General features: G+C 40.8%; 1 protein-coding gene across 5 annotated transcripts; it reads right to left on the minus strand.

The window, feature by feature from the left end:
- On the minus strand, positions 3,305-121,486 carry TPST1 (tyrosylprotein sulfotransferase 1). Of its 5 annotated transcripts, none has more exons than XM_021085683.1 (6): positions 121,414-121,486; positions 82,666-83,611; positions 50,025-50,223; positions 8,833-8,883; positions 6,015-6,062; positions 3,305-3,863 (listed from the first exon to the last, which is right to left on the minus strand). In XM_021085683.1, exons 2-5 carry the CDS (start codon positions 83,508-83,510, stop codon positions 6,045-6,047), a joined length of 1,113 nt encoding a protein of 370 aa, XP_020941342.1. In that variant the 5' UTR covers positions 83,511-83,611; positions 121,414-121,486; the 3' UTR covers positions 3,305-3,863; positions 6,015-6,044.

Consider the following 121,896-nt stretch of genomic DNA (forward strand, 5'->3'; position numbering starts at 1 on the left):
ATGCCGGATCCTTAACCCACTGAGCGTGGCCAGGGGTTGAACCCACGTCCTCATGAATACGAGTCAGGTTCATTACTAGTGAACTGAGCGACGATGGAACTTCCTCTCATTTTTAAGTGGTACGATTCTCCATGGATGACGCTTTCTCCAAGCTCCTCCTGTAGCCACTGAGGATGCCCAGCCTCTCCCTGGCTCCACAGATTCACCCACTGGCTGTAGCCTTGGCTATGCTGCCCCCGCCGTTCTCTGATAGTCACAGGCAACATGTTTCCCTGGTCCCTTATCCAGCTAATTCTTCAGAAATTTTACCCCAGCCATCTTTCATTTGTTCTAAAGGAGTTCCATTTCATTCCATTAAGTCACAACATTTCACAGATATAGTCATCTTCTTTTTAAAATTTATTTATTTTTTTGGTCTTCTCTGGAGCCACATCTGCGGCATATGGAGGTTCCCAGGCTAGGGGTCGAATCAGAGCTACAGCCGCCGGCCTATGCCACAGCCACAGCAACGCCAGATCTGAGCTGCAATTTCGACCTGCACCACAGCTCACGGCAACGCCAGATCCCCAACCCACTGAGCGAGGCCTGGGATCGAACCCTCAACCTCATGGTTCCTAGTCGGATTCATAACCACTGAGCCACGATGGGAACTCCCCCCCCCCTTTTTTTCAAAGTCATCTTCTTGAGGTGTTCTAAGATGTCATATGGACCAGAAATGCTTTGCTTCACAGGGCTCCACAGAAATATGCTCAGACCAGAAGAAATAAGGCTCTGCAAGAAGGAACGCCAACCACTGCATCTGCTTCTCCAGGCCAGCTGTGCAGTGCTTCACTCCCGAGTCGGCCGTTCTGTGCGGTGGCTCTCCGCCCTTTCCTATTCCAGTGCCCTCCCACTCCCGACAGTGGGGTCGCCAGGGGTGGGCAGATGAAGGGAATACAAATCCTTATGGTCACCTAGGGCCAAGTACTGGAGCCAGGTTGGGTTAGCGTTAAAAAATGTCCTCCCCTCCCGTTCGGATAGGTTTTATGTGGGGCACGTGAACTGCTCTGTTCAGTGTTGGTAACATAAGACTAACACAGAAATAAGCAAACAAAAACAAAATTATGATGTGATTTTATTGCTACCTGGAGGTTGGGGCAGTAACAAGAAATGGGACTTATGAGAGCTGGGCCCTTTGTGGGGCTGGGATTTCCCAGGTAGAGGGGAGAGGGACTGGCTGGGTTTTAGGGCCTTTGGAAGAAGCAGAAAGTAAGGAGGGTGTGAGGAGACAGGGGAAAATGTGCTATTCACAGGGAGAGGTGGGGCCAGGTTGTGGAGGCAGAAGAGTTTAGACGCGATGCATTAAAGAATCAAAGATTTTTTTTTTTTTCTTTTTAGGGCTACACCCATGGCACATGGATGTTCCCAGGCTAGGGGTCGAATTGGAGATGTAGCTGCTGCCTACACCACAGCCATAGCAACACGGGACCTGAGCCATGTCTCCAACCTACACCACTGCTCACAGCAATGCCAGATCCTTAACCCACTGCCAGGGACTGAACCAAGTCTTCATGGATATAGTCAGATTCGTTTCCACTGTGCCACAACGGGAACTCTCTCAAATAAGGTTTTTGAACAAAGGAGTGACTTAAGATGCAGTGACTGATCTGGCAGCAGTATGCAGTTTCAGCAGTGCTTAGGGGAGAAGGGAGGAATGAATAATTTTGGGGTCCAATACCAGGTCACCACTGTGGCGCTCATTGAGGGGCCTTGGGTAAGGGACTTGACCTGGCTGAGCCTCTGCCTCCTCATCTGAAAGTGCTATGTTCGAGGTTTCTGGGAGGAGTGATCATTTACTGAATATTTTATTAGGTTCCCACAATGTGCCAGACACTCTGCTAGCTGTCAGGGGTACAAAAGTGGACAAGTAAGGACACAGTCTCTATCTTCCAGAAAATTACCGTCTAGTATAAGAGACAGACAATAGAAAGGTCAAGAAACATTAAAAAGGGCAAAGTGTGATAAAATGACATTTGGAAATAAAGCTAGGCAGGAGGGGCATCCACTTTTTTAGTTCAAGGGGTCAGGGAAAGTCTCTCTGAGGAAGTAGAATTTATTGAGACAAGAGCACTGAGAAGGAGGCTGTCAGACAAAGCGCAAAGGAAAAACATTCCAAGGAGAGAAATAATACGTGCAGAGGCAGGAAAAGCCTGGCGTGGTCCAGGAAATGCGACAGTCTAGGTGACAGACAGTGATGTTTTTGATTAGGGTGGAGACCATGGAGCTGAGGGGAAGGGGATGGATTCAAGAAATATTTTGAAGGTAAAATCAAGTATCTTATAAATGAAAAGAGGGAGAAAAAGAGAGAAATCAAGAATGATTTGTATGTTTCTGGCCTGAGAGACAGGGTAGAAAATATTATAATTACTGAGATGGATGAGATGGGAGGAGGTGCGGTTTTCGAGCCGGGGATGTGACAACACATAAAATATCTCATTCAGAGCCTGGTACGTAGAAGACACTCAGTAAAAGGAAATTACTATTATTATCTGGTCATTTTGTATTCTGTAACAATGGCTTCCAGAAAACAGTCACTTCTTTGTCTTTGAATATAGTACGAAAGCATGAAACAGAAGAGCGGGATTCTGAGACAAAAGGATGGTAGCAGGTTTCTCTGAAACAAATCACAGCAAAAACCTCACTAAGCAGTTTTGATGTATGGACAGGAATATTTAAATACAGCAACTGAAGAAACTTTGGCTTATTAGATCATCATCTGACAAGGTTTTATTACTTCTCTGAAATCACAGGAATGAAAACATGCAAACTTGTGTGTCTTGCATTGGTGGTTTGACGGCGATATGGACAGCTCTTTCGATGTGAGAAGAATAATGTAGCCAAATTGATCATAAGCTTCACGAGGGCAGGGACTGTGTTCTATTTGCTTGTATCCTTCACTCTCATTTTATTGTCTGGCCATGGTTGGTGTTCCACTAATTATTTGTCGTCAGCTATGTTTTCTCCTTTGTGTTCCCTTTAGTTTCCAAAAATATTTGCTATTTCCATATTCATAATTCCTTACAAAAGAATCACATCCGTAATATGACACTTGTAAGTATTGATTAAAAAACAGATCTTTTTTGGAATGAGGAAGTTTTGTCTGAAACAAATTACTTGGGAAGCGAGACTTAATTCAGCTTAAGAACACTCAGACTTCGGACTCCAGTAGAAAGGCAAATATTTGGTCTTGAAAAATAAAAAAACGTTATCTTCAAAAAAAAAAAACAACAACAACAACAAAAAACAACAAGGCAAACTACCAGAGTGCTTCACATTTAAAGCTTTTATTTTGAAAAATAAAATACAAAAGTCATCAAGTTGTAAATGTATGAGATAATCCCTCAACTTCTCGGAAATAATACAATGAATTATTTAAATAATTAAGATTTAATATTACCCACATCAATACATTTAAACAGGTACAAGTGTTCTACAAAACATTAGAACATGTACAGACAACCTATTCCAAGACGAAACTGCCCAATTTTGCTTACAGAAACCCATTTTAAAACCCTCCCCTTGAAAACGAAGCTTGGAATCTGGGAAGAAACGATGAGAACCAGAGCAGTGTTAACAGAAAGCACACGTCGCCCTGGGCTTCTGACCCGCGGGGCTGGGCATGGGTCAGGATCAAGAGCGCTGCACTCGGGAAGCAGGTCACTTGGGATGGTCCAGAGGTGTGCTGACCTCCCGCCGGCTGAGCGGGAGGAGACTGGAGAATGAACAGGAGATGCGGGTCACGATACAGACCTCTGCTCCGCTGACCTCAGCAGGGGCAGCCAGCCCTAGAAATTTCTCTGCCGTTGAAAAGGCAGCAGCCTTCCCTGGGGCAAACAAACAGAGTGTGTTACAGGTGTGTGGTCACAGCGGGCTCTGCCCTGCACGTGCCTCCTTCCAGGCTGTGGCCCCGGCACAGCCAGGGGGACGGACAGGTATGAGTCGAGCCGCCTCAGAAGGAACTGGAGAGGCATACCCTTCCTCAGACTCGGGTGCTTTTAGGCACCTGCCGTGGCTTCAGTAGGCAAAACAAAAGGGCGGCAGCCAAAGCAAGGGCTGCTCCTGCCCGTTTAGGGATGACTGCAGCCGTCTCTGCAATTGAAGCTACCGCAGGGGCTCTGACTGGACATCAAAGGCCCAGGGGTCCAACACGCTGACTCTCAATATGAAAAAGTGGATAGTAAGGTTCTTTAAAGGAAGCTTTAGAAAATACAGGGACTGTCGTCCCTAGGTCAAAGGGATCCATAAGACAAAAAGAAAGACTAGTATTTGTCTTGAGATTCTCTGATGTCTTCCTTGCTTCTTCTGACTCTTTTCTCATTGCAAGTGGGCACCTATAGGACTTGACAAGCAAACAAGGATGAAATACTGCTGTGCAGGGACCTCAAGGCTGGAGTCAGCTGACAACTGCAGTGCGTCTTGTACAACAGCTGCTCAGGGATGAATCCCTCTATAAACGTTTTGAGGAGGGAATTATCTATTCTTTGGAAAGTATTCTGGATAAACAAAACTATCCCAGGCCTGATAACTGCTGCATACATGTGTGCCCACAGAGTATAAGTTTACACTTAGCTTTTGCTCCTTAGCAAAAAGGCAATCATAAATCTTGAAACCTCTGAATATTATGAGCTCACTGCCAGCCATGATTTTGACAAGGTATAGCAGTGTTCATGTGCTTTTTCTATCTATAATCCACCAATGCACAGTAAGTCATCAACATCTCTTATTCAAATCAAATTATCTAATCTCAGTTTTCTCATCAGTAGAATAGGAATAATACCAATTACTTGCCACAATGGTTTGAAACTTGAATGAAATAATTCATACATGTATATATATGACCAATATACACTTATTATAGGTGTTATTGTAGATATCATGTATCATTTATATATTATACATATATCATGCCTGTTATAGAGTACGCACTCAATACATGGTTATCATATAAAATAAAAATAAAACAGCAAACAAAACCATAAGAAAAAAATTAGATTTTAAAAATGGGAGTTCCCACTGTAGCTTAGTGGGTTAAGAACTTGACATAGTGTCTGTGAGGATATGGGTGTGATCCCTAACCTTGCTCAGCGGGTTAAGGATAGGGCATTGCCATAAGCTGCAGAGTAGGTAGCAGATGCAGCTCAGATCTGGTGTTGCTGTGGCTGTGGTGCAGGCCAGCAGCTGTAGCTACAATTCAACCCATGGTCTGGGAACTTACATATGCCTCAGGTGCAGCCAGAAAAAGAAAAAAAAAAAAAAGCAAGCAAGCAAGCAAGTTTTTCAAGTTTTAAATGACCTAAGGCATAACTTCATCATTCAGAGCAAAACAGAGTCTTAAGAAAGTATGGGAGGGGGGTGTGAGGTCTGAGCAGCCATATGAGGAGGTCGAGGTTCAGAAACCAGCTTTGCCATTAATTGGCTGGTATCCCTGAACATGCACCTGATGATTAATTACTCAGATATAGAAGGAGCTTGTAAGGCCTGTCTCACACTGTAGCCCTTAAGTACAAGGAGACACCATAGGTTACAAACATAAGACATTGTAACACATTAATATTAGCAAGGGTAGATGTGAAAAACCAACCAACCAACCCTTGAAGATATTAGAGCAAAGACATTTGCACATCCAGCACACAGAGGAAACAGCACAGGGCAGTGAAAGAAGAGGTAAAATATTGCACATTTTAGGCCCCTCCTCATATTGAAAATCACAACACTGTCTAAGGGCTTCCTACGGAGAGCCAAGCTCCTGGCAGACGTTACTACGGTGAACTCTCACTCCCTCTCTCTTCCTCATACAGTCCTCATCTTACAGACGAGGAAACCAAGACACAGAGAAGTTAAATAATCGGCTCAATGCCACACATAGCCAAGATTCCAACCCAGGCAAACTGACTCTAGAGCTGTGCTCTGCACCCCACTCTTACAAGAGCCTAAACAGGGAAACCCCAAGACTCAGCTATGTCCCCCAACCTCACCTCACGTATGTGAAGAGGTTCCTGGCTCTGCTACTCCACTTGCTCAGTCTGTGGAAGGAAGCAAAAGATGTGTTAAAGTGGGTCAACATGACGTGACTACTCTCTCGTCGGAATATCAGGTGTAGCTTGAGGCTCTGATCAGAGACTTTCTGAAGAATTCAGTCTGCTACTGCTCGCTGTATAACAGGGAAGACGATTGGCTTTGGGCTCTGGTTTCTGAAACGGAGACTCTAAGTCTTTGGAATTTCCCAGGGAAGAGAAGCATCTCTCTTACTCATGAGCCCCTTAGATCATACCTGAGTTTATGCTAAGAGATGAGACAACTTGGGATGGGGGCTGGTCACCAGAAAGACCAACCCTGGGATTAGAGGGCAGAGGTTCGGAGCCAGCCCAGCTTCTGCACAGGAGGCGGTGACTAGGGACTGAGTTCAATCATGTGGCCAACAAGTCAATCAATCATGCCCATGTCATTAAACTTCAATAAAAACTAGATGCCAAAGTTCAGTGCAGCATCCCGATTGGTGAACTCTGATGTGCCGTGGGGAAGGATTCCCCTCGTTCCATGGGGAAGGGGCACAGCAGCTCTGTGTCTGAGACCCTCCCAGACCTTGTCCTATGTGGACATTTAGTTGGTCTTGAATTGTATCCTTTATGACAGAGCTATACTCTTAAGCACAGCATTTTTCTTGAGTCCTGTGAGCAATTCCAGTTAAATATCAATCCTGAGGGTTCTGTGGGCTTTGGTTTTCTCACTTATTACAAGTTAAAGAAAAGTCGTTACAGGCCCTTTCCATGTGTGTGATGCATTAAATGAAATTAATGAGAACAAGGGGTTTAAATGCCTATTAATAAACCTTTTGCTCATGTTATATTATTTTATTTGTAGGAATTCTCTATATTATGCCAATGAATCCTTTGTTTTGAAATTTTGCCCCACTTGAGGTGTACTTTTTTACTGTCTTTACGATGCCTTCTAGTAAGTTAACAGTCTCGATTTTAATGTAATCCAACTTACCCATTTTAAAAATAATGATTAGTATTTTTTACAACTTGTTGAAGAAATCCTTCCCTCTTAAAGTCAGGAAGATATTCTCTATTGTCTCCTAAAACTATATTATTTTGCCTTTCACATTTAGGTCTATAATCTACCTGGAAATGATTTTTATGTATGCTGTGAAGCAGTGGGGTCCCTTTGGTTTTAGTCTCAAATTCCCCTGTTGACTCCTTCAGACTTACTATGGAAAAAAGCTTTTGGATTTGACATTTCTTCAAGACCCTGTCTTTTGGATTTTTCTCTGGCTCCAGCTGCCCTGGCCTATGAGTGACAACCTGTTCATGAATCCGTCCAGGTTTCTGGCACATCTGGCACACCCCAGCAAGGCTCAGAGCTCCTGTGCCCTCTTGTCTGCAAAAGGTGATCAGAGTCTTTTGGATAGATCAGCAGTCCCTTGAGAAGATCTTTTATTTTTTTTCCTCTGACTCTTAAGGACTTCCCAATTTCTCATACATAAAAGAAATTCAGTAGACATGTGTTGAATAAATGAAATGAATGGATAGACAAAAATTAAATATATGTTATTAAGCATATACCATGAAAGTAGTTTAAAATATGTATCAGTTATTGATGGCTATTATCAGACAAGGATCTGAGAAGACAGAACCTTCAACCCAAGTGTGAGACACGGCTGCTCTTAGAAGCCTGTTACGATGACTTCACAGGGAGTCTGTGAGGTTCCCTTAAAATCCACATCTGGAACATTTTCAGAACCTGAGTTCAGTGCTGAGTCTTTGTTTCCTATTAAGAACCTAATCATTGATAGCAGCAGCCTGGAGGCGTGTCTTGTCACCATGCTGGACAGGAAGTATGCTGGGCTCCAGCAGTAGTCGCTGATTTTCTCCCCGCTACTGCACAGGAATGGCAGGTGGTGCTCACGCAGGACATCCTGGGCTACTCTAGGCATGTCGGCTATACCACCTTTTTTTTTTTTTTTTTTTTTGTCTTTTTGGGCCACACCTGTGGCATATGGAGGTTCCCAGGCTAGGGGTTGATTAGGAGCCGTAGCCGCTGGCCTACACCAAAACCACAGCAACATGGGATCCGAGCCATGTCTGTGACCTACACCACAGCTCATGGCAACGCTGGATCCTTAACCCACTGAGCGAGGCCAGGGATCAAATCTGCATCCTCATGGATACTAGTTGGATTCGTTTCCGCTGAGCCACGACAGGAACTCCCACGCCACCTATTTCTCTTCAGTTCAAGAAACAATACTGGAAGCCAAGTAAGTGACAGTACAAGGATAACTCTGTATCTGATTTAATTAATTTTTTTCAAAGTAAAAGTAATAAGCTTCAAACTCATACCATCCATTCCCAGCTTGGGAGGCTTAGCAGCAGAGGGCCAATGGCTGTGTATATAATACATTCACAAGTCTGCTAGGCTCCAAGTCAGAAAACTTATAAGGCCATGGATATACATGTAATAAGAACAAAGAGTGGCTGTACATTTTTATTTCAAGTTAGATATCAGAAGGCTGGAGGAGATTCACCAAGGGAGGCTCCTTATATGGGGAATACTGTGTGGCTTGTGAGTGACCTCAAGCAATCAGAGTTTAGTTATCAGTAAAATATTTCCCTAGTTTTGGAAGACACTGAGCCCTCTGAAATTAAGACTGCATTAAATGATTGTTAAAACCAATATTTACCAGAAGCCAATCTTTCTACCACCAGCACATATCATTAACTCTTTCAAAAAGATTACTTCAGTGGAAGAGCCCCTCTACTATTATAAATCAAGAGGAGGAAGCAGATACAGTACCTGAGGTTTTTCTTTAAGAAATTCAGGTAGCTGAAATTCTCCTTTATAGACCTGGAAAAACAAAGCCAAGTGTGAGTGTAAGGAAACGTATTGTTATCATCACTTCGGGCGCCCGTCACGCCTGACGGTGGACAGTTCACTGCATTCTTGGTGAGTCTGAGAATGGGAGGGAAGCCTGTAGTGAAACAGCAACCAGAGTGTAAGGACTGAGTGAACCCCCTCCTGACTCTGATCCCACCTGCTCTACGCTTGCCTGGGTGCTCCCAAATGTGGGCTGGCTGGGAGAGGGCTTAGCCTATCTGAAGAAGAAAAGCATCCTAAGGGTCTAAGTTCCAGTCATTTTAGCTGAGAGAGAAAGTAAGCCCTAGGCCATCCCTCCGAAGCAACTAACACAGAATGCATCCAGTTAAGGAACAGGCTCCTCCTGATTTCCTCCTGAAACCTCCAACCTTACAACTCTGGGTTTAATCCAGCTTTACGTTTCCTCATGTACCCAATGTTCCCCTAATAATTTGAATATTAGATGGTCCTCAAATGATATATACTTTTAGCCTCAAAATCCTGTGATTAAAAACTTATTACTCTTTTCAATACATAAAATTACGTTTCTAATAGCAGCAATAATTAGGAAATAGTTTTTAAAAAGATGTGTAAGATTTTTATATAGAAAACTATAAAATATTATTGAGAGAAATTAAAGACCAATTAAATAGAGAGATATACCACTGTCAAGGACTGTAACATCCAATATAGTAAAGATGTCCATCTCCTCAAAGGGTTTCCATAAAAATTCTAGCATGCTTTTTTGGGGAAAGGGGAGGGGTATTTTCAAATTGACCGCAAAAGTTATACGGAAATGCTTCGGCCAAGAATAATCAATGTAATCTTAAAAAGAAAGAGAAATTAGAAAGACTTATTCTACCAGATATTGACTTACTACTATTCAGCTATAATTAAGTTACATTATATAGCTATACATATAAAAATGCAGCTATAATCAAGACAGTAAGGTTTTGGTGCAAGGATAGACAAACATGACAATGAAACAAAATGAGGAGTCCAGAAACAGACCCTCATTCACAGATGATAGTTTTATGATGACAGTGGCACACAGGGCAGTGCCATCAGAGTACGTGAGTGTGGTTTATGTTTATAATGATATACCATACTGTAATTTAAAAAGTGAACTACTACTATACCAACAACAAAGGTGAATCCCAACACACAATGACATGGGGGGAAAGCAAGATCTCCAATAGTAATGTATAACATGTCTCCATTTAAAGATTACAAAGCTCAAAAATAGGCAAAACAACTCCACGATGTTAGAAATCAGGACACTGTTCATTCTGGGGAGGAAGGGGTGGCAGTGATTGGGAAAGGGGATGAGAGAAGCTTCCAGGATGCTGGTAATTTTCTGTCTTGATATGGGTGTCAAAGGTGTGTTCATTTGTAATTATTTATTGAGCTATGATTTGTATGCTTTTCTGTATGTATGTTATACTTCAATAACAAAATTGAACAAATGAAGCCAGTAGCTTAAGAATTTTCTGGGCTTACTCTCTCTTGCTCTCACTCTCTCTTTCACTCACACACACACACTTTAAGTACAAAGATGTTTGTTTCAACGCTGTCTACAACAGTAAAAAAAAAGCTGGGAATATTCGTGTCAATCAAGAGCGAAGAAAGCCTCCATCAGTAACAGTTTGATAACTGCTGGGCTCAGAAACTGCGTTAAGGAAGTTCCCATTGCGGCTCAGGGGTAACTAGTATCCATGAGGGTTCAATCCCCGGCCTCGTTCCGTGGGTTAAGGGCCTGGTGTTGCCATGAGCTGTGGTGTAGGTGGCAGACGTGGCTCGGATCCCAAGTTGCTGTGGCTGTGGTGTAGGCTGGCAGCTGCAGCTCTGATTTGACCCCTAGCCTGGGAACTTCCATGTGCCAAGGGTGTGACCCTAAAAAAGGCGGAAAAAAAGGAACTGCAGTAAGAAACTATGGATTGTTATTGGGAAGAGAGTCACTGGGTAGCCCCTCAGAGCCCAAAGAAATGTTCTACCTTGTGAACACTAAACCTACAAACCTAAAAGAGTTTTACTTGGTTATAAGATGACTGATCCACTTCTAAAGATAGCAATATTCCTTCTGAGATTCAGAGAATGAATGTCCTTTTTTCCTGTTTCTTTCTCTGCCATTTCTTTTAACCTGGTCTATTTTCTGGGGTCTGTGCTAAGACTGTAGCCTGAATTAAAGCAGAGATAGCAGACTTGAGGATAGGATAGTTCTTTAGAGATGCATCACACTGGAAGCTGAAGTGGGTGCAGGGTAACAACAATGCAGCTGCTAAGAGTGTCTCCAAAGCTGCCACCATCTCCTTCCTACCCTCAAATAGTCCCAGGTCACTGTAGGGCTGGCCTTGCTGTCCCCTGAAGAAACTGCATGTAAGACTCCTGTTTGTTTTACCACCACCACAGTCTAGAAATCATTCCAGCTTCCCCAATTTCTACTGAAATATAATTGACATGTAACGTTGTATTATGGGTCCGGCTTGGGGACATATGAAGTGTCTGGATACCATGTTAACCCTCACTTCTTGTCTGTACTATCTGTGAAGCCAGAAGACACTTTATCCCAAGCAAGGGCTCAGGCCAGTGGAACATCTTTTTTTCTTTTTAACCTGATTCTCAACTGTCTTCTTCCTTCCTCTATTCTGAGAGCTGAGTCCCAATCCCCACCCTTCAAGCCCCTGGGGCATAAGATGCTCAGGCCTCGGGTCCTGGGCCCTGGCTATTCCACTGAACCAGCACGAGTTTGTTTGCCCCAGTACCTCTTCCCTTGTTGGTGGGTTTGGTCCCCGAGCAGTTTTTCTTACATTCCTCACTTCCTCTCAGAAACTGCACCTCCTCTCTCTTAGCTAGCCTCTTCTGCTGGAATTCAAGCAGAAGGTTCAACGTAAGCCCAGGGGGTCACACAGTCACTTAGTGGCAGAGTGAGGCTCAGGCTCTCTCGTTATACCATGCTCTTTGCACTTCATTACTGTTAGCAAATCTTATGGCTAAATTTTCCGATCTCTTTTTGGCTTGTTGTAAATACCAACAAGGCATAAAGAAACTCTAAGTGGGAAGATTAACTATTTTAAGTGTCTTTGAGGTATTGACAGTTCCAGAAAGGTAAGGCTTATATGAAGGGGGAAAAAAAACCTTAAATGTGTAATGTCACAAATTTAATAAAAAAACAAAAAGGGGTCAGGATAAGACATGAGACAAAAGGCACATTCAAAAAATAAGTGGGAAGCTGTTTCCTTTCATTATCCTTTAGGGAACAAATGCTTCAAAAGTTAGAAACTATGGTACTGACAAAAATTCTACTGACAAAACAATTTCTACTTAGTGCAGGAAACCAAGGATGGCCTCACTTATAAAAACAGCAAACTTAGGAATGGAATTTCCTCTGGTTAAAGGAACAGTATTTCTGGACATACTAGTCTCTGGTTCTAATGAACTGAGGATTTTGCTTGACAGAAATGGGCGAGATATTCACAAACGTCCTATGGAACCCTCCCAACTCAAGCACTGAAGGAACAAGAAGGAAACAAAAGTAGGCTTCTGATTTGGAGGGTGCACTGGAAATCAAAACCATAAGAGCAGCCGCTGTACGTAATCATTTTCTATGCCTCAGGTTAGTGCTGAGTACGGGTTTCATATGCGTACTTATGAAGTCCCACCATCCCCTGAGGAAGGTCTTCTCTTTTTACAGATGAAGCAACTGAGGCACAGAGAAATTAAGTAATCCACCCAGTGCAGTGAGATGGGAAGCTACCAATTTGTACTTCCCATAATTTTAGCTGTACCGTGATCGAACTTCCATTTTAAAAGGGTCATCCTAACTGCTCTGTTTGGACTGTAGAAGGCCAAGGACAGAGGTGTGGTGGCAACAGCAGTGATCCAGGCAAGAGAGGAGGAGGTAGCGGTGGAGGCGGTGAGAAGTGGGAGGCTTGTGGATTATTTCCTAATTACTAACAGACTGGAGGCGGGCTGTGAGAGAACAGAGGGGAGTCAAGGATGACTCCAAGGATATGTCCAATTGGAAAGATGAAGATGCCATCAACTCTGTGGGGAAAGGTTCTGGATACAGCAGATTTTCAGGGGAAGTGCAATAGTTTAATTTTAGAAATGTCAAGCTCGAGGAGTTCCCATCGTGGCGCAGTAGTTAACGAATCCGACTAGGAACCATGAGGTTGTGGGTTCGGTCCCTGCCCTTGCTCAGTGGGTTAACGATCCAGCGGTGTTGCCGTGAGCTGTGGTGTAGGTTGCAGACGCGGCTCGGATCCCGCGTTGCTGTGGCTCTGGCATAGGCCGGTGGCTACAGCTCCAATTCAACCCCTAACCTGCGAACCTCCATATGCCGCGGGAGCGGCCCAAGAAATAGCAACAACAACAACAACAAAGACAAAAGACAAAAAAGAAAAAAAAAAAAAGAAATGTCAAGTTCGAGATGTCTATTAGACAGTAAGTGAAAGTGTCAAGTAGCCAGTTAAATATACAACCCTAGACTTCATGGAAGAGGTCTGTATTCTCAAATACAGAAATTTGAGAATCATCAACTTATAGATGGTATTTAAAACATGATACCGGATGAGATTAAACCAGATGCTCAGGTAGAGAGAGAAGAGCAGAGGACGGAAGACTGAGCTATGGGGACATCCTAACATTAAGAAGTCAGGGAGGAGAGGAAGGACCAGCACAAAGACTGAGAGGAAGCCACTCGGCACAGCACGGTGTGGGGAAGGGTGGGGATCTGGAAGTCTAACCGCTCTACGTCGCTTTCAATATCCCTGTTTTTAGTATCAGACCTCAGTGCTCCCCTATTCGTAATACATGGTATGACCACATTCCTGAACTTTTGTGGGGTTCAGGGTGAGCTGGCTTGTTACTTTTCCCTTTGCTTGCTTGTGTTTCCCCCTGCTTTTTTTTTTCTTCCAGGTATATGAACTCAGCTATCTTCCACTCTGCTGAGTCATCTACTATTCCTACCACAGCTTTCCATCTTCATATATTAGGTTTCAGTGGTGACAAATGGGTTTGGGGGCTCTAGTCGGGTGGTCTCTACAAGGCTGGAGATAGAAAAGGAGAAGGGGTGCTAAAACTAAGGGACCCAATGATACTTAGTTTTAAGGTAACATGTGGGACTCGGCATGCATATTGTCTGAAGTCCATGTGAATAACCTGGAAGCTTTACAGAGGCTGGGAACTACTATTTATGAGACCGCTAAATAGAGGAACGCATTACTACTGAAAAAGAAATTCTACGTCATGCAGAGGAGCAGGATAAGCAGGAGAGACGTGTACTTTCCACTGTCTTTAGCTGTACTGTTCATTATTTGCAAAAGACTGGAGCTGAGGGGAAAGGACTGAGGGGTTCGTCAACCACTCCCCTCCAAGCGCTAATGTTTTGTGATTTTGAAGGAAGTTTCTCAAAGCCCGAATACCACAAGGATTACTTTCTCAGCTCCACCTTTGCCTTCTCTAGCAGGCCTCCTGGTCTGTGTCTAACAGTTTATAAAGGTTGCCGCACTGCTCTTGAGCCTCTCACAAAGCAAAGCACTAAATAAGGTCTAAAAGAAATGCATGTGAAAATGTGAGCTCCACATATTTAACACTGCTTTATAGTTTTTACTTGTGGTAGTGACGGTATGCTTCCATTTCAGGGGGCTTTGTCTGGTAACCAATACCATTTCTAAAGAAGTAATTCAAATAGAAAAGGAAACTGTATTTGCTGCTTTGGGTTTGTAGATGAAACTCAGATTCAAATGTCTGGAATAAGGTTAATTAACTCCATTATAAGCAAAGCCTTCAGTTATGGCGCTACCTAGAATACAGAGCTAGAGAAGGGAGGAGAGTTTGTCTAAGCTGCCTGTGAAGTTTCACACATCCAAGAGAGAAGAGGTTCTGAAGGTTGGCGGAAGCAGGCAATGCATCATTCTTGTTATTTGTCTTCAGGCTCCTTTAGGGTTTCTTATAAGACTAATTAGAAACTGACCAACTACGCCCAATACTGCTTCACTGCTACCACAGCCTCACCCATAGTAACAATTTACAATAAGGATGTAAAGAAAAGTCTCCAAGCAGCTAAAATGGATGTCGTTAACATTCATCCTCTAAAGGTTCCTTCTCCTTGACACACAGGTTTAACCATCATCAGTTATTTGGTTTCAGCCTGTAGCAATTATAGATACAGCAAACAGACAAGCAATGGACAAGTACTGATAACTGTGACAAGTGAAGCACAAGGTGACAGAGACATTATAGAAGGCAGACAGGAAGCCTAGAGTTCTTTAAGAAAGGGACCGATAGTTCTATAGTTTTTAATTAAGAGAAGATAGGCATTTTCTCTTTATAACACATACAATAATTTTCTTTGGAATTAAATTTCAAAGTATGATCAATAAGTCATTTAAGAAGGTAAAGAAATGTGTCGTCAAATGCAGAAGAATTTTACACCAAAACATTAAGATTTGGTTCTAAGTGGAGCAAATCTGTCCAGAAACCTGACTCTCTAGAAAGACAAGTTTCCTAACGGTTTCAGATAGTCAAGCTTCTGTTAAGTTATAGGAGAAAGTGTGAGACATGCTAAGAGGCCAAATTCTGAATCTGGCTTATCTTATGGAGAAAATTAAACTTTTTCTAAATTATTTCCATGCTAAAAGTGTTTGTGGCCACATCCCCTGCAACTGGGCCCCCATGATCCCTGCCTCAGGTATTCACAACTTTGTGTAATCCCCTTCCTTTAAGTGTGAGCTGGATCTAGTGACTTGCATCTAACAACTAGAATATGACAAAAGTGGTGGGATGTTACTTCTGAGACTGGGTCACAGAAAGTCTCTTCTGTCTTGGGTACTCTTTCTTGCCTATTCCATTAGAGGGCAGCCAGCTGTAGGTCATGAACTGCCTCACTGAGAGACTTGCCGCAAAAGAACAAATACCTCCAGCAATGGTCAGCAAGTGTCTGCCAGCACTCACAGGAGTGAGTCTGGGAAGGGATCTTCTCCCACTTGAGCCCTGAGATGACTGTAGTCCTGGCTCATGGTTTGACCACAATCTCATGAAAGACTTGGCTCATTCTAGATAAAACTGTACCTGGATTCCTAATCAACAGAAACTGAGATAATACGTTTGCCATTTTAAGCTAACTACCCTAAATTTTAGGGTAATGTGTTAAGGCTAAGTAGATAACTAATACAGATTTTGGTGTCACGATGGGGTTATATTGTAACAAATACGTAAAATGTGGCAGGAGGATTGGAACTGGGCAGTAGGAGGTAGTTGGAGAAACTTTAAGGAGAAGGCAGTAAAAGTCTAAATCGACATGAACTGAGAATAGATTCTGGACTTTGAGGAGACTACCCATGCAGGTTTTAGAAAACGATTAGAAGCTAGAAGCAGGAGGATCATTATAAAATTGTAACAGAGGAGTTTCCGTCATGGCGCAGTGGTTAACGAATCCGACTAGGAACCATGATGTTGCGGGTTCTGTCCCTGGCCTTGCTCAGTGGGTTAATGATCTGGCGTTGCCATGAGCTGTGGTGTAGGTCGCAGACACGGCTCGGATCCTGCGTTGCTGTGGCTCTGGTGTAGGCCAGCGACTACAGCTCCGATTTGACCCCTAGCCTGGGAACCTCCATATGCCGCAGGAGCAGCCCAAGAAATGGCAAAAAGACAAATAAATAAATAAAATTGTAACAGAGAGCTTAACAATACTGTCGCTTACAGTTATACAGAAAGTAGAAAATACACCAAATGAACTGGATGGTCCAGCTAAGGAAATTTTCCAGCAAAGCTTTGAAAGTATCACCAGGTTTCCTCTTGATGATTACAGTAAAATGCAAGCGAAGAGAGAAATGCAGGGGAAAACTGTTTTTCACAAAAAGGAGCCAGGAGTTACTGGTTTTGCAAGCGGGTTTGAAAATTCTTAGCTTCTCCATCTTCAGTGCTAGCAGCATAGCAGAATCGCTGGTTCTGCTTCCAATGTCACATCACTGTCTCTGTCTTTATCTTGCTTCCCTCTTACGAGGACCCTTGTGGTTACAAGGGGCCCACCCAGATAATCAGGATAATCTCCTCATTTAAAAATCCCTTAATTACATCTACAAAGTCCCTTTTGCCACCTGAGGTAATGTATTTACAACTTCGGGGGATGAGGACATGGGAACCTTTTGGGGGGTGGGTGTTATTCAGGCTATATGCAATAGACAAGTATAACCATTATACTTAGAATTACTATACTCGGAATTATCATTTATAAATGAGAACGCACATTTGAACACAATGCTATAGAAATGACAATTAAGAAGTTCAATTATTTGAAAGTTGCAGATACTATTCACATGTACACACTTTCCTGACTATTCTACTCTGCTGTTGTAGTGTGAAAGCAGACACAGACAACATGTAAACAAATGAGGAGTTCCCGTCGTGGCGCAGTGGTTAGCGAATCCGACTAGGAACCATGAGGTTGTGGGTTCGATCCCTGGCCTTGCTCAGTGGGTTGAGGATCCGGCGTTGCCGTGAGCTGTGGTGTAGGTTGCAGACGCAGCTCGGATCCTGTGTTGCTGTGGCTCTGGCGTAGGCCGGTGGCTACAGCTCCGATTCGACCCCTAGCCTGGGAATCTCCATATGCCGCGGGAGCGGCCCTAGAAAAGACAAAAAAAAAAAAAAAAAATGAGTGTAGGGTATTCTAATAAAACTTTATTACCAAAACAACTGGTAGGTCAGATTTGGCCTGTAGGCTGTCAAGTGCCAATTGCTGATTTAACTCAAAACATTCTTTCAAAATGAGAGAATTTTAAACAATCTCTGGAAATAGTACATGTACTAATACCATGTCATGAGCACTGAAGACTTTAAGGTTTTGCTTTTGCTCACTGTTTTCTTCAAAATCTATGTGTATATGTATATATTGTTTTGTTTAAAGTGTAAACATATACATATACATATGTGTACACATACACATGCATCCCAAGGGTTAAAAGATTAGTCTTACAACCTTATAATCCCTGGTTGTGAATTCAAATTTCACTCTAAGCTCAAATCGAATTAATTCCTCCTTCCTGTGCACACACTGTAAACTCTATAATTAATCCTTCCTTCCTCCCTCCCTTCCTCCTTTCCATCCTCTTTCCAAGTATGCTCAAGTGCACAGAATTGGATTAATCATAATCCTTAGGTTCATGACAAAATTTCATCATTGGTCCATGCTTGGCCTGCTGTTATTTATTTTGTTATACAATTCACTATTTTTAATAATATAAAAAGCATTCCCCCTTGAGAAACAATGATTTGATAGTTTCACAAGCAAAGAAAACACAACTGCAGCCAGATATGATAATACAGGAAGGAATCTAGATTTTGAAATTTATGTCTTTAATCCCACTGGGCTCTTGTGGCCCAACAGAGATTCATTATCTCTACAACACAAATATGGAACAGCTGATAACATGTATGTTTACATATTTTCATTTGTCTTAAAATATTTTGGCAGCTTTGCAAATCTCAGACTGGGTTCCTGGAGAGTTCAATAGTCTTGTGCTAGAAACAACTGAAAAATGTTACTAATAATATTTCCTATATCAGAAGAAAAAATATTAATCAGCTCAGAAGCATGATTTGCTCCTTCCAATGCTGTTTTTAAGAAAAAGAAATGTTTCATTGTACTGACTTTTGGGTGAAATTGGACAAGACAGATTGTAATGTGAATTGAATTGGGAATATTTAGTAACTGTGAAATAGGAACCTCTTTCTATTATAGAAATCAGTATACTGGAGCTCCCGTCATGGCTCAGTGGTTAACGAATCCGACTAGGAACCATGAGGTTGCGGGTTCGATCCCGGCCTCGCTCAGTGGGTTAAGGATCTGGCGTTGCCAAGAGCTGTGGTGTAGGTCGCAGATGTGGCTCGGATCCCAGCATTGCTGTGGCTGTGGTGTAGGCCGGTGGCTACAGCTCCAATTAGACCCCTAGCCTGGGAACCTCCACATGCCGCAGGTTTGGCCCTAGGAAAGACAAAAAAAAAAAAAAAAAAAGGAATCAGTATAAATACAGCAAATTTATCATTAGGACTTTGATTTCTTGAAGATAAAATCATGTAGAATGATTAAGAAATCATATCATTTTACTTCAAGATACTTATCAGGCAAGAATGCTAGGTCATTTCTATTCACAGGTAAATGTACTTCACTGAGTTTTCACAAACACCGAAAGATAGCTAATACATACAAGTACATTCAATAATAATTTTAACAATTTCCTTTCACTGAGGTGCTTTTTCTTTCTTTTCTCCAGTTGGGGAACTTGTACTTATCGTTTAAACATGAGAATCCAGTAGCGCCATTTCTGTGTCCTTGTGGCATCCTGAATGCCCTTACTTTTATGGCACTTATCATGCTGAATGACAGTTAATTACAAATCTATCTTCATTATACTTTTGAAGGAGAAGAGTAGACTCTTAATCACCCTTATGTCCTGGATTCAGGGATGAACGGTTAGTTCGATTAAAAAAAAAAAAAAGAAAGAAAGAAACGCAGAGATCCTCTCATAGTGGTCTCCATTTTTTACAAATTATGGACTGAGAATAGTTTCTGAGGCCAATTTATAATATAGACTAAGCACAGAGAAGCAGAAGAAGCAACTCCATTGGGACCTTCCTAATTTGAATCTGCTGAACCTTCAGGGCTACAAATGGCATTACTTTATAGAATATTGTTATTCATTCGGTTCAATCCTATTCTTGGGAATAAAAGAATTCAAGACTTTTAAATGATTTTTTTGGTTTGTTTTTGTCTTTTTAGGGCCAAACCTGCAGCATATGGAAGTTCCAGGCTAGGGATCAAATCGGAGCTGTACCTGCCAGTCTACACCACTGCCACAGCAACATAGGATCCGAGCCGCATCTGCGACCTACACCACAGCTCATGGCAATGCCAGATCCTTAACCCACTGAGTGAGGCCAGGGATCGAACCCATGTCCTCATGGATACTAGTTGGGTATCCACACCAGGAACTTCTAAATTATTTTTTGGTAATAAATTATATATCTTAAATAAAGGGATCCCTTCTGCTTAACTGCACCTTGAAATGTTCATGATAACTGGTGCCAGGTAGCCCCTCCCCGCCAAAAGGTGGACCATCTAATAAATCCTCCCTGGCCCTAACATTAGTAAACCTTCAATAAGAGAAAGAATATAGCTCACTTTCAGAGAGCTCTAATCATGATCCTTTTCTCTTGCCTGGAAGACCATTCTAGAAAAATCATGCTACAGATACAAGTACTTTGCCTTATTTTTCCTTTTTTTTCTTCCTAAAAGGGGACGCAATGAAAAGGAAAGCAGGGCTAGGACATTCATATTTCATGTAGAAAAGAAGAAGGCCAATAAAGAAAAGGGGAGGCTAAGAACAAGGAAGTATGCCACAGCTTCTCTTCTGTTAAGATGTTCAGTTAAACTAGGTTGAAGAATTCAAAATCAGTAATGGGGCAGAAAGATAATGTTCCAAGTTTCCATAAAGCAGAAAATAAAGCCTGATTTACTGAAACAGAGACGGATAACTGTTGAGTTCAGTGGAAAGGACACCAAGTCCTATGTGTGTACATGCATTTCCCCCCATACAGCTCCACGTGGTGGTATTTTTACTCTTCTTGACTGGCTAAGATTTGAATCCCCTTCCTACATTTGGGAAATGCCTCGTCCCATGAGTCTTGATGGGAGACAAACCTTGCCTCCTGTATCAAGGCCGAAGATAAGATAACATACATGGCTTTGCTTTGAATCTCCTTCTACATAATTAATAATAACAATAATGTTTACAAAGTGATTATTTTTCATTAATTTTCTGAAAACTCCAGGGCTATACGCTTGGTCAAATTTTCACCTGGTGCTGATTCCATTTTGCTTTATTATTCATTTCTGAAAGAGAAGAGCTGTTCACATGTCAAATATTTACAAGAATTTCATGTTGGGCACGGGCCAGGACTACATTCTGGGTTAGTGAGTATTCTCTTTATGACACAGATTACATGTGAGAATGGGATTTTTACGTTTACTTCTCTACAACTGCCCTTGGTGTTTGCTGATTCTAGAAACCTATGTTCTTATCTAAAAGTGTCTACACTGGGTGTCCCTTTCACCTTTCAATGACCTTCCCTGCACTTGTTGATCATTCCTTAATGTCTTCTCTCAACGGGTTCCTCTTATATTTTGTTTTATCATCACTGCATTTGTCTGCTTCTGTCTTGTTGCTGGGGCTGTGGATTTCTCCAAGTGTCAAACACAGAATTTATGTTTTTATTTCTTGCCATGGTTATAGTTTTACATGATTTCCAAGATGAGAAGAAAACAGCTGTCTTTACTCCAGCGTTTAAAAACTGAAATTCAGATGTCTTTTCCCCTCCTGATTTTGAGTAGAAATAAAGTATAATATATAAAGGAAAATGTGCAAATTATGGCTGAGCTGTTCAATGAAGTTTTATGGAATGAACACAGATTGAGAGACAGACCCAGCAGCTTCCCTTGTGCCTCCGCCTAGTCATAAAGTATCTCTCTTCCCCAGTAAAGGCACATATAGATGAAAGTAATGGATGGAGAAAAATATATTATGCTAATACTAATCAAAAGAAAGCTAGAGTAGCTATATCAATTTAAGACAGATAGCCTTCAAAGCAAATGAAGTTATTAGGGACAAAAAAATAGTAATACTTAATGAAAATGGAGTTCATTCTCTAAGAAGACATAGCAATCCTTAATCTGCATGTGCCTAACAACAGAACATTCAACTACATGGGGCAAAAACTGATAGAAATGCAAGGAGAAGCAAATGAATCCGCTATCAGGGTTGGAGACTTCACATCCCTCTGTTTGAAATGGACAGATCCAGCAGGTAGAAATTTAGTAAGGACATAGCTGAACTCAATGATATCATCAATCAATTGGTTAGAATTGACATCTAAAAACAAATATGGATGTAAAATAGGGGTGTATGTCTGTACTCTCCAGCTCTGCCCAGCAAGAGAGTCTAGGATTGGCAATACCCCACTTGCAATGAGCACAGCTAACACCCTGATCTTGGTTTCATAATACCATTCTCCAGTCAACAGAACCAGGGCTAAAAGAAAACTACAAAATAAGCTCAGAACATCTGGTGGTGCCAGAAAGTAAGAAAGTGTTTAAAGACAGATGGAGTCATGTCTAAAGGGCCCAAAGGCCAATGTGAAAGGGCTCCCACCAAACAGATTTTGGACAACTTGAGCATCAAAATGAATAATGATATTAACTCTTTGCCTAAAATAGGACACCATGAGTTCATAGTCATATAAATAAATAAATTGAAAGTTTGTTGAAGAAAAGGATATTTACATAGTCTCAAAGAATCTCCTCAAAAAAATACTAATTGATTAATGAAAAAAAAAAAAGAGTAACCACAGTGAATAAGTCTGGCAATCAAATTACCATAAATAATCAAATTGATTATCATTAGCATTGGGACAAACTGGAACTGTGCACCACCTGTTAAGTCTTAGCTAGAGCAACTGTGTAAGAAAAAGAAATAAAAGGCATCCAATTTGCAAAGGAAAAAGTAAAAATACCTCTATTTGCAAATGACATGATTCTATATGTAGAAAACCCCAAAGAATCTACACATACATAAAAGAGTAACTAAACTAGTAAATGAATTCAGCAAAGTTGCAAGATAAAAAAGCAACCTACAAAAAATGAGCCATGTTTAAATGCACCAGCAGTGAATAATCAAGAAGGAAATTAAGAAACCATTTCCGGAGTTCTCCTCGTGGCTCAGTGGAAACGATGACTAGCATCCACGAGGGCATAGGTTCAATCTCTGGCCTTGCTCAGTGGCTTAAGGATCTGGCATTGTCGTGAGCTGTGGTGTAGGTCACAGACACAGCTCAGATCCCACATTACTGTGGCTGTGGCGTAGGCCAGCAGCTATAGCTCCAATTCAACCCCTAGCCTGGGAAACTCCATATGCCAAGGTGTAGCCCTAAAAAGAAAAAAAAAAAAGAAAAGAAAAAAGAAATCAATTTCATTTACAATAGCATCTAAAAGAAGAATAAACACCCAGGAATGAATTTAAAGAGAGTAGGAAATGGCACAATCACTGTGGAAAACAGTTTGGCAGTTTCTCAAGAAGTTAAACATAAAATTATCACATGACCCAGCAATTCCACCCTAGGTATTCATTCAAGAGAAATGAAAACACGTACATGACAGATCATAACAGCCAAAAGGAGGAAACAATCAAATGTCCACCAATGGGCAAATGAATAAGCACAATATGGCACATGCATACAATGGAATATTACTAAGCCTGAAAAATGATACACGAGCAGTTCCCAATGTGGTGCAGTAGGTTAAGGATCCGGCGTTGCCACAGCAGTGTTGTGGGCTGAAGCTATGGCTTGGATTCGATACCTGGCCCAGGAACTTCCGTATGCCACAGGTAGAGGGGAAAAAAAAAAAAATCCATGAAACACAAAACACTCCAAATGAGATAAGTCAGACGCAAAAGACGTATATTGCACAGTTCCTTTTCTGTGAAATATCTAGACTAGGTAAGTCCATAGAGACAGAAGGCAGATAAGTGGTTCCCACAGGGTGAGGGGAAGGAGGAATGGGAATGATTACTCAAAGGTTATTCTCTGAGGTGATACACAAGTAGTGAAACTAGAAAGAGTTGGTTATTGCTTAACATTGTGAGTGAACTGAATGCCAGTTCTGTACAACTGTACACTTCAAAAATATTAACTGTTACGTGAATTTTGCCCAGTATTTTAAAAGTTTAGGGGCTTGCTATAAATTTTTTTGCCAATGAATTTGAAATATAAGAAATGGACAAGCTCTTGGAAAACACAAAAAAACTGACATAAGGGGAAACACAGATATTACTTATTTATTACAGAAAAAATCATCTATAATTTGAAATCATCCCTGCTGTAGACCATAAAAGAAGCCTTAGTTTTCCTTTCCCTGTATCCAGGCCACTTGCATTGTGACTTGGCAATTCAGAAAAAGTCTGAGAAGTCAGAGCCTACATAGCTCATCTGATGGTGAAAATCTTTCCCATGCGTGAAGCCAGTCCCTAAAGAATGGGAGAAGTGACTATTGTGTCACATACCCAGAACTCACCAAAAAAACCACAGGGCGTACAAAGAAAGGAGATATACGCCTCCCCCCACCAAAACACTCCAGAAACCAGAAACCAACTCTAAAGAAATGCAGATATGTGCAAATCATATATCTGAAAAGGAGTTAATATGCAGAATATATAATTAAATTCTAGAACTCAATAATAAAAAAATCAAGTAACTTGACTAAAAAATAGGCAAAGGACTTAACAGACATTTCTCCAAAGACAAGTCAATGGCCAACAAACATCTGGAAAGATGCTCAACATCACTAATGATCAGAGAAACACAAATCAAAATCACAATGAGATGTTACTCATACCCACTAGTAATCCCATTAGGACTATTTAAAAAAAACAAAAACAGAAAATGAGTGTTGGCAAGGATGTACAAAAACTGGAATCCCTTTTGATGATTGCTGCACAATTATAATAAAATTTATTGAGTTTAAAAAAAACTGCACTGTTGTTACAGCTGTAAAATGGTACAACTGCTTTGGAAAACAGTATGGTAGTTTGTCAAAAAATTAGGGAGTTCCCGTTGCGGCTCAGTGGGTTATGAATCTAACTAGTATCCATGAGGTTGCAGGTTTGATTCCTGGCCTCACTCAGTGGGTTAAGGATCTGGTGTTGCCATGAGCTGTGGCGTAGGCCAGCAGCTGCAGCTCCAATTCGACTCCTAGCCTGGGAACTTCCATTTGCTGCAGGGGCAGCCCTAAAAAGCAAATAAATAAATTAATTAAATAAAAAATAAAAATAAGATTACCAAATAACCCAGCAATCTCACTTCTGGGTATGTTTCCTAAAGAAGTGAAAGCAGGGTCTTGAAGAAACGCTTGCACACCTATGTTCACAGCAACACTATTCACAAGGTGGAAGCAACCAGGATGCCCGTCAATGGATGAATGAATAAACCATGTGAGGTATATAAATCTAAGGGAGCATCATTCAGTTTTAAAAAGATAGAAAATCCTATTATCTGCGACAATATGAAGGAACCTTGAGGACAATATGCTAAATGAAATAAACCAATCATAGAAAGGCAAATACCGTAAGATTCCAACTTCTATTAGGTACCTAGAATATTTCATTAGGTACCTAGAGTCAAATTCAGAGATAGAAAGTGGCATGGTGGCTCTCAGGGGCTAGAAGGATGGGAGGAATGGGGAATTGTTTAATGGGTAGAGAGTATGTTTTGCAAGATGAAAAAGTTTTGGACAACTGTTTCACAATGGTGTAACTGTAATATTACTGAAGTGAACAGTTAAAAATGTTTAAGACTGTACACTTTACATTATGCATTTTTTACCACAATAAAAAAAATCAATTCCATGTAGGCTGAAGATCTAAATGAGAAAAGTAAAGCAATCAACCTTTACAGATTAACAGGAGAATATCTTCGTGGCCTTGAGTATTAAAAAGGTTTATTAAATGGTATAACAAAAACAATAAACATAAAGGAAAAGGTACTAAATTAGGCATTAAAATTAGGAACTTCTATTTCTGAAAGGCACCGTTAACAGAGAGAAAAGGCAAATAGATAAGTGGGAGAAGATTAAGTGAAATACAAATGGACTCCACACATCAAAATATATAGAGAATTTCTGCAAATGATTCAGTAGAAAATTAGGTAAAAGAATTTTATAATATATTCTAGTGGCAAATAACATAAAAAAGTGTTTCCTCTTATGGGATATGAAGAAATAGAAATTTTAATCAAAATGAAACGCTCTTATGAGAAAGACTAAAATTTTAGGAGACTAACAAACAGTAGAACAACTGAAATTCTCACACACCTGCTAGTGACAGAGTGTAATCTCTGTTTCCCAAAGAGTTGGGAAACACCTTAACATCATCTCCTAAATTTTCATGTGCGAGTGCTCTCTGACCCACACTTCATTCTGTGAAGGGAAGGATTTAACTCAGGAGGCCTAGCTTGCTCAAATGTTGCACATTCCCGAGAAAGGCCTATTTTCAGGACTGGCTCTTGGCTGGCTCCCACTATCTGAGCTTGGAATGTTCTATCTATAAGAATATATTTGCATGTCTGAGGCCTTGGGCCAGGCTGTACCAGTTTGAGTAGATAGTTTATTTTAGTAATTAATTTATAGTGAACATCTGTTTTTCCTCTGGGGGGGGGTGTCTGGAATGTAACTGAGGTCAGTCATGCAGGCACTCACTACATGCCTCCATGATTGACCCCCCCCAAAAAAACCCTGGATTCAAAAGCTCTGGTGAGCTCCCTGGCTGGCAACAACACACATGGGTTGTCACATGTCACTGGGTGAATGAAGCAAATCCTGTATGACTGCACTGTAAGGGACATATAAAAGACTACACCCAGAGTTTCCCCCATGCACTTTTTCCCTTTGAAGATTTTACTTTATATCCTCCTGCTGTCATTAACTGCAATTGTGAATGTTGAAGAACTGTGAGTGGTCTTGGGAACTCTTAACGTAACTCTTAGGCATATTCTCAACAAAAATGCATACTTATTTTCATCAAAAGACATGTATGAGGATGGTGTATATCAAAGTTAAAACATCTCTAAAACTATAAACAACTCAAATATCCCAATAGTTGTGTAATTATACTAGAACATTAAATAACAAAAATGAGTTACTGTGAAATGCAACAAACTGAATCTCACAAATGTTAAAGAAACAAGACATTAAAAGAATACCTTCCACCTAAAGACTAGCAGGAATATAGCTGTAGCTGAACACACTGAGTTCATTACTCATTTAGACAAAGCGAGACACAATCATGGGGAATGTGGGGTGTCTCACTCAAGAGTTAGAAAGGACTTTCATGATCCAGGTTTTGGTTTGGTGATTTTGGGAAGAGTCCAAGGAAGCAGGGGTTTGCTCTGGACTGGATGCTGGCAGCAAGCAGGGATAATTCTATGACTGCACATCTTAATACATTTTATCTAGAAGGAAGGCAGACCAGAAGGGAAACGAAAGCTATTTTTTGTTCACTCGTATTAGGCAAGTGAGTATTTGGTATTTTGTGGTTTGCACAGTGACCTGGATTTTCTTTGTGCTCAAACAACATTATGAAACGGTCTTGTCTTTTCTCGGTTCATCATGGTTAAAGAGTAGTCTTTCTTGTGTTGGTGTTCTGTGCCTCCAATAGGAGACCAACATGGCTTAGTAATGAGTATCAAGCCAGTTTCTAATAAACCATGGCCTAGAGGTTACATCCGATTAGTTCCTAGATGTCAGAGATTGCTTTTTTTTCTTTCCTCAAAATATATTGCACGATTCCATCTCTATGAAGTTTAAAAACAAGCAAAATTAAATCTATGATTGCAGAATTCAGGACAGAAGTTATCTGTGGAAAGAAGGAAATTGGAGGAGGAAATAATCTAGAAGGGTAGGCAAGGGACTTCTAGTGGTAGTTACCACTTCCTTGGAAAGAAGAAGAAGTATCTCCGGGTTGAAAAATGGTGGAAAAATAGAAAGGAACTGGCAAAGTCTGTACACTTTTCATTCATTATAAAACATGACCAATAGACTTTCACTCTAAGATGAGGTCTTTGTACGCTCTCCTGCCTGTCAAATCATTATGTAGGAGAATGTGCAGCTTGTTGAAAAGTAAAATATATTAAGTGAAAAATGTATGAAGAACTCACATGAAGTCCACTGATGCTTACTTAAGATTTCAACTCCCAAATGAATATTTGAACAAAGCAATGCTGAACTGCTATCAACGTCTTCTATTTTGCTTCAACAACAACAATAAAAGAATACAAGCATACCTTGGAGGTGCTGCGGGTTTGTTCTAGACCACCGCAATAAAGCAAATAGCACAATAAAGAAAGTCTCACCAGTTTTTTGCTTTCCCAATGCATATAAAAGTTATGGTTACACTATACTGTGGTCAATTAAGTGTGCAATGGTATTATGTCTAAAGATAATGTACATGCCTTAATTTTAAAATGCTTTATTGCTAAAAGATACTAACCATTATCTGAGCCTTCAGTGACTCATAATCTTTTTGCTGGTAGAAGGTCTTGTCTTGATATTAATGGCTGCTGACTGATCAGGGTGGTGGTTTCGGAAGGCTGGGGTGACTGCAGCCATTTTTAAGAATAAGACAATGGTGCACATTTTATTGTCTTTTTTCTTTATGTCAAGAGAAAAGATATTTCTGATATGCTAAATAAACCTTTGGAGGTCAATTAGCAGCATGACTAACTCAGCCATTGCTATCAGTCACCTTCAAACAAGAAAAACAAACACACACCAGAATAAAACAATGATGAAGTCTGCTGCAATGACTGACTCTCCCTTTCATGAATGGTTTGTCTATAGCATGCAATATTGTTTGAAAGCATTTTGTCACAGAACTTCAAAACTGGGGGTCAATCCTCTCAAACTCTGCTGCCCAAGTTCTTCAAAAACTGTGTTGTGAAAAACTGAGAATCTATGAGGAACTGTTACAGATTCAAGGAAACTAAAACAACAAGAAATTAAATACAATATGTAACCTTAGAATAAAATGTACACTGGTGGAGTTCCCGTCGTGGCGCAGTGGTTAACGAATCCGACTAGGAACCATGAGGTTGCAGGTTTGATCCCTGGCCTCGCTCAGTGGGTTAACGATCCAGGATTGCTGTGAGCTGTGGTGTAGGTTGCAGACGCGGCTTGGATCCCACGTTGCTGTGGCTCTGGCGTAGGCCAGTGGCTACAGCTCGGATTCGACCCCTAGCCTGGGAACCTCCATATGCCGCGGGAGCGGCCCAAAGAAATAGCAAAAAGACCAAAAAAAATAAAAATAAAAATAAAATAAAATAAAATGTACACTGGTAAGTGAGAAAAGTTAGGAAATACGTTATTGGGCAATGAAATATAGGCTATAAATTAGATAAAGTACATAAAAGCATTGTGTCAACATGAACACTTTGTGACTTGATAACTGTATTACAGTCATGTAAGAAAATATTCTTATTCTTAGGAAATATTAAAAGCAAAGGGGCATGATAAACGCAAGCAATACTCAAATTATACATAAATAAAATACAATATAGTGTGTGTGTTTGTAAGTTTAAAAAATGATAACATAAAACTTTATCTGGTAAATATATCACATACACATATATACAGAGAGAGAGGGAAAGAGAGAGGAAGAGAGGAGGAGGAAGGTAGGAAACAGGGAGGACAGAATTATGGGCAAATGTTAAAAATTAGTGAATCTGCATTACTCTTCCAACTTTTCTGTCAGTATTAAATTATTTCAAAAGAAAAAAGCACTATGGATATTGCTCCATTACCATTCTTTCCTTCGCTTGAAAATATGATGAAAGATATGGATTCTATTTCCAGGAATATCAACTTGCATCATCAACACATATAAGTTTGCATATTACTGCAGGGGGTTCGAAGACACCAAGGAGTACATGCAGGTTAAGAATCACTGCTCCATAATGTTCCAACATTTAGAACTACAAAAGAGAATTCCGCCGCCAGCCAGTATAGGTTTTGTTCCTTTGTAGGTAACCTATTTTTTTCTACCTCAACATATGCAGGCTTTTTTTCAGGGTCCTTGAGGTTTAAAAATAGCACCAAAATATGTGTAGGTATAGACATTTTTCTTTTTGCTATTTCTTTGGGCCGCTTCCGAGGCATATGGAGGTTCCCAGGCTAGGGGTCGAATCGGAGCTGTAGCCACTGGCCTACGCCAGAGCCACAGCAACGCGGGATCCGAGCCGCGTCTGCGACCTACACCACAGCTCACGGCAACGCCGGATCGTTAACCCACTGAGCAGGGGCAGGGACTGAACCCGCAACCTCATGGTTCCTAGTCGGATTCGTTAACCACTGCGCCACGACGGGAACTGGTATAGACATTTTTTCACAATGTTCTTTAATTTTAAAATACAATGAACCCTTTTATTCTTCAGGTCATTTTCAGCCTTGGACACTTTCTACAATGACACATTTGATTAATGCTTCTGTTCCCTTTCTTCTGGTTTCTCCTTTGGAGATTTCTATTATTCATTGGTGAAACCTCAATTTTCTTTCTTCAATGTGCTCTTTTCTCTTAACTATCATTCTCACCTCTGACCTCTCACAGTGCACTCTCGACGTGCATCTCAAGCACGTTCTCTGTGTCATTCGACTCCCTCGGTAGCGCCAATTCTGCCCTCTTATCACGTGCTTCTTCCACCCCAGACACCTTGTTTACTTGGAGCTATGGCTTATGAGAGGATATCAAAGAGGGACGATGACAGGGCTAGCATTTTTAGCAGATCCGCTAACAACTCTTACTTCCTGATTTTCTAGTCAGGGAGACCCTCCAATTTGGAATTAGGAATGAGAAGCAAAGGTGGGTCAAAGCCCTATTCTGGCTTCTCTGTGGCCATCAGTAATCTGGGGTTTAAGGAACTGATATACAGGTGGTCTTCAGTACAATCAATGATGAACTTACTGGGAAATTTTCCCATAGTTTTTTTTCATATCTTTATTTTACAGCGAGGTTCCTTTTTATCGGGGTATCTTTATGGAATTTTTTGGGAAGGCAATTGGAAGAAGCTATTTCAGGCACTGGTAATCTGACACCAAATTAACCTAAGTGTCTTTTCCCTTATTTTCCATGAATAACAGCATAGGGTAAAACATTACTTCAAATTATTCTGATTTACTATATTCCCACTGATAGCTACTGGGTTTTCTAGGAGTTAGGTACTACTGTTTAGTACAACTATTTATGAATGTTCGGACTAGGTATTTACTGACATAAAGAGAAGTGATTCTTTCTTTAAAATTCCAAAGGAAACTGTCAATAGCTTCCCAACCCAAACTCTAAGCTGCAAGTATCTTCTCTCTTTCAAAAGGCAGTCTAACTAATGAAGGCAGATGAGAGGACCCCTGCAACCTGCTACTTTAAGAGAGTGGATTCCCCACAGGCCTTCAGAGGGGATTACACAGTTGCTAAAGAAGACAGTTAAAATGTATTAAATCATGAACAGCACAGTACAGAACATGTGCTTGAACACATAACAAAGGGGCTCCTTGTTTTTCTTTTCTTTTTCTTTTGGCTGAGCTGGCAGCATGCAGAAGTTACCAGGCCAGGCATCAAACCCACACCACAGTAGTGACCCAAGCCACAGCAGTGACAATACCTGGTACTTAGCTTGCTGAGCCACCAGGGAACTCAGCACAAAGGGGCTCCTCTGACATTGATCTAGGTAAACAGAAGACAAAAGAAGGCCTGTTTTATAAAGCAAATATGAGTGCATAAAACCCCTTGCTCTCAAAAGGATTTCTGGCAGAAAACACAAATTACTGGGATACACTTTTGAATGACAGTGCCAAAGTGGTGACAGAGAAGATGAGAAAGATTTGATTCTAAAGGATGAGTCAAAGGACACAATCTTACTGTGATTATTCCCTTGGGGCACTCTCAGACACTTCACCCTTCCTGTAGACAAACTCTTTTGTTTCTAAAATCAGTTTTTATCCCTTTAAAACGCAGTAGGAAAATTTCTGTCATCTTATCATTACCTCGTTTTTTTCTATGTCATCTTTTCTCTCCAACCACCTGTATCTTCCCTCTGGATAAAAACTAGGTCTTTGCAACTCTTGAAGCGACCAGAAGGTGTTACCCCAGATGAATTATTTAGTAATTACTTGTTTAATAATCAAAGCCTTTAAAGGATACCTCCAAACACAGACTGAGTTATTCTGAGTGATGGTAAAATGCACTACTCTGAACCTCCTTATGTGTTTTTTATAGAATGCCTGAAGGAAACAATTCTGTCTACATATAAGATCAAGGCAAGCTAGTTAAAAAAAAACACCAAGGTAAGGAACTGAATTTAATTCTACTGTGTTGCTTTGAGGGCCTGTGAAAATCTTAGGCAAATGGGCTAAGTATTCCTTTAACTAAAATAGCTAAAATTTGAGTACAAGAAATTAAGGCAATAAGGAACAGCTAAAGATGCATCATACTTCAAATTCACCCAGGACAGTACTAGTTGGAATATTCCTCCTATAGCTAGAGGCCCAGTAACGTCATCAAAAAGCGGAGTTTGTCCTGAAAGTGAACTAGGATGTCTCCCATGGCTGTGGCAAGGGCAGAGCTGAAGACGATCTTCACGGACAACTAGAACCAGGACTTCGATGATGTCACTCTCGTGGCCTCTTGGCCCTGCTTCCCTCAATGGGTTGGCTTCATTCTTTCCACACACTGAGGAAGGGAGCCCCATTAGTAGTTAAGACACGAGTAACAGAATAACTGGTCAAAGCAGCTCAAACACATATGAATTCCATAGATGAGGCGGATGGTGAGTCCTGAGCTAGACTTAGTAGCTCAGAAATTAGGGGGTCTCAGCCTCTTTCTTTCTTGTCTTCTGTCATCCTCAGAGTGTCAGTGATAACTTCTATGGTCTCGAGGAGGCTACAGCAGAGCCAAGCCTAATGTGCGTCCATAGCAATGTTCGAAAGCACGAAGGAAGGGGTAAGCTCTCTTCATACAATTCTTTATTTTCTCAGAAAGTTAAATATCTCCCAGAAAACCCCCAGCAGACATCTCCTTACCTAGCACAGTCTAGAAAAAACTAGCCACATAGCTATCCTACTTATAAGGGAGCCTTGTAAATTCAGCATCAGGAATTTTTAGCTTATTTTTAAAGAGAGGTTCCTAGCAACAGGGAGGATGGAACAGGCAATCAACCGTGTCTAACAGTTCCACCAACAGTTTCTATGCCTCATATCCTATGGCCCTCACCTCCAGAGAGGGACCACTCAGCTTTCCTCAGTACCAATTCAAAAATTCCAAGGAAAGATCCTATTTGCATGGGTTGAGTCAGGTTCCCACTCCTGAACCAAAGTGCTATGACCTTCAGAGGGGTTATCGTGCTAGACTGTTGTCAGCTCAATACCATCACCACTCCTGTCAAAGGCTAGGAATTATGTTTCCCAGAATCCCCTTCCCTACATGGTTCCAGGATAGAGATTGCTAACGAGAGGAATTCATATGAAACTTGAAAGAAATTAAATCATTATTCTTGGCAGGTTAGGGCAAACATAGTGGCATCTTTAGCTAAAAGGGGTTCTCTGATTTGATTGATTCAAAGGTGGTCAATGGGACAACAGCATCCCATAGTAAATGAGGCAAAAGTTACTTAATCACCTTAGTCATATGCCCATAAAATACAAAGCTTTGGGCAAACAAATAATTGCTACAAGAGAAGGTATCACCAGAAAGAAATTTTTTTAAAAAAGAAGGTATCAGTGGAAAAAGAATATAAAAGAATACAAGACTGTGGAGTTACTTCTAGAGTGCTGGGGAACTTGGAAAAAAGAAGTGATAAACTGAAGTATTTAAATTCCTGTCTCAAATCCTAAAACCAGAAAGCTTCTATGGATGCCCTGAATGCCCTTATCATTTACAGCCCCTGGATTAATAGTTCTGAGAACCAAGCCCAAAGTGTCATCTTTTGGGATAACAACAATGAGTTCACAGCCATGTAAAGTATTGTACATATTAACGTTAAGGCACCAACCCTGAAAATTAAGATGAAGATAGTTGGGAAGATGTTGGTGAAAATCTCGAATTCTCAAATTTTACTGAGCCTTATGTATCAGTCAGGATATAGTCATGGAATCAAAGCCACTATGATTATTAAGAGAGCTTGTAGTTACGTCCATAGGGAGCTGCCTCTGTGTCGCTACCACCTCTGTGGGTCAGCTGCCAAGGGTGTGGTGGGGGCCTGGAGCCCCTGTTGGTTGGCAGGGCCAGCACTCGTGTGGAAGAGTTGGGTGTGGGACGAAGAAGGGCAAGGACAAGCATGGCAACACCAGGCACCCTCTCTATCACTGCATCTGCCTGCAAAACCTCTAGGAAGAAATGGTCATTGTTTTACTTCTACCTCCCAAATATCACACAATTGCTTCTGTGGACCAATTCTCTCCTAGAACCACACAAGGAAGAGAATTCTGGGAAGGGTAGTTCCCAGAGTTAACCAAGTTGACAACAAAACAATCCAACATACCTACTAGGTGACCAACCTTCCCAGTTTTCCCAAGACCATCCCAGTTTTAACACTGAAAGTCCCACATCCCAGAAACCCCTCAGTCCTGGGAAAACCAAGATGGTTGGTCATCCCACCTTCCTTGCCAATGGAGGCAGTCTTTTCTCTCCGTCTGAAAAAGGTGGCATTCTCTTGCCAAAAGAACCGTTCATGATCTCTCCTGAGGTGGCCACCTGGCAGGAGAATACTGACCCTCCCACCACCTCTCACTGCTTCTAAACTTAGAACTAGACCTAAATCCCAGGAGGCCCCAGAGAGATGAAACACAAAGTCGAACCCAAGAAGAGGTTCTGTACATACCACAAGGATTGCAAGAATTCACCCTTTTGCATCTGCAAAACCTAGGTAAAGTGTAGGAATCCTAAGACTGTTAGACCAGAGCACAAGGAGTGCCCACTGTGGCTCAGCGGTAATGAACCCGACTAGTATCCATGAGGACGCAGGTTCAATCCCTGGCCTCACTCAGTGGGTTAAGGTTACAGCATTGTCATAAGCTGTGGTGTAGGTCACAGATGTGGCTCAGATCCCACATTGCTGCGGCTGTGGCATGGTCCAGCAGCTGCAGCTCCCATTCAACCCCTAGCTTTGGAACTTTCACATGCCGCAGGTGTGGCCCTAAAAAGACAAAAAAAAAGGGGGGGGGAGACTAGAGCAGAAGGAATGTAATGTTGGATCAATCCAGATTTACCACTACGGGTACATTAACAAGATTTTGGATGCAATGTGTTAAGCTTGAGTACCTGGGAATGACTAACGATCTCTTCAGTCGGTTGACTAAATCCTGGAGCCAACAATGGTCTACATTAAATGAAGTTCAGATGCCAGAACTTCCTTGATATACTGTAAAGAAAAGCTGTCCAAAAACATAGAAAATAAGGTACACTGGGTGCAATTAATACGTCTGATTAACCTGCTCTCTTACCCTCTAACTACTTCCCAGAGGCTCCAACTATACTTCCAAAGGCTTGGCTCTTTCACAAAGCCTTTGAGAAATATATCAGCAAAGGGTGCAACAGCATCCCTGAAAAAGCACGTTAGTACTTCATTTCTGCAGGCTAGAAATAACAGTGAAAAAAGGTACCAATGAAATAGATTCCCTGAATTCAGCAGGGAAAAAAGATCTCAGAGTGGCAGGGGCCAAGGAGTGGCACATAATCATAGATACAAGTAGCTTTTAAGATATACCTTATAATCGTGTGCAGAGGTAGAGCACAAAAACAGAAGGGTGTGATATGTAGAGATCCTAGAGGTAGCTGATTATGGTGTCTTTAGGACTAAAATAGGTGATTAGCCTGCTGAAGCCATACTTTAAAGGTTACACTAGAGCTGCCTCGCCCTGTCAAAATATTAAGCCAAAAACAACACTGCATTCCTAGAGTAAATGCAGAGATTAATGCCACCAACGAACCTTGAAAGACACAGGGTGATCCTTGATGAAGCAGTGACTCCCATCACACTTGCTATTTCAAATGTGTCAACTTTACTGGAGCTATCAACACAGATCCTAGGATCTAGAATGTAGCTATTGACTGAGCAAAGACTACTTTCTCTGTATTTGTTAGTAAAGATCACAGTGGTGCTCTCTTATCAAGGGCTGTATCAATGCTTCAGCACTCTGTCATAATGCACAGGGACCTTGACCGTCTTATCATTGCACAAGATACAATAATGGTCCAATACACTGATGACATGTTGGTTGGACCTAGTTAAAGAGGAAAGAGAGAACATGTATCAGACGGTGAAAAACAGACCCTGAAAAAAGTCATTGGCCTGTCATTTCAGTAATATTTCTAGGGATCCGGCAATCAAGGATTTATTGACATATCTTTCCCAAGGACAAGTTGCTACATCTAGTATCTCCTTCTAAGAAATATTCTTCTTATGTCTAATGTCTATTTTGCCAATAATAATCATTTTATTGAAGACCTACTAATTCTCAAGTATTAAGTTTGATGCCCAGGATACAAAATGCATATGTAGCAGAGCAGAAATTGACAGAACATTTCAAATCAACTATAATTTAAAAAAAATGCATATGTGGTTCTTACACTTGAAAAGTGCTAAGTGTAAAAGCAGTAGCACATAATATAAACAACCATAATATAGTGTGGCAACTGCAAGAATAAAGGCAAGAATAAAGTATAGTAGAAGGAGGAGTTCCCGTCGTGGCGCAGTGGTTAACGAATCCGACTAGGAACCATAAGGTTGCGGGTTCGATCCCTGGCCTTGCTCAGTGGGTTAACGATCCGGCGTTGCCGTGAGCTGTGGTGTAGATTGCAGACGCGGCTCGGATCCCTCGTTGCTGTGGCTCTGGCATAGGCCGGTGGCTATGGCTCCGATTCAACCCCTAGCCTGGGAACCTCCATATGCCGCAGGAGCGGCCCAAGAAATAGCAAAAAGACAAAAAAAAAAAAAAAAAAAAAAAGTATAGTAGAAGGACCTGTGACACAGAAAAGGTGTCATTTCTCTTTCTGACTGAATTCACTCAGTATGAGAGTCTCTAGTTCCATCCATGTTGCTGCAAATGGCATTATTTTGTTCTTTCTTATGGATGAGTAGTATTCCATCATATATATATATATATATATATATATACACACACATACATACACATACACACACACACACACCCCTCTTCTTAATATGGTACCATTTACATCTGGAATCTAATATACAGCACAAATGGACCTTTCCACAGAAAAGAAAATCATGGACTTGGAGAACAGGCTTGTGTTTGTCAAGGGGGAGGGGGAGGGAGTGGGATGGATGGGGAGCTTGGGGTTAATAGATGCAGGCTATTGCCTCTGGAATGGATGAGCAATGAGATCCTGCTGTGTAGCACTGGGAACTTTGTCAAGTCACTTATGATGGATCATGATAATGTGAGAAAAAAGAATGTATGCATGTATGTATAACTGGGTCACCATGCTGCACAGTAGGAAAAAAAAAGGTACTGGGGAAATAACAACTAATTATAATTAAGACCACTTGATAAAAGACTCTTCTCTGTTGATTGGCCTCACTATAGTCAGGCAGATGTGTAAATACTGGTGATCTTCAAATAAAAAATGTACCTTCCGTTTCCAAAAAAAAAATAAATAAAATAAAATAAAAAAGAAAAGGTTCATTTAAGCTGAGTCTTAAAGAAAGAAGAGAGGCAGGATAATCAAGCGAGAAGGAAAAGCAATTGCAAAGGAATGGGGTATAAAAAATATGCTTAGAGAATGAAAGGAGTTTCCATCGTGGCTCAGTAGTTAACTAATCCGACTAGGAACCATGAGGATGAGGGTTCAATCCCTGGCCTCGCTCAGTGGGTTGAGGATCCAGCATTGCCATGAGCTGTGGTGTAGGTTTGCAGACTTGGCTCGGATCTGGCATTGCTGTGGCTCTTGCGTAGGCCAGAGGCTACAGCTCCAATTAGACCCCTAGACTCGGAACCACAATATGCTGTGGGTGTGGCCCTAAAAAGACAAAAAGACAAAAAAAAAAAAAAAAAAAAAAAAAAAAAGAGAGAGAGAGAGAAAGAGAGAGAGAACGAAAGGCAGGTAGGGTGCTGTGGCTAGAAGTGTAAAAAAAAGATAAAATCACAAAGGAAGGTTGAAAGCAGAAGGCAAAGAATCTTAACACTATTCTAAGAAATCCCTTTATGGTTAGAAAGCAGAAGGTCTCAAAAGACCACTGGTCCCATCAAAACAACAAGAAAACACCAGATAAACTAAACTTCATACTTTTCTCTAGAGCCAAAGAAGAGCAGTGGATGCAAAGAAGTCTAAACGAACCAAATTCCAGAAAAGGATGAGTTCTTCAGAGGTGAGTAAAAAGCCTCTTTCCATATTAAATCAACTGCCTAGGCTGGGTATAGGTGGACAGGAAAGCAGGCCTATTGGAGGTGAAAAGATTTTGCTGATGAGACAAAAAGAAGCTGAACTTTTACTGACAGTGTAGACTGGTATGATGGATTTGAATGCAGAAGAGCCCTAAGTATAAAAACAAATCTCTCAGGTCTGACAATTGTACCCCAGGGGAATTCTGCTGAGTAAGTAACAGTGGGAGCAGAGCTAGAGAGCAGAGAGAGCGTTCTCTCAATCTTGTTTGGGAATTAAGTGCCAAGGTGCTACTGCAGCTCCAATCCAGAGGTGAAATAAATTAATTTATGTTGTGATTCAACTGCCTGCCAGCTGCTAACTTGAAAAAAGTCAAAGAAATCAACCCCGTATCTACAGCACACAGGAAACTGTGGGTTGGGCTAAAGGCTAAATCTCCATAATCTCACTAAAGTTAAAAGTAAACTAATTTAAACTGCTGCTCAGTTCCAGCTCAGCCTGACTCACTGAAATCTGAATAATCAGGCAGTTACCCTAGCTGCCTAACAGAGGAAAGAATATACCCTCTCTGAGAAAAATAAAACAAAAACATTATCCAGTTTATTCTCTATTCTTTTCCTCAGAAGGTTCAGTATGAAACCAACACTTTTAAAACATGTGAAGAAACAAATCAGTATAACTCATAATTAAGAAAAAAGCCCAAGAGAGATCTGTGGATAAGAAGTTCAAAATAACTATTACAAATACTTTGAAAGAATTTAGAGGAGGAGTTCCCATTGTGGCTCAGCAGGCTAAGAACCAGATGTTGTCTCTGAGGATGTGGGTTCAATCCCTGGCCTCGCTTAGTAGATTAAGGATCTGGCATTGCTGCAAGCTGCAGCATAGGTTGCAGATGCAGCTCCAATTCAGCCCTTGGCCTGGGAATTTCCATATACTGCAGATTTGGCTGCAAAAAAAAAAAAAAAAACAGGTGAAGAGATGGAGGATTTTAGCAGAGAAATAGCAATTCTAGAACTGAGAAATAAATACTCTGAAATGAAGAATTCATCGAATGGAATTAATGGCAGACCGGACACAGAAGAATAAAGGATGAATATGTTCAAAGAGGTTAATTAAAAACAAATCAAAGCTGAGGCCCAGACTGGACGTGGTAAAAGAGAGGGTGAGTGAATCTGGTACATTTTAGTTAAACTGCTGAAAAAAAATATAAAGAGAAAATCTTATAGCAATCAATCAAACAAACTATAACACAAGAATTTTAGCTGACTTTCCATAAAATAATGAAAGCTAATAAAACATCTTTTAAGTAAAACGAAACCCTAAATAAACCCTGTCAACCAAGAACTATATCCAGTGAAATATTCTTATATAATGGAGAAAAAAAAATGACTTTTTTCAGATAAAGAAAAGCTGAGAGAGGGGGAGTTCCCGTCGTGGCGCAGTGGTTAACGAATCCGACTAGGAACCATGAGGTTGCGGGTTCGGTCCCTGCCCTTGCTCAGTGGGTTAACGATCCGGCGTTGCCGTGAGCTGTGGTGTAGGTTGCAGACTCGGCTCGGATCCCGCGTTGCTGTGGCTCTGGCGTAGGCTGGTGGCTACAGCTCCGATTCAACCCCTAGCCTGGGAACCTCCATATGCCGAGGGAGCGGCCCAAGAAATAGCAACAACAACAACAACAAAAAAAAAAGACAGGAAAAAAAAAAAAAAAAAAAAAAAGCTGAGAGAATTAGTGTCAGCATCATACCCTTCTTTTTTGACTGTACTCGTGGCACATGGAAGTTCCCAGGCCAGGGATTGAACATGCACCACAGACACAACCTGTGCAACAGCTGTGGAAATGCTGGATCCTTAACCCACTGCACCACCTGGGAACTTCCCAGCATACCCTTACTACGAGGAATACAAAAAAATATGTATTCATCAGGATGAAGAGAAATGATGCCAGAAAATCTGAATCTTCAGAAAAGATGAAAGAGACCATTTGTGGCCCACAAAGCATATAATACTATCTGGCTTTTTAAAGAAAAAGTTCGCAGCTCTTGTCAGAGGACAACTACTACAAACAAACAAATAAAAAAGAGGTATAGCCAACAAGGGGAGGTAAAAGCCAATAAAAGATATAAAATGAAATACGAAGCCATACTATGTGGACGTAAAAGAAGGCAGGAAAAAGGAAAAAAAAAAAGGATAAAGACAGGTTTCCAAACAGAAAACAAACACCAAGATGGCAGATTTAAACCCAACCAGGTGAGTTTAATCCATTAAATGTAAGTAGATTAAATAGTCCATTTAAAACCAAAGATTATAAAATAAGATTAACAAAAAAGCCCAGTTATATCTGCTAATAAGAACATACTTTAATTTTTAATTTTTCTTCAGTTTTTATTAAAGTGTAGTTAATTTACAATGTTGTGCCAATTTCTGCTATATAGCAAAGTGACCCAGTCATATATACATATTCCCTTATATTGTCTTCCATCATGGTCTATCCCATGAGAATGGATAAATTCCCCTAAAGCTTTTTGTTTGTTTGTTTGTTTGTTTGTGTCTTTTTGCCATTTCTTGGGCCATTCCCATGGCATATGGAGGTTCCCAGGCTAGGGGTCTAACTGGAGCTGTAGCTGCCAGCCTACACCAGAGCCACAGCAACTCGGGATCCGAGCCACGTCTGCAACCTACACCACAGCTCACGGCAACGCCAGATCCTTAACCCACTGAGCAAGGCCAGGGATCGAACCCGCAAACCTCATGGTTCCTAGTCGGATTCGTTAAGCACTGCGCCACGATGGGAACTCCCCCTGAAGCTTTTAATTTTTTTTTTTATTTGTTTGTTTTTGCCAGCCTATGGCATATGGAGTTCCCGGGATAAGGATCAGATGTGAGCCACAGTTGCAACCTACGCTGCAGCTAAGGCAACATCAGATCCTGAACTCACTGCGCTGGGCCGGGGATTGAACCTGCACTCTAGCACTCCAGAGACGCCACTGGTCATGTTGCGCCACAGCGCGAATTCCTAAACAATATATTTTAAATATAGACATAGATTAAGATTAATAAGACAGAGGAATTCCCCATTGTGGCTCAGCACGTTACAAACCTAACTAGTATCCATGAGGACTCGGGTCTGATGCTTGGCCTCGCTCAGTGGGTTAAGAATCAAGTGTTCCTTTTCTGTGGAGAGGTTCATTTGTGCTGTATATTAGATTCCAGTTACAAGTGATATCATATGGTACTTATCTTTCTCTTTCTGACTTACTTCACTCAGTATGAGAGTCTCTAGTTCCATCCATGTTGCTGCAAATGGCATTATGTCATTCTTTTTATGGCTGAGTAGTAGTCCATTGTGTATATATACCACATCTTCCTAATCCAATCATCTATCAATGGACATGTGGGTTGTTTCCAGCTCTTGGCTATTGTGAATAGTGCTGCAATGAACATGCAGGTGCACGTGTCTTTTTTAAAGAAAGTTTTGTCCAGATATATGCCCAAGAGTGGGATTGCTGGATCACATAGTAGTTCTATGTATAGATTTCTAAGGTACTTCTATACTGTTCTCCATAGTGGCTGTACACATGTATGGTCCCCATGCTGTACAGTGGAAAATAAATAAATAAATAAAACGAGTGAAATGAAAATGACTCCATTTAAATGTCATGTGAAATTATTAAAAAAAAGAAAAAAAAAAAGAATCAACCGTTCCTGTGAGCTGTGGTATAGGTCACAGATGAGGCTCTGATTTGACTCCTAGCCCAGGAACTTCCACATGTCGTGGGTGTAGCCCTAAAAAGCATTAAAAAAAAAAAAAAACCAAAAAATAACAGGATAGAAAAAAATATACCATGTTCATGGGATGATTAAGAACAATGAAGTGGCTATGTTTATATCAGACAAAGCAAACTTCTAGACAGAAACATCCGAGATGATGGGAGACATTTCATAATGATAAAAGTTAATTCATCAAGAAGATGTAAAAGGGTACGATCCTTACAAGAGATTAAAAAATTATGAAGCAAAATTGAAAGAAACAAAAGAAGAAATAGACAAATTTACCTTTCTCTGAAATTAATAAAATTAGATTCCTCCCCCATCAATGAAAATTAAGACTTGAGCAACACTGTAAAACAACAGGACCTAATTGATATTTGTAGAATTCTGCAACAGCTGCAGAATACACATTCCTTCAAGTGACATGTGAGAACATATGCTGGCCATAAAGCAAGTTTCATTATATTTCAAAGGACTGAAACCACACTGAGTGTGTTCTCTAACCATAATGTAATTAACTTAGAAACCAACAATAAAAAGATCACCAGAAAATCTCCAAACCAAATATTTGAAAAGTAAATGCCATTCTAAGAAGTTTGAGCTTTTTCCTGTAGGAACAGTGGAGCTATTCAAGGTTTGTGTAAGGGAATGATGCATTCAGACTTGAGCTTTTAAAAAATAACTTTTGGAGTTTCCGTTGTGGCTCAGTGGTTAACGAATCTGACTAGGAATCATGAGGCTGCAGGTTCGATCCCTGGCCTCTCGCAGTGGGTTAAGGATCCAGCGTTGCCGTGAGCTGTGGTGTAGGTCGCAGACATGGCTCGGATCCCGCGTTGCTGTGGCTGTGGCATAGGCTGGCAGCTGAGTTCCGATTAGACTCCTAGCCTGGGAACCTCCACATGCTACAGGTACAGTCCAAAAATAAATAAATAAATAAATAACTTTCATTGAATATTTTAAAATGTAACAGAAGAATGATTGAACACAGTTGCATAGACAAGGAGAAGAATTACCACAATTCATGTGAAAAACAGGACTGAATCAAGTATTTTCAAAAGTAGAGTCAAGGGGACTTGGTGACTAATTAATTACAAGTGATGTGCGAAGTTAGGTAATCCTAACTAACTCTGATGACTAGATAAATAGAAATGCTGAGAAATGCAAATCAAAACTACATTGAGGTACCTGGTCTGAATGGCCATCATTAATAAGTCAACAAATAACAAACGCTGGAGAGGGTATGGAGAAAGGGAACCCTCCCAAACTAATAGTAGGAATGTAAATTGGTACAGTCACTATGGAAAACAGTATGGAGGTTCTTCAGAAAACTAAATATAGAACTACCATGTGATCCAGCAATCCTACTCGTGGGCATATATCTGGACGAAACTGCAATTCAGAAAAATACATGCACCCTTATGTTCATAGCAGCACTATTCACAATCGCCAAGACATGGAAACAACCTAAATGTCCATCGACAGATGAATGGATTAGGATGTAGTACATATACACAATGAAAGCTATGCAGCCATAAAAAAGAACAAAAGAATGCCATTTGCAGCAACATGGATGCATCTAGAGAGTCTCCTATCAAAAGAAGTCAGAAAGAGAACGACAAATACCATATGATATCATTTATATGTGGAATCTATAATTTGGCACAGATGAACCTATCTACAGAACAGAAACAGACTCACAGACAGGGAGAACAGACCTGTGGTCGCCCAGGGGGAGGGGAGGGAGTAGGATGGACTGGGAGTCTGAAATTAGTAGATGCAAACTATTACATTTAGAATGGGTAAGCAATGAGGGCCTGCTGTCTGGCACAGGGAACTACATCCAATCACTTGTGATAGAACATGATGGAAGGAAGTATGAGAAAAATAATGTATATATATATATATGTATGACTGGGTCACTTTGTTGTACAGCAAAAATTAACAGAACATTGTAAATCTACTATACTTTAATAAAAACTTTCAAAAATAAAAAAAAAATAGAAATGCTATGTATGGAGATGGGGGAAAAAAAGGGAGAAACAGTTTTTGCTGGGTATAAGAACTAGAAAATAAGGTGCATTACAGGCTCGAAGTGCCCAAACATCAATTCCAACTGTGGCAGCTCCTTACAGTTTGGTTCAGGGATATAATCCAACTCCCTCACCCAACCCAATTAATACGCAAGTTCCTTCTTGTTTGCTCTGCGGATTCCACACACCGCCACATGCTTTTCCATTTGACTATTTGCTCTTCCTTAGTCCTGTCTAGTCTAGTTTTTAACTGGATATCCCATCCATACTTGGATGTGCTTTTCAGTTTACTCTTGGGCTTAGTAACCAGGTTGTTATACTGTTTTTTGGCTTGATCCATGTATCCTGTGCCCTCTGGACTGGAACCATATGTGCTCTGTTCCTCATATGTGTTCACCAGCTCACAGACACTGCAAATATAGATAAACACAGTCTCCTACCACCTCTATTCTAAATTATTACTCAGTTTAATGAATAATCCATCTGCGCTTCTATCAAGGAACAGTTGGGACAACAAATTTATTTTGGACATGGAGTTTGAGAGGTCCCTGTGAACATCCAGGTGGAGAGATACAGAAAGCAGGTGGAAAAAATGAGCCTGGGGTTCAGGAAAGAGACTCACTGGGAGACACAGATTTATGATGGTTTCAATCAAAGTCACATGAGTGGATGAGCTTGACCAAGATTATAAAACAGAAGGTCTTAATCCGATGGGCTTCAGAAGCATCTATCAATCCACTGAAATTGTGGGTAAATCTCTGTGTATGTGTCTGTATTTTTCAGATAGGGAGCCATACATTTCATCAGATTCTCAAATAGGTTTGTAAATCTAAAGATTAAAAACTGTGGGGGAGGGGGAAAGCTAGATTGTAACCTAAAGGGCACCATGTACTGAAATGCACTACAATTTTGGGATTAGAGACCACGGTGGGAAAGGGCTTGGAATATGTTAGCATTTCATTTCCAATTCACCATCTGAGTCACAGCAACCATGAAGCACATGATTTTCTATTCAAAATTGGGCAACATGTCCCCAAAATATGCTGACTCAGACACCAATATTTCTAGACTGCCTGAAATTGTATGAAAACCAGAGCTTTTAGGCTTGGAGCTTTGGATTCTATCTATATTTCCAGTCAAAAATGTGAATTTTTCCCCATTCCCATCTCGCAAATAAAAGGAATAATCTTTCCAGCCACCTCCTTTCTCTGGAGCCCATCTCATGTCATAGCTGACAATCAGGGATCAGCTTTTAAGCATTACTTTATGAAACTTCATGATCACCAATGTTGCATATATTAGCATCTGAGTTTTTACAGGCAAAAAGCTTTGAACATACTTAGTCTGTGGATTACAAGAGGATCTATGAAACTGAATCCCACAAAACAAAAATGTCAGCTTGTATGGCTTATCACTAAGTCTTCAAAAATGAAATTATAATTCACACTTTATCTTTTTTCCCTCAAAATTACTTGTCACTTTAGAGACAGACAGACTTGGCAAGGGGGAGGTTTCTTCCAGTATGCATTTTGAAACCCTTTCAAAAACCACAAATGTGTATGAAACAAATTCTCTAGTCACAAGGATTCAAACCACAGCATTCTTCCCAACTGAACCACTTCTTCTTCAGGCCAAGAAGAATCTAGCCAGCCAACTCGCACGTAGGGAAACTATAATGTCTACTGCTTGGGAAACCTCTAAGTATCACTTAGACATGTACCCTGGTTTACATAAACCATTTCAGTATTGTACAAAGAAGAAAGCCATGAATTACCAATTACCAAGAGTTAAAAAGGACTATGATAATAGATGCTAGACTGATGCATACTTCGTCATTAGCAGAATGTAATTCATAAAACTTTAACACATATAAAACATTTTTAAAACTTAAGAAATGTTTCATAATATATATATATACTAATAACTGGTAACTATTCAATTATATTAATCAATAAAACCTATTAAAATTAGCCAAAATCTAAAATAAAATTACCTATATTAAGCTGGTAGATCAAAAGATTAAAAAAATTTATCAACATATATCATGTACCTTAAGAAATTTCAGTACTCTGACCTGATTTAATTCCACTTTAATTAGACTAATCTAAAAAAAAAAAAAAAAACACAAACTCGCTGAAATGTAGCATTGCAAGGATTTTCATTGTAGCGCTGTTTGTCAAAGAGAACATTGTAAACAACAAAAGAAAAATGGCAAAATGAATTATAGAACATACAGTAGGGAAATATAGTTTATTTGTTCATTCACTCACTTACTACTATGTTTCAGAAAGGATTTAAGGTGGTTTATATGATGATTTATTTATACAACTACAAAAAATTATGTTTAAAAAGCATGTGTACAATGGGAAAATGATCATGAATATTAAGAGGAAATAAGCATATATGTGTATGTGTAAAAGATAATAAAATATAAAATATTTTTTAAAAAATCTAATAAGAACCATATGATCATCTTAATAGATTCAGAAAAGGCTTTTGACAAAATTCAACACCCGTTTCTGATAAAAACTCTCCAGATAGTGGGGATACAGGGAACATACCTCAACGTAATTAAAAAATATATGAAAAACACACAGCTAATGTCATTCTCAATGGTGAAAAACTGAAAACATTCCCACTAAGATCAGGAACAAGACAAGGATGTCCATTTTCATCACTATTATTCAACATAGTTTTGGAAGTTCTAGCCACATCAATCAGAGAAGGAAAAGAAATAAAAGTAATCTAAATTGGAAAAGAAGAAGTAAAACTATCACTGTTTGCAGATGACATGATACAATACTTAGAAAATCCTAAAGACAGCACCAGAAAACTGTTAGAACTCATCAGTGAATTTGGCAAAGTTTCAGGCTACAAAATTAATTACACAGAAATCAATTGCATTTCTTTATACTAATAATGAAAGATAAGAAAGAGAAATCAGAGAAACCATCCCATTTACAATCACATCAAAACAAATAAAATACCTAGGAATAAACCTACCTAAACAGACAAAAGACCTATACTCTGAAAACTATAAAATGTTGATGAAAGAAATCAAAGATGATACAACAGATGGAAAGATATATCATGCTCTTGGATCGGAAGAATCAATACTGTCAAAATGACGATGCTACCCAAGCACTCTACAGACTCAATGCAATCCCCATCAAATTACCCAAGACATTCTTCAGAGAACTAGAACAGAATATTTTAAAATTTGTACGGAAACACAAGAGACCCCAAATAGCCAAAGCAATATTGAAAAAGAAAAATGAAAATGGAGGAATCAAGCTTCCTGACTTTAGACAATACTACAAAGCTATAATCATCAAAACAACATGGTACTGGCACAAAAACAGAAATACAGATCAATGGAACAGGACAGAAAGCCCAGATATAAATCCAAGTACCTATGGGCAACTAATCTATGACAAAGGAGGACAGAACACACTGTGGAAGAAAGATAGCCTCTTCAATAAATGGTGCTGGGAAAACTGCAAAGTTACATGCAAAATAATGAAAGTAGAACACTATCTAACACCATACACAAAAATAAACTCAAAATGGATTAAAAACCTACAAATAAGACCAGACACTACAAAACTCCTAGAGGAAAACATAGAACGCTCTTTGACATAAATCACAGCAATATATTGTTTGATCCACCTCCTAGAATAATGACAATAAAGACACAAATAAACCAATGGGACCTAATCAAACTCAAAAGCTTTTGCACAGCAAAGGAAACCATTAAAAATATGAAAAGATAACCCAGAGAATGGGAGAAAATCTTTGCCAACGATGCAACAGACAGAACTGCAAACAACTCATGCAACTCAACAACAAAAAACAAACAACCCAACTGAAAAATGGGCAGAAGACCTACACAGACATTTCTCCAAAGAAGACATATGGATGGCCAACAGGCATATGAAAAAAATGCTTAATACAACTAATTATTAGAGAAATGCAAATCAAAACTACAATGATGTACCACCTCACACCAGTTAGAACGGCCATCATTAACAAGTCAACAAATAACAAATGCTGGAGAGGATGTGGAGAAAAAGGTACTCTCCTCCACTGTTGGTGGGAATGCAAACTGGTACAACCACTGTGGAAAACAGTATGGAGGTACCTCAGGAAACTAAATATGGAGCTATATCCAGACAAACCTTTCATTGAAAAAAGACACATGCACCCCTATGATTATAGCAGCACTATTTACAATAGCCAAGACATGGAAACAATCAAATGCCCATTGACAGAAGAATGGATTAAGATGTGTATAGGAGTTCCCGTCGTGGTGCAGCAGGAATGAATCCAACTAGGAACCATGAGGTTGTGGGTTTGATCCCTGGCCTTGCTCAGTGGGTTAAGGATCCAGTGTTGCCGTGGGCTGTGGGGTAGGTTGCAGACGTGGCTCAGATCTGGTGTTGCTGTGGCTGTGGTGTAGGCCAGCAGCAACAGCTCCAATTAGACCCCTAGCCTGGGAACCTCCATATGCCATGGGTGCAGCCCTAAAAGGACAAAACACACACACACACACACACACACACACACACACACACACACACACAAAAGATGTGTACATATGTACAATGCAAAATTACTCAGCCATAAAAAAGACAAATTAATGCCATTTGCAGAAACATGGATGGATCTAGAGACTCTCAAACTAAGTGAAGTAAGCCAGAAAGAAAAAGACAAATACCACATTCCACATCTTATTTGTAGAATCTAAAATATGGAACAGATGATCCTATCTAAAAATAACAAACAAAACAAAAAACAGAAACAGATCATGGCCAAGAAGAGCAGACTTGGGGTTCAGGGGTGGGGGAGAGGAGGGAGTGGGAGGGGTGGGCATTTGGGGAGTTTGGGGGATGCAAACTGTTATATTTGGAATGTATGGGCAATGGGATCCTACTGTACAGCGCAGGGAACTGTGTGATTGGGTCACTTTGTTGTACAATAGAACTTGATGAAACATTGTAAATCGACTATACTTTCATAATAATAAAATTTCAAAAAGTAAAAGTCATGTATAAAATAAATAAATAAATACATAAATACAAAAATAAATAATCTGCCTCCATGCAGATCCATCAGGCTACAAATCTGACTAGTATCCATGAGGATGCAGGTTCAACCCCTGGCCTCACTCAGTAGGTTAAGGATCCCATGTTGCTGTGAGCTGTGGCAAAGGCTGCCAGCTGCAGCTCAGATTGGACTGCTAGCCTGGAAACTTCCATATGCTGCAGGTGCAGCCCCAAAGAGCAAAAAAAAAAACAAACAAAAAAACCCCCCAATAAACACTTGCCTCTATATATGATGGATTATAAGAAAATAGCTCTTCCTACGTACCCATTAATGAATTGAAAAAGGAAAATGAGAGTAATACCAAAAAATAAAAAATCCACATGGAAATTAGTCTCATGAAATATAAGTTTGATTTTCAATTAAAGGTATCAATAGAAGGACAGAACAAAGAGATGATACATTATAAGGTTGTGGGGAGGGGAGGACACTGAAAAAACAGGAGAGTACCAGTGAAAGGCACAGATTTTCAATCTTTTTTTTTTTTTTTTTATCTTTTTGTCTTTTCAGGGCCATGAGGACGAAGGTTTGATCCCTGGCCTTGCTCAGTGGGTTAAGGATCCAGTATTGTCGTGAGCTGTGGCGTAGGTCGCAGAGGCGGCTTGCATTTCGAGTTGCTGTGGCTGTGGCGTAGGCTGGTGGCTACAGCCTGATTGGACCCCTAGCCTGGGAACCTCCATATTTAGGGCCTGCATGCGGCCCTAAAAAGACCAAAAAAAAAAAAAAAAGAAGAAGAAGAAGAAGAATAGGTTAATTACACTTCAATAGAAACTTTCTCTCAATCAGAGGGTAGTTTATTGTACCTGTTTAATAACTCTTCTCATATACCCAATGTTTAATTTTCAAGTATCAAGAAATCATGCCTCATCTCAACAAAGGTTAAAAAGTAAAGTAGCCATTAGATTCAAAATAAAAAGAAACTAGAAGTGAGGTCACTAATAATTCTGGCACTCACACATATTTGTGATAGATCTGCTATTAGAATTAATCAAAGAGTAAGCACCATTCCTAGAAATTGAGAAAAACAGATCATAAACTTGTCCCCAGTTCCTGGGAAGAGCCACGGTTACCTTTAAAATGCAGTGGAAAATTTCTGATGACAAAGCATTCTACAGAAAGGATTTTTCCTCATTTAAAACAATTTTCTGATTATAAAAAAGCAAGAAACAAAAATAAGAAAAAACTTTTTAGGACCCGAATTCCATATCCAGTTTTCTCAATTCACTTTCAAAATCTCACTTACCCTTCTAGTGTTTTCAAGGATTTTGGGATCAGGTTTTCCATAGTTAGGTGGGTTGGCATATGGGTCATATCCAAGCTTGGCAAGCATAGGTGCAATCACTGCCATGTCTTGTAAAACATCTGGAGGTATCTTCCCAACCCATTTTGATAGAGCTCCCACATTGACCGGCTTGATGACTTGATCTGTAGATCTCTCCACTCTGAAAACAATATAATATGAATAAATATTTACTCAGAATACCTAAAAACAGTGTTAAAAGATTATTGGAAATTAATTTTGACAACTTCAAAAATCATTAAGTCTCTGTATTATAATAATTCCCTTTGAGAAAGAGGGCATTATTCAGGCTTAGCACTATTTACCAGACTTTAAAAAAAAATGTTCTCCATTTGACAGCAATTATTGACCTCAGATTTCTAGAAACAGGAAAAAGGATTAGTTGAAAACATCTGCACAAAATGTGTTGACACTTTAATGACAACATTGAGGAAAAAATAACAAAGATAAGACTGTTTAGAAAAACAGCCAGTCAATTTACTTGATGTGCCTCAAAAAACATAAATGAATAAGATGGACTGATGAATGATGACCTAAAGGGACAGAGAGATGGACAGATTATGTGATAAAGTAAATATGGCAAAATGCTAATAGTAGCTAGTGGGTATAACTCTTTCAGTTCTTTGTACGTTTGAGATTTTTCATAATAAAATACTGGGGGGGAAACAGCTAACCACAATCCACTAAGAATGCAAAATATTCATTTGTCCTATTTTTCTGTTGATTTCCTAAAGAACCCTACTTCCTAGGGAAGAAAAAGTGCTGATTATGACTTTCAATATTAAAAAATAAAAGTGTCCTACCTCTGACGCAGAAATTTGCTTTAAGCTTATAAGTGATACTATATTTGACTACATAACTCATAATCTTAAGGTAAAATGTAATATTAAAAAGACATCTAGACTTAAATTGGGTCTGAATCAGCAGATTTTGGTCAAATGACTATAAACCAAAAGTGCCTAAGAGAGTTTTACATCATAACACATTCAAAGTCATTCACACATAGTATTCTAATAAAAGGTAAAAACACTTTTAAGGAGTTCCCATTGTGGCTCATTGGTTAACAAATTGACTAGGAACCATGAGGTTGTGGGTTCGGTCCCTGGCCTTGCTCAGTGAGTTAAGGATCCGGTGTTGCCGTGGGCTGTGGTGTAGGTTGCAGACGCGGCTTGGATCCCGAGTTGCTGTGGCTGTGACGTAGGCTGGCGGCTACATTTCCAATTAGACCCCTAGCCTGGGGACGTCCATATGCCTCAGCAGCGGCCCTAGAAAAGGCAAAAAGACAAAAAAAACCTCACCACTTTTAAGTATACAACCTCTCACTGCAGATGATCATTATCTGATGAAGAATCCCTCAAAGGCACTCCTTACAAAATACACAAAAGAAAATGATTCTTCCCCAGGATTCTGTGAAGCCACCAGCTCCAGGTTTCCCCCCTGCCTTGATGGCCACATTCTTCTTTCCCCCCTTAAGAATTTCTCCAGGACTCCACTTAACCCACTGCTCTCTTCACGTTATTACGTTTACTATGTATGGTCTCATCTCTAATGATCTTGACACTTCCTACCTGTGTAAAGAACGTCCTGCTTGGTTCAGGACAGGTCCAGTTTATACTTATTGCCCCCAGCTTAATTATGAATAGCACATCTCACTCACATCCATATATATTCAGATTTGTATGGTTACTCTACCCATTTATCCTACACACCCCAAAACTAAAATTGTCCAAACCTGGACCCATCATCTTCTGCTCAAAATCTACTCCTCTTCATGTACATCTTGTCTTGATAAATAGCACCACTTCCTACCCACAAGGCAAAATCAGAGATCTCAGACAGGACAGGGAGAAAGCAACTTCATGCCCAAGTTATCTAGCTCCAGAGGCTCTATCTTTGAGCAGGATAATATCACCTCCATTCCTACTGCCACTGACCTTTGTTCATGTCACCGTCATTTTCCACCCACAAAAGTCTCTTAATTTCCCTGCATTTAAATATTTGGCTTCCTTGACCAACTATATCATTCCACCAGACTATAAGGAGGGTCTATGTTTTATTAACTTCATAACCACCAACATCCAGCACACATTAACATACAATAGATGTTCAGTAAATATAGAGAGTAAAAACTCTTCGTGGGTGGGAAACCCCTACAAATTTAGTTTTACAAACATGGTCAAGAGAAGTCAAGGATCATATCTTTATAAGGAAATCAACTGACACAGATGAAGTAACTAGAGAGCATCTAGGTGCTAAACTGCAAGACTGCAAGTGCACTAGGAGTGTGAAAGAATGGGAGTTATTCTTCAGAGATAAATGTCTTGAGAAAAAAAATGCTTACAGTAAAGAAAAAATAACTATTTCTGTTCATTCCATGTCAGGTGCTTTGCATATGATATGTAATTTAAACCCTGAAACAACTCTAAGAAAAAATTATCAGTCCCCATTTTTCAAATGTGTCCATTGAGACCCATAAGTGATTAATCCAGCATCCCACAGTCTGGAAATAATGGAGTTAGGATTTGAACCTCTGTCTGACTCCAAAGCTCCTATTTTAAAACCAGTTTCTCTTACTGCTGTTCTATTGATCATCTTAATTTTTACATTCTATGCTTCCCTGAACGTTTTGGTCTCTTGTTCTACACTGCAAAGACAAGGTTGTTTTGCCACAATGATAAAACACATTGTACATGTAATAGGTATACACTGTGCTGTGCTGGTGATGTTTAAACCTGATCTCCAAGAAGGGAAAGGCCATGATTTGTGGCATTTCCTGATGACCAATGCTGTAAATACTCCCACCATGGCTGATTTCAAGCTACCAACATGACATCATCAGCTGCAGAGTTGAGAAGAGATGCACAAAAATGGACCCTCTAGAGCTGTGGCAATCCAGCTCCGGCAGACCAGCTGGTTATCTATAGGACTACAATCGCTTCTCCCAAATGCTGAAATACAAAAACCTCCCCCAAACCTTTTCCCATAACTCGTCTAGCAGCAAAACACAACCTGAACTGATAGACCATTTATAGTCTTTATTCTATTTGGCATAAACAATCATACTCTTCGATGCAGAAATACTGATTTGATTACAGAGTGCTGACCCAGAAGCACATTCAAGCAGAATGTTATAAGTATTATGCACACTATATGAACTTTCTAGAATCCAGAAACGTCTGCATTCTGAAACACATTGGTATTAAACACTGAAGTCACACATAGGGTCTCTTTGTGTCGGGGAAGTTGGCTTTATCTTGAAAATGACAGAATGACAGAAGAGTTTTAATCACAGGACTGACAAGACCAGATTATTCTTATCTGCATTCCATGCTGATAACTATGGGAAGAGTAAATTGAAGGATGGGATAATGGGGGTCAGAAAAACCAGTAAAGATGTTCAACAATATTCTGAAGGAACTGAGAAATGATTAAAGCTTCAACTAGAGCAAATGACATAGAGCTGAAAAGAAAAAAAAATTCCAGTGAAGTCAGTTATACAATGAGACACCAACATCAAATGCTTTCCCTGACATGTGGAATCTGAAAACAGGACAGACTGAACTTCTTTGCAGAACAGATGCTGACTCACAGACACTGAAAAACTTATGGTCTCCGGAGGAGACAGTTTGCGGGGTGGGGGGATGTGCCGGGGCTGTGGGATGGAAATCCTATGAAATCAGATTGTTATGATCATTATACAACTACAGATGTGATAAATTCATTTGAGTAATAAAAAAATAAAAAATAAATAAAAAAATAAAATGCAGCAATTAAAATTGTCTTCAAAAAAAAATCTATGGTTATGTTTTAATTGCTAAGACTTAATGTCCAGTTAGACATGGGGAGAAAGAAAAAAAGGTGTCTAGGTGAATTTAGATTTGACTTGAAGGACTGAATGGGCAGTGCTATTGTTCATTGAAATAGACAGCATGGAGGAAAAGCATATGTGTTGTTGTTTAGTTTTGTTTCAGGTGTAGGGAACAAAGAAAAAGAGGTAAATTGACTGGGATCAGTAAGTTACCAAAGGTCCAAAGGAAAATTAGAATTGACCAGGAGACTGAAATGCAGTATGTGTTCAGTAAACAACAGCTACTATTATTTTTGCATCCAGATTACAGCACTGGTTCAGAAGAAAAGGAAAGCCATTATTTATCATTATGATCAAATAAATGATTTAAAGTCCAACCATCTCTTGTCTGAAAGAGACAGAATTCTAAAATGAAAAGGCTTTTGCTATGTAACCACCGAGTCACAAGATCCACTAGCAGCAAACGCAGTTGCTATGGACTCTTCCCAGGGAAGAACTGGGGAAGGCCTACTGCATATTGATCAGCGTTTCTCTTTAAGACAGGAGTGGAGTTTCCTTGTGGTGCAGCAGGTTAAGGATCCGGCACTGTCACTGCAGTAGCTCAGGTTTGATTCCTGGCCTAGGAACTACCACATACAACAGGCACAGCCAAGAAAAAAATCTTTAAATAAACTTTAAAACATTAAAAAGATAGTAGTAATGGCATTTTATATTGATTGAGCATAAAATTCAAATTAAATATTTTTGAATACCCACTATGTGTCAGGTAGTGTTACATACTAAGGATGCAAAGATGACATGACTAGGTCATGGTCCTCCTCTCAAGAAGTTCAGAGTCCAGTAAAAGAGAAACATACACATGATTAATGCGCAGCAAGATAAACATGACCACAGAGGTTAGAAACCACATTATGGGAATGCAGATGATTCCCATTCTTCTGCGGTGGGACATGAGCTGGCATAAATTACCAAGCAGCTAAAGTTAGTAATCTAACTGTGTTTGGATCACAGGTCAAATCCAGTCCTACTGCCTGCTTTTGTCTGGGCTTCAAGCTAAGAACGACTTTTATATTTTTAAATGTTTTTATTAGTCAAAAGAATAATATTTTATAACACATGAAAATCATAGGAAATTCAAATTTCAGTGTCGTGAAGTTTTATCGGAACACAGACACCCTCATTGTTTACATACTGTCTGTGGCTGTTCTTGCGCTGTAATGGCAGGGAGTTGAGTTGCTGAGATAAAGACCATACGGTTCCCAGAACCTTTACAGAAAAAAATTTGTCAACGCCAATCTAAAATCTAAGGGCATGCAGGGTCTGTGGTGGGGGGGAGTCGGGGTGTGTCTCAGGTGATAACCTTCCTCACGGAAGGACCACATCAGCCTATACAAACGAGAGAGAGTATATATGATAGAGAGAGAGAGACACACACACACACAGAGGGAGAGACAGGGAGGTAGGGAGGGGGAGAGGGAGTGGGAGAGAAAGAAGGGGAAGGGGGAGGAGTGGCTCAGTGGTTAACGAATGAATCTGAATCCGACTAGGAACCGTGAGGTTGAGGGTTCGATCCCTGGCCTTGATCAGTGAGTTGAGGATCCGGCGTTGCCGTGAGCTGTGGTGTAGGCTGCAGATGCGGCTCAGATCCTGCGTGGCTGTGGGTGTGGCGTAGGCCAGCGGCTACAGCTCCGATTCTACCCCTAGCCTGGGAACCTCCATATGCCGCAGGAGCGGCCCAAAAAATGGCAAAAAGAAGAAGAAGAAGAAGAAGGGGAAGGGGGAGAGAGGGAGAACTTGGTACATTTAGAGACCAGCGCATGAGGACAGCTAAGGATGTATTTGGAGCTGCTTGGGTGGAGAGGGTGAGGGGGGTAAAAGAAACATAGTATTTACCTTGCACTTAGATTCAAGAAAGACATTTGTTACATGATGGATAGGATAAGATAAAATAGAAAATAAGTAAAAAAAAAAAACAAAAAACCAAGAAGAGGTATGGTCTCAGTCCTCTAGGAGGTCAGTCTGGTTGGTAAGCCACACGAACCTTTCCTACTTAAACTCTTAAGAGTTGCTTCTTCATTCTAAATCAGCTCTATGGGCTGGTCTCTCCTCTCTTCCCAAGAGAAGGAAGTTCTAGTACTTAGTCTGCCTTTTTCAAAGAGACAACAAGGTGCAGAGGTAGGAATGCAGACCTGGAAACTGGACCTGTGTCATCTAGCTCTGTGATCTAAGAAAACTCAGATCCTCACAAATAATGACCACCAACAGAGACACAGGTTTCCAAAACACTATTCAAAAGCAAGAGACTAGCAGGAGTTTCCGTCATGGCTCAGTGGTTAGAGACTCCAGCTAACATCCATGAGGACTTGGGTTCAATCCCTGGCCTCGCTCAGTGGGTTAAGGATGCAGTGTTGCCATGAGCTGTAGCATAGGTCGCAGATGCAGCTCGGATCCCATGTTGCTGTGGCCCTGGCACAGGTTGACAGCTGCAGCTCCAATTCGCCCCCTAGCCTGGGAATCTCCATATGTCGTGGATGCAGTCCTAAAAAGACCAAAAGAAAAAAAAAAAAAAAAAGGCAAGATACTAGCAAACTATGGCCCAGATCTGGCCTGTCCCCTGTTCTGTAAATAAGAAGTTTACTGGAACATAATCATATCCACTGTTTCTATTCTGTCCATGGCTGCTTTTGCTTGATGTCAGAGCCGAACAGTTGCAACAGAAATTACAAGGCTTATAAAGCCAAATACATACATATATCCTCTGTTCAAAAGGATACAGATTATTAGAGAGAAACAAGCCTTGTCCAGAGAGCCTGATTTTCTTCTCTAGACAGCAACCCGCAGACTGGATGGGGCTCACCTCATCTCCTTTACTCATTCAGTCCTTCCAGAAATCAACCAACACTTAGGCCTGCAGTGTGCTAGAGTACAAGCTAGTTACCATTCCAGTACCCTCTAGTCTCACTGGGACCATAAAACAGTGTCTGGCAGACTGGGATAGTTCCACAGCCACAGCCCAGGCACAACACTGCAAGACAAGGTATCTGTGAATCTGCAGGCTCTCCCCGAGTCGTAAGCGTCCAGGCTTCCTTCCCTCTGTAGCATTCGTAGTGGAAGGCACCTCTCCTCTGGGAATGGGGACAATGCCACAGTTCTGAATGACTGAAGTGAATATAATCCTCCAAGACACTCATTCTAAAAGCATGGATCTTTCACGAGCCTTAGTTAAACACTATAGCCAGGCGGCTGCCAAACCACAGGTCTGAATTATTATATACAGCAACTGCTACAGGAAACCAAATCCTCTGGACTTAAGTATCAGGGCTGGTACGGACATGCAAAAAGGAATGGGTAAAAGAGTACATAATCCATGTGGCTACACTAATTATAGTAAAACAGAAGATGAAATACTATTAAAAGTCATGTTTTCAAAGACTATATTTTACTCTTAGGAAATGTTCAGGTTATGTCTTGTGAAGGTGGATTTTAAAATATATACACAACAAACACAATGCTGTGGAAAATGTTATATAAATGTTATATAAATGCACAGAGTCACAGCAGAATGTTAACAATGAGAGTGATATGATCGCTATACCACAGTTCACGGCAACGCCGGATCTTTAACCCACTGAGTGGGGCCAGGGATTCCATCTGCATCCTCGTGGACACTAGCTGGGTTCACTTCCACTGAGCCACAATGGGAATTCCACTGTTCTCTTTAACTTGTAGTGAGTTATGTTAATAGATTTTCTGACACAAACCATTCTTTCATTTTTTTTAATATAGTGATTCTTATTTTTTTTCCATAATAGCTGGTTTACAGTGTTCTGTCAATTTTCTACTACACAGCATGGTGACCCAATTATACATACATGTATACATTCTTTTTTCTCACATTATCCTGATCCATCATAAGTGACTAGACATAGTTTTCAGTGCCACACAGCAGGATCTCACTGCTAATCCATTCCAAAAGCAATAGTCTGCATGTTAACCCCAAACTCCCAATCCATCCCACTCCCTCCCCCTCCCCCTTGACAACCACAAGTCTCTTCTCCAAGTCCATGATTTTCTTTTCTGGGGAAAGGTTCATTTGTGCCGTATATTAGATTCCAAATATAAGTGATATCATATGGTATTTGTCTTTCTCTTTCTGACTTACTTCACTCAGCATGAGACTCTCTAGTTCCATCCATATTGCTGCAAATGGCGATAATTTGTTGTTTTTATGGCTAAGTAGTATTCCATTGTGTATACACACCACATCTTCCGAATCCAATCATCTGTCGATGGACACTTGGGTTGTTTCCATGTCTTGGCTATTGTGAATAGTGCTGCAATGAACATGCAGGTGCATGTGTCTTTTTCAAGGAAAGTTTTGTCTGGATATATGCCCAAGAGTGGGATTGCTGGGTCATCAGTACTTCTAAGTATAGTTTTCTAAGGTATCTCCATACTGATCTCCATAATGGTTGTACCAGCTTACATTCCCACCAACAGTGCAGGAGGGTTCCCTTTTCTCCACACCCACTCCAGCACTTGTTATTTATGGACTTCTTAATGATGGCCATTCTAACTGGTGTGAGGTGGTATCTTGTGGTAGGTTTGATTTGCATTTCTCTAATAATCAGTGATGTTGAGCATTTTTTCATGTGCTTGCTGGCCATCTGTATATCTTCCTTGAAGAAATATGTCTATTCAGGACTTTTGTCCATTTTTCCATTGGGTTGTTGGCTTTTTTGCTGTTGAGTTGTAGAAGTTGTTTGTATATTTTAGATATTAAGCCCTTGTCAGCTGCATCATTTGAAACTATTTTCTCCCATTCTGTAAGATGTCTTTTGTTTTCTTTTTGGTTTCCTTTGCTGTGTAAAAGCTTGTCAGTTTGATTAGGTCCCATTGGTTTCTTTTTGCTTTTATTTCTGTTGCTCTGGGAGAATGACCTGAGAAAAACATTTGTAACGTTGATGTCAGAGAATGTGTTGCCTATGGTCTCTTCCAGGAGTTTGATGGTATCTTGTCTTATATTTAAGTCTTTAAGCCATTTTGAGTTTATTTTTGTGCATGGTGTGAGGGGGTGTTTTAGTTTCATTGATTTGCGTGCAGCTGTCCAGGTTTCCCAGCAATACTTGCTGAAAGTACTGTCTTTTTCCCATTTTATGTTCTTGCCTCCTTTGTCAAAGATTAATTGACCATAGGTGTCTGGGTTTACTTCTGGGTTCTCTATTCTGTTCCACTGGTCTGCATGTCTGTTTTGTTTGTTTTGGGGTTTTTTGTTTTGTTTTGTTTTGTTTTTGTCTTTTTAGGGCCACACCTGTGGCAGACGGAGATTCCCAGGTCTAATCAGAGCTGCTGCTGCCAGCCTACACCACAGCCACAGCAACGCCAGATCAGAGCCACGTCTGCAACCTACACCACAGCTCAGGGCAACGCCGGATCTTTAACCCACTGAGCAAGGCTGGGGATCAAACCCACAATCTCATGGTTCCTAGTTGGATTTGTTTCTGCTGCGCCACGATGGGAACTTCTGTGTGTCTATTTTGGTACCAGATTCTTTCATTTTTGAAATGAGAACTGTTTGGTCATAACAGCTTATCCATCTTTGATACATTGCTGAATTCTGCTTACTAATATTTTATTTATGATTTTGGCCTCTATGTGCATAAGAAAATTGATGTGAGGTTTTATTCTCTGTAATTTCTATTGGGTTCCGTCACTATATCACAGTTTCATAAAATGAACTGGTGAGTTTTTCATTTTTTCTCTATGACCTAAACTAGTTTAAGCAGTCTTGGACTCATCTGTTGTCTAAAGGTTAGAAATAATTCAGTTCTAAATTATCCATGACTTTTTAAATGGTATCTCTTAGAGACATTTTTAATCTCTTTGAGGCTAATCGACCTATTTAAATTCTCCATCTATCTTGGAAAATCAGCTATTATCTCTAGGTTTTAAATTTATTACAAACATACTTTCATATAGTTTCTCACAATTTTTTAAATCTTTTATACCTGTGATTATTTTTTCTTTCTCATCCTTTACGTGATATTTATTTGCTCTTATATCTTCATCAATATTGCAAAGGGTTTACTTTAACCTTTATATTATCTCAAATACCAATTTTGGTTTTTATCCTTCCTTCCTTATTCCTTCCTTTCTTTTTTTGTTGTCTTTTTAGGGCCTTACATGAGGCATATGGAAGTTCCCAGGCTAAGGGTCAACTTAGAGCTGCAACCACAGCTCTGCAACCAAAGCCACAGCAATGCTGGATCTGAGCCATGTCTGCAACCTACACCACAGCTCATGGCAACGCCAGATCCTTAACCCCACTGAGTGAGGCCAGGGATCGAACCCACATCGTCATGGATATTAGTCAGGTTCATTACCACTGAGCCACAACGGGAACTCTGGTTTTTATTCTTTCTACTATTTTTCTCTACTTACTAATTTCATCTCTCATCTACACTGACTTTAGGATCCAATACCATTACTCCTTTCTGTAAGATATACCACTGTCCTAAGTACCCATATGACTTGGATCTATTTCTTATTCTATTCTCTACCTCTTATCAAGACAGATCAAACTTGATTCATACATAAGACTTTATTATTAAAGTACTGAGGAGGATCTCATTAGAGGGAAATGGGGCTTTGGCAGTAGCATTAACCCAGAAGTTCCAGAACATATATTTAGTTAATACATGGCCAAATAAGAAACATAGCAACCTGCAACATGATAACATGTGTATGAATTCCTGTTCACAACCCTCCCTTCAGAATATATGTTCTATAAGGGCAATACGTTTTGTCTCTTCTGTTTGGTGCTGTTATCTCAAATGCCTACAATTGAACTGGGTACATAATAAGGGCTCAATAAACATTCACTGAATAAATTTGTTTCCAAACCTTCTGATAAAATCAGCATTTCTAGGTATAGCTTATTAGCACAAGCTCAAGAAATTAAAAAAAAAAAAAACGAAAAACAAAAAACTTTCTTCTTCTCTGATGATGCTTCCTCTCCCCTGTGCCTGGTCATGTCTCAGGCCTTATTCTCATTCAGTTCCTTGACATTCTGGGATCAAAGAAACTTTGTTGTGGCTTTGTCTCTGATTGTTTTCTCAATGTAGCAACATCCTGATGTTTGGCCAGACTTGCATTCTTTAAAAGGAATAGGTTTCTTTTCTTTTCTTTCTTTCTTTTTTAATGGCGAACAAGTCGTTGTAAAAACACTGGCACTTCATTTCTCAAAAGTTCCTTCACTTGCTCCTTCAGCATAAAGTAACAGACCCAAGCTGGTTAAATGCTGCACCTAACTTCCTGTAGCCCACTCTGGACTTCAAGAATAAAATACTTGAACAAATATTTAGCTATCACCTAAAATCAAATAGGGTAATAGGTGGATTCATCATTAGAATTAGGCTTATGTTTTTATCTCCTAATGGGAAATTGCTTCAACATGTTATACTTTAATAATAAGACTTTTAGCAGTTAGAAGTAATGAAACTGTAGTTAAATTTTCTTCCACAATGACTGAATTGCATAGGATTATTTTTCCCTTATTTAAGTAACACTGACAGAACAATAAAGATACGTATTTCTTCAAGATCTTAAACATCTTTCATAGTACAAACAGAACTTCAAGAACAGCAACTTTTCTGAAGTGGGTAACTCAAATTTTTATGTATACACCCATATAACCAGCACCCAGAACAAGATAAAGAACGTTCCCAGGCTCCAAACTGGCCCCTTTGTACTGCACATCATAGGCAGATAGATAATCTCCTAAGATAACCACTATTCTAACTACTACATAAATCAATTTTACCTATTTTTGAACTTCATGTAAATGGAAACTCACATCATAGACTCATTTGTGTCTGGATTTTTTACACCAGACCCAATATTTGTGAGATTCAACCACGCTGTTTCTGCAGTCTGTTCCTTTTGATTATCTCTCTGTTCCCCAGTTGATGAGCATTTGGATTTATTTCCACCTTTGGGTTATTATTACAAACAGTGCTACTACAAACATTTTCACAGTCTTCTGGTGTGATTTTCTTAAGTATATAACTTCTTTCTGTTGCATATATATACCCCCAGGTGTGGATGTGATGGGTCATAAGGCAGGCATATATTTTTCTAAGTAGCTGCAACAAACAGTTTTCCCAAGTGACTATACTTGCTTACACTCTCATCAACATTAAGAGTTCCAGCTGCTTCATATCCTTGCCACCATTGTATTGTCCATCCATTTAATAAGAATTATTCTGGTGGAAAGGTAAGGGTATCTCACCATGGTTTTATTTTATTTTATTGGCTCTTTTATTTTTTAGGGCCACACCCACAGCACATAAAAGGTTCCCAGGCTAGGGGTCGAATCGGAGCTGCAGCTACTGGCCTACCCCACAGCCACAGCAAAGCCAGGTCCAAGCTGCATCTGTGACCTACACCACAGCTCACGGCAAAGGCAGATCTTTAACCTACTGAGAAGGGGCCAGGGATTAAACCCGAGTCCTTATGGATAGGAGTCGGGTTTGTAACCACTAAGCCACAATGGGAACTCCTCTCACTATGGTTTTAATTTGTAATTCCTATTGGCTAATAATATTAGCCAACTAATAATACCCTACTCCCTTATTTATTTATTCAAATAGATTTAGAACACTGAAAAGATCTCACCTCAATTATCTATTCAACAATTACATACAAAATGAAGGAAGGTGGGGCAGGACTCCTGAAAAGTAGAGAGAAGTGTGGCTTCTGAGAAGCAAGTGATCTTTTAAAGGCCTAAACTTACCAATTAAAAGAAAATGATTGTTATAAAAAAGAAAAAAGAAAATGATTGTGAGAGTAGATCAAAAAACAAGACCCAACTATATGTTCTCTGCAAGAAACCCACTTTAAACACAAACACATATATATTAAAAGTAAACAGAGGGGAGTTCCCGTCATGGCTCAGTGGTTAATGAATCTGACTAGGAACCATGAGGTTGCGGGTTCAATCCCTGGCCTTGCTCAGTGGGTTAAGGATCTGGCGTTGCAGTGAGCTGTGGTGTAGGTCATGGAGGCAGCTGGGATCCCGCGTTGCTGTGGCTCTGGCGTAGGCTGGTGGCTACAACTCCAACTCGACCCCTGGCCTGGGAACCTCCATATGCCACGGGAGCGGGCCAAGAAATGGCAAAAAGACAAAAAAAAAAAAAAGTAAACAGAGGGAGACAGATACACCATGTAAACACTGATCAAAAAAAAAAAAAAAAAAGCTAGAGAAGCCACATTCATGATAAAAGGTTCAATTCTTCAAGAAGACATAGCAATTCTTAAAGTGTAGGTGCCTAAAAACAAAGGGTGAAAAGATACGAGGCAAAAAAAAAAAAAAAAAAAAAAAAAAGAATAGAAATGCAGGGAGAAACAGCTAAATCCACTTTTTTGTTTTGTTTTGTTTTTCACCCAAGGCATATGGAAGCTCCCAGTCTGAGGATCAAATCTGAACCTTAGCTGCAACCTATACCACAGCTTCAGCAACACTGGATCTTTAACCCATTGCACCACAGCAGGAACTCCAAGATGAATCCTCTTTTATAGTTAGAGACTTTAACATATCTCTATCCAAAATGGACAGAGCCTACAGGAAGAAAATCAGCAAGGATATAACTGAACAGCATCATCAATCAACTGTATATAATTAACGTTTATAAACTACTTCACTCAACTGTATATAATTAATGTTTATAAACTACTTCACTCAACAGCAGAATACACACACATCTTAAACTCAAATGAAACACAGAACAAGATAGATCACATCAGGGCCATAAAAAACAACTTAACAAAGAATAAAAGTCATACAAGGTAGTCTCATAGACCACAATGGAATTAAACTGGAAATCAATAAAAAAAAAAAAAAAACACCTGGAAAAAAATCTCAAAATACTTGGAGATTAAACATATCTCTAAATAATACATGGCTCAAAAATGAAATCTCAAGAAAAAACTTAAAATATTTTAAAATAAATGCAAATGAAAATACAACTTATCAAAATTATGTGGAATGCAGTGAAAGCAGTGCTTAGAAAGAAAATTTACATCATTGACTATATATATAAGAAAAGTAGCAGAAGAAAAGAAATAACAATTAGAACAGAATTCAATAAAATTGAAAACTGGAAATCAATATAAAAAATCAACAAAGTCAAAGGCTGCTTTTTTGGAAAAATCAATAAAATGTTCTATTTAGTACAAAAAAGAAATGAGCTATCAATCAAAGACAGGGAGAAATTTTAAAAGCGTATTAATGAAAGAAGTAGTATGAAAAGGCTACATGCTGTATGACTCCAACAAAATGACATTCTGGAAAAGGCAAAACTACGGAGACAGTAAAAATATCAGTGGTTGCCAGCCACCAGGGGGAGGGGAGGGACAAAGAGGCAAAGCGCAGAGGATGTTTAGGGCACCTGGAGAATGAACAATACCAAGAGTGAACCCTAATGTAAAATGTGGACTTTGGGTGATAGTGATGTATCAGTGCTGGTTTATCAACTGTAGCAAATGCACCAGTCTGGTTTGGGATTTTGATAGTGGAAGAGCCTGTAGGGGCTAAGAAGACAAAGGAAATCCCTGTACTTCCTGCTCAAAGTACTTTACTGTGAACCTCAAACTGCTCTAAAAAAGACTATTTTTTAAAATAAAAAGAGCATCAGTGAGCTCTGCAACAATTGCAAATGGTCTCATGTATTTGTCATTGGAGTCTCCAAATTAGAAAAAAATACATTTGAACAAGTTTTTCCACCTTTTATAGAAACAATAAAAACCACAGATCCAGAAGTTCCCGTTGTGGCTCAATGGAAATGAATCTGACTAATAACCATGAGGATACGGGTTCAAACCCTGGCCCTGCTCAGTGGGTTAAGGATGCAGCGTTGCCCTGAGCTGTGGTGTAGATCACAGACGCAACTCGGATCCTGCACTGCTGTTGCTGTGGCTGTGGCATAGGCCAGCAGCTGTAGCTCTGATTTGACCCCTAGCCTGGGAACTTCCATATGCTACAGATGCGGCTCTAAAAAAAGCAAAAAAAAACCCCCACAAATTCAAAAAGCTCAACAGATTCCAAGTAGAAATTAGCAATTTCAGGAATAACAAGGTTCTACAGATCACTAGATTCTACAGATATGAAAATGTCAGTAAGGGACCATTATAAATAATTTTATGCCTATAGATTTAACAGTAGAACAAATGGACAAATTCCTTGAAGACACAAAGCACACTCAAGAAAAAATAATTTAAATAGCCTTTTATGTTTTAGAAAAATTGAAATCCACACCTATTCACAAAATATATTAGTAAAACACACAATACAAAAGATGAAGAAATCTCAAAATGGTCAGGAAAATGGCATATAAAGAAAGGACTGGCCAGGAGTTCCCATTGTGGCTCAGTGGCTCGACCCCTAGCTTGAGAATTTCCATATACCACAGATGCAGACCTAAAAAAAAAAAACCAACAACAACTTACAATTACACTGACAGCAGATTTCTCAAGAGCAACAACTGCAATTAGTGAACAGTGAAATATCTTCATAGCACTAAGAAAATTACTGCCAACTCAGACTGAGCGGAACAAAAAATAATCTTCCAAAAATTACTTTTTCAAGTGAAACTTAGAAACATTAAAATCTTTAGAATAAGATAAAAATCTTTTAAGTCCATACTATATACAAATGTAAGCAGCAAAATCTGAACAAAACCCCATCTTTCAGACAAAAAATAACTGGGAAAAGGGACTACTAAAGACTATAGGAAACATCATTATTTTTGACAACCATTCTCTCACCCCTTTGCTCTAACGGTGGCACCCAGCTTGCAGAAATGCATAGTGATGGTGCAGGCAGCTAAAGCTCTGAGAGAAAGCCATACTTCTGACCAAAATAACAAGAAAAGTGGTCTCTGGGTGCCAGGGCGTGTTGGGGAGGGGAGTAAATCAAGGGAAAGAGAGAGCCAAAGAAAGTTTCCCAGAATTTTACGTATAAATCAGCACCACTTACAATTCATCCCTGGGAGAGCCTGGGAGAAGTACAGCAAAGGCTTTGAAAATTAAATTATGAAATAATCTGTCCTCAAGGCTCCAAATTCATAAATGATATGTGAATGAGAAAAATCCAAAGCAGCATAACAAAGTCTGAAAACTAAATTGGAATACTGATCACAGAAGGGGAGGCAAATTTGTGGTTCAGAACCTAACCAGCTCAATCATCTACCAAAACAAAAACCCATCTTCTCCAGAGGATTCTAACAGGACTCAGAAACTCAAAACACAAATGCACAAATTATTCAGATACAGAGAATCAAGAAAATGTGATCTACTATTAAGGGAAAAGACAATCAAAAGATGCACAGAATAGGAGAGAATACTCTCTAAGTAATCTGTAAGGCTACCATAACTATATAACAAAACCAGACACAGAGTGTAAGAAAAATAAGAATTACAGGTCAGTATCACTCATGAAATAGATACAAAAATCTTAAACCAAAAGTTAGCATGTCAAATCCAGCACTAAATTGGAGTTTTTTGAGAAATTCAAGGTTAAATCAACATTACAAAATCTATTCACGTAACTTACATTAGTGTAAAGGAGGAAGAAAAAAAGTCATATTATATTAACTTTGATTAGATAAATTAACCTCTGTGGTGGGCTGCTTCTAAATGGCTCCCAATGATTCAGTCACACAGAGTCCTTTCAACAAATTAAGGGTGTGCCTCACGGGTCCTATCAATTTAACAATAAGGCCTCTAGGAAGCTTAAGCACTCATCCCTTAGCCGTCTCAGTGGGAGCCCAAGAAAGACTTTATCTCGGAGACGTATGGGTATAACTATTATCCGAATGGAATGAACTCCAGTGATATTTACAGAGGACTCACAGGGTTTCTGAAAAGTTTATGGGCAGGAACATTGCCAACTTGGACTGAAAGAGACAGAAACAGTACAAAATGAAAAGACACACTGGATACTCAAAATCTGGGGGGCAGGAAATAGACTGATAAAACCACATAGCTACAAAAATATGTGCCATCTTCAATGGAAAAGGAAGGATCACTCAAGAGCCCAGAGGGCAGACTGAGAGACTTGGAAAAAAACTCCTAGAATTATTTATATTTGACTGAGACTGAATCAAAGAATGTAACATTCTTCCAGATGGATTTCAGAATTGAAATGAACCAGTGACACTTTTGTGCTTCCTATTTTCCCTCATTTTAAATAAGAATGTCTGTTATCCTATGGCTGTTCCACCATATACTGGCGTTGGGGTTGGGGTGGAGACATAACTTATATTTTTAGTGTTAGAGATCTTCAGATTGAGAGCAATTGTATTCAAGGACCTATATTTAAGGAATGACACCCAGGAGCCCCATCGACAACTAGACTTGATTTAGAGACCAAGATGCTAGACTTTGAGCTTATAATGGGATGAAACTTTGGAGACCTGGGAAGGAGGAAAATGTATTTTACATATGCAAGGGAAATGACTCATTGGCAGCCAGAGGGCAGACTGGTCAGTTGCTTCTAAAATGGTACCAAATGATTCCCAACTCCTGGTATTCCTTTCTGTAACCCTTCTGCTTGACTGTGACTGGACCTGTGGACTCAAAAAACTCCTAATGAAAAAGTGGCAAAAGTGACAGGATGTCACTTGCAAGATTAGGTTAAATAAGATGTGAATTCTTTCTTGCTCACTTTCTCTGGCTCTTCTCATGTGCTTGTTCTGACAAGGTCAGCTGCCATGTTGTGAATAGCCGTACAGAGAAAGCTTCATGGCAGGGAAGTGAAGTCCTCCATTCAACACCCACAAGCGACTGAATTCTGCCCAAAACCACATTAGCTGGGAAACAATCTCTTAGCAGTTAAGCCTTGATTGAAGAGATTCTGTAAGAGATTCTGGGCTAGGAGACTCTAAGACATGCTCATATTTCTGATCCATAGAAACTATGATAGAATACGTGTTTGCGGAGTTCCCGTCGTAGCTAAGTTGTTAACAAATCCAACTAGGAACCATGAGGTTGTGGGTTCAATCCCTGGCCTTGCTCAGTGGGTTAAGGATCCGGCATTGCCGTGAGCTGTGGTGTAGGTCGCAGATGCAGCTCGGATCCCACATTGCTGTGGCTCTGGCATAGGCCGGCGGCTACAGCTCTGATTGGACCCCTAGCCTGGGAACCTCCATATGCCGCGGGAGCGGCCCTAGAAAAGGCAAAAAGACAAAAACAAAAACATGTTTGTTGTTTTAAGCAAACTCTAAAGTCTACATTTTGAGAAGCATCCACATGGTGGGAGGATGAAGCACCCCTGTTTCATGGGGCCAGAAGCTCCTGTCCTTGGGACCCTTCCAGATCTCAACCTATGTACTTTTTTAATCTACAGCCTTTCTAAGAATGGCTCCAGATTTTCTTAAGTGCAACCTTTTAAATAAGTCAAGACACAAAGCAATAAGATGATTTATCTAGACTCATACTGCTTATATGTGGCAGTGCTGGGATTCGAACCCAGAACTACCTCACTAAGAAACCACAATCTTAACCATTTTACTCAATGAAAGTATCTTCATTATGAGCAGGAGCTAATAACATCAAGTAAGTATTAGAGAAAAAATTTAATGCAGATCCCAATCAGACTGGTTTTTTAGTAAATGCCTCATTGAAAACTGTTAATGTCTACTTTTAATGAAATAAATGATTCATTTAACCATTTTTTCAAAAGATGGGAGTTCCCATTGTGGCCCAGCAGGTTATGAACCCAACTGGTATCTGTGAGGATTCAGGTTCGATCCCTTGCTTCACTCAGTGGGTTAAAGACCTGGTGTTGCCACGAGCTGTGGTGTAGGGTGTAGACACAGCTTGGCTCCCGTGTTGCTATGGCTGTGGCGCAGGCTGGCAGCTATAGCTGCAATTTGATCCCTAGCCTGGGAACTTCCAGATGTCGCAGGTGCATCCCTAAAAAGGAGAAGAAAAAAAAAAAAGGAATGATATGATAGCTTGGATTTGCTTTATTATAATTCAGAAGTGGGGGAAGGAAGAGAGTTAACTGTTGGCCTGTACTGATAACTGTTGGTAGTCATACATGAGACTTCTGTAAACCATCCTGTTTTTGTATGTGAACATTTTCATAATAAACAAAAAGCTTATCTTAAGGTTTCTCAGCCTTGGCACTACTTACATTTTTAGCTGGATAAATTCCTTGTTGTGCAGGGTTGACCAATGCACTGCAGGATATAGAGCAACAACCCTGGTCAATACCCACTAAATGTCAGTAGTGCCACCACCCCACCACTGTGACAACTAAAGTACTATCTCCAGACATTGCCAAACGTCCCCCAGGAGAGCAAATTGGCCACTGCTTGAAAACAAGGTTACTTGTTACTATTAGAATTCCTAGTCTAGACAAAACAACAAGACATCAGGAAAGCTTCAGGGAATAAATATACAAAAGTCATTTGCATTTCTATACAAGAACAACTAACAGAAAATTTTAAAACATCACACATATTATTTACATTACGAAAAGGAACTTAACACTTAAAAAAAGTATAAGACTTTTATGAAGAACAGTATAAAATACAATCAAAAGGCATTCAAGGCCTAAATAAATTGTGAAGCATACTGTGTTATGGGTAGGAAGGCTTAATATAATGATAGCTATCCTTCTCAAAATTATCTACAGGGAGTTCCCATCGTGGCTCAGTGGTTAACAACCCCAACGAGTATCCACAAGGACTCGGGTTCTAATCCTGGCCTCGCTCAGTGGGTTAAGGGTCTGATATTGCTGTGAGCTGTGGGGTAGGTCGCAGACAGCTCTGATTCGACCCCTAGCCTGGGAAACTCCATGTGCCGCAGGTGCGGCCCTAAAAAGACAAAAAACAAAACAAAAAATCAAAATTATCTACAAATTCAATGTAAATTTAAGCATGATTTATAGGGAGGAATAAAGGGCCAAAAATAGCTAAGACAGTCCTAGTAAAGAATTAAGCAAGGGGCTTTGCCCTACTAGATAACTAAGATGTTTTGTAAAACTACAGTAATTAAAATAGAGTAGAACTGAAGACAGAGATCTCACTAACAATAATGCATATATGGAAACTTAATATTCAACCTAGGTTGTATTGCACATGCTAGGGAAAGAGATCACTCCATAAATGGCTTTAGGGAACAGGTCATCTACATGGAAAAAATTAAAGATGGATCTGTACCTCACCCTCACACAAAAAACAAATTCAGGGAGTTCCCGTCATGGCTCAGTGGTTAACGAATCCAACTAGGAACCATGAGGTTGCAGGTTCCATCCCTGGCCTCGCTCAGTGGGTTAAGGATCTGGCGTTGCCGTGAGCTGTAGTATAGGTCACAGACGCAGCTCGGATCCCGCGTTGCTGAGGCTGTGGTGTAGACCAGCGGCTATAGCTCCGATTAGACCCCCAGTCTGGAAACCTCCATATGCCATGGGAGCAGCCCAAGGAATGGCAAAAAGACAAAAAACAAACAAACAAACAAACAAATTCCATGTTGATCAATAAATTCCATATTAATTACCATGAAAAGAAAAATTTTAAGTTTTAGAAAAAAAAATATGGGAGACTATTTTTATGACCTGAGTTACGGTAAAGAAGAATTTCTTTACAAAATACAAAAAGTTCAAACCATAAAGGAAAAATTGATAAATGCAGTAACTTTAAAATCTACAGTCATCAAAAGATGACAAAGCAAGTTAAAGGACAAGCTACTGAAAAAGTAATTTGTAACACATATATTAAAATGAAGGATATATTAAAATTAAGAAGAGAGACATACAAACAAACAAAAAGGGTTATTAACTTCCTAACATCCCTTGCCCACATTTTATGGTTTTGATGACTCTTTTTTATTTTTTTCTTTTTAATTTTATTTTGTTTTAAGAGTGGGAGGGATCGGAGCTTGGGCTTATCAGACACAACTTAGAATAGATTTACAAGGAGATCCTGCTGAATAGCATTGAGAACTATGTCTAGATACTCATGTTGCAACAGAAGAAAGGGTGGGGGAAAAACTGTAATTGTAATGTATACATGTAAGGATAACCTGACCCCCTTGCTGTACAGTGGGAAAATAAAATTTAATAAAAAAAAAAAAAAAAAAAAAAAAGAAAATTATAAATTGAAATTGCAATGAGGTACCACTTACTCTTACCCAAGTGGAAAAATTAAAAAGTCAGGCTGCATTATATAGTTAAATAAGAAGGTGTAAAATGCACTGCAGTGCTACACATTAAATGATCCCAATTTTATTATCTAGATATTTTGATGTACATGTAGGCTTAAAAATGCATACACACAAACATGAATGAAAATAAACATAAAATATTAACAGGAAAAAAAAAAAAAAAAAGCCAGGCTGCTGAGGTGCTGAGGATATGGATTCCTGAGGATTTTTACACTGACAGTAGCAGTGTAAACTACTCTTTGGAAAACAATTTGTTATAACCTAGTGAAGATGAATACCATGACCCAGCAATCCTATGCCTAAGGGTATATCTTAGAGAAACTCTTCAAGAAGACACCTTAAACTGGGAGTTTGGGGTTAGTAGTTACAAACTATTGCATTTTGAGTGGATAAGAAATGAGATCCTGCTGTACATGGCAGAGAACTAGATCTAGTCACTTGCGCTGGAACATGATGGGGGATAATGAGAGAAAAAATGTATATATATATATATGTATGACTGGGTCACTTTGCTATACAACAGAAATTGATAGGACATTATAAATCAACTATAACAGAAAAAATAAAAATCTTTTTTTTTTTCTGTCTTTTTGCCTTTTCTAGGGCCGCACCCGCATGGCACATGAAGATTCCCAGGCTAGGGGTCCAATCGGAGCTACAGCTGCTGGCCTACGCCACAGCCACAGCAACGCGGGATCCAAGCCGCATCCACGACCTACACCACAGCTCACGGCAATGCCGGATCCTTAACCCACTGAGCGAGGCCAGGGACGGAACCCCCAACCTCACGGTTCCTAGTTGGATTGGTTAACCACTGAGCCACAACAGGAACTCCGAAAAAATAAAAGTCTTAAAAAAAGAAGACACCTTAAAATGTACAAAAAAACCGGAGTTCCCGTCGTGGCGCAGTGGTTAACGAATCCAACTAGGAACCATGAGGTTGCGGGTTTGGTTACTGCCCTTGCTCAGTGGTTAAGGAATCCGATTAGGAACCATGAGGTTGCGGGTTCGGTCACTGCCCTTGCTCAGTGGGTTAACGATCCAGCGTTGCCGTGAGCTGTGGTATAGGTTGCAGACGCGGCTCGGATCCCGTGTTGCTGTGGCTGTGGCGTAGGCCGGGGGCTACAGCTCCGATTCGACCCCTAGCCTGGGAACCTCCATATGCCGAGGGAGCGGCCCTAGAAAAGGCAAAAAAAAAAAAAAAAAAAGTACAAAAAACCCAAATGTTCATCAATATTATAAATGTATAAATAATTATATGTATTATTATTATATCACAGAATAGCACTGTGGCAATAAAAGCAAATTGAAAACAGGTATACAACTCAGATAAATCTCAAGATAACATTAAGCAAAACAAAAACAAACAAAAACCCAAAAATGGACAGAAGATACAGACTATGATCCCATTTATGTAAAGGTCACAAACAGGTAAACTAAACAAACAAAAAACATGACAATCACAAAAGATCAGGAATCACTATCAAATAGTTTCAAATATTGCTATTGTAGGTCTAAAATTCCCAACTTGCCGTGTCTGTTTCCCCATCAGAGTTGTTCAAAGCAGGTGCCCATTTTGCTTCACTAATTAAGCAAAAATTCATGACTATCTCTACCCTAAACAAGCTTATGGAGAATGAATGTGTGATAAAAGCCTATGAAGCACTTGGTACTGTGCTAGGTGTTTTACACTCACTGCATGTTTTTCCTTTTAGACAGAGCATAAGCATTTAATAATTAAAAATAATAACATACTGTAAGTACCATTTATGCCAGGTGCTGTGCTAAAGGCTTTAGAGTAATGTGAATTTAATCCTTGCAATTTTGAAGTAAATACTATTACTACCATCCCAATGGGTACTAATATTATCACCCTGCTAATAACAATAAAGCTAGGAGGTAACATTTTTGACCCCTTACTAATGTCAGACACCAGGCTAAAGCTTTATAATCAATCTATTTCAATCCCCAGGACAAACCCATAAAGTAGGTATCATCCCTCATGGATAGTATTTTCATTGCCAATTCCAGGATAAGAAAACTAAGGGGGAGGATGAGGTAAATAACAAGAAGCAAAATCTAGTAACTCAAGGTCATAATAAGTAATAATAATAAAGGATAGAGTTAGGATGTGAATCTTTGTCTGACTCTTGTCTGTCTGCCTGTGTTAAGCCACTTTCATACTCATTTTATTTAACATTCATAAGCCCTGTAAAGAAAATATAATATAGGAGTTAAGAGCACAGATTCTGAAAGATGTGAACCCATAACCTCGCTCTATTATGTTTCAATTGTGAAATGAGTATAAGCTCCTCTGTAATATAAAACAGAGGCTTTTTTTTTCGTTTTATGGCTGCACCTGTGGCACATGGAAGTTCCAGGCCAGGGGTCCGAATCAGAGCTGAAACTGCTGGCCTACGCCACAGCCACAGCAACACCAGATCCAAGCCATATCTGCAACCTACACCGCGGCTTGCAGTAACGCCAGACCCTTAACCCAGTAAGTGAGGCCAGGGATTGAACCTGCATCCTCATGGATACTCAGCTGGGTTTTTAACCCACCGGGCCACAATGGGAACCCCTAAAATGGAGTTTTTTTCAAAGTACCTATGGGTAAGTGTGAAAGGGTGGCTATGAAAATTAAATGAGATAAGGCATGCAAAGAACTTAACACAGTGCCTGGCACACAACAAATACTGATTAAATACTGGATGATATTACCACAGTCATTATCACCATCTTCTCCATTTTACTGATTGAAAAAAATGGAGACAAAGAGGGGGACAGTAGTTTATCCACTATTACAAAACCAGTTAGTGTCAGTGAAAGAATTTTAAACACAGGTCTAACCAGCTTTAATGTCTGAACTCTTTTCCATTTGCGAAGACATCTTAAAAAGGTGCAGGAAGCACAACCTGGACAGAGGGAGATCTTCCTTAGGGAACGGAGACTCAAGCTGAATGCTGAAATACAGCGTGAGCTGATCAGATGAAGAAGTGAAAAATGGAGTTCTCTTGTGGCACAGTGGTTTAAAGATAAAGTGATTTCACTGCAGTGGCTTGCGTTGGGGCTGTGGCCTAGGAACTTCCAAATGCTACAGTACAGCCCAAAAAAAAAAAAAAAAAAGTGAGGAAAACACTGCAGACAGGGGGAGCAATACGCAACACATCCCAGAGAGTGAGAAACAAAAATTTAGAGTCTGCAAGTGAAGCAAACATAAGCAGCATGATTTTGAACAGTGGTTCTTAAAGTCAAATCTCCGAACAAGGAACATAGCACCACCTAGGAAGCTGCCACAAATGCAAATTATTGGGCCTACACCAGATCTGAATCAGAAACTCTGGGTCTTTTAAAAAGTCCTTTAGGTGACTCTAATGTATGACTGATGTTTGAGAAGATGATTTTGAGCAATGATGGAATGCAATGTTGTTTTTCAAAAATAATGAAATCATCCTTCATCAGTCAGGTAATTCAGAAAAGGGAGAGGACCATAATACCTGGATAGGAACTAGCTATAGTACCTACAATGTGCTTAGTTTTTCTTCAATAGCAGTTAATTTTACAGGTTATCCTACTTACAGATCAAATCTGCCCTATGCTTCATCTTAGAAGAACATTCGCAAACAGGCTTACATTTGAAATCTTAAAAAAATTTTTTTGCATCAGAAGAATCTTCTAACTTTTATACCCTGAAAGGTCAAACTTATACCTACTAAAACTAAGTATCTTTGGAACTATTATAGGGCTAACCTCTTAAAAATGTATCATTTCTAGGAGTTCCTTGGTGGCCTAGTGGTTAAGGATTCAGCATTTTCCCACAGCCACACAGGATCCAACCCACATCTACGACCTACACCACAGCTCATGGCAACACCAGATCCTTAACCCACTGACCGAATTCGTTTCCACTGAGCCACAATGGGAACTCCCTGCCTGGTTTTATTTTACTTCATGTTTAAAAAGTGCTATTAGGGAGTTCCTGTTGTGGCTCAGTGGTAATGAACCCAACTAGCATCCGTGAGGATGCGCACTTGAACCCTGGCCCTGTTCAGTGGGTTGAGGATCTGGCATTGCCATAAGCTGTGGTGTAGATTGCAGACACGGCTTGGATCTGGCGTTGCTGTGGCTGTGATGTAGGCTGGCAGCTGCAGCTCCAATCTGACGCCTAGCCTGGGAACTTCCATATGCCACAGGTGCAGCCCTAAAAGAGGGGGGAAAAAAGATATTAGCTATGAAACAAAGGCTACATTTTGGGCTCAGGTGGGACTGAGTTTGGATGACTTCCATTATATAGCAGGAGGGAAGGCCTTTCAATTCAGGCATATTAGGTCCCAGCAGTTCCCTAGGTCCTTCTGTGCCCCTAGGTTGGGCCAGAAGTAACACCACAAGAAGCTCTCATTTCTATTCCACTTCTCTTTGGACACTGTAGGAGTGGAGTTAGACATTACTCCGCTACAGTTACTCCTAGTATTATCTCTTAATGGCTCATTTGGCTAAGGAAGGAAAAGACATTCTAGATAGTCATGGAAGAACCACAACACTGCAACTATGAGTCCTCCAAGGAGCACAATATCCTATGAGTCAAAATAGAATGCTCTTCCTTTTATCTGGGAGCATGGTCCACAGGCAGGATTTAGCAATGCCTGGAAACATTTTTGGTTGCCACTACTTGGTAGGAGAGCATATGGTTGCTACTGGTATCTACTGAGTAGAGGCCACCAATGAACAGGGCACCATCCCCCCCACCCCCGTCCAACAAAGAATTACCTCGCCCAGAATGTCAATACTGCCAAAGTTGAGAATGTCGCTTTATTTCTCAGTTCGACACTACAGTATCCAGGAAGGCCTTCCTGAACAGCCCAGACTGGGTTAGGCACCTCTTCTTAGCTTCCCATAGTACTTAGTTAGCACTGTATCATATAGCAATTTATGTCTTTGTTAGATCATGGATACCTTTAGGGGAGAGACTTTTGGACTTTGCCTGGCACATAGTAGGTGCTCAGTAAAGTAGCAGAGGCTGCTATCTGCCTATCCTAATATCTGTTCCTTTCCCTAAAACAAACATTAACTCTCAGGTGGACACATGGTCACTACATCCCTCAGCCTTTTATTTATGGCCCTAAGACTAAATTACAGCCAGTGCAACACAAGAAGGGCTACCTGGAAACTTCTAGCAAATGTCCTTAAAAAAACACTAAATGCCCTTGCTTATATGCCTACCCGGCTGCTCAGGACACAAATGATATATCTGGAACTCTAGCTTGGCCCAGGGGGATGATGTGCCTTGGTCTGCCTTCTTTTATGTAACAGCCACTATTTTGTTTAAAAGCACTGTTACCTTGGATCTCTATCTTTTGCAAAGACACGTAATCTAAATCAATAAATGAGCTAATACTCAACTTCTTTTTGCCATCAATTGCTATGTTCTTCAAGAAAAGTGCGAGCTGTACTTTATATTAATTTATATTCTTGTTCCGCTTCTTATTTTTCACTGAAACACTCTGAAATACAATTTTCCTCTACTGTTTTACTTTTACAACCTAATTTGCTGTCAGTTGTATCCCTTGTTTATTCAATTACCCTTCTCCAGCTAAGGGTTCTCAGCTATTTATCTTTTCCATTTTACTTGTTAAAGCTGCATAGCAATTTCAATAAATTCAAAAGCATTTCTCTTAGATAATATCTGATTAATAACTAAATATACAGATACATTTACTGTTTTCATAAAAGATCAGTAATCCAATTGCTCTATGATAATTTTAGGTAGAAAAACGTAATATTTATAAAAACCTTTTGGGATATTTTAACCTGAGCTCACAGAGCTCAGGTAATTTGCATGCTATTAATTTTACAAACTGTAGAAGTGATCCAAATTTGCATAAATATAGCCTGTCTTTCTTTTAACTTGCTCATCATATTCTTGTTATCCTTTCATTTCAAAAATCTTTCACGTAGACATTTTGTTATCTTTCTCTGGTAATCCCGTAAGGTATAAAATTTTTAAATTTCCAAACTAAATTCCACTTTGGAAACTGAAAAACAAATTCTAAATTTAATAAATAACTATTCTACTCCCTCAAAAGTATCTCCATCTCTGGAGTTCCTGTTGTGGCACAGGGGAAATGAATCCAACTATTATCCATGAGGATGCAGGTTTGATGCTGGCTTCGCTCAGCGGGTCGGGGATCCGGCATTGCCATGAGCTGTGGTGAAGGTCAGAGACGTGCCTCGGATCCCATGTTGCTATGGCTGTGGTATAGGCTAGCAGCTACATCTCCAATAGGACTCCTAGTCTGGGAACTTCCATATGCCTCGGGTGAGGCCCTAAAAAAAAAAAAAAAAGAAAAAAGAAAAAACTCCATCTCCAAAAATTTTTTTGCATTATTTTCACCAATTTTCTTAAATCTTTGTTTGCTCTGGATCTGACTTCTAGGTTTTTTCCTCTGATTTACACTTACTAGAATATTCAGAGTGTCATCTACCATGTTCTAATTTGTCCTCTTATACTTAACCACTGCTACTATATTTTTAATTCTAGCCTATTTGTGTATAATAGTTGTATATCCTTTTTCTGCTCAAGGAGTAGATAATTTTTATCTGATTTATTTGTTACCTTGCACTTGTTCTGTTTAAGGGTTACTATTATATAACTGTTTTGGTTATTTGGTTTTGTTCTTTTGACCACTAAACTTAATTATTAATCCAGGGTTATCTTTTTTTTTTTTTTTTTTTGTCTTTTTGCCATTTCTTGAGCCGCTCCCGTGGCATATGAAGTCTCCCAGGCTAGGGGTCTAATTGGAGCTGTAGCTGCCAGCCTACGCCAGAGCCACAGCAATGCTAGATCCGAGCCGCGTCTGCGACCTACACCACAGCTCAGGGCAATGCCGGATCCTTAACCCACTGAGCAAGGCCAGGGATCGAACCCGTGTCCTCATGAATGCTAGTCAGATTCATTTCTGCTAAACCACGACAGGAACCCCCATATTCTTTTTTGGAGCCATCATATTCAAGACTATGATTTGGCTTAGTACGGAGTTGAGTAATATGGTTGAATTACTAAAACTGAACCTAAGCACTCAAAACATAAACATTATAATGTCAGTCACTGGGGAAACTGGCACATTACTGGACTTGAATGACTACCTAAAAATGTCAAGGATGACTATTATACCTAAAAGCCTATAGCTGTACCTAAATGCAGAACTAAAGCTAAACTATCAGCCAATCAGAGCAATCTGTTTTCATCCCTTCTCTACTCATTAAATATTGTGTTTTTATTTTCAATTATCTTTTAGGTTTAGCTTATAAATACTAGTCTCCAATGAAGACTCCCTGGACTATCCCAGAATGAAAGTATGCTTTCTTCTAACAAATTCTTTGATAGAAGAACCCTTACATAGGTTAGCAGGTGGTTACCCTGCACCTCCTACTCTTCTGTAACTGGAACTGACCAGGGAAGCAAGAGTTGAACTGAAAATAAGTGGAAATTCCTAAGCTAAGCAAAGCAAAGGAAAGCTTAACCGTCAAAGTTAAAATGATAAGGCAGGCAGAACTGTGAGGGCCTTTCTTAGTGCTACTGTCAACAACTTCTGCATCCCAAGCCATCTGATGATAGCTTCAAGCCTTCGAGGCTACCTAAACATTTTCAGTATTTTTGTACTAAATAATACTAAAATAAGTACTAAAGTACCTATTTTAAACAATTTTCCCAAAATAAAAATGTTTATAGGAAGGCAAAAGCACACGGGATGATTGGGCTACGAATTCCTGTGGTAATGATTGTTAACCAACATGTAATATTTACAGCTTGGTACTTAGTAATGGAATAAGTTTGCACGTTTCTACCTTATCCCCCAATTACATTTTTTTTTTTTCTTTTCAGGCCGTCCTGCAACATATGGAAGTTTCCGGGCCAGGGATCAGATCCAAACCACAGTTGTGACCTATGCCACAGCTAAAGCAACACTGGATCCTTTAACCCACTGTGCCAGGCCAGGGATCAAACCTGCATCCTGGTGCTGCAGGGATGCCGCTGATCCCACTGGGCCACAGCAGGAACCGCCCCCCCCCCCAATTAGCTCTTTTTAAGAGCAGAACTCAGTCCTAAAAAAAGCAGTATAGTCTAGATTAGACTTGCCTCAACCAAAGTAGCTCTGCTCTTATTCATTTTGTACTGGAATTCTGGTTTTTTTTGGGGGGAGGGGGTGGACTCATGGCATATGTAAGTTTCCAGGCTAGGGGTCAAATTGGAGCTGTAGCTGCCCACCACAGCCACAGCCACAGCCACAGCAGATTCAAGCCACGTCTGCGACCTATATCAGGTCACAGCAATGCCAGATCCCCAACCCACTGAGTGAGGCCAGGGACTGAACCCATGTCCCCATGGACACTAGTTGGGTTTCGTTACCACGGTGCCACTCCTCCACTGGAATTCTAGGTATGACTTTGTTTCAAAAAGGAGTTTAAATATTATTTTGTTTTTAAATTTAAAAAATACTTGTGCCCCATTAAAATTAAAAGAACTGACAATATGAAGTGCTGACAAAGATGTGAAGCAACTGGAACAATTCATTTATAGAGCAGTCATATGTGAGAGGTACAGCCATACATGAATGGTATAAACATCCTGGAAAGCTGGACGTATTTGCTAAAAATATTTAGAAATACATAAAGAGACACCTTATAATTCATAAGTTCTACTCACTGATATATACTCAAGAGAAATGAAAGCTTATGTCCACCAAAGGTAATGTATGAGAATGCTCTTAGCAGCTTTACCCATAATACCCCAAAGCTGGAAACACCAAATGTCAATCAATGAAAGAACGGATCAATAGTGTTATAGTTACATGTTAGGATATTACATAGTAATTTAAAAGAATGAACTATTGTTATATATAATGTTATGGGTGAATCTAAATGTTAAATGAAAAAAATCCAGGCACAAGATAGTAAACATACATGATTGCATTTATATGAAGCTCAAAAACAAGCAAGCCATTGTTTTTGTTTGTTTTTTTCTTTTTACAGCCACACCTGCAGCATATGGACATCCGTGGGCCAGAGGTCGAACTGGAGCTGCAGCTGCGGCCTAAGCCAAGACCACAGCAATAACAGATCCAAGTCGCATCTACAACCTGCACACCTGTGGCAACAAGAGATCCTTAACCCACTGAACAAAGCCAGGGATCAAACCCGCATCCTCACAGAGAGAACATCAGGTCCCTAACCTGCTAAGCCACAATGGGAACTCCCAAGACAATGTTTTTGAACTTCATATGCAACTTCATATCTGCTGGTTACTTTTGGGTTAAGGAGGCTATTGACTGAGAAAGAACATAAAGGAACCTCCTGAGTGCTGGTAATTTTTTATATCTTTATATAGATGCTGAGTACATAAATGTAAGGAGATGTAAACATTCATCAAATTGTGCACTGAATATTTGAGCATTTACTATATGTGTTATACCTTAATTTTTTACAACTCATATAGCGGCAAGAGTCTTGGAATAAGCATTGGAACTTCTAGTTGTAGTTATGCCATATGTGATTCTTGACAAAGCACAGAACCTCAATGGGTCTCCATTCCGTATACTACATGCTAAGTAAGGTCTCTTTCTCTTCTAAAATTCACTGATTTGAAATTTCTAGGAATTTCCTTGGTCTTCATGTTTGCAAAATTACCTTTTCCCAATTTCCACAGAAATATACTTAAGCATATCTCTAATCCTTACTTGGAGAAATCAGGGGCGGGGGGATGCTAATAGGCTTAGTTATCTTAATAGATGGAACGAGCATCAGCACTTCTGGGCCAACATACAATCATATAAGGTAAAATGCTTACCTAGGAATACAGGTGACTAGAAACTACTTATGGTCTATTACTTGGAAAGAACAATAAACTGTGATGACAGGAGCTAAAGCTGTAATTCTCTTTGAATCAATAAAAATCAGCCAGAGAGATAGAAGTGATAATATCTGATAATTTATAATAACTGAAACCTAGCTGCAGAAAAACAGCTGTTCCTTTCAATTATTTATGCAAGGAATCAATATTTACTGTTTAAGTTCTATACTTTGAAAAAAATCAAGAAAACATTTGTTGATGGGGCAAACAGAGCATACATACAAAATACATTGTATTTTCCTTTTTTACAGAGGATATATATTATTTTTATAAATGAAAAGATAGAAAATAAAGTCATAGCCAACTTTTCTTCGTGAGGAAATGCTACCTGAATTTCACAGTAGTTTCCATTTTTATATCCTTATTCTAGATATAAATCATCAAGTCAGGTTGTTAGATCAAATAGGCCACCCTAGCCATCACTTCATGAGAAAGGAAGAAAAATGCAATGGTTTTATAAGTATTTGAATCCATAGTACTCACATGGATTAAGCTTTCAAATTCTGGAGATTTTCTAACCTTTTACAAAAATCAAGAGAAAATGTATCAATCAGATGACAAAAGAAGCACCACATGTAATAAAATGCCATGGAAAAAAGCCTAGCTCATTTAGACCAAAGCACGGATGGCCTTGCCATCTAAATCTGAGTAAATAATTTTGATCTTTCTGCCTCAGTCTTCCTACTTGCAAAATGAAGGGATTGAGTTAGATAAATTTAACCTTTACTTTTCTCCTTCAATAAAATCTCCTAAATGCTTGGAATTCACTACATACTCACCAATACAGTAGATGCTTTTCCTCATACTGACCTTAATCACAAAAGCCAACTACTCTTATTAACAAAAATATACAGAATTAGATATTAGAAGTCACTAAAATTTAATGATGAACATGAAAGCCTGAGGTCCATGAAAAAGGCCCTTCACTGCTCTAAACTGGGTTTGCCTCAATCAAATAAAAAGGACAATTCAGGAGTTCCCGTCGTGGCGCAGTGGTTAACGAATCTGCCTGGGAACCATGAGGTTGCGGGTTCGGTCCCTGCCCTTGCTCAGTGGGTTAACGATCTGGCATTGCCGTGAGCTGTGGTGTAGGTTGCAGACGCGGCTCGGATCCAGCGTTGCTGTGGCTCTGGCGTAGGCCGGTGGCTGCAGCTCTGATTCAACCCCTAGCCTGGGAACTTCCATATGCCGTGGGAGCGGCCCAAGAAATAGAAGAAAAAAAACAAAAAACAAACAAACAAAAAAAGACAAAAAACAAAAACAAAAAAAAAGGACAATTCATAAAGTTTAAAATGAATTAAATAAATGAAAGGGTCTGTAATGAACTGGCTAGAGAATTAAAAAAAAAAAAAAAAAAAAACAACACACCTCACTGATGAAGCTACATCTATTGCAGAAAAGATATACAGTTTTCATATGCTTATATACAATACCTATACACACACACACACACACACATACATTCTGTGCCTGCAGCATGCAGAAGTTCCTGGGCCAGGCATCAAACCCGCACCACAGCAGTGACTTGAGCCACAGCAGTGAGAACACTGGATCCTTAACCCACTGAGCCACCAGGGAACTCCACACACATCTTTATCAGCTGAATACAGGGTCAAGTGAAAAACAAAATATCTACTCACTTTGACAGAGATACTCCCCCAGCTTTCCCAATCATCTCTTCATGGTGTAATACTGAGTGGTTCCAAGGAATCTGGAGGAACTTTAAGAGTGTTCTCATCCACCGTTCAGGATGTAAGACAAGTTGTTCATAGTGAACTAACATGCATTTTTTATAGCCAACCTCCATACACTGGTTATACATGGTCTCTATGGCACGATTCCACTTGGTCAAACAGTCCCTATAGCTGTTCAGGTCAAACCCAGCTATAGTAACTTTTCGAGAAATCATTGAATGTACTGACGCCCGGCCATCTCGGACCATGAGGAGAAATTTGGCATTGGGGAACAACCTAGCAAGGTAAGTTAAGGATTTCAGGGCAAAGGGATCTTTATTACATAAATAAGGGGCTGGCTCCCCATGCTTAACAATGATTTCGAGTAAGAAGGCCTGCATGGCAGAATCCAGCACTTCATCGGTGACACCAGCCTCATCCAAGCGTATTTTCTCTTTACTCGACCGTGACCACATCTGCTTCAGAGCCAGGATTCGAGGAATGACCCTGGTTTCCTCTCCGCAGCGAATATCAGGGTGTGCATCTAGCATGGCCCTCATGAGTGTGGTTCCACTCCGAGGCACACCTCCAATAAATATTAAAGGCATATCTTTGTGATAGGCAAAGGTTTTATTGGCTTTTATGTCCAGGACAGTTGGCACAGTGGTCTTTGCGCTCTCCAATCTGAGGGGCTGGCTGCGTTCCTCTATTCGGTGATGACATTCCATGGCGTGTTGGCCCAAGTAAAATACAGTCACAGAACTAATCACCAGACATGCCAATAGTAAGTTCTGCTTCAGTTTTCCAACCATCTTGATTTGGTAATCTTGCTACTAAACAGATATTTTGCTCCAAAGGATTTTCAGAAAATGTTCAGGCCATGGAGATTCTACTTCATAAAGACGATCAACATCTGACAGGAAAAGGAAAAAGTTATTGTATCATCACGTTAAGATTATTTACAAATTAATTTACATTTTAGCTGGAAAGAAGCTGAAGCAGTCTTAGATGCACTGATATGCTTAGAATATAAGTGTACATAAATGCAAGCAAAAATAAACCAACATTTCTAATCAGAAACAGGGAGTTCCCGTCGTGGTGCAGTGGTTAACGAATCCGACTAGGAACCATGAGGTTGTGGGTTCGGTCCCTGCCCTTGCTCAGTGGGTTAACGATCCGGCATTGCCGTGAGCTGTGGTGTAGGTTGCAGACGCAGCTCAGATCCCGCGTTGCTGTGGCTCTGGCGTAGGCCGGTGGCTGCAGCTCTGATTCAACCCCTAGCCTGGGAACTTCCATATGCCGTGGGAGCGGCCCAAGAAATAGCAACAACAACAAAAGACAAAAAAAAAAAAAAAAAGAAACAGTTTTTTTTGTTTTTGTTTTGTTTTGTTTTTTTAGGGTCATACCCATGGCATATGGACGTTCCCAGGCTAGGGGCTAAATCGGCGCTACAGCTGCCAGCCTACACCACAGCCACAGCAACGCAGGATCCTTAACCCACTGAGCGAGGCCAGGGTTATTAAAACCACATCCTCATGGATACTACTTGGGGTCGTTACCGCTGAGCCTCTAAAGGAACTCCAGAGACAGCTTTTCTTAATGTAACAATTCTGAAGCTATATATCTTGCACAGAATGGAAAAACAAAATTATTTCTATAGTGAGTCAAGCAAATATTTAATATGCTCAAGAATGTTTGGAACCTAACCAAAGACTCGTCCCTAGTATTCAGAGTTTTCTATCTTCAAAAAGTTACTATCTCCACATTCTCCTATAAAGAGAAGTTACAGAAGAAATATACAACCTCCAAATGTTTAACACAGATTCAGTTTATTTATCCAGTAAATTATTTATTTAGGTACTACAGTCCAGATACTTGGGCTTGGCTAAGGATAAACTTTGAAAAGGACAGCAATACAGTGACCCCTGCTCTCAGGAAACAAAGTCTCATGGGCAGAAAGTTATATAAACAATAAAAGGTGCTTTGTGCCTTTGCAGAAATAAGCAAAGGAGACAATGGGAGTATAATGAAAAGGCACAGAGTCTATCTTAGGAAGCTATAAAAGCCTTACAGAAGATAAGGAGGAGTATTCTAAGCAACAGAAACTGGTGTGCAAAAGCACAATGGCATGGCAGAACACAGCATAATTAGGTGACAAGAAGTAGTTCAGGAGAGCAGTTGTATAGGGTACAAAGAAAACTGTCTCTATGATCTAGCCTTCATAGGAACAGATTCAGGGTGGAAGCCAGAAGTGAGGCACTCTGTGCTATAGGAAAACTGACAGAACAGGCCTTCAGATAGTTAAGATTTCATGTAAGGATTTCTATGGGCCCAAATTATTACATCTTCTCACATCTAGAAAAACAAAAATCATTAGCAGTGGCATCTGCACTGGCCATTAGAGAGACAAGGCAGAATGGAGTACCTGCGGGTCAGACATCCAAGGTAATACTAGGAAATATTATGGTAGTAATTTTAAACAAGTCTTCCTATTGCTAAGAACTTAAGGTTTATGCACCCTGTCAGACTTGATGCCACCAGCTGTCCTCAAAGAAGCATCAGCTGGGAGTTCCCCTTGTGGCACAGCAGAAATGAATCCATGAGGTTGCAAGTTCAATCCCTGGCCTCACTCAGTGGGTTAAGGATCTGGCGTTGCTGTGGCTGTGGTGTAGGCTGCAGATGTGGCTGAGATCCTGCATTTCAGTGGCTGTGGCCGGCAGCTGTGACTCTGATTAGATCCCTAGCCTGGAACCTCCATATGCCGTGGGTACGGCCCTAAAGAGCAACAAACAAACAAACAAACAAACAAAAGAGCATCAGCTGGCAACTCAACCCAAGGTTTCCAAGGTTTCCTCTTATAACAACACAAAGGACACAACATGTATAATGACCAACAGCTCATGTTAATTATGTGTTAATACCACATCAAATGTTAAAACCTACTTAGATAAACTACACTCCTCCTTCAACAGTACCAGTATCAACCTATAATCCCAAACCTCTGTTTAATACTACTGTTCTTTTCTTCCTGTTTTCTATAGTAGGAACCTACCATGCCCAGCCACCCAGTACTCGTCATCGTCGTCGTCCTTAGCCAGCAGGAAGTAGCTACAAAAGAGCAGACGGTCGCCCCATCCCATAAAACAAAAAGCTGGAATGATAGGTTCCCAGGAGGATGGAGACAGACCCCCAACCCCCAAACGTGGCTGTTCACCCTGAAGACCTGCTGTTGACAACCTCTCCCAAAATGTGGATGCTCAAGTCCGGCAGCGAGTAACAACGGCGTGCAGAAAACAACCGCCAGGATAGATTAAGCTCCTACAAGGGTTAAGGCCCTCTGTCGCAGGACTCGCCCCCCTACCTACCCTTTCTTTCCCTTCCTTCATCGTTCCTGCCACAAGTTCCCGCCATGAACTCCATCCAGCCACAGATTCCTGCCACAGATCCTTTATAAGCCTAGCGCCTCCTCACAGTCAGAGCTGGCACCACTGAGCTCAGCCCATCCCCCTCTGATGCCTTAATAAATCTTTTTTGCTTTACTAAAAAAAAAAAAAAAAATTTGAACAGAGCATTCTAAACTGAAGGTACACTATGACCAGAGACACAGACGTATAAAAGCAGGGGCAGGGGCACATATATAAAACATACATACTATGTATACGTAAATTTACCCTGAATCTTCAGAGGGCAAGTGTGATGCTGAATTTTTTCTGTCAACCTGGCAAGGCTATGGTGCCTTGTTTGGTCAAACACCAGTCTAAATGTTGCTGTGAAGGTATTTTTTAAGAAGTGATTAACAATTAAATCAACAGGAGTTCCCGTCGTGGCGCAGTGGTTAACGAATCCGACTAGGAACCATGAGGTTGCGGGTTCGGTCCCTGCCCTTGCTCAGTGGGTTAACAATCTGGCGTTGCCGTGAGCTGTGGTGTAGGTTGCAGACGCGGCTCGGATCCCGCGTTGCTGTGGCCCTGGCGTAGGCCGGTGGCTGCAGATCCGATTCAACCCCTAGCCTGGGAACCTCCATATGCCGCGGGAGCGGCCCAAGAAATAGCAACAACAACAAAAGACAAAAGACAAAAAAAAAAAAAAAAAAAAAAAAAAAAAAACAATTAAATCAACACACTTTGAGTAAAGCAGATTATCCTCCAAAACATAGATGAGCCTCATGCAACAACTGAAGTCATTAACAGAAAAGACAGGTTTCTTGAAGAAAAAGGGATTCTCCTTGAGACTGCAACACTGAAGCCCTGCCTGAGTTTCCAGCCTGCTGCCCTGAGGAGTTTGGGGTTTTTTTTAATTTTTTATGTTTTTGGTCTTTTTAGGGTTGCACCTGAGCACATGGGAGTTCCCAGGCTAGGGGTCGAAGAGGAGGTGCAGCAGCCAGCCTACAACACAGCCACAGTAATGCTGTGGGTTAACAATCCAGCATTGCTGCAAGCTGCAGCATAGGTCACAGATATGGCTTGGATCCAGCACTGTGACAGTGGTATAGGCCAGCAGCTGCAGCTCAGATTCAACCTACTAGTCCGGGAACTTCTCCACAGAGGCAGCAGCAAAAAGGAAAAAAAAAGAAAAAAAAAAAAAAAGAGAGAGGAGTACTGATACATGTTGCAATTGGGCTGAACCTTGAAAAATTTATGCTAATTATGCTGAAATATGCAACTCAGATTACATATTGTACATTTCCATTTACAATAAATGGAAAAGGCAAATCTGTAGAGAAAGAAAAATTAGCAGTTGGCTAGGGCTAAGGGGAAAAGGAAGATGGAAGCAACAACCATGTATTTCTATTTGTGATGAAAAAAAATTTTTTTTTTGTCTTTTTTTGGGTTTTTTTTGGCCACACATGTGGCATATGGAGGTTCCCAGGCTAGGGGTCTAATTGGAACTGTAGCTGTCAGCCTGTGCCACAGCCACAGCAACACCAGATTCAAGCCACGTCTGTGACCTACACCACAGCTCATGGCAACGCCAGATTCTTAACCCACTGAGCAAGGCCAGGGATCAAACCCGCAACCTCATGGTTCCTAGTGGGATTCATTTCCGCTGTGCCACGACAGGAACTCCGTGATCAAAATGTTCTAAACTCAGGTTGTGGGAAATTTTATGGTTTGTGGATTACATCCCAACAATACTGTTTTGTTTTCTGTTTTTTTGTCACACCCATGGCATGTGCAAGTTCCCAGGCAAGGGATTGAACCCTCGCCACAGCAGTGATCTGAGCTGCTGCAGTGACAATGCTGGACCCCTAATCTGCTATGTCACAAGCGAACTCCTCAATAACACCAGTTTTTAAAAAAACTACTACACACTTATTAGGATGGCTACAATGAAAAATGCTAACAGAAAACATCCTATCCAAGGATGAGGATAGCTGGCTCTCACACATTGTTGGGGATGCACAATGGTACATCCACTCTGGAAAAGAGTTTGGTAGATTCTTTTTTTATTATTCTTTTTTTTTTTTTTTTTTTTTTTAACTTCTAGGGCCGAACCTGCAGCATATGGAAGTTACAAGGCCAGGGGTTGAATCAGAGCTGCAGCTGCCAGCCCATGCCACAGCCACAGCAACGCAGGATCCAAGCCATGTTTGTGACCTACACAACAACACCAGATCCTTAACCCACTGAGTGAGGTCAGAGAGCAAACCCACATTCTCATGGATACTAGTCGGGTTCATTACCACTGAGCCACAATTGGAACCCCCCCCCATTAATGTTCCTGGTTAACATTATTTAGTGGTGACAGATTCAGTGGTGATAGGAATACATTAGGTAAATAATGGGTTTTACCAAAAAAAATAGAGAAATGATCTTAGAAAAATGATCTCCCATATTTTGCATTTTATGAACATTTAAATATAAACAAAGCAAAGCAAATTCACCTAGTGAAGCAAAGAGTGCTCTTAGGGACATAATTAACTTCAGTAATGGCTGGTTTCATTTTAGATAGTTATAGAGGAATGATTCCTCTAGTACATTCATTTGTTCAGGTGGCTGCATAATGCATACTGCATGAGAAGAGCAGTGACCACTAAGAAATCACCATGAAATTGCGAAGCTTTTTAATAAAATTTAGTACTGTATATACTTTACATTTATTTTATTTATTTTTTTGGCTGTGCCCATAGCACACAGATTTCCCAAGCCAGGGATCAAACTCATGCCACAGCAGTGACCATGCTGGATCCTTAACAGCTAGGCCACCAGGGAACTCTATACTTTACATTTAACTTGTGATATATGTCAGAATCCAAGAGATGACAAGTGACTCAACTTCTTTCAAAAATTACTTGTGCAACAATTCAGAATTCAATTGTACAAAAACAAGATAATTACTTCTCTGAAAACCTCCCTAAGCATGTATCAGATACAAAACAGAATTCATGGAGTGCCTGCTGTGGCTCAGCAGTAACGAACCTGACTAATATCCATGAGGATGCTGGTTCGATCCCTGGCCTTGTGCGTGGGTTAAGGATCAGGCATTGCGTGAGCTGTCACAGACGTGGCTCGGATCTGGCGTTGCTGTGGCTGTGGCCTAGGCTGGCAGCTATAGCTCCAATTTGACCCCTAGCCTGGGAACCTCCACATGCTGCAGGGTGCAGCCCTAGAAAAGACAAAAAAAACAAGCAAAAAAAGCCAACAGAATTCACCAACAGACCTTTAAGTTACTATAGCAGCAACCAACAATATCTATTAACTTTCCATTGAAATACTTCAAATTCCCAGTGAAATACATAAAAGACAAAAACCAGAAATAAATTACTAAGTGTATTTCTTTGTGCAGAAACATACTTGTAAACCATTTAATGACTGCATAATACTTTACTGAAAGGATCTACATGTTTATTTGGCCAATTCTGTATTATTACTTACTTGTTTCAAATATTTCATGACTATAAACAACAGTGATAAGTATTCCTGTATGTACAAATATTTTGGCACACATAATTACTTTCTTACACTGAATTTTTAAAGTAAGAATTGCTAGGTCAAAGGGTGTGGGATGTACTTGATTTTAAAGCATTTAACACATATTTGATTTCTCTCTTTCTTGTGCCCTACCTCCAAATCTGAAAAAAATTCTATCAGCTCTACCTTCAAAATATAGTCAGAATCCAACCACTTCTCAACACCCCCACTGCTGGATGCTCTCCCCAGGTTTACTGAAAGGTATCTACCTTTTCTCCTGCCCCCTAGAGTCTATTCTCAACTCAACAGCCAAAGGGATCTTTTTAAAACCTAAAGTCAGAACATGTCATTCCTCTGCTCAAAGCCTGGTATTATTTTTCAAAATGGGCTTGAAAAGCTTTATTTTAAGACATCCAACACTAAAGCTCGTGTTAAATTTCTCTTTTTCTCCTGATTCTGTCAAGAAATCTCTATAGGCACCAGAAGTGGCACTGACTGAGGCCAAACTAATAATATATCATCATCCCAAAATAGCAGCTTGTTGTTCAAAGTGAAATAACTGAAATTGTACCACCTCACATTAGAGGTTTAATAAGGACTCAAATGAAAGCAACTGCCTCTTTATTAAGGGACAGTTCAGGAGAAAAGAAAACCCTGCCATGTATCCCAGCACACTTGACAGTTGTGTCAATTTACACAGTTTATTTCAAGCACATATTTCTGTTGTATTTTCAATTACACTGTGTTTTACCCCAAGACTCTTAGGGTAAACAGTATGTTCTATCTCCCCTTCAAGACGTCTGAAAGCAAGTGAGAGTGGTCAAAGACTTGTGAGGAATACTAACAAGGAAAAGAAGAGGATTTGGCTTCCCCGGCAACATTCTCATTACTTTTCACTAAATTTGCGAAGCCTCGTTTTACATCTTTCGATGTTTCCTAACGTGGAGAGCCACAGAACCATCGGGTATGAGTGCTAAAGGGGCCTTCAGGTCACTGGTCCAAGGCTCTCACTGTACAGACGTAGAAACTGAGGCCCAGGGAGCACACTCTCCTCACTACCTCTCTAATTTGTACCTCTTCTTCAAAGGTCACTCTTCATTTTATTGCGTATGTTTTACTTGCTCCAAAAGATTTTAAGCTCCTGAAGCTCAAAGACCTTGTCTCTGTCCTGTCCCCCACCACGGCATGCTGAACAAAACACCAGGTCACAATATATACTGACCCTTCGAAAAGCATCAGTTAAACTAACCAAACTGGAAAGAATATGTCTACAGAAGAAAGATGCTGTAGAGCTTGAGGTCCCTACTCGTACCTCGAAATTGATTTTTCTCCAATTCTTGAAAAGTAGCCCTGTAATTTAAGAAGAAAGAACAGCAAAAGCTTCTCTAACCACTGCCCTTATATATATCTGACCACTGTGCACATGCATGTGCACACACACAGGCCTCTCTCTCCACTACCTTAAAGTCCAAATCACGGTATTTTCAGACAAGTAGTATCAATATTTTATCAACTGGGGCATTTACAGGGCTGAGGCTGAGCTAGAAAGGAACTCTAGAAAGTTCAGTCTCATTTTTATCTCCAGGAGAAAGGAAAAGTATTGAAAACACTGCAACAAACATAACTGAAAAATTACTATTAATGACTGTTTTTCCCCAGCAAGCCAAATGAAAGACTCCCAGAAATAAGGCTCTAGAAAAGAAGAGCATTCTGACATTATACTTTCATACCTAGATCTTCACAAATTTTATAAAGGTTTCTAATCAAAACCAGTGCCAGTCAACAAAAGTATGGGTACAGAGGTTGATAGTCAGCAGGCTGTGCCCAAGTCTACTTGTACACACACAGTCCCAGGCACATGCACTCATGAGCACTTCTTTTACAACCAGGAAAGGAGCCATTTTCTACGTCCACAGAGATGCAGGATAAATTTCCCAGCAAAATTATAGGAATAATTTCAATAAGCCCCTAAAAACTTTCTTTCCTTTATTAATCATTAGCTCTTTGCTTCCCATGCTTATTCAGGTCAACCAGTGCAGCAAAGAGCTATAGCCAAAGCCAATTTACCTTCTGTCTAAAGTCCAATCTATAGCTGGCTTCTTTGTTCACTTTTAGCCTTCAATTTTTTATTTTTTCTTTGTCTTTTTGGGGCTGCACCGGAGGCATAAGGAGGTTCCCAGGCTAGGGGTTGAATTGGAGCTATAACTGCCAGCCTATGCCACAGCCCCCAGTAACAAGGGATCCGAGCCACATCTATGACCTACACCACAGCTCATGGCAACGCCAGATCCTTAACCCACTGAGCAAGGCCAGGGATCGAACCTGTGTCCTTATGAATACTAGTCAGATTTGTTTCTGCTCAGCCATGACGGGAACTCCTCACTTTGAGCTTTTTAACATAAGAAAAAAATAATTGTATCATGTGCTTGAACCTGCCAATTAATAAGTGCCCAGGGTTTAGTTTGAATGACAGCTTTGCCATTCAACAGAAATTTCAAATAAACCCACTGTTGTGAAATCAATCCTTTATTTCAGCTCATGGTCAGAGTACCAACATGGAAACATTTTTTTCTAGCCACACACTGGGGGCTGGTGCTAAAACTGCTGACGATAAATGGTAAGAAGACTATGGTACATACAATGACCTCTGGGAGTCTGCTGGGACTCATCTTCATAAAAGGGCAGGGTACAAGAATTTTGTTTTCCATAAACCCCACGGTCAGGGGGGAAAAGAGCTGGTCAAATACTAAGAACTGGACTTAATGCCTCAGACACAAATAGAGACAAGAACACAAGTTCAACTCAAGCATAACATTTTTAAAAGTTCAAATTAAATGAAATGATGTCTGGGAAGTGCTTTAAAAATATCTTTAGACAGGTGTGGGCAGGGAGAGGGATTAGATATGAAATTAGATGACTATGAGTTAATAACTGCTGAAGCTAAACGATAGTTACCTGAAGGCTCAATATAATTTTCTATTTCCGCATATGTTTGAAAATCTTCATAATAAAGAATAAAATAAAATAAAATAAAAAGTTTAAATTACCAAGTTCTAACCTTCTTAGATCTATAAATCAGAGGGCTGTTGTACTCTAGATTCTTCACTTGTCTGTTTAAATCATCCATGAGAGGGAACACAAAGGAAAAAAAATCTGGGAGTTCCTGTGGTGGCTCAGTGATAACAAACCCAACTAATATCCATAAGAATGTAGGTTTGATCCCCGGCCTCACTCAGAGGGTTAAGGATCCAGCATTGCTATGAGCTGCTGTGGTGTAGGTTGAAGACATGGCTCAAATCCTGTGTTGCTGTGGCTGTGGCGAAGGCCGGTGGCTACAGCTCTGATTCAACCCCTAGCCTGGGAACCTCCATACGCCACAGGTGTGGTCCTAAAAAGACAAACACAGAAAGAAAAAGAAAAAACAAATCTGCTCAAATTATATACTCTCATTAAGAAATTCAATTATGCAATTTTTCCACTAACCCCTTAACTTTCAGAATTAACAGTTACCAGAATAGGAAAGGGAGAAGAAAAGATGGCATTGAGATAATGCAAAGGCAGCCTAGTATTAGTCAGAAGACCGTGGCTTTAGTGTGAAATCTGGTTGTTTTTTCTTGTTTTTTTTTTTTTGCTTTTTTAGGGCCACACTTGCGGCACATGGAAATTCCCAGGCTGGGGGTTGAATTGGAGCTACAGCTGCCAGCCTACACCAGTCACAGCCATGCTTTGTTGTTGTTGTTGTTTCTTTCCCACTTGTAATTGGAGTAGAAGTTACCAGAAGTAAGACTGGAGAAAAAATGGCAAAGATAGAGGAACACCTGCACGTTCTCTTCTCTTTCACAGTGCTGTTGTAACCATCAAGTGGATAATTTGGGAAAGGACTTCTAAAGAACATAGGCTTGCGGAGCCCTGCATACACTGGCTTCTGCCCCACCTCCGGTTCACCCCTTAGCATTCCTCCCGTGAAGCCTGCCCCTTTAGGACCACCCGCATCCACACCAGGCACCCGCACACCTGGCCTCTGCCCCTGCTGCTGCCTCCTGCATCCCTTTCTCTTTTATACATGTCTCTTCAGTGCTCTTTTCCCAGCTCCCTCACCCCCAAAATCAATTCTCCCCTCTGCAACCTCAAGCATTTGTAAAAGCACATCGGTCTTCATGCTCATGCACTATATTGTGGTTAATTTACCCCACTAAACTATAAGCTCCTTTAAAGCACAAACTCAAACCCATTCACCATCCATGCAGTGGGGTGCATTGTTATCAGATAAAATAAAAAGCCAGGAATTTACATATAAATAAGCAGCTAATGAAATATGCTCTCTCAAATCACCTTAAAATATTCACAGAATTATCTGAAACAAAGCAAATGATCAACAGATCATGTCAAAAATGAAACAAGGAACTTCAAAAACAAAAACAATGTAATCTTGAGGCCATGAAAAAATTTTGCAATAACAACCATTATTCCAACAGGATTTTTAAAATTGAATCTACAAAATTCATAGCAGATGGGAAAGATAACTTTTCCAAGTCTCTGAAAAGAGTCATACAGACACTAAGATATTAACCAAAAATATTTAACTGTTATGATACTAAAAGTAATCAATGGAACAAAACAGAAAGCCCCCCCCCCCAAATAGCCTCAACTATGCATACAAATACAGTATGTTTCAAAAACAAAACCAAACATCACAGAACAGTCATGCAACATTATTTAATTTATGGTACTGGGTTCCTTCATCCACATTCCTGCACTCACCCTGCTTCCTCTATGGCCTATTTATATTCAGATGCCCTACAACTCTACTTGCAACCAAAACTTCTATGCCAAATCTCAAGACCTGACTATTCAAAAGCCAAGTTCCATTGGGCATGTCAAGTTCAAATAATACCAAATGAGATATATCTTCCCTAGTAAATTAATCCTCTTCAGGAGCTCTTGCTGTGGCACAGTGGGTTAAAAATCTGACTGCAGCAGCTCGGGTTGCTGCAGAGGTGCAGGTTCGATTGCTGGCCTGACACAGTGGATCCAGAGTTGCTGCAACTGCATATGCTGTGGGGTAGCCATAAAATCACAGTTAAAAAAAAATTTTTTTTAAATCAAAATTCTTCAGTTTCTTCTACTGGTAAATGAACCACCTCCTGCCAATGCACAAGCTAAAAATCTGGGAGCCTTTATGTAGTATCTTCCTTAACTTCTCCATACCTAAGTAAGCACTAAGTGGCCCCATTAAACTTTCTCACTAAAACCCCAGACAGCTGACATATTACAATAATTAGAATACTGATCTTTCCTCTTGATGAAAGTATGGTTTCTGTTAAAATATGATTTGACTATATTCAGAAAGACTGAAGCACAAAGTTCACCTCTTGTTTTTCCCTCATCTAATCCTTGCCCTTCGAATCCACCTTCTTCATTGATCAGTCTATTTCATCTGCCTCTATCATTTCACACTCACTGATGAATAAATCTGAATCATATTTTTTTGTACTACCTTAGACTCACTGCAACAAATCAAAAGGTAAAGTAACATTTCTGTCCCAGAAATATTTTACTTATGAGGAAACTGATGCTCAGAAAAAATAAACAACTCACTTAAGGCATCAATTCTTGGCAAGTTGTTGACCAAGTTGGAACCTAGGTCTGACTCTAAATTTTTTTTTTTTTTGTCTTTTTCCTTTTCTAGGGCCACTCTTGTGGCATATGGAGGTTCCCAGGCTAGGGGTCTAATTGGAGCTGTAGCCGCTGGCCTATACCACAGCCACAGCAACTCAGGATCTGAGCCACGTCTGCAACCTACACCACAGCTCACGGCAATGCCGGATCCTTAACCCACTGAACGAGGCCAGGGATCGAACCCGAAACCTCATGCTTCCTAGTTGGATTCGTTAACCTGAGCCACGATGGGAACTCCTGACTCTAAAATTATGATGGCTATTCCATGGAGCTTCCCAGATACTGGACTTGGCATAAACATAAAGCTATGCATACAATAAGTATGGCACAAATGAAGTGACTTTAAGACTATCTGATATTATTATAAGACTTTTATTAGGATATGGTTTTAAAAATGTACCTAGGATTTCCCACTGTGGCACAATAGGATGAGCGGTGTCTGTGAAGCGTTGGGTCATTGGGTCACAGGTTTGATCCCTGGCCTGCCTCAGTGGGTTAAGGATCCAGCAGTGCCACAGCTGCAGCATAGGTTGCAAGTGCGGCTCAGATCTGATCCCTGGCCTGGGAACTCCATATGTTGTGGGGCTGCCAAGCAAAAAGAAAAAAAAAGTACACAACTTTTGAATTAAAATATTTCTATCATCTCAGACCTAATTAGAATGATCAAAGAGGGAGCTCCCGTTGTGGCTCAGTAGTTAATGAACCCAACTAGGAACCATGAGGTTGCAGGTTCCATCCCTGGCCTCACTCAGTGGGTCGAGGATCCAGCGTTGCTGTGAGCTGAGGTGGGGATCGCAGACGCGGCTCAGATCTGGTGTGGCTGTGGCTGTGGCACAGGCCGACGGCTACAGCTCTGATTAGACCCCTAGCCTGGGAACCTCCATGTCCCGCAGGTGCAGCCCTAAAAAAAAGACAAAAAAAAAAAAAGAATGATAAAACTCTAAATCTATGCATATATTTTGCTTTATTTGCATAAATGAACAGCATGCATTTTTGCACTTTCTGCAAGCTCCTGATGATTTCATCTAGATGGGATTTAAAATGGAAAGCTAGGAGTTCCCTGGTGGCTCATGTGGCAAGAAAAAAGAAAATGAATGGAGAGCTAGATCTGGTCCTAAGAGATTATAGACATACCTGGAAGCTGAAAACTAGCATATCAAGCAGCTCTACTTCTCCTATGTTTGTTTGTTTGTTTGTTTGTTTGTCTTTTTAGGGCCACACCCGTGGCATGTGGAAGTTTCCAGGCTAGGGGCTGAATCAGTACAGCTGCCAGCCTACATCACAGCCACAGCAACATGAGATCTGAGCCACGTCTGTGACCTACACCACAGCTCACAGCAACACTGGATCCTTAACCCACTGAGCATGTCCAGGGTCCTCACAGATACTAGTCAGGTTCATTACTGCTGAGCCATGATAGGAACTCCCTTTCCTCTGTTTTTTGCTGGTTTAGTTTTGCTTTAGCACAGTCACTCTCACATGTAAATAAGTTCCCACTTCTGTCAAGAGAAATTATACCTGGCTCAAAGTTACTCAGAGCTGAAATTTTGTGATCTTCTCTATAAAAAGATGAGTATCAAACCTTTGATTAGAAACTACTATTGGAGTTCCCATCATGGTTCAGTGGAAACAAATCTGACTAGCATCCATGAGGACGCAGGTTCGATCCCTGACCTCATTCAGTGGGTTAAGGATCTGGCACTGCTGTGAGCTGTGGTGTAGGTCACAGACACCGCTCGGATCCCAATGTGTGCTGTGGCGTAGTCCAGCAGCTACAGCCCTGATTCAACCCCTAGCCTGGGAACCTCCATATACCGTGGGTGCGGCCCTAAAAGGACAAAAGACAAAAAATAATAATAATAAAATAAAAAAACAAAAACAAAAATTACTATTATAACAATCTCTATGGAAAAAATTGAATTTTGCCTTTAAAGTCTCATTTTCCTGTACTTACCAAGGACTATATAGCATAGTGTGTACAGCCACTATACTATATGTAGAGAACTGTACTGCTATTTTTCCAGAGAAGACATTTTCCTTCCAGTCCAATAATAAATTAATAAAATGTAGTTCCCAGTAACAATACCTAAAATGTGGAGCATTCTTGCTATCAAATCTTATTCTAACATTTTAATTAAATAGATGTTTACTGAGCATATAAATGAGTATGATTTATCATTTGCTGTCAAAGAACTAGCAACTTAGGGGGGGAAAGACAAGAAATTACATGTACTACGTGATGAAATTAAAAGAAGATCATAAAAAGGTATGAAAAAGAATACAAGTTTTTCTAGAAAGGATTGCATTCATGGGCTTATAACAGGATATATGCAGAAAATAATACTATAAAGAATCTTAGAATATAAGTAGGACTCCTATTGTGAGACTGAGGAAAGAAAGAGTGGTGGTTTTTTTTTTTGGTCTTTTTACCTTTTGAGGGCCGCTCCCACAGCATATGGAGATTCCCAGGCTAGGGGTAGAATCGGAGCTGTAGCCACTGGCCTACACCAGAGCCACAGCAACACAGGATCCGAGCCTCATCTGTGACCTACACTGCAGCTCACAGCAATGTCGGATCCTTAACCCACTGAGCCAGAGACGTCCTCATGGGTGCTAGTCGAGTTCATGAACCGCTGAGCCACAACGGGAACTCCAAGAAAGAGTGTTTTGAGCAGAGAAAATAAGAAGAAGTCTCAAAGGGGAAAAGGACAGCATGTATTCAGAGAACATTAAGCAATCAGCTTAACCAAAACGCAGGGGAACAACAGTAAAGGAAACCAGAAAAACAGAAATGAATAATCTCAAAACGTAAGTAACCTAAAAAAGATGTGCTAAAATCTAACGCATGAAACTCTTCTGCTACATAAATATAAGAAAAGGCTGGAGGAAACACATCTACCAAGACAGAGTAGAGCCTCTAAAAGTCTGATCTTCCATGAAATTAACAAATACACTGGCAAAAATGGTCAAAATCAGAAATGTGAAAATTTAAAAAAGCTTGCAACAATCCAAGAACCATTTATTCATGAAAAACAGCCAACTTTCAGTAAGCACAGCAAGCTTATGGCATTTCTTCTTGCCCTATTTCCCTCTTCCCAACGATCTGCAAACATGACAGCTGTGAATAACAGCATCCCAGTAGCCACTTAAGGGAGCAAAAGAGGTTAGGAGCTCCTTCCAAAATCACCAGTTTTCCAAAGAATTGTCACTATTTAACCCATCTAGCAGCTCACTAGAAAAGCTCCATTCTCAAGGCTTATCTTTATTGGGCCTGAATCTGAGCACGCTCAGTGTGATCAGTTCTTATACCCAGGGTGTTTGTCAAAATAATGAGGCAACTTTTTAATACCACAGCCGTCCACAGTGGCAATAACAACTAGAGCAAGCAATAAATTGATCCAAGGTCTTAAAAGGAAAACTAAGGAATAAGATGTACATAGAGGGTTTAGAAGAGCTCCAACATATTTTTAGGAATCCATGCAAATGCCCAGGGAAGACCTAGGAAGGCTCTATTCTATCATCTCTGGCTTACCTTAAAGTTCTATACAAAGAAGTAAAGGTGAAGCCACGGTGTAAACTGCTGGTGCATGAAGGGAGCCACAACACATATAAACACACACACACACACACACAGAGCCCCTCAACAAGGCTGGGAGACTTATGGGTTCAAGACATTTAAGGAAATCCATCTAATCATTAGCTAACCAAGAAGCAAATTATGCTGAGATTTCAGTGGTTACACAGGACAAAGAGTACAGACTACAGAATTATTCCAAAGAAAGAACAAAACAAACAGCAACAACAAACCCTGGAGATATGGTGATTTCCAGAGTAGCTACATTATATCATTTAAAATGTCTGCTTTTTAGCAAAAACTAAGAGACACACAAAGAAACAAGAAAGTATGATTTGATCTGGCTATAAGCTATGGTGCAGGTCACAGACATGGCTCAGATGCTGAGTTGCTGGGGCTGTTGCATAGGCCAGCAGCTGTAGCTCCAATTCAATGGGAACTTACACATGCCATGGGTGTGACCCTAAAAAGCGTGAAAAAAAAAATCTATATAGAAATTATAGAGTTGAAAAGTACAATGATTCAAATGAAAAGTTCACTAGAGGAGCTCAGCAGCAAACTTAAGCTAGCAGAAGTATCTGTAAACTTAAGGGTAAACTGATTTTCCAGTCTGAAGAAGAGAAAGGAAAAAGAATGAACAAAAATGAATCCAGCCTCGGATATGTGGGATATCATCAAGCACACCAAAATATGCAGTATAGAAATCCCAGATGGCGAGAAAGAGGAAAAAATCAGATTAATATAAATAAATGCCTGGAAACACCCTAAATTAAATGAAAGACACTAATCTAAACAACCAAGGAACTAGATAAACACCAAGTAGGATAAAATCAAAGTGAGTTACAGCTGGCCACATTATACTCAAGCTGTCAGAAACCACGGACAGAGAATCTTGAGGGCACCAAGAAAAAAGAAACTCATCACATACAAAACCCTCAGTAAGATAAAGAGCTGGCTTTTCATCAAAAGCACAGAGCCCAGAGACAGGCAGATGACATAGTCACAGTGCTAAAGGAAAAAGACAATCAACCAGGAATTCCATATCCAATAAAACTATTCTTCAAAAAATGAAGGAGAGATTAAGACAGCCCTAGTAAATAAAACCGAAAGAATCCACCACTGGAAGGGCTGCTGTACAAGGAATAAAAGGAGTCCTTAATGCTGAAATGAAAAGACATTAGACAGTAACCCAAATCCATCTGAAGAAATAAACGGTACCAATAACGATAACTATACAGATAAATACAAAAGGGAGTAGAAACATATTTTTGTTTCTAACTCTTTTCCTGTCTGAATTAAAAGAAAACTGCAGAAAGCAATAATTATAAAACTGTTGATGGGATTTTAATGTAAAATATTCAGTTTGAATGACAGTAAGAACACAAAGAAGGGAGAAATGAAAAGAACTCTATTAAAACAAAGGTTTTTCATAGTATTGAAATTAAGTTGGTCTATTAGTCCAAAGTAGACTGCACTAAGATATTAACAGTAATCACCAGGAAAATAAAGAAAGTTATAATAAAAGAAATAACAAGCTAATTACAATACACACTGGACAAGGACCTACTGCAGAGCACAGAGAACTCCATATTCTGTAATAACCTATTTGGGATAAGAATCTGAAAAAGAATGGATACACACACACACACACACAACCGAATCACTTTGTTGTATACCTGAAACTAACACAACATTGTAAATCAACTATGCTTCACTATAAAATAAGAATGAGTTCCCTGCTGGCTCAGTGGGTTAAGGATCCAGCACTGTCACTGCTGTGGTTTGGGTTGCCTCTGTGGCATGAGTTGAGTCCCTGGTCTGGGAACTTCTACATGCGGTGGGTGTGGGCGAATAATAATAACAACAACAAAATTAAAAACAAAATACATACTGGAAAATATTTAATACAAAAGAAGGCAGTAATGGAGGAACAGAGAAACCAAAAAGACAAAAGACATAGAGAAAACAAATAGCAGGAGTTCCCATTGTGGCTCAGCGGGTTAAGAACCAGACTAGTATCCATCAGGGTGCAGGTTCCATCCTTGGCCTTGCTCAGTGGGTTAAGGATCAGGTGTTGCTGCAAGCTGTGGTATAGGTTGCAGATGCAGCTTGGATCTGACCTTGCTGTGGCTGTGGCGTGTTGGCAGCTGCAGCTCCAATTCAACCCCTAGTCCAGGAACTTCCATATGCCGCAAATATGTCTCTAAAAAGAAAAAAGTAAACAAATAGTGAAATTTTTCAATCTTCAACACAAAACCTAATATACCAGTAATCACAGTAAATATAAATGGATTAAACACTCAAGAGGTGAGAACTAACGGGATGGACCAAAACAAAAATAAAAAACAAACATCAACCAAAATATGCTTTCTACAAAACATACTTTAGATTCAAAGACTAAAGGGAAAGCAAAAGGAGGAAAAAAATCTATCCCACACAAACAGTAACCAAAAGACTCAGATACTATGTGATATAAAATAAAAACCGCTACTAGAGACAAGGAACATTTTATAATTTCAAGAGGGAAAATCTGTCAAGAAGATTTAACAATTATAAACACATCCCCCTAATAACAGGTCCCCCAAACATAACAAGGAACAACTGACAGAACTGAAAGGAAAAATAGACAACTGAACAATAATAGTTGGAGACTTCAGTACTCTACTTTTAATTAATAAGTTGTTTTTATCTAAAACAACCATTCAAAAGATGAGCAAGGAAACAGAAGGCTTGAATAATGCTAAAACTAGATCTGGGAATCATCTATAAAACAGTCTAAGCAACAATAGTAGAATACATATTGTTTACTTTTTCATTTTCTGTCTTTTTAGGGCCCCACCCACAGCATATGGAGGTTCCCAGGCTAGGGGTTGAATTGGAGCTATAGCCGCTGGCCTACACCGCAGCTCACAGCAACACCGGATCCTTAACCCACTGAGCCAGAGACGTCCTCATGGGTGCTAGTCGAGCCATGACAGGAACCCCTATATTGTTTTCAAGTGCACATGTAACATTCTCTAAAATAGGTAGTAAAAGAAGTCTGGATAAAGAGTCTCCTTTGTGGCACAGCAGGTTAAGGATCCAGTGTTGTCTCTGTGGTGGTGCAGGTTTGATCCCCAGCCCAGAGCGATGGGTTAAAAGGATCCAGAATTGATGCAGCTGTGGTGTAGGTTACAGCTACAGCTCGGATTCAATCCCTGGCCTGGGAACTTCTATATGCCACAGGTTCAGCCACTATAATTAAAAAGAAAAGAAGGAGAAGTCTCAGAAAATTTAAAGGATCAAAGTCATACAAAGTATATTCTCCAACAACAATGGAATGAAATTAGAAAACAATGACAGGAAAAAAAAAAAAAGCTTGGGAAATTCACAAAGATATGAAAATAAACACCATTCCTCTAAATAACCAATGAGTCAAAGAAAAAAATCATAAGGAAAGTTAGAAAATACTTTTGAGATTAAAAACACAAAACTTATGGGATGCAACAAAAGCAGCAAAAGCCATGCTATGTGGAAAATTTACAGCTGTAAACATCTGTTTTTTGTTTTTGTTTTTTTTTTTTAATTTCCTAGTTCCCATCATGGCTCAGAGGTAACAAACCCAACTAGGATCCTTGAGGATACAGGTTCAATCCCTGGCCTCACTCAGTGGATTAAAAATCCAGTGTTGCCATGAGCTGTGGTGTAGATCGCAGATATGACTCAGATCCCAGGTTCCTGTGTCTGTGGCGTAAACGGGCAGCTTTGGCTCTGATTTGACCCCTAGCCTGGGAACTTCCTTCCATATGCCACGGGTGTGGCCCTAAAAAGCAAAAAAAAAAAAAAAAAAAAAAAATCTCTTGTAATTCCCACTGTGACATGACAGGATCAGCAGCATTTCCTCAGTGCCAGGACACAGGTTCATCCTGGCAGAGTGAGTTAAAAGATCCAGTGTTGCCACAGGTGCAGTGTAGGCCATAACTGCAGTTCAGATCTGACCCCTGGTCTGGGAACTTAATATATCAAGGAATGGCCAAAAAAGAAATTAAACAGAGTTCCCATTGTGGCTCAGTGGTAAAGAACCCAACTAGTATCCATGAGGTCTTGGTTTGATCCCTGGCCTCACTCAGTGGGTTAAGGATCTGGCGCTGCAAACTGCAGTGTAGGTTACAAATGCAGCTTAGATTCAAGCGTTGCTGTGGCTGTGGCAGCTGCAACTCCAATTTGACCCCTAGCTGGATCTTCCAGAGGCCTCGAATGCAGCTCTAAAAATAAATAAATAAATAAAATTTAAAAAGAAATTAAAAAAAAAAATCTCAACATGTTATACACACATCAGGTTATACATCAACTGTATCTGAATTTTTATGAACAAAATCAACAACTTAACTGTCCACTTTAAGAAACTAGAAAAACAAACTGAACCCAAAGCCTGCAGGCAGAAGGAAATAATTAGACTATAGTTAAATAAATACAATAGAAAATAATAGAGAAAATCAACAAAACAAAAAGTTGATTCTTTGAAAAGACCAACAGAATTGACAGTCATTTAACTAGACTGAACAAGAATGAAAGAGAAAACACTCAAGTTACTAAAATCAATAATTACAACCAACTTTACATAAATAAAAATGAATATAAAGGATTATAGGGAATACTATTAACAATTATCACCTAAAAAATTACAAAACCTAAATGAAATGGACAAATTCCTGGGATACACAAAGTACCAAAATCAACTCACAAAGAAGTAATTTGCAAGAGTCCCCATCATGACTCAGTGGTAATGAACCTGACTAATACCCATGAGGATGCAGGTTCAATCCCTGGCCTCACTCACTGGGCTAAGGATCTGGCGTTGCCGTGAGCTGTGATGCAGGTTGGCAGCTGCAGCAGCAATTTGACCCCAACATGGAAACTTCCATAAGCCACCTGTTCGGCCTTAAAAAGCAAAAAAGGAAGAAGAAGTAATTTGCATAGAGCTATAACAAGTAAAGAAACTGAATTAGTAGTCAAAAACTTCCAACAAAAAAAGGCCCAGGACCAGATGGCTTCACTACTGAATTCTACAAAACATTAAGAATGAATACCAACCCTTAACAAAATCTTCCAAAATACACAGGAGATTGGAACACTTCCCAACTCATTCTAGGAAGCCAGTTTTCCCTGATTCTAAAACCAGACAAAGACAATACAATAAAACTACAAACAAATGTTTACTACCTAAGAGCAAAAATCTTCAACAAAATACCAACAAGCCAAATCCAACAACATATACAAAGGATCACACACCATGACCAAGTGAGATGTATCCCAGGCATGCAAAGTGATTTCAACATATGAAAATCGATTAATGTCAAAAACCATATTAATAGAACAAAAGGCCAAAAACCACATAATAATCTCAATAGGCACTGAAAAAGCATCTGACAAAATCCAACACTCTTTCATGATAAATACTATGAATAAACTAAAAATAGAAGAGAACATTCTCAACCTGAAAAAGGACATCTAAGAAAACCCACAACTAGCGTCACATTTAACAATTCCCTCTAAGATCAGGAAAAAGACAAACCATCCGCTCTCGCCATTCCTACTCAGTATCATACAGGAGATTCTACTCAGGGCAATTAGGCAAGAAAAATGAAAAAAGCATCACAATTAGAAGGAAGAAGTAAGATTATCTCTCTTCAGAGATGACATATCACGTATAAATAATACCCTAATAAATCACTAAAAAACTATCAGAACTATTAAAAGAGTTCCATATGGCTTTAAGATACAAGACTAACATAAAGAATTCAATTAGGAGTTCCCATTATGGCTCAGCAGAAATGAACCCAACTAGTATCCATGAGGACGTGGGTTAGATCCCTGGCCTCGCTCAGTGGGTTAAGGATCTGGTGTTGCTGTGAGCTGTGGTGTATGTCACAGAAGCAGCTCCAATCTGGCATTGCTGTGGCTGTGGTGTAGGCTGGCAGCTGCAGCTGACTCAGCCCCTATCCTGGGAACTTCCATATGCCATAGGTGCAACCCTAAAAAATAAAATAAATTTAAAAAACATGCTAACTGAAAGAAACCAATAACAAAGAACTACATAGTATCTGATTATGTTTACATGAAATGTCCAAGAGAGAAATCTATATAGAGAGGAAAAACAGATTAGCAGTTGCCTAGGATTGGAGAAAAGGACAAGTGGGAAAGTTGGGAGTGATGGGTAAGGAGTGTGCAGGTTCTTGAAAATGTTCTTAAACTGATTATAGTAATAAGGGTTGCACAACTCTAAATATGCTAAAAATATTTTACATGTTAAATGAATAAATATATAGTATGTGAATTACAGCTTAATAAAGCTGCTACCAAAAAAAAAAAAAAAGAAAGAAAAAAAATGTAGTCTGGGACCTACACACTAAACTTTTTAGGGCAATTGCCTACTAAAATAGAAGGCTTTTTTAAGTTGAAGTGTACTTGACTTACAACGTGATTTTTTTTTTTTTTTTTTTTTTGTCTTTTTGCTGTTTCTTTGGGCCGCTCCCGCGGCATATGGAGGTTCCCAGGCTAGGGGTCAAATCGGAGCTGTAGCTGCCTGCCTACGCCAGAGCCACAGCAACTCGGGATCCGAGCCGCGTCTGCAACCTACACCACAGCTCTCGGCAACACCGGATCGTTAACCCACTGAGCAAGGGCAGGGACCGAACCCGCAACCCCATGGTTCCTAGTTGGATTCGTTAACCACTCACTGCGCCACAACGGGAACTCCCTACAACGTGATATTAATTTTAGGTGTACAACGCAGTGATTTAATATTTTTATACATTACAAAATGAAGACAAAAAGACAAAAGGACAAAAAAAAAAAAAAAGGGAGTTCCCGTCGTGGCGCAGTGGTTAACGAGTCCGACTAGGAACCATGAGGTTGCGGGTTCGGTCCCTGCCCTTGCTCAGTGGGTTAACGATCCGGCGTTGCCGTGAGCTGTGGTGTAGGTTGCAGACGCGGCTCGGATCCCGCGTTGCTGTGGCTCTGGCGTAGGCCGGTGGCTACAGCTCCGATTCAACCCCTAGCCTGGGAACCTCCATATGCCTCGGGAGCAGCCCAAGAAATAGCAACAACAACAACAACAAAAAAGACAAAAAGACAAAAGGACAAAATGATCACTACCATAAGTTATCAGCTATCACCATACAAAGTTATTAAAATACTATTATTTCCTATGCTGTACATTATACCTACATGATTGATTTTATAACTGGAAGTTTGTAACTCCTCATCTCCCCCTACAAAATAAAAGACCTAAATAGGATCCAGGATCTCCTAACAAAGCATCAAAAATGTGCAGGATACAATCAAAAGTCATTCACCATACCAAGAACCAGGAAAATCACAACTTGAATAAATAAAGACGATTAACACCAAGATGAATCAGATGTTGGAATTATCTGACAAGAATTTTAAAGCAGCCATCATGCTTTAATGAGCAGTAAGATATACTCCTGAAACAAATGACAAAATAGCAAACCTTACCAAAGAAAAAGAAGATACAGGAAAAAAAAGATAGAAGTTAGAGAACTGAAAAATACAATAGAAAAACAAAAGCTCACTGGATGGGCTCAACAGCAGAATGACAGAAATTGAAGAAACACTGTAAATCAACCATAATTTTAAAAAAGGAAAATAAAAAGAATATGACAGAATTCATATTCTTCCTATTGCAACTTGAATTGCAATAGGAATTGCCCAACCTGAACAACAGAGAAAAAAATAGTTCAAAAGAAAAAAGGAAGAAGAGGAGGAATGGAGTTCCCGTCGGGGCTCAGCAGTAACCAACCCAACTAACTATCCATAAGGACTTGGGTTTGATCCTTGGCCTTGCTCAGTGGGTTAAGGATCTGGCATTGTCATGAGCTGTGCTGTAGGTCACAGATGCGGCTTGGATCTTGCGTTGCTGTGGCTGTGGTGCAAGTCAGCTGCAGCTCTGATTCGACCCCTAGACTGTGACCCTCCATACACCAAGAGTACAGCCCTAAAAAGCAAAAAAAAAAGGAGAAGGAAGAGAAATGAGAAGAAGAGGAAGAAGGCCTCCTGCCATGGAGGACAATAACAAAGGACCTGCCTTTTTGTTTGGTATTTTTTTTGTTTTGTTTTCTTTTTTTTGTCTTTTTGCCTTCTCTAGGGCTGCTCCCTCGGCATATGGAGGTTCCCAGGCTAGGGGTCTAATCAGAGCTATAGCCGCTGGCCTACACCATAGCCACAGCGACGCCAGATCCAAGCTGCATCTACAACCTACACCATAGCTCACAGCAACGCCGGATCCTTAACCCACTGAGCAAGGCCAGGGATCGAACCCACAACCTCATGGTTCCTAGTCAGATTGGTTAACCACTGAGCCACAATGGGAACTCCCGGTTTTCTCTTTTTTTAAGGCCGCAGCTACAACATATGGTAGTTCCTGGGCCAGGGGTCAAATCAGAGCTGGAGCTGGGGCCTACCTCACAGTCACAGCCACAATAGATCCTTAAACCACTGATCAAGGCTAGAGATCAAACCCATATCCTCACAGAGATGTCAGGTCCTTAACCCAATGGACCACAATGGGAACTCCAAAAGATCTACCATTTGTATCATCAGTCACAGAAAGAAAGAGTGGGGCTAAAAAATTACTCTAAGAAATAGCTGAAAACATCCCAAATTTGGCAAATGACATTAACCTATGTTTTAGGAAGCAAGAGAAGGATACACCCAAAGAAATTCATGCTGAGGCACCATAATTAAACTGAAAACTGAAAGCAAAGAAGAAGCCTTTAATGCAGCAAGAGAGAAAGGATACATTTGCTATAGGGGAGCATGAACCCAATAACAGAAGATTTCTCATCTGAAATCATATTTTTCAAATGCTGAAAGTAAAGACCAGTCACCCACAAATTCTACTAAGAGCTGACAAAATCCTAAGAAAACTAAAAAAACAAACAAAAAAACCAAACAGGAATTCCCACTGTGGTACAACAGGATCAGCAGCGTCTCTGTAGCATTAGGACACAGATTCGATCCCTGGCCCAGCACAGTGGGCTAAAGGATCTGGTGTTGCCACAGCTCTGGTGTAGATCACAACTACCACTCGGATCCCTGGCCCAGGAATCCATATGTGGCAGGGCAGCCCGCCGCCATCCCCAAAAATAAAAGAAGAAAGAAAAGAAAGAAAGAAGGAGAGGGAGGGAGAGAGAAAAAAGCAAATAACTCTACATTTTATGTCTTAGTTCTGAGGAATTATAAAACATGACATCAATATATGAGCAACTACAAGTTTTTCCTATTACAAAATTTTCCCCTCGCCCTCACCAATATAATTCACAAAGGTAGATAACTTTATTGCATATTCCCTACTTCCTTTACTTCTCTAAATTAAAAAGCAATAGTTCTAGAGTTCCTGCTGTGGGGCAGTGGGTTAAGAATCCAACTGAAGTAGCTCAGGTCTCTGCAGAGGTGCAGGTTTGATCCCCATACTGGCCAGGTGGGTGAAAGGATCCAATGCTGCCACAGTTGTAGCAAAGGTGGCAGCTGCAGCTCAGATTCAATCCCTGGCCCTAGCCCAGGACGTTCCATATGCCTCGGATGAGGCCATTAAAAAAAAAAAAGTAATAGTTCTGCCACTGTTCCAGATCGTTTATCAATTTGACACTTTTTGTTCTAGTTAAAAATTCCAAAATTCTAGTTAAAATGAGAGCTATTTGTTTAAAAAAGATACATGCACCTAGAACAGAACCCTGCAGCCACCACCCCCACCACCACCACTGCCAAGTACAAAACGGAGCAGCTAATGATTAGGGCAATGAAGTCACCAATTTGGTGTCTGATGCACAATCCTGAGTTGTTTTACAGATACCATAACTGCCACCGGAGGGGAAAAGCTAACTGCATGATGACCAGTCTATTGCCATGACATAAGCTGTTCCAACCTGAGCACTACTAAATCTATGGCTACTACGATTCTAAGAACCGGCCTCAAGAGAATAGGATTAACATTACTGCTCAAAATAATGTATATCTTTGTGGGATTCAAAAGAATTGTAGCTTGCTTTGCCCTTATATGTAAGCTGGCAACTAAAATAGTCAGCAAAGAGATGCTACAGACCCATGTTGATATCTCCCACCCTGAGAATAGGGCACCCTATGTCAGCATGAAGAAGTTACAGAAGTCACACCTTTGCCCTCAAGTCCATAGAAATAGGATGATGTCCTGACAAGTAGGGATTTGTAAGCAGCTCTTTGCAGGAAATCACCCTCAGCAGGAAGTCCCTCTTCTTGTCACTTTAGCAAAGCTGTACTGTAACTTTTATTTATTTTATTTTACTTTATTTATTTATTTATTTTTTTTTTTTTTGCCTTTTCTAGGGCCGCTCCCTCGGCACATGGAGATTCCCAGGCTAGAGGTCGAATCGGAGCTGTAGCCGGCGGCCTACGCCAGAGCCACAGCAATGCTGGGATCCGAGCCGCATCTGCAACCTACACCATAGCTCACGGCAACGCCGGATCCTCAACCCACTGAGCAAGGCCAGGGATCGAACCCGCAACCTCATGGTTCCTAGTCAGATTCGTTAACCACTGTGCCACGACAGGAACTCCTGAATTGTAACTTTTAAACCAGGCACCCCATGCTCTACACATCTACCACCCAGGCACAACTTTCAAATCTTTTTTTTTTTTTTCATTTTTGGCCACCCAGCAGCATATGGAGTTCCTCCTGGTCTAGAGATCAGATCAGAGCCGTAGTTGCGACCTTAGTCTAAGCCACAGCTGCAGCAACACTGAATCCCCAACCCACTGTGCTGTGCTGGGGATAGAATCTGAATCCCTGTGCCCACAAGATGCCACTGATTCTGTTGTACCACAGCAGGAACTCCCAACTTTCAAATCTTTTAATCACATAATACCTTGCCTAACTTGTCAGTTCTTTCCATAGATCAAAGAAATAGAAACGAAGAATAAGTAATTAACAGATGATCAGATCTCTTCTCGGCTTCCCCTTCAGTATCTCCCAAACTGTACAACTAAACTGTGTGAACAAGACAACATCTAAAGGAAGTTGCCAAGGGGTTGACAAGCCTGCACACAAGTCTGCACACAAATGGCCCCCATCTCAATGATTAAGTGAGCTCAATTCCCTGTTTCCCTTTAAAACCTTTCATGGCCAAGCAGAATCTTCAGAGGTGAGTCTGTGGGGGATGTTGAGTCCACCATCTCCCCAGATTGCTGGTATTCTAATTAAAGGCAACTTTTCTATCATCATCTAGAGCACTGATCAATCTGAGTACTGATTTTGTAAGTAGTGAGCAGCAGGACCTGATTCATTTGATAACATGCCTCAACCATATGAAATAAAACCTATTTTAAACAATATCTGCTAAAGAGGAAGGCTAAATGCACTTCTATAATACCGTCATAGCTTAACCATCTTAAAAGCCAAAGCATAAGAGCAAATGGATTTCTCTGAATCCAATCTGATTTATAAAGAGTGTGTGTGATTTTATTTTATTTTGTCTTTTGTCCTTTTAGGGCCGCACCCACAGCATAGAGAGGTTCCCAGGCTAGGGGTCTAATCAGAGCTACAGCTGCCAGCCTATTCCACAGTCACAGTAATGTGGGATCCAAGCCACATCTGCGACCTACACCACAGCTTAGGGCAACGCTGGCTCCTTAACCCACTGAGCGAGGCCAGGGATCGAACCTGAAACCTCGTGGTTCCTAGTCGGATTCGTTTCCACTGCACCACAGCAGGAACTCCAAGTGTGTGTGCGTTTAAAACAAGAATGACTGTGCAAGTATGACTAGTGACCTGTTAAACACCCAAAAAGGAAATAGCTGGTCAGCTTGCAAAACTGTGAATTCAAGAGATGTTTTATATTATTTACCAACGGATTCATTCAACCAATTCTTTTTCTTGACTGCACCAGCGGCATGTGGAAATTCCCCAGCCAGGCATCAAACATGCACCACTGCAATAACCAGAACCATGGCAGTGACAATGCCAGATCCTTAATCTACTGCACCACAGGGGAACTCCCTATTCCATCAATTTTTATCAAGTTTCTAAAATATACCATGTACTATGCAAGGCAGTGATGAAAAGATAAATAAGGCATTATGATAATATTAGAAGTATTATAGAGTAGCATATACTAGGTCTTCATCCTTGGTTCCCAACATAGAATCCCTAAAACCCTTGGAATTTCTTGATGGGGTGAGAAGAATATCTTTTGTTACCCATAATAAGGCCCTTTCAACCATATCTGGGAAGATGGGGGCTGGCTGCCAGAGGAACCAATGCCCGACCTCTGGAAAGGGGAAAAAAGCTAGACTGAGCTCATCACCAGTGGCTAAGGATTTAATCAAGCTACAGATTGAGCTCATCACCAGTGGCTAAGGATTTAATGAAGCCCCCATAAAAACTCTAAATAAACGGGTTGAGAGGGCTTTCAGGGTGGTGAATACACTGAGGTGCTGGGAGGATAGTGAGCCCAGAGAAGGCATGGATGCTCCATACCCGTCCCACACCCCTTGCCCTATGCATCTTTTTCCTTTGGCTGTTCCTGAGTTGGAGCCTTTATAATAAATGGGTAATGGTAAACAAAGAGCTTTGGAGAACTATTCTACCAAATTACTGGCCTGAGGAAGGAGCTGTGGAGGCCTCAACTTATAGTCGGTTGGTCAGAAGTGCTGGTTACAACCTGGGACTAGTGCCTGGTGTCTGAAGTTGGGGGGAGTCTTGCGAGACTGAGCCCTTAATCTGGAGGGTCTGTAGCAAGTCCGGGTAGTAATAATAAAGTTGAATGGTCCAGAGAGTTGAAGAACTGCTTAACGTAAGGGGAAACACTATATATTTGGCGTCAGCAGAAATGTGAGTAGCGTAAGAAACAGCAGTTTACCTTTAGACATAATCCCGAAATCTCAAGGAAGTCCTAGTCATGAGAAAAATGGGCTCATGAGAAATAACTTAGATAAAATGTGATAAGTACTTTGGTAGGTACATGTACAAAATTTCAGGAAAGTAAGCCACTAACCATGCCAATGAAAGTGACATTTATGCTGATTTTTAAAGGATGAGCTAAATGCCATTTACAGTTCCTCAGGGCTCTCATTCCCTCTTGAAGCTCTCAGCCCAGTTCTCAGCCCCAGCTGTATATTACTGCCATATGAGAAGCACTTTTTAAATGAAAACGTCTGGCCCCACACCAGACCAACAGAATTAGAATCTCTGCTAGGTCCTGATCCCCTCATCCTAAACTTTAATAAAAGTTCCCCAAGTGGTTTTAAAGTAGTACCTGGGTTAAAAATGACTGACTCTGTTCAAGAAAAACATAACCCAGGCCTCAACCAATCTTTTGGCAATGAGGGGAGAAAGAAAACGATTTCAATAGGAACAAAAGGATCCATGATAGACGTAACGCTAGGAGAGAAGAAGAGGATTCTAAGGCTTCTAGGGTGAAGACCTTAAAATAGGAAGAGTGTTTATGGATGTGTTTGAGGCAGCTATGAGCAAGCAGAGGGAAGAGAAAAGAAAAAATAACCAAGTGTGAAGTACTGAGCACCCAAGTAGAGTTATCCTACAGAGAGACAAAAACGAGAAACACCTGAAGTTCAAGAAAAATGGGGACTGAATATACATCTTTGAAAACCATAAAAACACAGGTGCTACCTGAAGTGATGAAGAGAAGTGTAAACACACAAGGAAATCAGAAGACAGAGAAAAAGAACAGAAATCGAAACCCTAAGGAAGACCACATTAATCTGAGGGGAAGCACATCAAGGGAACGTTTTTTATTTGTTTTGGATGCTGCAAACTGAGCATGTGTGCTGGCTGCGACAAACATGAGAATATAGAATATGAAAGATGTTAGCCTTAGAAAGAAGGACCCTCCTTCTCTGATGAAAGCAGCTCAGAAATCAAATAGGTATAAGTACACAGGAAAATGACAGACTCTTAAGAAATCAGGACTGATGCCCAGCAATTTCTTCTGTGAAGTAGGAGGCAAAATAAGCCATGCAGAGAAGTCAGGAGTAGGACAGAGAGAGGAAGGAGAATGGTCAAAATCCACAGACAGCCATTTAGGTTTGGGTACATAAAAGGAACCCAGAGGGTTAGTCAAAGCATCTCCAGGCAGTGCGAGTAAAGTCGGGATCGGAACTTTAGAGCAGCACCAGAAGCTCAGTTACATGACTTCCTCCAGCCTGCCATGGAGATCCCAGGAGCAGAAAAAGCCAAACTGTTTGATTCATCCAGGCTTGGAAACCATCAGAGCAAATGTGGCAAGAGTGGCTTGAAACCCGTAATAGTGCTTTTATAAATTTAAAAAGTCAAACTTATTTTACTCTTTTTAAAAACTGGCTATAGCTATTTCCTCTAATAGCCAAAAAGGAGGAGGAGGGTGTGTGGCCAATTCCTCTTTCCCTCTTAAAGAACCTGTCAGAACATCCATGCCTAAACATTCTAGATCCCTTCAACAGTTGATTCCAAGAAATCTAAGCCTGATTCCCCCAGGCTCTTAAAGGATGAAAATTCACTGCAGCCCTTAACTTTCCAGCTGGAAATAAAGACCTGAAACACTGCTTACAACCAATACTGCTTCAATTAGGAGGCAGGGGCTCTTTCTTCCCTAAAAATAAAAGTTCAGGAAACACTGTAGATGGGGAGCGGGGGTTAAGAGAGCAGTTACACTGCAAACCCCGTTAAGAATCTTTTACAAAGCCAGTTAATATTATACATGACACAAATATAGAATTCAGTTCTTCGGGATGAATGCAGTGTGTAAATAACTGATAATTTAATCTCTTCATCACACTTGGAGTTCACTAATTCGTCCTGCCATCTCCTACACCACTCTTAAGGTAGGTAGATGCATCAATCCCATTTGAATACTGAACCACCATCTGGAGAGTACCAAGGCCTGGAAAGAGGACGAGGGTAACCCGCGTGAGCACCTACCACGTACCAGCCCTACTGTGTGCCAGACTCTGGGCAAGACACTTTACATCCTAGGGGTGCAGTTCATTTTAAAGACGAATTAAGATGTTAACAGCCACAGATCGGCATTAAGGAGAGTAGGAGCATCTGAAGGTTTAAATGTAAAGGAAAAAGAAATGTTAGCGACGGTGGTTAACGAGAAAGTGAAGGGAGAAGAGGCGAGTTGGGAAAGGAAGGCATCTGGGAGCAAAAGGGCAAAACCCAGGGACACACGGCGTGCTGGTGGGGGTGGGAGGGCGCGAGTGAAATGTAGAGAGGACGCGGTGTAGGGGGCAAGGACAGGGTGAGTCTGAGCAAGGGAAGCCCGGGCAGAGGTGAGGGCAGAGGTCGATCCGGAGGGGCCTGGGCATCTCATCCTCGGAAGGCGCCCCGACGGACTGCGGGGGCTGGGAACCCCTGCCGGCCCTGGGAAAGGGAGGAGAAGCAGGGAGGGGGCGGGAGAGGGCGCGAGGCCGACCACGGCGGGGGCAAGCTAGGCGACGGGGAAGCCCAAGACCCGAAAAGGCCGGCGTAGGGGGCAGGCGTGCGGGAGCAGGCGCCCGGCCCGGCTGGGACGCGGGACTCCGCGTTGGGAGGTTGGGGGCGGGGGGGCTGGACAACTGCCCGGGAGCGGAGGGGAGATGTGCGGGCCGGAACGACGAGGGCCGAGGGACGCCAGGACAGAAGCGACCGGGACAAGGAGCCAGGTGGGTGACGGCGGCGGGAGGACAGCGGGGCCGGGACGGCGCTCCGAGCGGAGCCGCAGCGAGCGCGGCGTCCCCCTTACCTGGGATGAGTGAGGAGCCGCCACGCCGCCTCCCCAGCATCCTGGGCTCAGCCGCTTCTCCCACCGGCCTAGGTGGGGGCCATTCCGCCCACCTCGGGAGCCTGCCCTCACCGCCAGGAGCCAGCGGCTGCCAGCCCGGCCCGGCCCCGCGGAGCAGCGCCGACGCGACCCGCGCCCGCGGCCGCCTCAGCAGCGACTCCCGCTATCGCCGCTTCAGTGCCTGCCTCCAGCCCCCCAGGCGGGCGCGGGATCACACGCGTGCGGCGATTGGCTGACGGGCGCCCGGCCCCGGCGATGTGTCGGCCTCTCGGATTCGTGGGTTCCTCTGGCTGCCCTTCGAGGGGGGCGGGGCTCGGCCTCGCGCCAGGTCCAGCAGGCGCTGAAGGGCAGGGTGGGTCTGACGTGGGGGCGGCTGGAGCGGCCGTGCGTCCCTGCGTGTGCGCGCTCCCCGTGGGGTTCCGGGGCCGCCACCTGCCTGAGCCGGTTGTTACCGAGCAACGGTGCGCGCGACCTAGACGGAGGGGAGCAGCGGACAGGTGGCGATCCACGCATCCCCACCCCCCCCAACGTGGGTGGCCCTCATTCTTGAAACCCTGAGACCAGACAAGAGAACGGGTTTTTCCAAGAACCACCCCCATTGTTTGTCCCTGATTCGAATCAAATTCGCACATTACATTCCACACCAAAGTGTAAATGAGTGATTGTAGATTCTGTCTCCATCACAGGAGCGAGAAACTGATACTTGAAAAAAGTGAAAACTAGTAAAGGAGAAAAGGGCAAAGAGCAGGGAATTGGGAGAGGGCTGAAATTTCACAACTGAAAAATAACTGTTAGGGAGTTCCCCGTTGTGGCGCAGTGGTTAACGAATCCTGACTAGGAACCATGAGGTTGCTGGTTCTCTCCCTAGTCTCGCTCAGTGAGTTAAGGATCCCGTGTTTCGGTGAACTGTGGTGTAGGTCGCAGATGCGGCTCAGATCCCACATTGCTGTGGCTCTGGCATAGGCCGGTGGCTGCAGCTCCGATTAGACCCCTCCATATTAGATAACCTCCATATGCCACAGATGAAGCCCTAAAAAGACAAAAAAGATCAAAAAAAATAAAATTACAATTAAAAATAACTGTTGGAGTTCCCATCTTGGCTCAGTGGAAAGGAATCTGACTAGGAAGCATGAGGTTGCCGGTTAGATCCCTGGTCTGGCTCAGTGGGTTAAGGATCCAGCTTTGCAGTGAGCTGTGGTGTAGGTGGCAGACCTGGCTGGGATCTGGCTGTTGCTGTGACTGTGGCTGGCAGCTGTAGCTTTAATTAGATCCCTAGCCTGGGAACCTCCTTATGCCCCATGCAGCTCTAAAAAAGCAAAAAACAAAAAAACCCACTGTTCATGTTCACAATTCATTCCTACAGGTATATCCACACTGGGATCTCTCAGCTATTAATTCAGCTCTATGAATGTAGATTTGAAAAAGCATGGGCTCAGGAATGTAACAGCTATGTTCAAAATTCCTGTCCACCATCTTAAAATGAGTTTTGTATTCTATAGGATAAGTTCGGTAGAATATGTATCTCGGAGAGTTGCTATAAAGAGCAAGTGAGGTCGAAGCTCCCGTCATGGCTCAGTGGTTAACAAATCCGACTAGGAACCATGAGGTTGTGGGTTCGATCCCTGACCTTGTTCAGTGGGTTAAGGATCCAGCATTGCCCTGAGCTGTGGTGCACAGTAATTCATAGTAGCCAATAAAGTAAAAACAACCCAGGTGTCCAACAATTGATTAAAGGATAAGTACATATGGCATATCCATTCAGTGGAATACTCTTCGGCCATAAAAAGGAATGAAGTTCTGATATATGCTATAATGGGAATGTGTCTTGAAAATATCATGCTAAGTGAAAGAAGTCAGTCACAAAAGACTACATATGATATGAGTACATTTGTTTGAAATGCCCAAAGTAGGCAAATCCATAGAAAAAGCAAGTACATTAGTGGATGCCTTGTGCTGAGAGGGTTGGGGGGAAATGCAAAGTGATTGCTAATGGCTGTGGGATTTTTTTTTTTTTTTTGAGGGGGAGCGATTGATGAAAATATTCTAAAATTGACTGGTGGTAGTTGCACATTCTGTGAATATCCAGAAGGAAAAAAAAAAAAAAATCATTGACGTCTGTGCTTAAAGTAGGTGAATTGCAGAAGTTCCCCTCGTGGCTCAGTGGGTTAGAACCCAACTAGTATCCATGAGGATGCGGGTTTGATCCCTGGCCTTAGTGGGTTAAAGATCCGACCTTGCCGCAAGCTGCAGCGTAGGTCACAGATGCAGCTCAGATCTGGTATTGCTGTGGCTGTGACGCAAGCCAGCAGCTATAGCTGCGATTTGACCCCTAGCCTGGGAGCTTCCACATGCTGCAGGTACAGCATTGAAAAAAAAAAAAAAAAGCAGGTGAATTGTATGGCATGTAAATTTTATCTTAATAAAGCTGCTATTTTAAAAAAAAGAGCAAATAAGTTAACAAAACTCTGAAAGCCCTGGGCTATGGTGCTGCTCTAAGGACATAGACTCAGTATATCCGTTTTCTCTTTATTGGTTTGGCAAAACCTTAAAAGCAATTTGATCTGAGGAAATTTAAAGAAATATCCACCATGAGATTTTCCTTTGGAACATTTAAATCAAATGAAGAAGATGATCTGATTTGACCCAAGCTGCTCGGGAGCAACAGAAATGGACCACTAGGATTATAAACCTCATCAAAAGAAAATGAGCAACATCAGGAAGTGGTGCTGGGTAAACCTGACAGCCCCATGCAAATCAACGAAACTGTAACACACCCCCACACCATGCACAAAAATAAATTCAAAGTGGCTTAAAGACTTAAACGTAAGACAAGACGCCATCAAACTTCTAGAAGAGACCATGGGCAAAACATCTCTGACATCAACCTTAAAAATGCTTTCTCAGGTCAGTCTCCCAGAGCAACAGAAATAAAAGCAAAAAGAGACCAATGGGACCTAATCAAACTGACAAACTTTTGCACAGCAAAGGAAAACAAAAAGACAATTTACAGAATGGGAGAAAATAGTTTCAAATGATGCAACTGACAAGGGCTTAATCTCTAAAATATACAAACGACTTCTACAACTCAACAGCAAAAAAGCCAACAACCTGAGGGAAAAATGGGCAAAAGACCTGAATAGACATATTTCTCCAAGGAAGACATTCAGATGGCCAAAAAGCACATGAAAAAATGCTCAACATCACTGATTATTAGAGAAATGCAAATCAAAACTACCATGAGATACCACCTCACACCTCACACATCATTATAAGTCCACAATAACAAATGCTAGAGGGGGTGTGGTGAAAAGGGAACCCTCCTGCACTGTTGCTGGGAATGTAAGCTGGTACAACCACTATGGAGATCAGTATGGAGGTAACTTAGAAAACTAAATATAGAACTACCATATGACCCAGCAATCCCACTCTTGGGCATATATCCAGACAAAACTTTCCTTGAAAAAGACACATCACCCGTATGTTCATTGTAGCACTATTCACAATCGCCAAGACATGGAAACAACCTAAATGTCCATCAGCAGATGAATGGATTAAGAAGATGTGGTATATATACACAATGGAATACTACTCAGGCATAAAAAAGAACAAAATAATGCCATTTGCAGCAACATGGATGGAACTAGAGATTCTCATACTAAGTGAAGTAAGTCAGAAAGAGAAAGACAAATACTATATGATATCACTTATATCTGGCATCTAATAGACGGCACAAGTGAACCTTTCCATAGAAAAGAAAATCATGGACATGGAGAACAGACTTGTGGTTGCCGAGGGGGAGGGGGAGGGAGAGGGAGCTTGGGGTAAATAGATGCAAACTATTGCCTTTGGAATGGATAAGCAATAAGATCCTGCTGTATAGCACTGGGACCTATCTCTAGTCACTTATGATGGAGCCTGATAATGTGAGAAAACGAATGTATATATGTATGTGTGACTGGGTCACCTTGCTGTACAGTAGAAAATCCACAGAACACTGTAAACCAAGTATAATGGAAAAAATAAAAATCATTTTAAAAAAGAAAAAAAAATGAGCAACATCAGGAGGGAGAAAGCAAGAGGAAAGGGAAAGGAGACAGCATTCCACTGGCTGATTCTAGCACCAGAGGGCTGCACGCAGTCATTTAACTGGTTTGTTTTTGGTTTTGTTTTTGTTTTTTTGGCTGCACCTGCGGCATGTGGAAGTTCTCAGGCCAAGGACTGCATCCAAGCCACAGCAGCCACCTACACAGCTTCGGCAAAGCTGGATCCTTAACCCACTGCACCTCAGCAGGAACCCCTTAACCAGTCTTTTAGCATTAAGTAAGAAGTGTATCCCATTCCATTTCCTGCATGCTAGACCCCTTCAGAGAAAAATAGCTCACCGTGCCCTGAGGAATCTTGAAGCCACAGCCAGCACCATGGGGAGCACTAATCCCTTAAACACGGCCTCTGCCAGCCTCTCCCCAAAAGCCAGATATGCAGCTCTCTGAGATGACCTTCACAATGCTCAGAAAATACTTTGCTTACCTACAAGACCTGGGGGGGGGAAAAAAAAAAAAAACCCATGGCAGGATGTCTCCCTGAGCAAGACAGCTTCATGTGGGCCAGGGACCACACTGTCTGTAAAACACAGACCCAGGAGTTCCCACTGTGGCTCAGTGGGTTAGAACCCGACTAGTATCTATGAGGATTCGGGTTTGATTCCTGGCCTGGTTCAGTGGGTTAAGGATCCGGCCTTGCCACAGACTGCATGGTAGGTCGCAGTTGAGGCTCGGATCTGGCCTTTCTGCGGCTGTGGCGTAGGCCCGTGGCGTAGGCCTGCCGCCAGAGCTCTGATTCAGCCACTAGTCTGGGAACTTCCTTCCATATGCTGCAGGTGCAGACCAAAAAAATTAATTAATTAATTAAATTAAAAAACACAAAAACAGCCCCAACAAGTAGCCGATTGATCTGAAGCAAAGCTCAGGGTCGTATGAGAACAAGTTTTTCTGCTTTCTAAATCTGCCCCCAACCCATATAGCACATGTTAAGAAAAAAGAAAAAAAAAAAAAAAAGACTGAAATACTCATAAGTGAAAAGAACAGAATTAAAAACAGTGTATTTAAATTGTATTTTTTCAGGTACACACAGGCACTGCATGCATGCTTGCGGTTTTCAGAGTCAAGCTCCCAAAAGATGCCCAGTGGTTAACTGGCACAGTGGTTGTTTCTGGGAGGGAATCTGAGGGATTTGGGCACAGAAGTGGGAAAGACATTTGTTTTTCACTATAGTACTTTTAGGCACTTTTTGCAATGTTGTGCCCTGTGCTTGGATTACCTATTTAAAATGAATAAATACATTTTTTTTTCCTTTTTTAAGGCTGCACCCATGGCATATGGAAGTTCCCAGGCTAAGGGTCAAATCAGAGCTGCAGCTGCCAGCCTACACTGCAGCCACAGCAACGCAGGATCCAAGCCAGATCTGCAACCTACATACAGCTCACGGCAACACCGGATCCTTAACCCACTGAGCGAGGCCAAGTATTGAACCCACGTCCTCATGGATACTAGTCAGGTTCATTGCTGCTGAGCCACAACGGGAACTCCAATTCCATGAGTTTTGCATAGAATACAAATACTCGGAACACTCTGGATCTATTTCCCCCCCCCCCCCGCCAGCTTTACAAACTCTTCCGAGTGATCAGCTCAGACACAGACAGTCTCACCTGAGAGAGTAGACAGATTCATCCCCTGACCAATAGGCAGCTCAAAGGGCTCAGAGACTGTTTCTTCCAAACAGCCTGACAGACCCAAGAAAAGAGAGGCAGAGGACAAGTGCTCACTGATGCCCCAGCGAATACCCAAAAGCTGGCGGCTTCTTCTAGTTCACCCTTTGCCCAGCTTCTGCCTCAAGGAGTCCTCTCCCAGCGGCAAGGCTTGGCTGAGAGTAAGCCAGGACATCTGACCACAGTCCTCTCACCTCCTGGAAGAAGAGTTTCTGTGCCACCCCCCTAAGAACATCCAGGCTTGGAGGAGAACTAAAGAAGCAGCCCAGTCCTCCAATACTTTTATTTGGGGGAGGGAAGGGCGTTGCTGGCTTTGCTTTGGTTTCTGGAAGGACATCCTCCTTCACGGCACGTCCATCCCAGGATCTGGCATGGAGAGAGGATGCTGGTGGAGGTGGGAGGGTGGCAGGGGCAGGGAGCCCCTCAGAAATGGAAAATTGGGGGTGAGGATCAAGCCAGGTCCTACGTTTTTTATTCTCTGTCTTGGCCCAAGGGAGCTGGAAACGAGGGTCAGGAGAAAGGAGCTGGGACCCAGGAAATGGAGAGGACAGGCTGCCTTTGCAACACCCGGGAAGGAGCAGAGATCCTTCGGAGAACACAGATGTGACCTGGGAGGAAGGGGACAAGTGGGGACGAGGAGTTCCCAAGGGGAAGGGCAGAAACGGTGATGACAGAAGATGGTTCGTCCCCCCGACCCTCCATCCTGTCCCCACCGTGGGGCTTTGGTGCTGGTTGAATGAATGGATGGGTGAGTGAATGGATAGACGATTAGCAGAAGCTGTGGCTGTCAGTGAAGACGGAGGCAGCAGGGCAAAGCAGAGAGAGACATGGGGAAGAGACTAGGAGGGCACTCGGGGGCCAGCCTGGAAGGGCAGGGATACTCCAGGTGAGGGCCAAAGACCCTTGATGGGGAAGTGAGGGTTAAACTTTCACTCCACTTAAAGTGACCCCCAAATCCCTGGCCGATTTGAGATAAGATGAAACACTTACCTGCCACCAGCATCGAAGAGCCCATGAACTGCAGGAGACACCTCACGATTTTCTTGAAGCTTGTGGGCTAGAGGGATTTAAGACAAAAAGAAAACGGTGATACAATGTAAAGAAAAGGGGGAAAAATGAGCATGCCTCTTCACTTTCCCCACCCCTAGATCCAGGAAGACTGGCCAGGTCAGTCCCCTCCGCCACATCAGCATTTTAAAATGAGAATCCAGCCCAGCCTATGAGCAGGCATTTTCCAAATGGCTACAGAATTCCTGCACCTTCCAAAAATACCTCTTCATGCAACTCCTGCCAGGGAGGGAGGGCCCCATGCCCAGGCTGGAACCAACCAATTGGGCTTCCTGAGCCCAGGAGTTGCCACCCTCAAGCTCTGCGGACCCCAGAGACAGGAAATACCCACTGCTTCACAGGTAAACCTAGCCAGACAGCTACTGATGCCGAGCTGAAGACCGGAGCAAAGCAACCTCTGGTTCC

The sequence above is a fragment of the Sus scrofa genome, chromosome 3 (assembly GCF_000003025.6).
Source record: "Sus scrofa isolate TJ Tabasco breed Duroc chromosome 3, Sscrofa11.1, whole genome shotgun sequence".
NCBI classification, from domain to species: Eukaryota; Metazoa; Chordata; class Mammalia; order Artiodactyla; family Suidae; genus Sus; species Sus scrofa.

Coding starts and splice junctions, on each gene's coding strand:
- TPST1 (XM_021085683.1), bottom strand. CDS start 83,510: ATGGTTGGAAAACTGAAGCAGAACTTACTATTGGCATGTCTGGTGATT. Junction 50,224..82,665: donor GGGGGAGTATCTCTGTCAAA/GTGAGTAGATAT, acceptor TATTGTTTTCAG/AGTGGAGAGATCTACAGATC. Junction 8,884..50,024: donor TCCTTGAAAACACTAGAAGG/GTAAGTGAGATT, acceptor TTGTTTTTCCAG/GTCTATAAAGGAGAATTTCA.